Source organism: Labrus mixtus, chromosome 18 (assembly GCF_963584025.1).
Source record: "Labrus mixtus chromosome 18, fLabMix1.1, whole genome shotgun sequence".
NCBI classification, from domain to species: Eukaryota; Metazoa; Chordata; class Actinopteri; order Labriformes; family Labridae; genus Labrus; species Labrus mixtus.
The window spans coordinates 6,659,206-6,803,384 of NC_083629.1; the positions used below are offsets into that span (position 1 = coordinate 6,659,206).

The 144,179-nt window shown below is 42.6% G+C and overlaps 1 protein-coding gene across 1 annotated transcript; it reads left to right on the forward strand.

Moving 5' to 3' along the window:
- The first annotated feature begins 12,780 nt into the window (after positions 1-12,780).
- si:dkey-87k14.1 (leucine-rich repeat transmembrane protein FLRT2) lies at positions 12,781-50,251 on the forward strand. Its single transcript, XM_061063144.1, has 3 exons — positions 12,781-12,926; positions 42,812-43,184; positions 46,849-50,251. The coding sequence occupies exon 3, from the start codon at positions 47,247-47,249 to the stop codon at positions 49,266-49,268; it is 2,022 nt and encodes a 673-aa protein (XP_060919127.1). The 5' UTR covers positions 12,781-12,926; positions 42,812-43,184; positions 46,849-47,246; the 3' UTR covers positions 49,269-50,251.
- The last annotated feature ends 93,928 nt before the right edge of the window (positions 50,252-144,179 follow it).

Genomic DNA, 144,179 nt, shown 5'->3' on the forward strand with positions numbered 1-144,179 from the left:
CTGCTGTCTCTCCCTGTGCGTCCTCGGGGTGCCGTCAGTCTGTCTGCAGGGCTGAATGTGAGGCCGTCTGCACAACAAACGTATCGGGTTCGGTCAGAGGTGGCCGTCAACGCGTCCACTTAATGAGTTTGACATTGGCATTGACACCGTGAGGAGGAAGTGTGAGAGGAAGCGCTCACAGCAGAGCGTTTAGAGATGACAGGTCCTCTCCTGCTGTCAATCAAACTCTCCTGCGTTGTTGTGTGAAGCGATGCTGCAGTGTGTGACTGTTCATCGTGCGTGTGTGTGTGTGCTCCTCAGACTCAATGTGACTGTTCATCATGTGTGTACAGTCATTTTTTTTACACGGCTGTGCTGAAAACTTGATTCTGACTGGTCAATCACTGCATTACCAGAAAATTAAAAGTCCGAAATCCATTTTGCAGGTTTTCCATGTCAACCACTTAAATGGAACTTGTCATGTTTCTGTCAGGCGACAGCGAAGTTTGGCAGGACAAGAAAGCTATACCAAAACTGAATGTACATCCAGAGGTTACTATAGCGACATGAATTATGCTCTGGCTTTACCTGTTTTTATTTTAGAACAATTATATTGAGATTACATACAAAACAGACCCCCCTGCTGCAACCCACGGGAGGTTTCTCAGCCAGTATTCTTCTTAGAGAAGCTCTGTCTCAGAGAAATACTTTTTTATGTACAACACCAAACTGTAAGCTGTGATTGAGAAATGTAGATAAGCGTATACGACTATAGAAGTAGAATAAAGAAAACCAAAGCCAGGGAGGATCAGTGTCCTGAGGGAGGAGAAGCATTTATTTGAACTCTGAACGCAGCTTTTAAAAGGACAAATCTGCTGTTAGCTTGAACGGATGAATCTGTGGGATCAGAGTGTTGCAGTAAAATAACACACACAGCAGCGGTCTCACACAGCAGCTCGCCTGGCTGCTCACGTCCCGCTCATCTTCCTCACCAGCCGTCTGATGAGAGAGGCTCCGTGGCGGCCGCTATCTGCGCTGACAGCTCCGGTCACGGCCGGGCTGTGCCGGGCTGCTGGCCCACTGTGGAGCTGCCTCGACCAGCGTACGTCAAGCTCTGTGGTCCAGAAAGATCCCCTTCCCCTTTCCCACTAGAGCTTCTTCTTCCCCTCCTTGCCTGGTACCAACAGCTCTGCACAGGAAACGATCAGCCTGTCACATTTGTTCTTTGTTCACACAGAGATGAGAGATTATGGCCAACCCAATCATATCTCGTGTGTGTGTGTGTGTGTGTGCTATCAGCAGGATCATCCAAGGTCTTTTTGAGGTATAAAGAGAGCAGGTGTTTTGTGATACAGGTATAGTTGTGTTCACCTCTCTATGGTTGGTGTTCTTATGATTTCTGATTTCCCGGGATTTTCAAATCATTCAAATCCCGAGAATCATTATCATAGGTTCAAAGGTCATGTGAGGTAGTTAACATTATAGTAGGGATGGTTGGTATCAATCATAGACTGGTAAATATGCATGGACGAAGCCTGAGTGATGTCACTGAACTGTTACTGTGGGGGGTTTTGGAGGCTCATTGATGGCGGTGTCCATGTTGGGTATTCTGTCTCACCCAAACTTTCAGTCACTTCTGTCATTCCCCTGGAGTTTAAAGTCACATTTTGTACAGCTATTAACAATACATAACGACAATGTTCATGAAGATAAAAGTTGATGACATGCAAGACTGAAATGTTATTATCTCTGCTGCAAAGAATGAAGGCTTTAGGTTGTTAGGGTCGTGTAAAAAATGGTTTCCCCCAAAGCACGTCCGTTTTAAAAAAAAAAAAGGCGAGGAAGAGTGAGCCTGCAGAAGCTAAGACGAGCTCCTATAATGCTTTAAACACTTTTGTAGTTTCATTTTTTGAGAACATGCAGATAAGACGAGTCTCCAAAAGACCCCACACACAAGCACACACATTAATCTGCAGCCCCCTTTCCTTAGAGCCTGGAAATAAAATCCTGCACTTCAGCAGATAAATTCAAAGTGCTCCAAACCTGGAAAGTGACTTCATGCTTCAGGGTGAGAGATGAGCCGTACGGCATGCATAAAAAGACTCCACAAAACAGTTTCTTTTTCCCCTCCCTGGTGCACTCCTAAAAAGGAAGAAAGCCGAGAAAGTGTGAGAGAAGCAGTTTTGATAACAGAGAATACATTAAAGTCAAAGATATTAAAGAAACATGTCTGACTGTGATGTTTCCACATTCCTTCTCTGGTACAATGCGCCCTCCTGTAGAATATCTATCCTCCATATTGACTGTAGTCTTTATCTATAATGTATGGAGTAAATAAATAATCAGTCAGCTTCCTAGCTGGCAGCATTGTTATGCCAATACTGAAAGTAACAGTTCAAACACAAACATCACTCACCCAACATGTCTGCTCTGTGTTTATTTGAACTTCCTGTGATTCCTCTGTGAACAGGCTCACCGGGTCCTGAACGCACCACGTCAGTGTGATGAGAGTTTAACGGGAGAGAAAGAATTCAAGAAATATAAACATCACTGAGATTAAATCTGCTCGTTATATCTCTCCCCTGGTTAGGCAGATTTAACCGTTGACTAAAGGGAGCTTTGTAAGCCTGGCGATCGTGGTCGCCAGGCTGAAAAACGCAGTCTCAAACTAACTTTAAGTCAACCTAACACGAGGGTAAGAGCTGGAGCTGAGGCAGGTTTTAAGCCTCCTGACAAAAAGCTACACCGCACCCACCTACTTGTAAGTCAGGTCAGCCACAGGCGTTATTATCAATAACATTTAGCATTTATCAAATCAAAACGGATATGTCATAAAAAAATTACCTGTGCTGATAAACACAAGGCAAAAAGCTTTTCTGAATGGGTGTGTGTGTGACTTCTGGTGCTTCTGCAGCCAGCCTCCTGTGGACACCTAATGAACTGCAGATTTTTGCACTTTCGCGTTTGCTTAATTTTTCAACACCGGAGGTTGCCGTTTGGGTTTAACCCGACTGATGCAGTTTGTGTAAAAAATTACACTCCATATATTAACAGTGACCTTTCCTTGCGCCACATTCCTTCCTTGCATAAGTATTGTATTGTGCTAAAAAATTAGAACAATGAAAAGAATGTAAGGTAAGAAATTGCTCTGAAATCACAATTTCTGAGACATATTTAAAGGCAGGGTTGGTCATTTTTCCAGATCCACTTTTTCAAGATTTTGTTTGAAATTGTCTTTAGGTCCTGACAGAAATTAATAACTCATGTGCTCTGAAAAAGGAATGAAGAAAATGTAAAAAGTAAAAAGTAAAAAGTTTGACCAATGTCTACCACGAGGTACCAATCTGATGAACCAATCACGAGCCTCCCTGTCTCCCTGCTCGTTCTCTAACCCATGCATGCACGAGCCAACACTCAAAGCATGAGCTGAGGTCCACTTCTGGACCAATGGCGCTTTTGCATGTAAGTGAGGGGCGTGGCTTTTGACGGAGCGGGTAGGTGCAGACGTAGCACTGAGGGAATGCTACTTTCAAAATCATGCTAGTTTTCTAAATTTACAAACCCTGCCTTTAATATTAGTGAAACTTATCTGCAGCCATCGCTAAAACTCAGTGTGTCAGAGTAAGTAGAAAGTTTTAAAAAAGGAATAATATGCAACAGAACATGGAGGGGGCAGACGGGTTAATGAGCCTGTGAGTCAGACTGAGGACAGAGCAGAAGGTCTCGGCTCAGGACGTCAGCAGCGTCGCAGGTCTGCAGAGCTGAGCAGCAGTCGGGGGCTGAGGAAGAAGTCTGTTATCTCTGCCTGGTCCAGGCCTTGTGGGATTAATTAATTAAAGTTGTGCATGTTTTGATTCTGACAGAGAGGGATGTGGAGAGTGACAGGCAGAGGAAAAACAAGAGGAAAGCGGGGAGGAATGGAGGGCCCTCTCAGGAGAAAGCTGCCTGCATAATGACATGCATGTCTCTTTGTCTGCCTCCACTCAATCCCCTGGCTGTTTCCCTCAAAGGTGCACAGCACGGGGCAAAGGGAATAATTGATACGGGCTGGGCTGTATTGAGTTGTTGTGTTGCCAGAACATAGCTCATGCCCAGACCTCCCGCTTGCCTCGCACACCGCCTCCACGAGTGCCGTCATTAGCAGGAAGCCGTTACAAACGAGTGGGCCGCACGATCACAGTTGGGGAAGGATTTCTAGAAACATTAGTTATCCAGGGATCAATTTTGCGTGTGATTAAACACAGTTAACTAATTATGGCGACAGCATGAGTTATGATTATGGGCAAATGATATAAATTACAACACAGCGCTGTAAAAACCCCGGCCGTGATTTATCTGGAGAGGAGATCATTCTGGGGGGCAAGGAGAGAAAAATGGTTTCAGCAGACATAAAACATATTAATGCACGGCTGATGAACATCTAACGGAGACGTATAAGTCATCGGCATGTTAATGATGCATGGAAGGATGAAGAGTAAAACCGGAGAAAAGAACAGGGACTCAAAATTACATGACAAACGTATTGCTTGGGTAAAGACGTAGAATCGTCTCTTGCAGCTCTTGATCTCAATAAGTGTCATTCTCTACGAGTTTTCATAAACACACATCTTATTCAGATGTTTGGGGTGATTGAAGCTGAAGTCCCTTTTGAGTTAAAAGCTGTTTTCACAAATGCACTCCTGAAATTATTTAGAGATTTCAGGAAGACTGCTCCTGAATTCCTCCTGATCTGGTTGTTCACACATGCACCTTACAGCAGGGGAATCGATCTCGGTCAGACTAGAGGGTGGGAGGTCTGATAAATAAGCAGCTGTTTCCACATATACACTCTTCCTACAATTATTAAGATTCATCCGGACTGCTCCGGATATTGTAGCGGTCGGGTACACACACTCTATGCACCGTGCGGCAGTCACAGGATATAATCTTCAGTCCCCCCTCCTATTGGCTCGAGGGGAATTCTACGGATAATATCCTGCTGCGTTCTCACATCAGCTCACTCAGACTTACTGCAAGAAAGAATACTTGGGGTCTGGAGTTTTTCAATAGTTTTCTGCTACTTTAATGAATTAGCTACAGGTGTTAACTGTTTAGCAATGAAACTTCAGCATTTTGCAACCCCTTGTTCCTCTCCAGCTCCACCCTCGCATCCAAGTAAGTTGACTTCTGGCTGCAGAAAACCAACATGGCAGCAGCCGGTGAGCCGAGCTCGAGGTTTCATGCAAAAACAATCTCTTGGTCCACTGTTTGTATTCTAGGTTTGTAACGTAGCACCCCAAAACACAACAGAGTTTAACCATCTCGTCTTTGTTCCTCGCCTAATTTGCTGCATGTAATTTCATTTGATGTTCGTGATGACAGGAAGGTTTTGTAAGCAAACACTGTGATTTGTTTAAAGTTACCTAAAACTCATAGTGACCACATCGCCTAAGAGGCCAGAGGCGTTTCATTCTGCAGGTTTCTCAGGAATTTGTGCAGAAATGTGTCCAACCCTGAATCATTTAAAGATGGATTATTTTATGTTGTACAATGCTTTCAAACATCGTTCACATTTCTTCTCCGCTTTGCTCTCTTTGTAGACGGTCGGATGAAATAAAGGACTGAGCTCAAACAAACCAGCAAAGCCCTCCTCAGCGTGTTCCTGCTGTTTCTCCTGTTCTCACTCTGCTGCAGCCTCCGAGGCGCGCACTCTCTCGTCTCTCTTTGAAGACAAGTCCCATCAGCTCTATTAGCACATCATAATTGTCACCTGACTAGCTCTGCCAGTCACCATGGACTGCACAGAGAGTGTCTCCCTGCAGGATTGTATGTACAGTGTGAGCTCGCATGTGAAAAAGTAAAAGTTAAGTTCTCTCACACAGACGGAGGGTGGGGGTGGGGGGTGGCCTGTTTCCTTCTTTATAAGCCTTTGAACGCCATTGTTCTCCTTTGCAAATAAAACTTAATGAATGCCTTCACTTCTCGCTGTGATGAATTATTCAGTTTGTGTTGCTACAGCTCTCTGAGGCTGACTGGTGGGACGACTGCTGCCAGAGGAAGTAAACAATGTGAATCCAAGGCCCCTGGAATCTGTTCCCAGGAGACCCCGGGGATGTTTAGTTTGAGGGGTGGCGGACTGCTGTCCCTCTGTGTCCCCTCAGATCGGCTGAGTGTTTACAATGGAGCTGTATGCAGAGATGTCACATCTCTGAGGAATATCAGAGGCTCATTCAAAGTGTTTGTCTCCCTTTGAAGTCAGAGCTTGTGAAACAAGCTGAAATCTAGTAAACACACAGTTTATCGACAGGGGCAGCACACAGACACAAGACTACAGAGGCCTTCAGCCGCATTATGCATGATCATTAGTGTCAGCTTTTCATATCCATATTCAGATGCCTTTGAATGAAACTGGAAGATGACCATACAGAGAAATGATGTTTTTACGCCGTATTAAAGGAATTCATTCTTTTCCCAAAGCAGTCTAAGACATGATCGTCTGTGCTCTAAAGCCTGACATAAACACTTTAGTGCTGAACGTATACAGGACCAGAGCTGCAACTAAAACAAACGGTACCATACCATTTGTGGGACAGTGTTGTGCAGCCATGCAGCACCAAAAGACTAGTTGTTGTTCGTGTTTCTAAGTACTGATGTTATCTGAAATCGCTCTATGTAGATCTCAGAATCCCTTTATAATTTAGTCCTTTGTGTTTTAAACCTGTGTCTTTGTCTCGTCCTCTGTTACTGCAGGTTTCACTGTATTGCATGTCTGCACAGCATGTAGCGCTGGATTCAGTCCCATGTGCAGCTCCAACAGAGATTAAAAAAAACTGTCAGCAGTGACTGAAGATTCTCTGCATCTAAAATCACATTTTCTTATCCAAAAAAATCACATTAATTCTTCTTCTTTGGTATAATCAGAGTACCACAGATTCAATCTCCATGTTTCGGACTCAACCAGTTGTGTTTCCATGACAGCAATGAAACCACAAAAAAACAGCTTATTGTCTTACACCAAGCCAAACATCCATTCAACCCTCCGATATCATTCTGCCTGTTTTTCAGCTTTGACAAAGTTTCTGATGAGCAGAGATGCTCATCTGTTTAAAAACTATACAGTCGTGGTCCATGATCCATGAGATGACGCAGACTTTTTGTGTTCAGGCTTGTATCAGTCATGCAGACAAATCAGCTGTAAATAAACCCAGAGGACCTCCGGGGTGTTTCCAACTTTATTCAGACTGGCTGTGAATCTTCCTGTTGGCATAAAAAAGCACTTGTGAACTCTTAATTTTTTCCTTTGAAGACAGTTTAGCCCGGAAAAAGTTCCATAAATATGTGTCAAGCATCATGTTATGATGCAGCAGCCAGTATGTCCTCCTTCTAACTTTAGATTCTGGTCCTGAATGCTCCGGATTTGTTTGGACCAGAGAAGGTAGGCGGTTTTAAGACACCCCCACACAGCCGTTTTGGACGCCCCTCGGTTTGCCAGATATGAGACCAGTTATCAGGTCAAACCAACAGGTGTTGCAGCGATGGAAGCGGGCAAGAGAAGTGGTTCAGATAGAAGTGATTGTACCCGACCTAAAAAGCCTCTGCATGTTTCTAATAAGCTCCACGAGCAGAAACGTGCTCAAACTAGGATCAATATTGGAGATGCTTTTGAAAAATGGAGAGAGGTTAGAACACAGAAAGGTTTACAGACCGATGCAGAGCTGGATAAACACTGAAGCTTCAGTGTCCACCACATGGTGACCTGAGTGAGCATCGACTCTAGAGAGGAGGGGGCGGGGGAGACATCTCTCTACAATGTTTTGAATTTAGACTGCAGTACCTATTTTAAACCCTAGGTGTCAGAGTTACATATTGCTCCTTTAATAGAGATGATGTACAGCCATTGAATGTTCATGAGTTAGTTGGACAGCCTCGTTTCTTCAGCTATCCCTCGGTGGAGACTGTGATTGTTGTTAAAGGTTGTTATTTACAACCAAACCCTTTTTTATGGACTCATTCAGAAGCTCAGGAGCCTTTATTCTTTGAAAATATATTCCACTTATGTGAAAAAAGTACACTGGATCAAATCCTATTTAAAAAAAAACCATGTAACTTACATTTCATCAGGGGTTAAAATAGACACGTTTCACACATCTTTTCCACAGGCGTCATCACTTAAACCCCATCAGTGCACTAATCTGGACTAAGCTATAAAAAGAGTCGTCCTTCGCTGTAACAGACTGCACTTTAAATTCAGTCCATTAACACAAACATTAACGCCGTGCTGACTAAGAGGAGAGGAGGAGATGTTCCTTCTGCTCTCCGTTTGGTTCAATTTAAACTCAAACATTCTGAATCAGGTCGTCTCTCTCACTGATGAAGAGTTCAGATATGTCAATAAATGCTCTACCTGTCTGAAGTTACTGAGTCGTGATGTGTTTCTGGTCTTGGGCGTTAGAATCCAGCGTGCATTCACTTCTCTTCCATTCAAGAGATAGAAGCTTTCGATGGTCATCACCGTCATCAGCTGTGAGGGACGAGGTCAGATTTGAACCCACGGCCGCTGAGACAAGGACTATGGCCTCCATACATGGGGTATGTGAGGTAACCACTAGGCTATCCAGAGGCCCGCTATATTCAAACTTTTTGACATTTGCAATAAAAAGGAAGTCTTGGCCAGAAGACCATTATTGCTCCTTGCTGGCTGCACAGAGGGCCCTGAAAAAGAGTCTGAGAGAAAGGCTACTGATGCCCCAGAACAATCATTTATTGCATGTATCATGTGTGAGAAATGTGAAGTGGTGCGATGAGTTTCACACATTTTGTATTGGTGGGCTTCTTTCTCCTACAGCATGTTAACACCCGTACATATCTTTATGATGGTTTTGAGTGCAGATGTCAGCGTGTGTTTCAGTGACAAAGTGGCCTTTTTACAGTTGGTTTCCATATCAACAGGAGTCCTTTCACTCAGGACTAAATGCCATCTCTCTATTTATTCACGCTTGAAACGTGTCGTCAAGCCCCGTTTATATAATCAGGTATAGATACTGATTATGAGGCGGAGGGTAAAATGAACACAGACCCAGGGAGCGGGACTTTGTAAAGAGCCACAAACGTGATCCGCACACATTTGAGAGACCGCCGCTTTACCAGTGCACCCAGCAGAAGAAGCTGGGCTGTTACTGGAGACGAGAAAATGCTATCAGAAAGGAGCTCTGTGGCTGCTATCAGACTCCCACGAGGCTGTAAAATGGACAAGGTGTGACCAGCTGGAGACGACTCGATGTGACATAAACAAAAAAACATCTCAAGAGCGGGCACCGCAGCGCTACGGGCCGTCTCTTCTGCTGGCTGTGCAGGAACACCGGAGATCTTCTCCAACGCTGTGCACACCTCAGAGCAGGTGTCGTATTGGACGCAGCTCTCAGAGACACTCCAGCACAGAGAGAGAAAGAGCGAGTGAGGGATGGTTGAATAAATATCTGAAATAACTCCGACATTTTGCCGAACGTCTCGCTCATGAGGAGAACGTTTCAGTGTTTATTCTCAGACATTATAGAAATGTTAGAGAACAAGGCCGGGAAGCCTTTTGTTCCTGAAGTCTCTCGAGATGTTTGCTGACGCTGACAAGGACGTCCATTCATGGAGTCTGAGTACCTGCTGAGTGCTTCTCCTCACTCATCATCCACCTGCTGAAAGGAAACACAGGAGCCAGATTGGAGTGTTTTTTTAGAACAGTTTTATGGTTTGTGAGTGCTGAAAAATGAATTGGAAGAATTGTTAAATGCAGGTTTGGTAATTTTAGTTTGACATTGTTTTTAGGTCCTGACAGAAATGAATAACTCATGTGCTCTGAAAAAGGAATGAAGCAACCCCTTATATCTGTAGCAGTTGTAAGCCTGTAAAAACAGACCACCAATGTCTGCCACGAGGTACCAATCTGATGAACCAATCGCACGCCTCCCTGTGAGTGTGGCTGGTTGTCTTTCTAAATCTGTCGCCCTGTGATTGACTGGGGAGTGGGGACCAGTCCAGGGTGTGCCCTGCTTCTCGCCCCCCCTCGGGTCCTGAAACAGGAAAAAGTGGTACAGATAATGGATAGATGAGACAGCTGAAAAGAGACAGGCAATATCAGGGTGAGAGAGTGGGGGATGACATGCAGCAAATATCAACGTTTTCTGGGAAGTTCTTTCATGTAGACTATGAGAAACATCTGTTTGTTTGTTTTTTTAAGTAATTCGTGTGGCGAGAACGCTGAAAGTATAAAAACATTAACCTCAGACATGTTGAAGAAACATCAGACCACAACTCATGTTTTGTTGTGTGCGGTTCCCCCTTAATTACACACCTGGATAAACACATTTTGAGTTGTTCAGTACATTCAGTACATATTTATTCCTGAAGATTTTGGATTGTACCGAGTGGGTGCACATTCTGTTTTTCCTGCATTGTTCTTTTGTTATCTTACCAAATATTTACCGTCATAATTTCTCTAAATGATTCCAACATTTAGATTTGGTGGTTACCATAATGCTTCCTCTCCTGTCTTTAAACAACACTTTTTGCATCCCCTGTAGATTTTTTTATTATCACTTCCAGAGCTGTTCCATCGCTGATCTGATAACCTGTAACAGCCTCCCACAGAGCTTCACATGGATCAGCGTCGGTATCTTTCATACATGAACAGCTGATATCTGTGTGTTGGATCTGTGATCAGCAGGAGGAATGTTACGTTTCTGGTTCCTCAGGTAAACCTCCTCCGGTGAGCTAATGAGGATGTTCTTCCACCTGGAGGGCGATCTCTTAACGACACACATGTTTAACGTCTTTCCTGTTCTAATTATGAACTGCTGAAAAGTCACACCAGGATTCAGAGCAGCAGGACTTATGCTGAGAGGATCTTTGTTTTAATGAAGCTCACAGCCGGTGATCTGATGGTCAATATGTCTACATTTCACAGGTTGACTGAAAGAACTCCTCCTCCTTCTTATATTTAGATTGGAAAGAAACACAAATGTTGAACGTAATGAGAGGGGAATCAGATTAAAAACATACTGTATAAATTAAACACATTTATAGATTTATCATTCAAAGAAATGTGGAACACAGAACTTTACTTTACTCTCACGAACAATGTGTAAAGTCATTTTCAGTTTATTGATTTTTTCATGGTATGATCCTGCAGCCGACCAGCACCTGAGAACGTAGGTTGGATGTGCATGGGGTGTCCTGTTGGTCATATACTTCTTATGTCGTAGCTCATTACAGAACCTTTACATTAATTTGGGGCTTTTTGTGCCTGTATTTGAGAGATAGGACAGTGGATCGAGTTGGAAATCAGAGAGTGAGGAATGACATGCGGGAAAGGAGCCACAGGTCAGATTTGAACCAGGGACGCCCACTTGGAAGACTACAGCTTCCATGCATGGGGCGCGCGCACTAACCACTGAACCTCTACTGAATTCACAAAAGTGAAAGTGAAGTGTAAATGAGTTGAAGAACCAATCGGTCAAATCAGATTGTGGTCTAAAATAAATAACTTCAGCAAAACGATATGAAACATTATGCTGACTAAACCACAGCCATTTTCACACATGCACTCCTGGATCTTCTAGGGACTTTCATGAGAACTGCTCCTTAAATCCTCCTGAGTTCACACATGCACCTCACAGCTGGAGACTGTGACCGCGGGGGGGGGTCTTTATATCAATGCTACGTGTAGTTCAGCAGAATCACAATGTAAACTAAAGAGTGGAGAAGAACATACTGGAGAACTGAATTACGTGCACAGAGATCACAGCAGTTGCATGCAGACAGTCTATGGTCGTACAGCAATCGCAGGGAATAAAGGTCAAGTCCCCCTCCCCTCACTCGCTCCCTGTGAGATCTCCTGCATTCTCTCATCAGCTCACTCTGACTAAAAATACTTGAGGAGTGGCCAGAGAAGCTCTACATAAGATTGAAGAGAGAGTGACATTTTGCCTGACTGCATTCAGAATAATTTTAGGAAGTTTTTTTGTGAAAGCTCCATTGGAGATTCACTTTGACCCCCCTCACATACAGTAGTTCCTTAGTTAAGGAACTGAATTGGAGAGGCCCACAGTGATGACTAACTCATGGCTTATCACAGGTTGTGCTTCTTTAGAGTAGCGGCAGCAAAAGACTCCTTAAAGGTCTTTGGCCTGCAAGAAAACTTGAAATGCCTTGAAAAGTGACACCTGAGACCAAAAGATTTGCTATGTAAGCTGTGGATGCTTCACTTCTGAGAAAACATTTTCCTTCTTTGTGATGAAAACCTCCAGTTCAGTATTTGAACCTAATGTTTAACCTCAATGTTTGGGATGAAATTTTAACCTGGTCATCTTCTCATACAATGAATCATCTGATCTGCCTTCAGTTCTGCTGGAATTCCCCTTCATACAATCAGAGTCTGTGTGTTGTTCATGGTGCCCTCTGGTTGCCCTGTTGTTCTTTTAGAGAGTGAATCCCCCGAACACACTCCTTCACCACATTACAGTGTATGAAGAGTTGGGGGGGATTTTCTCTGTCTGCAGACATCACATGGTTCTCAGCTGTGACAGGAGGCTGCAGCAGCGCTCAGATCGCAGAGCTCCCGCGTCCTCAGCTGGCTTCCATCATCATCATCATCATCATCCACATTTCTTCTTTCCTGGTTCTTTTGCAGGCTCTGGAATCTCACCTGTGATCTCATGGCACAGGTCACAACGGAGGGAGGAGCAGAACAGGCAGGTCGGTGTGGATGAGAGGGAGAGCTCAGAGCTGCAGGGGACTGAGAGGAGGAGGAGGTTTCATCAGAGGGAGAGGACTGAGCTCTGAGGTGATCTATCCAAACAGAGGCACAAGCCTCTGTGCAGCTTCCCACCCGGGCTTGTAAAGTTCACAGATTACTTCAAGGAGCCAAAAAAAGACGACAAGGCGACTCCAACCCCACACCTGCTGACTGCACTGAGAAGGTAACCAGCTGCTTCATCTTCACTCCTTTCCTTTACTTCTGTCCCACTATTAAATCATCTTTTTCTTTTAAATCACAGCAGAGAACAATCCTGCCTCTTCTTCCCTTATTAATTGCTAATGTGTGAATAATCAGGATTAATCAGATAAGGCAGCAGACATTAAGAAAAGATTATTTTTAAACAGGAGAATTATTTATTTAATGGTTAATGATGGAATTATTTAAAAGAAATTGGCTTTTTATTTTAACTAGTGTTTAATCATTAAAAAGGAAGCATAATGTATGCAAACACATTTGAGGAAAAAAATTTGTTGTCATAGTTTCATGACTTCAAGAAACAGAAGTAAAAAGAATAAAAGAAGGGCTTTTAAACTTTAGTTAGGACAGTGGACAGAGTAGGAAATCAGGAGAGAGAGCGGGGAATGACATGCGTTAAAGGAGCAGCAGGTCCGCCGCCCACTTGGAGGACTTAAGCCTCTGTACACGTGGTGAGACATAACCGCGAGGCCATCTGTGCCCCCAAATCTGGCTGTTGGTTTTTCAAATCTTAAATTCTGGGACCAAATTTTCTACGTTTTAAAATATTTATGCAAAGAAACAAAACACTTATTAGTCTTTGCAGAAAATGTAACTGCCTGTACTCAATGCTGAGTTCCAGTGATGCAGCAGTACAGATCTGTTCTCATGAGAGAGGAACCTCAGTTATCACCAGATACAAGCATTCAGACAGGAAGAAGATTCTCCGGACAGGGTGTGTGTTTTCTGCTTCATCACACTCCTGATGATGAGGAGTACAGACTCGAGCTGTAACCACACATATTGTTTTTCTTTTCTAACCTGAGCCCAGCAGTTTTATTCACAGACATTTATTGATTACTCAATAAAAGGCGACTTGTACCGGCGTTCACTGCTCGTTTTAGAGAAGCTGCTTGTATTGAGTAAAAATCGAAGGCAGTTTATGTGTGTATGTGTATTCATAACACATATTTCTGCACATTTTCTCAGATTGGAGGGAGAGTGTTTCTTCACTAAACAATGGGCAGTTTACTTCTGAAAAACTTCTGTAGTCGGTGCTGTGAGACGATTACACGTCGGGCTGCATCCAAATGATTTCTTTGAAGCTGAAGTTTATCTGCAGTTTGTTTGGAGGCTGACGGAGAGCGTGCACAAAGTCACTGCTGACTACTGACGAGGAGCTCACCATTTGTTTCTCATAGTGTTACATTTATTCTTGCAATGGAATTCAAATTTTGCACAATAAGAACAAACACAATGAGCCTCAAATATACTGCCAACTAATGAACATATTGAAATAATGAGATGTCTGGATTTAAAGAGTATTTGTCTGATATTTACATGAAACCTCCAAAAGGCTCCAACAGCACAAACCCTTCCGAGAGGTTAAAGGTCAGTGACTCAACTAGCTGAGGTGACACCTAGCAGACAGCTAGCTGCTCCCACCTGTCACTCAAAGAGGCCCCGCCCTCAGTTTAAGCTTTAATATAATCTAAACAGGTGAGTTGTATAAAAATGTGCCTGTACACTTTTCATAAATAGAGACCAAAACTGTTTTTGTACCAGGCTGTTTCATGTTTATTTCTGCTCTACAGTTGGACATTTTAACATGGGGCTCTATGGGGATTGACTCACTTTTGCAGCCAGCCTCTGGTGGACACTTGAGGAACTGCAGCTTTATTGCACCAACACATACTCTTCATTTTTAACACCTCTTAGTTTGATCACTTAACAAGGTTTTCTTAACTATACACTGGCTTTTAAGTTGATCTATTGTAATTCTGGTAAAGACTTGACTTAGGCTTGAAACATGAGGTAGAGTGTGCAAAAAAGATATTCAAACACCCATTACGTTTATTCATTTATGTGTAAGGTTAGGTTAGGGCTAAATCACAGGACATTCAGCTTTGCAGGGCCACCATGGATGTGACTTTTATCTTGTGTCAGACTGGGTTCTCTCTGCCATTTGACGTGGCTCTGTTGGGGATATCACACATCCCAGGCCGACAGCAGACACACTCTTTTTTTACGTCTGACAGGACGGTTTGGGGCATCTAATGAGCAAAAGATGAGCACAAGTATGCAGACAGATCTGCTCTCCGTGGGGCACTTGTCTTGGCTGGTGAGGCCGTTTAAAGTGGGTTCTGGCCCAAGGGCAGAGCTGAAAAATGCACGAGGAACACAGTGAAGGAAATGAAGAAGAGAGCGAGTTCTGGATCCTTCCTTGGGTATTCTCTTACATAAATGAGGCGAGACGGATTGAGGCTAAGCCGTAACTTTCTTTTTACAGAAGTTGCAGACTGTAGACACAGCAGGGGCGGTGAAATGTACCTCAATGTACTTTTTCATCTGCTCACTGCCTCACTTTAGTCTGTTTATGCCTTTGTATAGTTTTCACACCTGGAAGGAGAATGCATGCCAGAGATAAAAAATGAGCATAGATTGACAAAATGGAGAAACCTGGACTACTTAGTCTACACTCTGTCTCCCTCATGGCTGCATCTCTTTTTCACCAGAAGATGTTTGCGCACATATGCATACACAATCACATTAATAGTCCTAAGGTTAAATTGTAAATGGACTTGAGCACGTATAGTTCTTTTCTAGTCTTCTGCGCTTTTACACCGCAGGTCACACCGACACATTCACACACTGATGGCAGAGGCTGCTATGTAGTGTCCATCAGTATTAACTTATCCCCTTCATACACATTCACACGTCATTGATGAAGCAGCGAGAGCAACTTGGGGTCAAGTGAGTTGCCCAAGGACACATCAGACATGTAGCTGCAGGAGCTGAGGATTGAACCACAGACCTTTTGGTTGAGAGACGACCGACTCTACCAACTGAGCCACTGCAGCGCCCCAGTTAGACTTACAGTTTCACTCATTAACTCACTGTCTCTCTGACTCTTGTGAACAATCAGTAAAGAAAGCTTTTATCCTATAGTATCACTTTATCCTAAACTGCAGAAAGTGTTGTGCTACCTATCTGTCCAGAAAGCTCGAAGGAGAGCTAATGCTAACAATAGTTAGCTTGATACTAAAGCAATGTTTGTATAGTTTTTGCATAGTATGTGTTTATCAAAATAGGGGTTGAAAGTTCAGACCTGCAAAAAAACAGAAGTTCTCCAGCAGTTTTGGTTGTTTTGGTGAAACTGAACCTCACAGCGCTGAGCCAGCTTTGGTCCATTGGCTCTTTAACTGGTGCAGAAATGGACAGTGAAGCCCAGATTTTCGACGTCTCTTTGGCATTCCTAGTTGGCGTTTGACTCGACATTTTGTAGCACATCTTGTTTCTCGAACAATGACTCATTAACACAATTTCTCATATATCGATTGACGATTTCTTTGGAAGAATTTCCTGCCAACCCACTCCATGGAGTGTAAAACGTGTAGATCTGTCTGCTGAAAGTCGGGCCATTGTGGGAGGAGATTCTCCTCCTTACAGTGAGAATATTTGTGTGTTTTAGAAATGTTCAATCTGTTAAAGAATTAAATCATGAGGGGGAGAGATGAATGGAGATTTATCCTCGTAATAGAATGCACAATTTCCTCTCACACTTTACAAGTATTTCCCTGTTTGAGCAGAGGTTCATGTTGTTTTTCTGTGAGAGTACACACTGCAGACTTTATGTGCTCTTACACAATGTTTCCTGCCAGGCTGTTAAACCATATTATCACCAAGAGAGCGTGGGATGAGGTGAAAACACTGGAACGGTACTGAACTCTGTATAATTGCCATTTTTTGGAGGTTTTCTGGAAGAGCACTGCAGGCAACTGGTGGTTTGTGTTTTGAGAAGACGCTGCCAAGACCCAAAGCAGAAACAGAGGAAGTGGCAAGGTCTGCCAACGGCTGCGATGCATCGAATCTTTAATGAAAGCTTAGAGTCCCAATCAGAGAGGCGTGTGTTGTGCCAGCTGAATTATTTCCCTGTATTAGCAGGCCCGCAGTCAGCCGCTACCTTAGATATAGATGCCAAAACGCTCATTTATGGCTCATCTGTGGGAATAAACAAAATCATACAATGAGTCATAAACAGCTCCTTTCTTGCTTTGCTCTTTCCCCTCAGCCGAGGAGACAAATGGCTTTTATTGGATCATAACTCACATTGTATTGTTTTATAATGAAATGACAGTCAGGAGAGTTTAATTATCCTCCCATATAAAAAACATTCACATTCTGGTGCAGAGGGAGAAAACACAGGCGTGTTTGTGAAGCCAGACTCAGTCTATTAGTGGGCCAAAACCCGCCGCTGAGTTCACTGTCCTTTGGAAAAATGGAAGTCTAATCAGGGCAAAATCTGGTCTTGTGGTTTTTTTTAGATGCCGTTGATTTGTTCATAACATCTTTATTTAGTTAAGCTTACAGTTTTTCCCATTTTTTGTTCAGTTTGTTTTGTTTTTCTACATTTCTGCGGTTGATTTATGTGAGTAAGCTGTTTCAGCTTTTAAACACAAAGGTTAAACCAGGCCCCTCCTCCTGAGCTCATGACCCCCTAAGAGCGCTCACTCACTGCAGGACGTAGTGTGTACGTTTACTGCTTGTACCTACGCAGCAAGCTACCGCACGCTAGCACAAGCTAACCGGCGGTGTTTGTCACCTGCTTGTCCAACAGGAAGCAGACCAACTCCACAGCCATGGGTAAAAGCCAACAAGGTTCATCTTCGTTTTAGAACAAGTTTTATCCACTTGGCATTTCACCTCTCTGTGATTATGACTTCTCTTTTTTGTGCCAAGTTGGTGTCCCTCACAAAGCACCAGTTTGAATCACGTCCAATCGCTGAATTGTATCCACTCCCAAACTCACCTGCTGCGCTGTCATTGGCTGGAGGAAACACACCAGCTCCCCGCCCAGAAACTTCCCGAGTCAACCAAAACAAACCAGAACAGTCCAGAGGACAGGGTCGGCTGCACTACTTTTGTAAAAGTCTATATTTTATTTTTCTGGAAAAATCTACTGACTCTGTTTTTGATAAATAGTGACCATCTATGCCTGAGACATCATTTTTTTCCCCTGTGCGTATGACAGTTGCAGCGTATTCTCTGTGTCTGTTTGGAGCGTCGGCAGTGCAAGTCCTCGTGTGTCATCACCACTCAGAGACAAACGAGTCCTGCGACTGTAACGTCCGTGCATGGAGTAAAAATGTTGGATAAATGGAGTGGGGGTATTATTTTGGGGCACCTCCAGTACCCCTAAATATAACGGTCTACTCACAACATCATGCTCTCTGCTCTCCTAGGATGCCGAGGTTTTTTGCAGATGTAGATGTGACACCGAGCTGTTATTAATGCAGGGATCTCCGCATCATTTGTGTTTGCAGGATTTGTCTCTCTCCTCATTGCTTTTTCATTTAATAGAGGATCTCAGTAATGATAGGATGAGACATCTTTTGAAAGATTAATATGGATTCTGCAGGATTTACTGAGGGAGTGATATAAATATTATATGAGTCAGTTTTCCAGAAAAGATTCTAAAGAGCCGGCGTCATCAAAGCCCAGGTTGGATTTACAGGAGTCACAAGAAAGGAACTGTGGTGAATTCTGATTAAACTATAATATATTATGAATACAAAGTTGAGGATTTTACCTGGTTTAGCCCACAGACTGTATCAGTGATGTTAGCCATTGATATATGAACCGCCTCTCTGGAGCGTCAGCCTCCTCATATCAAAACCTGAACCTGAACTAAATGTAAATGTGATATCATCGCCTCCTCTTGGTCTATAGCAGCAGCAGCTCATATATCATGTGATAAACATACATGTGATGTGATGTGGAGAGAGTCACAGAGGAGGAGGCGTCCGTCTGTTTGTTCAGCGGCTCACACTGCATGAAGACACAGAAACACACAGACATCCACACATGCACCATGATGTGATGTTTCCTTTCAGCCACATTTAGAAATGTAACAACTAAAAAAGTATTTATAGTTTCAAACACAAAAACAATCTTGCATTAAAAACATATTGCAATATACGGAAGACTTTTAAACCAACGAGCTGTACAGTAATCTTTTTAAATTTGTCCTCTCATGAAAATACTCTCCCTGCATGTCTACGGTGGAATATTTATTTTCTCATAAGAAACTAGAGTATAAAACAATCTATTGTAAAGCAGACTTTTTATGTAATTAAAGTCATTAAAACCTGTTTGAAGCCAGAGAAAATGCTGAGCTGCAAAAAAGTATTTATCATTGTTTTATTATTCTCTTTAGAATATCATCTTTTCTTTTCTTAAATATATTAATATATAAATGGGTAGACATTGTCAAGGATATGTGGGTGCACACAGAGCTGCAGGATCCTCATTCATCAACAGAACTGTCAATCATGACGTGTCACGCCTTTTTATGGCATCAAAATAAATAATTGAATTTGAACTTCAAAATGAACACTTGGACATGAATCAGAATGATAAAATCTTTAATGACAGACACCATGTTAGTTTGACCCATGTCCAATCTGTTAACATAGAGGAGGCGAAGCTTGTTGTCCAGACTGCAACCTGTCATGTAGCTGTCGTGTCATTTGTCATCTTTTTATAGGGTCTATGATCGCAGCTCACCGGATGTCCGTGCTGCGTCTGTCGGCGTGCCCGGCGAGAGCGACAGCGTCCTGACTTATGGCATCCATCTCCTGCTTTAATGGAGATTGTGTTAGTGCTCTGTTTGCTTAGGAAGGCTTATCCTGGCTTTACTTAATATGAGGAAGTGTGTGTGTGTCTGTGTCTGTGTGTGTGTGTGTGTGTGTGTGTGTGTGTGTGTGTGTGTGTGTGAGAGTTGGGGGGGTAGGGGGCTGGGGGGGCGGCTGACCTGCGGGCTGGAGCTGAGCCGTGCCAACACAAACTGACTCACTTCTTGGAATCTTTTTAATTTACGTCAATAAATCAGAGGACGGAGGAGAGGCCAGCCAATCTGCTGAAACCCTATACACACCACATGTGGCTCTATGTGTGTGTGTGGGTGTTTTTATTTGGTAAAGTCACTTTATATGTACAAACTAAGTGCGTGTGTGTGTGTGTGTGTGTGTTGATTTTTATAGGTGAAAGCAGCCTCACTTTAGCTTTATGTGTGAGTATATTCTCCTGTCACCTCCGCAACACTGCAGTAAAGCTTTCAAAGCATGTTTGACCGCTTGTGAAATGTAAACAGCCTTAAAGGTCACATATAACGCAAAATACATTCCTAACACTAATATGTGTCACTAGTCTGTCTACAAACCCTCCAATGATGAGAAAAGTCCATCCTCTCCGTCTTTTGCCTGCTCCACTTTTCAGAAAATGTGTGCTCAAACAGGCCGTTTGGAGATTTTCCCTTCATGACATCACAAAGGGCAGTAACCCCTCCCCCAGGTGGGTGACACTCCCACAGCTAGGTGTTTGTTCTGCCCTCTGAGTCTGCCTTCTCACAGTAAACAATAGGGCATGGAGCGAGAAAGCCAGAGCCAACCCAAATCTCAACTGAGATGAGTGTTATTATTATTATTATGGCTAAGAAAGGTGACCATTTTTACCTCTGTTGAATTTTTGTAATATGGGTCTGATATAATTTGGGGTAATTTGCAGTGGGTGTGGTTTTACCTTCTTTTAACCTGTGCGTTAGTGTGGCGGGAGGCAAGAGGCTGAGTGGGTTTGAATACTTTCTGTTGACCAGTATCATCATCATTATCCTTATCGTCACTGTAATAATTATTATCATATTTTGGACTTTGAATTTTATTTTCATACGAATGAGTCCCAGATATAGTAAGTCACTAAGTCTCTGAGCAGCATTCTTCAATCTTAGCCGCCACAATGATCCCACTGCTCACTTTTAAAGTCAAATGCTGAACTTCATCTGTGCAATGACCCACACAGAGGCTGATTTTTCAGAACAAAGTTGGAGCTTTGTTTGTGCTGTTGGATTTGAATGAAACTCCGTCATCCATATTTGAAAAACCTGCCTGTGCACAGACTGAAACTGAGCCTGTGAACCTGAGTGTGACGGCTCCCGCAGGAACACGATCATTATCACAACTTACAGCATGGCAGAGGAGCCGAAACTCCGGCTGAAACTTTCTGACATTATTTTGTCAAGTTTCTGCAGTTGTTCCATTTCTAATGTAATGTAACCCTCGGACTGGGAGTGTACGAGCACAGCTGCAGGGTAGGGTTGCATGTTTTGGCTGCAGGCGGTGCAGGATCTAGCCTTTGGCCTGGAAGCCACACATCCTGAGTTACAAGCGTCTGTCATCCGTGTTCAGGTTCACTTTAAAGTCTGAAGAGAGGAAAATACAGCAAACCACGTTTTACCACTGGAGGAAAGTGCTGGTGTTAATGACAGCTGGGAGTGTGTGGCACTTTACAGAGGTGGGGGGGGGGGGGGGGGGGGGGGGGGGGGGTTGTAAGTAGAGCACTGTAAGACAACAGAATGATGTATGGGTGTCAGTGTTAGGAGGTCTTTTCCATTAAAAAGGTCTTAAACGCTACATGATCTGCAGAGAGGGTTTGTTTTGTTTTGTCTTATTCATGATTAAGATTTGTCTTTAAAGGACATAACTGCTGTAAAGACAAAGAGCATCTTTCAATCATCAAAGCAGCTGAAATCATGTTCTTAAAGATCTCATTAAATGTGTCCTAGCTTTCATTTTTCTTTCATAAAAAAATCTAAATTAATAAAAAAATGGAGTAAACTTATGTTATATATAAATTGTTGAGTACTTACAATAGCAACAGGTAAGTATGCCAGAGAAATCCCTAATTTTATATTTGTTATGGGACGTGTCTTGTCATGGACACAGCCATGACAGAGCCGCCGTGACAGACACGACATGTTTATCGTTGCCGTGGAAACACCGGATGTTAAGTCAAAGACTGCTACATAAGGAAGCGGGAGCTGCTAATAATAAGCTGCTGTTTGTGCTGCTGTGATAAAAACGTCCTGTAATTTATACTCAGATATATTAGCTCGTCGGTAAACATATTCTCTTCCTCAGGTCGGTTTCACCCGGTCGTCATGACTACGGTCAACTCGGGAGCTCGTTTTCATCGGGGGTGAGGGGCAGGGAGTAGTATAATGAACTTAACCTCCCCATTAACACAGACAGCTTACACTTCTTTAATAATGTTACCTCCCGAGTTCTCTATGGCCAGGCTGAATAAAACCTTTTCTACATGTCCCCTCCTTGAACACGCTGTGTCCAAGTGTGTGTCTGTGCATGACGCCTCAGACTATTACTGAAAGAAACCTGGGCGAAAAACATTAAGTGTAGAAAGTGGAAAGACCTGGAAATTCATCAAAAACTATCCTAAATCTTCTCAGTTTTGTGTTAAAACTCATCACACTTTCAACCATTTTCCAACTTTTCTCTCATGGAACAGAAAAATTAAACGACACCATTAAATCAGAACTTAAAGCCCGCGGTTGTTCAGGTTACCCATCAGTCTCAAACTCACACACTCTCCTGCCTGACTTGTTGGAAGCAGGCAAGCAGTTATTTCTACTCCAGCAGCTCACATCGTTTCACTCTGTCTTTTTGAGCTCCTCATCATCTGTGACAGCTGTAATTCTCCACTTCTTGACAGATGATTCAGCTCTGAGTATTTTTTCTGCAGAAATAACTGTGGGATTCAGGAGTTGTTTTGGATTTAGTTCACTTGACATGAGTTGATTTCCCCCGTTGGCAGCAGAAACACGTTACACCTGCCTTCAGACTTTATTGTTGGTCAAACTGGACTCAGAAATCCCACTCCATCAGGGTGGAACAAACTCTAAAGAAACAGACCATAAGACCAGCAACAGATGGCCGACAAACAACCCATAATGCATCACTCTGTAGGTACCAGTGTTTCCGTGGAGCTCTCTCCATTCAAAAGGAAATCTGATCTTTTGAACATGTCATTTTATGATTTTTTTAAAATATAGATTTAGATCTGAAGCGTTGTGTCTAAAGCGTGTGAGTGCCAGTTAAACAAAGTAGTTAGTTAGTAGTAGTTACTGCAAAGAAGTTGGATAAGGTCCCTTGGTTATACATAGGTGTGTTTTGGACGCAACATGAATACATCCAATCAGAGTGCAGAACAGATTTCTTTATTGTTAAATAGATGAACTCTGGTCAGCTCATTTCACTTCTCTCCTTTCATTTTGATTCCAGTTTAGTTCAGGTATCATGTCGACTGAATATAGGTTGATTTACGAATGCTTAGTTTCAGTGCCAATCTTGGTGCAAATGTTGTGATTCAACGCACAAAGCACACATCCGGTGCACTTCTCCTGTTTAATACCCTCTGAAGACATGAACTTCCCTTTTATATGTTTTTTATTTGACTCAAGTCAGTGTAATCCATAAAACATCCACACTGTAACGTATACTGTTGTGTTCATGCTCAGATGTTCTGTTTCTTCATAAATGCTGGAGGACTTACAAAGTACACATCCTCTCCCAGAATCAATATGTCATCCTGGTCATTAAGATGAAGGCGGCGGTCCATTCTGCTGAGGCCAAGCCTTCACAGCACTCTAATGAAGCTCTGGGCCTCGGCCATGAGCTCTCACACAGCGTGAAGACTCGATGAGTTTGAGTGGAACTCCAGTTAGAAATCCAGCCGCTAGCTTCACTCTGTAAACGGCACAATAATCAGTCTTTTACCAGAGGCCGGGAACACTCTGAAACACGGTCTGCATGTGCAATGAGTGTGGAAGTGAGAGCGCTGTAATGTATGTGTGGAGCTGCAGGCGCGGTGTGTGGGTATTTCTCTCCATGCTGTTTGCTTTAGAGTGGCTAATGTGGTCGTCAATCTCAGGGCCCCAGCCAAAAACAAGTGTGGGCGGGCTATAAATTACTTTTTAGAACTTCCTGGGCAGCAGAGACTGCAGACTCAAAAAATAAGCAGCACATTCTTCTGAATGTGAATCATTTTCAAGTCACCCCAGCAGTCTCGCACATGGGAAGATTTAACCTCATGGCAGAGATGTGATGAGCTGACATGTTGGTTAAAGTTTCAGCTTAATATGTGCAGCACTGAAGTCAAGACACATTTTCCCAAGTGGACAATAAGTGTACTGTATCATATGGAATCCTATATCGTATCCTACTGTAGCCTATCGTATCTCATCGTATTCTATGATGTTGTATCGGCAATTTAAAGCAGCAGTAGCTCAGTCTGTAGGGGCTTTGGTTGGGAACTGGAGGGTCGCCGGTTCAAGTCCAGGCGAGTACCAAATCTTGAAGTTGGTCTAATAGAAATAACTCTCCATGCCAGCAGGCTGCGGTTGTCCGTTGTTATGATACGAGAAGACCATTTTCACACCTTTTGTAGGGCACCACTCGTATTATAGGTAGTCTACTAATGGAGAATAATGTCTGATAAAAAGTTGAAAATGGTGCTGCCGTTTTCAGTTCTTGGTCTTTTAGTGGAAAAAGAAAAGAAGAGGCGGAGGAGACAAATAAGGAGAAACCGCACTAATGGGTGAAAGAATGATATGAAGGATACTACAGCGGCATGCTCAAGGGGCTTTACTGAACCTGTGTCGAGAGCTGGAGAGAAATGAAACCTCTGAACAGCCAATCAGAGAGATTCCTCTCACCGACCGCCGGCGCCGATTCAATATGTCAAATCGTCCGAAAAAAGGCAGACGGGGGGGCCGAACACACCGCAACAACTAGGGCAACGACTGCTCACCGACGGTCCAACTAAGATCGACGACCAACGATCTCCTTGGTGTGTCAGGGCCTTAATGTATCATAACGTATTGCATCGTGTATCTATGAAACTTTTACATTCATTGATTTTAATTTTGTCAGCAGTGTAGTAGTGTTAGTTTTTCTTTAGTGTTCATGTATTTGTCAGAATTCATCTAGATTGATGTTTGTAAAGTCCTTCATAAAGTGGGCTGTTAAGTCAACAAATGTCTGATGAGTCTATGACCCAGGTGTTGGTGATTACATATCACCAACACTATATTACAGACAGGAGGATCAAACGAGGAAGATAAAATCATGGCACCGGGAACGAAATTAATAAACTTAATCAGTCTATTTTTACTCTTATTATTAATCTTTTCCAAATCACAGAACTGATATACAGTCTTTTCTAGCTCTATACTTCCTGCTAAATATTTCTGCACTATAGATTTTGATTCATTTCCTCCTTAGGAATAATTTGCAGCCATCATATAAGAGGAGCAAACAGTTAAATAGCGCACAGCTTTGAGCGAATCTTAATAAGTCTGGTCGTGACACTTTTCTCCTGCAGCTCATGAGGTGTTTGAACTTCATGTCTAATCCCGCTGCCGTCTGAGATCTTTATGAATCATCAGAGGGCTGTAGTGTAGAGCTGCTGGGCGAGGGTTGCCACCAGACTCACCTCGTGTTTACGATCCTGAGCAGGGAGCAGACACAGAGGTGCAGAGTGCTGACAGCTGCTGGGTCCACAGGGCTCTCTGTGATAAGAGCACTCAGTGTGGGAGGAAGGCAGCAATGTACTGTACCGAGCACCGACAACCTGCACGGGGAGCACTGAGGGGATTAGAAACTAGAGAGAGAGTCTCATCCTGACAGGAGAGAAGAGCTGCTGTGTTTGATTCAAGGAGATTGAATCATCGGAGATCTTTAGGCTTTCATTTAAAATAACCCTAACCCATCTTTGACAGGAAGAGCCAATGACAAACACTGAACTGAAACAGGTATTTGAAATTAAAAAAAGAGATATCTGTGCCCAATCAAAGGACAAACGCCCAGTAAAGAAATCTCCTATCCCAACAAGGAGAACAGCTAAAACAGAAAGGAGAGTCTGCAGAGCGATGTCAGAAAGAGAACAGGAAGGGCAGAGTCGGGGCGAGTAGCCAGTTCAGGCTAGAGCTCACCCCTGCCAAGTATTTTCAAGGGTGTTACAAGGCAAAAAGGTCTGAATCCTTTTGAAATATCATCTTCAAATGTTAGCTCATTGCATCGACAATTATCTCTATTTATGGATTCTGCATTAAAAGAACCTGCAGGCACAGGACTGGATTCTGGTCTTGAAAGTGTTGAGGCTCACGTTTGTGGTCTGAGTGTCGTCCACGAAGGTGTCAGTGGGCGTCGGCTGCACGCAGGAAATCAGTCCATGTCCAAATCAAAGGAGACATGATGACACGATGCAATCCTGGAATGCCTCATGTCATCAGTCATATTTCAATGACTTGGCTTTAACTAAATGTCTGTAAACAAAGATCTGAATACAACATCTCAACACATCTCCATTCTCGCTGCTCAAATTGCTCACCGGATTGTAAACAAAGAAAGGATTGTCCTGAAGTCCTTTATCTCCAACTGTTGGCTTCACCAGGAGCTCCCAGAGGACGCTTCACTGTCAGACGATGGTTGAAGAGTTCAGAGATTGCAGTTGGAAACATGTTCAAGCCTCTGATAGTTAAGTTGTGTAAAGATATTTCTGGGACATTTTTTGCCTTTATTGGATAGTACGATAAAGAGCTGAAGAGAGAGAGAGGAAACGTTTGGGAGCAGAGAGTGGAGGACGACGAGCAGCAAAGGGCCGAGGTCGAATACGAGCCCACGGCTGCTGGGATCAGGACTCATCATGGGGCACGCGTCATATCTGATATCAGTGGCCCATCTGGAGATGTCATTATGGATATATTCACATATGCAGAAGTTGATGAAATAAATACAAAAAAACAAGGAGAAAAAAGTAGTCACCTCATGGTAAATGAAGAAAAATACATCTGATCCTGCTTTCCTCCAGAGTTAACTACATCAGTCCATTAGCAACAGTAGATTATTAAAGTGAGTTAAAGTGACAGTTCGAGCGGTCAAAGGGCGAGTGGAGGCATAAGTTTTACAAACTTGTTCATCAAAGAGTGTCACCTTGAGGAAGCAGACATGGCTGCAGACTTGCTCAAATGCCAAAAAAGTTTAGATTTTGATGTAATAAAAATGTGGCGTTTGAGCAAATGTGCGTACATGTCTTCTTCCTCAGTCTGCTGTCTTTGCACTGCCCTTCACCTACACGATGTTCCTATATCTACCTCCGTTTTCTAATTCAACCTCTTCTAAGCAGAGGTGCAGCTTGTCAACATGGCCGGCAACTGCTTGGGGCCCCAGACTAGTAGGCGGCCCCTGAGGGCTCACAAACTTAAACCAAAGCAGTGGGCCAAAATTTGCAACAGTAGGAAACCTCCTTAACTCTCGTTGTCCTCCTAAGTATTGCAGTGAAAGTTTGTAAATGAAAGCAAACAAAGAATAATGAAGAGGAATTATCTGTGTATAGGAGAGATAAAAGAAACAGGAAAAAAGAGGAAGAGGCGTTAGCATTGGCATACCGGCGGATGAACGCTCACGGGAGGGCCGCCCGACTCTAGAATCACCACTGCTTCTCAGAAATAATCATAGTTGTCGTCCACTCTTCACGAGTGGGCAGGTCGGCAGCATCTCTTGACTCATGCCTTCATCAATGACCAGGTTACTATGGTTATTGACATTTCTATTAACACTGTGACAATAAGAACACACTCCATAATGTTTCTGTGAGGAACCTCAGGCTCAGGTTACGAAGATGCCTATAGGAGGTGAAAATCATTTTTGAATCAATCTGAATTGACAAAATCTATCAATCTGACAAAAGAATCCGTCAACAAGTGAAGCTTTGATAAAAACAGGAGTCTTGGAAAACTCCCTTTAATGTTGAGTTATTGTAGTTTGAAAAACTTAACATGATGCACATTTAGCGTATGTCTTTAGCATTTTGAAAAGTTTACCTCTGAAAGCTGCACTGTATTTGAAGATGATGTGTGTAAAGATGGTAGGGGGTTAAATAAACAGGACGTGTTCTCTGACCTGCAGCTGTTCAGATGGGAGCGCCGTCATGTAAAGACTCTTCATTAGTGGAAGCTGCTGAGAGACGGACACACCGCTCAGACACAAGAGTTACTTTACTCTGCTGCCAGCCGGGGCCTCTGATGGGAAATACCTCCGTGTTATTTTTACCTCCAACCTCCTCACCCGTCCTACTCACCCCTCCAGGCCTACACACACACACACACACACACACACACACACACACACACACACACACACACACACACACACACACACACACACACTCTTATATGTCAGTACATTACTCCACCATCCACTCTAAATTCTCTAAACACAATACCTGGTCTTTTTTAAGGGTTAAACATTCCTGTGGGGAGGGGGATAATAATCAAAACAATAGTAGTCCCCCAACCCCCCCAGACTAGGATCATGAAGGAGGCCGAGCTGCTGGTTCCTCTCACACAAGTGAAAGAAGTCTTTCATTAAAACAAGTCTTTCTTTTATTGACTCTATCAGTACTGGACCCGAGCAGAGTCCTGACCCGGTGAGGAGCCGGGCTGCCTGCTCTGGAATGTGTGTGTGTGTGTGTGTGTGTGTGTGTGTGTGTGTGTGTGTGTGTGTATTCAGGTGTATTATGTGTGTACAGAGAGCATACCTGCTGATAAGAGCGTACATATAATGCCTGTGGATTTCTGTTGAAGCTGTTTCTGGTAAAAGAGAGTTCACACTGCTGTTGTTAAAATGCCCGATGTTCGATTGGACGAAAGCAAAGTTGCAGGATTGTGTACAACGTTTAATTGTTGACATCACTGGATGAATAATTAAGTTACTTTTTTTCTCTGGCTTGTTCCTAATTTTTAAAAACTGCTTTTTTGTGGCATTTTAGCCCAATCGATGGATGTGCGGGTCCACGCACCCAGGAGTCACTTCTTTGATGCCCAGAGTATAGGTACAGCTTCACAGCACCCTGACATGTCTAACAGGTCAGGTCACTTCAGTAGAAAACAGAAACTTCTCCTGAGGACTCGAGCACTTGTTTTTTCAGAGACTGAGCTGTCTTAGAAACACACCTCTCACACACCGGTAACAAGCATCAACGTGAGCTCGGCCGGGCAGATATTTTTAGTTTATGCAGAAAAAAAAAACTTCATGTGAGAGAAGATTGTTCAGAAGTTGCAAAATGTGGTGCGCTGGTTGACAAGCACATCTGAGGCCGTCCTCTTGAAATCCCCTCTAAAGTAGATCATAAAAACCTAAGGAATGCTAAAAAGGATTGGATTGTGAGTGGGGAATAGGATTAGAATAAAAAGCAGGGAATAGGCTGATGTGGAGATCAATGGGCCGGGTTAGGTTTTTTGGTTGAGAGATGACGACTCTACCTGCTGAGCTACAGCCGTTAGTCAGTGGTGAGTTTGTTGTTTCTTTTTGTACACATTAGGTGTGGACCCTGTCCCTCCTCCCCTGCAAAAGCAAAGAAAATAATTAAATGATGCAAATCATGCGAAATGCAGTGCGCAGGTTGGCTTAGCTGTTTTGTCGTTTCCCATGTATGAAGGCTACAGTCAAGCTACTCCAAGCTAACGGCCCCACCTGTGGCTCCATGTCATTCCCCACTCTCTCCCCCTGACTTCCACGCTGTCCTGTCCAAATAAAGGCAAAGGTCCAAAGATGAATCCGTGCACACCATATAAGGAGTGTTGAAACCCTTCAGCAGAGGCAGATAAATAATGAGCACAGAGGGGCTGATCGTCTTAATGCTGATGTACGAGCGTGACGCTGCAGGTGCTGCCTCCACAGCTTCACAGCTCCTCTGTCATGATGGAGCAGACAGAAGGGGGGCAACGCTTTACAGCACAGGCTACAAACTGCTGATTACACACACACATACAGTCTCCTCTGGCTGGATACATGGTGTTATATGAACCTGGTTTGGGATATGGGATAACTAACGCAGCTTATCCAGCAGATTTAACTCTTACACACACACACTCGGAAACATCCATTCTGAGACAACGAGGGAAAGATAAAAGATACTGAAAGAGCCCATCTCTGCAGCTCTGGATTCAAGTAGTAACTTTGCTTTAAACATCATGTATTCTTAATTGTGCACTGATGTGATGATTTCTCTTTAGCTTCAAAGCTGGGCCTGAAAACTGTCATTTCATTACAGAGAAGAAATATTTCATAAATCTATTACAACAATATTCATACGCTTAAAAAAAGCTTCGAAGTGGGGTTCTTTTAGCCTAGTGGTTGGTGCGCGCATCCATGTATGGAGGCTGTAGTCCTCCAAGCGGGCAGCCCGGGTTCAAATCCGACCTGTTGCTCCTGTCCCGCATGTCATTCCCTACTCTCTCTCTCCCTGATTTCTGACTCTATCCGCTGTCCTGTCTCTACAATAAAGGCACAAAAATCCCCCCAAAAAACGAAAAAAAAAAGAAGGGGGAAAAAAAAAGCTTAGAAGTTGAACTTTGACCTGTGCTTATTAAATTAGGGTTGGATGTGGAGAGACGTCAAACAGCACGGAGTCGTTCTTCAGAGTGTGAGCGCAGGAAAGAGTATTTGTACCTTTTCCTCTAAAAACAGACGGTTGAGGCTAAAAGTGACACAATGAGAACAGTGAAGGTTGACGACTGACGTCTCACTGACAGACGTCTAAGCCATTACTTTGACAAGTTTAATACATCTTGACTGACTGACAGAAGTGACCTCCACAGAAATAAACACACTTTTTCCAAGGAGAGTGAACAAGGTTTTTATAATGACAAACACTCATTGGAAAGATTGTCAGACCTTGAATTAGAATGAGCGTTTAAAGGGCCCTTCAGATAGGATGCAGTGGGCGCGTTTTCTGTGTGTTGCACGGTATGCGAGCGAATCGCCCAATCGAGCTGAGTGCAGCGCAAGGCCGCGCTTTCTGTCCATTATTTGCTACGTTCGTCTCCTCCTCCTCAGCAGATGAAAGGTCGGGGCTCAACTGAATTGTGGACAGATACATTCACACCGTGCACCCAAAAAGTATTTCCCCGCCTATCGCTTCATGCATCTGGCAACTAGCGTCTTTGCTTTTTGTGCGTGCGCTCTTCTTCTGCTTTGCATCCTCCCCCGCGGCGAGTGCAGCGCACACATCTAATCTGAAAGACCGTTAAGTCCCACATCTTCCCCGTCTGCAAATCTAACAGGAACTTGAGCAGACCGTTCTCCTGATTTTACCTCCAAAATATCACATGCACGCTCGTAAAACAGGCGGATTCATTGGTCCAGGTCGGATTGTTTTTGCAGCACCTGAGAGTTTCTCGATGTCCTCTCTCGTCCATATTTCTCCAACATGTTTTAAACTTCATGAGCACATCTGTTGCATGTCTGTCAGTGCACATCTGAGTGTGTCTAATGAGAACAGATTGTAAAACCCTGTGAGGTAAAGTTATGATTCATTATTCCGTGTTGAATAAATAAAATGAAAAACCGATAAAAAATTTATTTTAAAAAGATAGACAGTGATAAATGTTCAGTTTCCTCTTTAGACTCTGACTCTTCCCGTGTGAGTGTGAAACAACATTTCCCTGATTCTAACTTCTCCCCCGCTCTGCGTGTCACAGCAGCTGATCCCAACCATATGTGATTCATCGGACGCAGCGCAGCCTCCATTAATCTCTTCACTCGGCCCTGAGCCACCTGACCAAGAATTATCTCCCCGGGTCCAACCCACTAGTAAATAATTGGAGCAGAAAGTGATCCTAGCTCATTAATAAAGCTGGGATTAGCATCAGTCACTGGCCTACTTACTGTAGAGACCACGCAGCCTGCAGCGAGGCAGAGGTGTGAAAAAACCAGACGGACAGAGAGAGAGAGCTGCTGAGGAGGGAAGAGGAAAGATTCAACATGTGTGACAAACAGGGGGATTTTCTCTTCAGACCGCTCTGAGCAGAAAGTTCTGCTCTGATTTCTTTAAATCTGAATATTTCATGTGACTGTAGGATGTTTCTGGAGATTTTTAACCCCTGTGACCTTTGTCCAGTGTAACCATGAGGCCTGTTTTTTTTTTTTAACTTGAAATAAGAAAACGTTAGTGATGTATTTCAAACAGACTAGGCTAACCTTCAGCCACCTGTTTGCAGTGTTTATGCAAAGCTAAGCTAACCACAGCCTGAAGACGTCAGATCCAAACAAGAAGCAAACAAGTTAACTTCTTCTCCTGAGTTTTGATTTATGCACATCAGGAGACATTTCTGCACGATGTCTGGAATCAAATGTGTGTCCTCTTGTCTCAGCTTTTCTGAACAATTGTCATCAAGTTGAATCAAATAGTTATCCTGAGGGAAATCTGAGAGGGCTCTAGACAGCAACAAACACTTTCCTTTTTATTTGTTTCATTTTGTGTAAAATACATTTTCACCCAAAGTGATTAAATGGAAGAGGTTAAGTCAGGAATTCACTCAAAATTCAAGCACTGAATTATCTATGGACGGAACAATGCTGCTTTATTGAGACAGCTCTGGTGAATGGTAAATGGACTTGAGCTTGTACAGTATAGCGCTTTTACACCGCAGGTCACACCTACACATTCATACACTGATGGTAGAGGCTGCTATGTAAAGAGTCCATCAGAACTAACTAATCCCATTCATACACATGCATATGAAGCAGCTTATGGAACAACTTGGGGTTAGGTGCCTTGCTCGAGGACACATTGGACATGTAGGTGCAGGAGCTGGGGATTGAACCCCCGACCTTCCAGTTGAGAGACTCTACCAACTGAGTCACAGCCTTGAAATGATGAAATTGGATGTCTAGGACTCTATTTTTGGTATCAAAACAGGTGTTGAGATTGTTCCATTTGTCCTATGATAATATCAGTGTTTAACATTCTGGTATGGTGACAACCCTAACTGTGACTCTGTGATTGTGTTTGTTGATTGAACGGACAGTTGAACAGTCTGCACTGCTCTGTCAGTCCATGCTGCTCTCCTGTGTGTGTGTGTGTGTGTGTGTGTGTGTGTGTGTGTGTGTGTGTGTGTGTGTGTGTGTTTAGATGCTGTATTAAAACCTGTTTTGTTCTGACTCTGATGTGTGAAGTGGATGTTTGTCCTCTGGCACACAGTTGGACCGAACGATAGGCGTCGGCCTCCACAGAGACAGACCTGTAGCAGAAGATGTGTCACTCTGCATAAACACACCTGATTGTGTGCTGTCATCAGACAGGAGGACAGTTTGTGCAGGAGAAAACCGAGAGATCTTCGACTCAAACAGCTGCAGCTCCTCTGTTCTCTCTTCTTCCTGTTAGATATTCCACTTCCTCCAGTCCTCCTCCCTCTGAGCTCTCCATCTGTCCACGCCTCCAGTCTCACTTTCTTCTCCTCCTCTCTCTTCCTGATTCTTCTCTCCTGCACGCCCGTCTGGTTGTAGCCAACTTCTTAAACTCTGCTGGATGTCAGATCAGGAAAGTTCCTCTGACCCAGACCTGCAGGTCCTGTTGACGTCCTTTATTTTCTCCCCGTCTTGTCTTTCCCTCTGTGTTCCATTTCCTCCTCAGAGAAGATGGAGTGTCTTCATTCATCTGTCCTCATTTTCATTTCACAGTCATTAAGCAGTACACTTCATTTGCTCCAGTCTGTCTTCATTATTCTGCCTCTGAGGCCACTTTTACAAGCCTGAATCTTATCTTCTGTGTGTTCATCCAGCCAATCATGTGCAGGTTATGGAGGAGTCAGCTTTAAGCTCAAAGAGTGTAAAGTCAAAAAGCCATATCGTACACCTGGTGCAAAGTTTCCGCAGGTGTCTTTCTGATTTTCCACCTGATGCAGTTGTCACTTGTTTTGGCAGGATTGGGGGTGGGCGGGTGCATTCAGTTGGTTCTGCAGTAAGACATACTGTATAGAGGAAACAAAGGCCTTGAGTCCTCTGGAGGGAGACTTGTTAGGAGGAGGTTGGCAGAGAGCTCTGACTTGTGTTATATTTTCTGACCTTTGAGCTGGCTGAGTGCAGAGGTCTTGGGGGGGGGTTTTCAGCAGATGATTTCTGAGGCGGAGCAAACAATCCAGAAGCCGGGTGGAAGGTGAGAACACTCCACTTCAACCTTTGCAGGACTGATGTATACACAGGAGCACAGTCACGTTCAGGAACATTAACATTAGCACTACAGACCGGTGGATTCAGTGTCACTCTAAATGATTTGTTTTTTTGTGTAAGCTCTAGTTTAAGAATATAATCCGTATGAAAAGTTACATTACTGAGATGCTAGACAACTGCAACAGTATGTTGTTGCTAAAACCAGGAGGGTTGGGAACTTACTTTGAAAGATACCAAAGACAAATCAACAACTGATCCATGAAATTTGATTATTTTTTACATCAGACACACCTAAGCATATTCAAGTTTATAAATACAACCCCTCTGTGTCTTACTTTATGCAAAGATTATACACTGTTTCAGTAGGTTGGAGACACACTAAATGCACTTAATACATGCACTTTATACCATTAATATACCTTTCTGTAGTTGCCAACCCCTCTGCTTTGGATGCATTTCAGTGTTTTGCAGAATTATATCAGCAGGCTTTTAGTCTTTAACTTTAGTCTTGACAAACAAGTGTAAGATCTTGGTTTGACAACAATTTGTACAAACTACTTAAGTGTTAATTGATTCCTTTGGTTTCCACTCTGTTTGCTGGGAAGCAGCAGTCAAATTCAGGCACAGAAGTGTCATCGACTGAAATCCAGCAGTTTATGTATGGAAGAGATGGATTATAAAGGGTGAGAATGTGTTTCTGTCATAGAGATGTAGTTTAAGATGCATAAGAGGAGCATCCAGCTCCCACATTTAAATTGCTCTGAGGATATCTGTGTGCGGTGAATAGCAATGCGGCGCAGTGTGCAGCTGAAATGAGAAATGTGCGGCTGGCTTTACAAATTGCTGGAGGCAAAGCAATCGTGAGATAATGCTGTGGGAAATGTCGTTTCTGTTTTTCTCAGCCAGTTTTAGAGTTATTTGTTGGACAGAAAACTGGTCAAACTTTAGAATAACAGGAAGTCGTACCAAGTGGGGTAAAGTGTGTGTTTTTGTGAAACACTTCTGAGGTAAAGTGTGGGGAAAAAACAGCCAGGGAGACAGAGACACCCTCTGAGCCCTCTGTTGCCAATTTCACCCTCCGACAAGCATCCATCATGTTTTCCAGGTTCAGATAGTGTCATTGAGTTGTTGACATCAGCAGCAGACAAGATGACACTCAGATTGGGGTGAGGGAGTTTGTATGCCGCTGTGCACCCAGGGCTAAGCCTAAAGCTATGAGTAAATTGGATCATGCTTCGACAGCTGGCTCTGCTGCTGTCTCCTCAACAAAAGAAATACGTATTTGTTTTTCAGTCACTGATAGTGGTCATCTGTGTCATTTTGTATGAAAAAATTTCATTTAATTTTAGGACAGTCACAAAGTTGAAATGCAAAGCTGGCAATCATTTGAATACAGCAGCTCGCTCATCTGTCCAAAGCTTCAAAACGTATGACCATCATCCCTGGATGCTGTTCTCTAGCTTATTGTTTTGGTTATGGTTTGAGTTCCATGCAAACGGGGGTGGTACCAAGGGGACAGTGCTACCCTAGAAATCTGATTGGCTCCTTCTGAACAACACTAGCAACGAGTTCAGGTGATCGCCTGCCTCACTCACTCATTCTGTCTTTCTTGTACTTGTTCTGTGAATTTAATGGATTTGGAAATGAAGCTTATGTTCAGTAAAAAAATTCTATATTTTGCAAAAGTGCTGTAACTAAGATTCACCGAGATTCCATGACAGCATAATATTGGTGTCCAAGTCTATGAATTCACATTGCGTGTACAGCTGGAGCTCCACAGACACACATTCAGACATACATGCACATACAACGTTGCACTCCCCTGCTGCCTCCCCTGAAACCATCTCGCCTCTGCTCCTACCTCCAAAGACGGTACAGAGGGGAGATCACTTCCCTCATTACACCTCTGCGACATTCAGATTCAGTGAAACGTCATGGGGCGTAAATATCCCAGCTTGAAAAGGCAGTCTGAATAGGGCTAAAGGTGGTGTGTATAATTTTTTAAAAAGCAGAGGACCAAGTCATCTTCCCTGAGCAACACCAAAAGGTTAATCGTTTTCCACTCATTTTATGATCTCTCATAATTAATCACATAGTTTAATTAACAGCTTTACACCGGCCAAAATTAGAAAAAATAATCTAACGTCTATCATAGTTAAGCTGAACTGAACTGTGAGATACATTACGTACAAGGGAAAAACAAACTTTTTTAGTTAGCTTACAATCACCCAACTCTCTCAAGTCTCTGTTCTCTAATAGACTAGAACCCATGTAGTTTCACATACGTTTGTATTCTATGTATGGTTTATTGTGTTTTGAGCTGCGTTCTAATGATTTCGACATGATAACAAACTCGGGTTGGATGGTCTGCCTTGTCTGCCCGTGGACTAAACCACTAGCATATCTCGGTCTGTCCATCTCACCTACGGAGCAAAGTGCTAGAAGTCACAACCTTTGCTCCCAGGATTTATACCTTTAACTATCCCTAAAGCCTGTTCTGAATCGGGGGAAAGGTATAAGTATGCTGCTCCGTCTAATTGGAATCGGTTGCAAGATTCTCTAAATCTTCGGGAACTGCTTTCCTTTGATGTTTTTAAAGGAGACAGGCATATCTGGCTGTAGAAGTTTAAACTTACTTGTATTGCCCCTTTTTGATCCCTTGTTGTTAATGACTTATGACAAATCTTGTTGAATGTTTCTTATATTTAGTGATTCCTTTATTTATGTTTATTATTTTTATGTGTTTTATGTTTGAAACCCTGTAAATCGTGCTGCTGCCTGTCTTTGCCAGGACTCTCTTGTAAAAGAGATTCTTAATCTGAATGAGACTTTTTCTGGTTCAGTTAAAGCTAATAATGATAATAACAAAATTTCAACATGAATAAATATTATATGCACTGAGGTGAGCTTGTTATAAAAGTCTGTCTGGCTGATCAAAGATCTGATTTGCCAGCGTTCGATAAATGAATGGTAGAGAGGATAAAAAGTAAGCGGCTGTAAATGGGAGCTTTCACTGAGAGTGACCTTCACCGAGCATCTTAAAGATCTCTGCAGGGAAACCCCTTTGAAGCCTGCTGAGGACGGAAAAATGCTGAAAACAATATCGGGCCAGGAGTCGCTGCAGATGACGGCTGCTCGAATGTCAGGAGTGATGTGCTGATGCAATTTCATTTCAAATTTTAAGAATACAGATTTCACAGAAGAGTGAGGGGAGGATGGAATAATACTGTCATTAATGAGAAAAATAGACAGTGCCCTTGCGCTTGTGCTGTTTGTAAGTGTTTAAATGATCCATTATGCATTCATTTGGGGGATAATTGTCTCTTTTCAATGCAAATTAACTTTGTTGCAAAAACTGTTTCACTCCAGAGTTAACAGCCCCACGCTATTAGAGTAGAAGTTACAGTCTGTTGAGAGTTCCTAGTAACTGGGCTGCAGTACATACAGTATAAGTGATGTCATGCAAAAACTTACCAGTGATGAGGAAAACAAGAACGCCTCTGTATAATTTAAAGGTCACATATCCTCCTCCTCTTCAACCAGTTTAAATAAGTCTCAGAGCTCCACAAAACATGTGTGAGAAGTTTCTTGTTCTAAATCCACTCTGATCCTGTATTTGATCATGTCTATAAACCCCTCTATTTCAGCCCTGCTCAGAACAGGCTGTTTCTGTGTCTGTACCTTTAAATGTAAATGAGCTGTGTCTGACCACGCCCCCTCTCTGAAAGGGCTTGGGTGTCGCGGGCTTTCGCGCTCCATGTCCTATTGTTTACAGTGAGGAGGCAGACTCAGAGGGCAGAACAAACACCTAGCTGTGGGAGTGTCACCCACCTGGGGGAGGGGTTACTGCCCTTTGTGATGTCATGAAGGGAAAATCTCCAAACGGCCTGTTTGAGCACACATTTTCTGAAAAGTGGAACATGATGGAGAGGATGGACTTTTCTCATCATTGGGGGGTTTGTAGACAGACTAGAGACACATATTGAGAAAACCAGCATTGTTATCCCAAAAGTGAGCTCTTGAGAAAACAACAACAATGTACGTGTTATCGCAAGAAAACGGAATAAAATAAAATATGGATGAATGTCCCCTCAGGGCTTCTGTATGTCACAGATTCAAACCTCTTGAAAAAAATCTCAACTTCATTCTCAGAGTCTCCGATTTTAATTTCTAATTCTCATGAGGAGCTTTAGCACCAAACACACACATAGGTACATACAGAACTCTACCTTCATGAAGTATTCAACCATTTTGGCTTTTGAAGAATCATTTTGTGGAGCTGAAACCTCAAATATCAACTCAAATTAGTTAAATTTGTTTTTTTGGGGTCTTCAACAAAGCCAACGTTCTGAAGCCAACAGATTTATACAGATACACACAACAGGGAATCATTAAATTATTCAAGCAAGTAGCAGAGAAAGCCTAATTGTATTTTCAGCTCCAACTTATTTTCCTTTTTGTAATCAAATTAACTTTTGATCAGAGGGTCAGTGTCTCGAACGTATTAATTAAATCGTATTAAATTTAGTCTGAAATCACAGAGGGAGAATTTTCTGCAGGCGTCGTCTTCCTCTCCTCCGTCTGCTCCTCCCTGAAAATAAAATTGCCCAAACAGATGGAAGATTGAGGGCTTTTTTTTCTGTGATTGCTAATCCACCCCTGACTGAGCGTTAGCCTCATTAACCGAACCTGACACTGATGGAACCGCCCGTCAACCCCCCTGGCCCACACAGAAAACCTCTTTGTTGTCATTTCATGTCTGTCTCTCCCTCTCTACCTCTCTGTCTCTCTCTCTGTCTGTCTGTCTGTCTGTCTGTCTGTTCCATTATTAATAAGTTCACCAGACAGTGAGTTTTAAAAAAAAAAAGGTCCCCGCTGAGAGTAAATTGAGTAAATTATGTTGTTTGTTTTCCGGATGCACCCTGACGTCAAAGTCATGTCCCCGTTCAAATGGCCAAAGGCTTCTTTTTGTGCCTCTCAGGGTCAGCGTGTTGTGTTTAACTGATGTATCACACTCAGAGGGGTCAGCAGGAGGGTCAGAGGCCTCCGACGCTGTGTGAGATGAAATTATATAATCAGTGAATTTCCTCTTTCACAATCATTTTCACTTCTGGCATTTAAAACCAAAATGGTACATGTAACCAGGATGCCCAAAGAACACATGTTGATGCTGCCAACATGTGAAAATGTCAAGTACAGTGGCTTGACCTTTGGCCCTACTTGACCTTTGGCCCTACTCGGTCAAGATGTCCATCATAAATATAAATTACAATTTGGACTTCCAAATAAAGCGCTACCATCCATCCATCCTCCTATATATCCCATTTAAAATCAGTTCTGACACCTTGTTGTGTGTCGGGGGAACCCTGAGGACAGCAGAGCATGCTCTCTGCGGATTGTCACATGAACTCAATGAAGGCCAACTGGGAATCGAGCTGACTGAACAACCAACACAAATCAATTTTTTAACCGCCTCAAGCTCCCGCTCTGACATGAGCACGAGCAGCATGTTCAAGTCGTCTCCACAACTTCATTCATAGTTTTTTCTTTTCTTTGTGACTTGCTGGTCCAGCTTTGGTTTATTGGTAGAGTCGGTCGTCTCTCAATCGGGAGGTTGTGGGTTTGATCCCCAGCCCCTGCAGCCACATGTCGATGTGTCCTCGGATGAGACACTTTAGACGAGGATCGAGTTGGAGCACTCAACTCGCAGCTTGATGGGAGTATACCCACTGACAAGTGAGCTTTTTTTAAAAAGATTTATTTTTGGGCTTTTTTTTGCCTTTAATGGAGAGACAGGACAGTGGATAGAGTTGGAAATGAGGGAGAGAGAGAGTGGGGAATGACAAGCGGGAAAGGAGCCTCAGGCTGGATTCGAACCTGGGCCGCCCGCTTGGAGGACCGCAGCCTCCATACATGGGGCGCGCACACTAAGCAATGCACCACCAGCGCCCCCAGAAAAGTGAGCTTGTTCCGATTTTCTCCTGTACCTCTCCACCCATTCTTGATAGCCACTGTATTTTCGCTGTCTGTAACGCAACAGGTGAAGCAGCCTCAATGAATGCACCTGATTGGATAGATGCGCAGCTAGTACGGGTGAGCCCTGGACTCATTTGCATAGAATGGAGCTCTGGTCTATTCTTGTCCGGCAAGCACGCTGGAGCCCCTCTCGGAACTCACTGCAACGATCCCAACATGCACTGTGTGACTGGCCACAGGAAATATATAGAAAGCGTTGAGACGCTGTCTTTCATTGGAACCAGTGGAGCTGTACGGTTAACCCCAAATTGCTCCCGCTGCTGCATCAGAGGTGTGTGAGTTCAAACTGATGGCCCCTGTCATCAGTGTGTCCTCCATGTTTACTCTAAAGTCACGTTTCACTGTGTGGGATTTGGAAGCGGAGGTTTCGACCTTTCTGAGTCCAGACTCTGCTTGTTGGTGAATGAATCTGTTAAGTGTGTGATGTTCTGTTTTGGTCATGCCGTTGCTCTCTCTCCACACACTATAGGAACAAAACTGTTTAACCTATCACGCTCTTTCACATTTCCAACATCTGTTGAGATTTTAAACATTTCTTTTCCTGCGGGCCAGGCTTAGCACAAGTAGATATTTCTTGTCCATTTTCTGTGATGTAATCTGATCCGTGTGATCCGCTCGCATATCCAGGTAATTCATTACTTCCAAACCGCTGCGCTAAACCGTCCGAGCAGCTGTCCAGGTCGCTCAAGTTTACACACACACGCAGCCGGATTACAGCGACACGGCACAAACACGAGGCCTGAACCCACATTGTCATGCTATGCACGGACTCTGCATGCACGCACACACACACACACACACACACACGCACACACACTGAGGGCTTCACACAGATTTAGTCTGAATTTTAATTTAATGGATTGGAGAGGCGAGAGGCAGAAGCAGATGTGAGGTTTTGGCAGCGAGTTTTCGAACACTGAGAGATGTGGATGGAGGATATGAATAAACCACAGAGTGTGTGTGTGGGTGTGTGTGTGTGTGTGTGTGTGGGTGTGTGTGTGTGTGTGTGTGTGTGTGTGTATGTAGCCAACCATAGCATGGTGGAATCCTGGCAGTTATTTGAACACTACACGTTACAGATGATGTTTTATGTGAAGACTTCAGCTGACTGTGGAGAGCAAACTGAAGCAAAGATGTCATCATCACTGCTCGTATTTCATCTGTACTTTCTGTATGTTTGTTTGTGTGTGTTTGTGTGTGTGTGTGTGTGTGTGTGTGTGTGTCTGCATGTCTGAAGGCAGAGGAACAGTGACAGGTGAAAGGTCATATGTGAAACATGAGATTGTTGTAAATCAAACGGCTCTGTGCACGATGCGTTCCGACGTCTCGACTGTGTTTCATCATGGTGCTGCAGTCTGAGTCTGTTTGTCTCAAAGAATCCTCCTACGCAAACATAAGTCCTTCATTAGTGTTTTCATTACAAGACAAAAGCTCCTCACATGAGCTTTAAGGAGTTTTAGCCATGTTTTGCTGAAACTGAGACAAAACAGATTCTTGCTGATGCATAATGGAAATGTCTTTAAACACCTACAGTTGGTCCAAAATGCTGCTGGTCATCTTTTAACAGGCGAGAGAGCACACCTCCCCCATGCCGGCCTCCCTCCTCTGGCTCCCTGTTCGTTTCATGGTTCAGTTTAAAAATGTAACTTTTTGTTTTAAAATCTCAATGTGGCTCAGCGCCGCAATATATCAGAACTTTTGCAGCCCTACAACCCCGTTAAGATCACTCAGATCTGGCGACCAGTTGCTTTTAACCCCTCCAAAAACGAGGACCAGAGGAGACCGATCTTGTTTAGCTTTATGGCTTCAAAACTCTGGAAAGAGCTGGATGGTTTGAATTGGGATGGGGGCGCTGGTGGCCTAGTGGTTAGTGGGTGCAAACCATGTATGGAGGCTCTAGTCCTCCAAGTAGGAACCCAGGGTATGAATCCGACCTGTGGCTCCTTCCCCGCAAGTCGTTCCCCACTCTCTCTCGCTCTCTCTCTCTCTCTCCCCCCCTGTTTGTCTGTTTTCTGTAAAAGCATGTAAACACTGTGTCAAATTTTACTTTAATTGAGATCATCTCAGTCTGCAGAATATCATGCTTTATTTTATTTTAAAGTAATTAAACACAAACACTAATAAAGAGGCAAAACAAATATCGGAAAAGATATAAATTCACTTTGTTTCCAATAGTAAGTGTGCTAATTAGTTTCCATTGTTCTTTTTAATTAATTAGATGTGCTTGTGTTTCTCTTGTTTTAATCTGCAACTTTTAGCGTTAATAACGGTTTGAAATTAAATAAAATGAATATTTGTTTTGATTGAATTAATTTTGCATAACTGTTTACACATTTGTAGGCTTTGGGGAAAATGTGTCCATGTGTGTATAATTGTATAAATGTATCTTTCATGCATTAATATGGTTGATTTTAAAGTCAAACACATGATAATGAGAACTTACGAAGGGGACTGAAAAGAGACAGATATGATGGAGCCCTCAAAGGCGTTGACCCCCCCCCCCCCCCCCCCCCCCCCTCACTGAAAATATTTTGTTTAATCACTCCAGCAATTAGACATGTTGCCTTTTTAAATGGTTAATTGGTAAATAAGGTTAAATGAATGAAACGATTTTGAATTCGGTTAAAAAACATTCAAACACCCTTCACTTCATGAGAGAGAAAGAGAGAGGGACTGAGGGAGATAGAGAGAGAGAGGAAGTAAAAGAGCCTCTGAGAGACAAAGTGAGAAAGGGAGGGAGAGAGAGAAAGTGGGGGATAGAGAGAGAGAGAGAGAGAGAGAGAGAGAGACCCTTTGTGCAGTCAGAGGGAGTCTCGAGGCTCCAGCAGGGACAAGGCAGTCTCTGGAACACTTTACCCAGACTATGGACTTTATATTCCGGGTATCTGTCTGCGGAGCGGCGGGGGGTCACAATGGGAGCCTCTAACTATCCTCCATTCTCTTCTTCATGTCCTTTTCTCCTCTTGTGAAGGCTGCGGGGGAACTTCACCGGCGGCTCCGGAGCAGCGCGGCCGGCAGGGGGACTCGGGCTGCAGGAGTGTGTTTGAGGCGGGAGGCGGGGGGAAGATGCGCAGCAGCAGCGGCGGACCGCTCTTCACCTGAACTTCCCTCTCTTCCTGGCCGTTTCGGTCAGGAGCATACATATTCACCATAATGCATCCGTTCAGCACCAGCAGAAAACAGAGAGAGAGAAAGAGCAGTTTGGAGCCGCAGCGGGAACGGGACTTGGGAGAGGACGCAGCGGTCAGGATGCGGACTTTGTGCCCGGTGTGAGCGCAGCAGTGTGCGGGGAAACGATCTGACCGGCTGGATGTGCAGCTGCAGGACTTTCTTCTCTACTGAAGGTAAGAAAACGGGGATTTACTGCGTAATTACTTTATAACTATAGCCTATATTATGTCTAAAGCCGAATTTTATTCCCCTGCCCAAAATATTCCTTCATAAACGAACTTCTTGTCTGTGCAGAATTAACTGGATATTTTCCAGTCGGATAAACTGGAAATTTTCTTCATGTTTCCAACGTATACGACACTTTTAGTAAAAAAAAAATAACATCCTCTTAGGCTATTCTTAATTAGGTTTGACTCAAACTAACCCGAGGGAAATGTGAAATAAACGCCCTCTTGAATGATTCCTCAAATGTTCTGCACTCTTTCTGAGCCACCAGTTCATTTTGCAAACTGGGACGCTGCTGCTGAACAACAAAGCCAGTCTTCTTTCATTCTTTCTGCGGGAGGTGGAGATGAATATAGGCTGTGCTGCAGGAAGGATGCCAAAGAGCCTGCTGATAATAACCATGGTGAGGTCGGGTCACCATAATTGGACTCAGTTTGATGCCTTGTTTGCCCCCCAAGGAACATTACATAACTATTGAAGTGCCTTGGCCACAAATCAATGCAGTCTGTCAATTGGCTGCTGCTGCTGCCTCCTTGTGCCATTTTATTAATCATCAGTAGCACCCAGCTAACAAGCACTAATAATACATGATGATCGCTTCCTGTGCAGGGGTTGTATTGAATTCATATTCATAAAAGCAGCAGTTAATTGACATTTTTTTTGGAGGGTTTTTGGTTTCAATGCAGATTCTGTTGACTTCCAAATCTACCCACTTTGTTTTAATCTCATGACCTTGCCAGCACTGTTGCACCTTCCCTTACGACAAGAAGCCCACATCGATCTTAGTTTTGTCCCCGTGCAACAAATTTGTCTCATCTTATCTCTGCTGACAGGCTGCGTTCATCACCATCCAGCTCTGCTCCTCTTCCTTCAGCACAGCTACACTTAATGAATCCAGGGGAGTGAGGGATGCAAAGTCTACGTTTTCCACATATTTGGAGTTTTTGCAGGACGGCCAAGCAAATATTTAAACCCGCTTTAACCTCTTAATGATTCCTGAGGGCTGTGTGACAGGACATTGTTCAGATACAGACATCAAATTGCTAAAAAGCAACCAACAGGGCTATAGCTTAACCTATTTTATTAGCCCTTTATGTAAACTTCTGTAACCCATAGACTGTATAAAACATGGACGTGGTCTCAGTGACGTCACCTATTGGTTTCTGAAGAGGTGTTTTGAAGCCGGATTGGAGGTCGACATATTGGAATTGATGACTACATGAATTTTGATCAATCTAGAAACACACGAAAAGGTGGAGCTGAGGTGGGCCTTTAATCTCATGGCACACAACTCATTAAATCCACTTGTCAGTCGAGATCAACCATGCCCTTATTTACCTGATATAGGGATAATTCAGCCTTAAAGAGGACATATTATCCCCCTTTTCTACCTTTTCAAACAGTCCCCTGTGGTCTAAATGAAACATCTGTGATGTGCTTTGGTCAAAATATAACATGAATCAAGCACCAGAGGAGGTTTGTGACCCTGTATAAACCAGCTCTCTCAGAACGCTCCGTTTTGGTGTGTATGTCTCTTTAAATACAATGAGCCCCCCCCCCTGAGTTTTCTTGGTAGACATCACTCCTTCGCTAATGAGAAAAAAAATGGCAGACCTGTGCAAAAGTCATCTCAAGGAGAGCACATATGAAACAGAGCATTTTTCTCTGTGTTGTAAGACTTATGCAGACCACAAAAAAAAGGACTGGATGGATTTATTTCACATTTTGTGGGTTGGTAGACACTCAGGTTACCCAGATATATGTTCAAAAACACTGTAGAAGTGTTTTTTCATAATATATCCCCTTTAATATTATGAAAAAAATCGACCATGTACAGTTTTTACCAATGAGAAATAAGCTATTGACACTAAAACCATTTTTTGCACCAGCCTGTAAACATGTTTATTTTTGTAAAAATGGGAGAGACAGCCTCAAATGGACGCATGAGGAACTGCAGCTTTGTTACACTTCCATTGTATTGGCTTCCTTTTTTAAAACCCAACATTGTCGCTTGCTTTCACCAGAAATCAACTCTTATTCGCTGCTCCAAATCAGTCTAATACTCAGGAAGTTGTTCATGGCAGCCGCCACCGATAGCTACTGATTTAAGCTAGCACAGAAGGAACCACTTTATAAAATGTATCCCACAAGGATAGCGAACATAAGCAGTGCAGTGTTAAGAGATTGTAATGTTCATCACAATACACCGAATAACAGTTCTAGGTAAAGACTCTGTTTCAACAACACTCTTGGGCATATGATGTAGCCTAAGGAACTGCTGCTAACATTAGCTTAGCTTGTTTGGAGTTTCTTTTTTTTTTTTTTAGAAAGGATTCCTTCAGTGTGTATGGCAATGTGTTTAACAGGCGCTGAGATATCTGGAGAAGTCCTTTCCTCTTCTAAATGAACTTCAATTAAAAATGTTTTAATTTCTGAATTAGGCTAAGTAGGGATGTTTTAGGAGTGACTTTTTTCACTGTAGTGTAAAGGACAATTTAGATTAAGATTAGTTAAGTAGTCTAAAGTTAAGAAAACCGAAAACAGTCAAAATAGAACACAATTTATTCCACACGACTAAACACAGTATCACAGCATCTGTGGGTAAACGATGTCAAATGGGTTTGCGAAGTGTGGCTAACATGAACAGTGCTCTCACCGCCAGCACTGCTTCGGTCCTCCTTGAAGGTTAACATCCACATTCTATTGATTGTTTATTTATGGATCAAATACGGCCAAATTAGCTTCAGGCTATAAAATGTAATCTGTACACTTTGCTGGTTTATATCTCACCATTGAGAGTCTGAATGGATTAAGATGATAAAGACATATGTTTATTATTTCAAACAACAGAGATGAACCAAATTATTCTCATTTATCTTAGAATTGTTTAGCATTTCAGTCTAGTCTGTGAAACTAGATGACAAATAAATCTTTACATATTTGTTGATGGTTAGAAATAGTTAAACCTTGAATAAAAATAGAAATGTAAAAACATACTGTAGAAGTAGAAACCGGCATGTAATTTTCAGTCCTGCACAGATGTCAGAATGTTATTTGTTGTGATTGTTTATCAAATTCAGGTATCAGAATCTGTGTTATTAAGGAACATCTCTTGACTACCCTTCAAAGCTGCACTGGGTAACAGATTCCTGCTCTTTGTCGGAGAGACAGTCGTCTCCTTCACCAGCTCACCTCACACCTCAGTGCTCTCCAAAAGCTTCTGGCTGCTGTGTTTTAATCCTTTGAATTCGGCAGTTTTTTAAATGCTCTTGTTGTCAGTTTGTTCACGTTCACAGTTATCACCTGGGGAAGGAGAAAAAGTTTGTTTTCATTTTAGATTAGGCCTCACGTTAGTCACATAAGCGTTCCACCATTTTACCACACCTCTGCCCTCAGTATCTTTTCAACAATCGCTTTTTTTTTTCTCTAGCAGTGTGCCGGAGGAATATGTAACAAATCTGTAAGTCATTTGTATGCACACTGCTCTGCTCTCCCAATTTATAATGCACCGCTTTAGCTTTGTGAGAGAGAAATCTTTGGCTTTTACTGGAAAGCTTTAGAATGCATTTTGAGGACTGATTTTTTTCCCCCTTTATTCTTGTTTTGCAACAGGTTTCTGGATGCAAATGTCAAGTATGAGGAACCAGCAGTGTGTGACATGAGGGAGCAAAAGGACACCCAATGATAACCCTGCGGTGTTTGGTACATGGATGTGTCTGCATCGAGAGCTCTACCCAGTGTAGAAGAGGAGAGACTCTGAAAATGTGATGAAATGTCACCCAGCTTTATCATGGACCGTAGCCGGAGAAGGAATCATATTTCTCAGTGAGACCATTTTGCTTTTGTAATGGGAAGCTTAGGACAACTAATTACCATGGGATTACTCAAGACATTCTTCATCACCAGCCTGGACATGGTGGTGTTATCTAAGGACTGTTCTGTTGGATGTTTAATGTCCTATAACTCTATATAATTTTTTTTCTGGGTTGTATTTTTACGATCTGTTTGAAATGGAGATACAGCTGCGTTTATGGAATAAGGACTGGGCCTCCTTTATCAGGCCGTGGATACCAATACTGTTGGGCCTTCACCTCCAGTTCTCCCGGGCCTCCAACTGTCCCGAGGAGTGCCGCTGTGATCGCACCTTTGTTTACTGCAATGAGCGGAGCTTGACCTCAGTGCCTCTGGGAATCGGTGAGGGTTATAAGATCCTCTTTCTCCACAACAACCAAATCAACAATGCTGGGTTCCCATTGGAGCTGCACCACGTGGCATCCGTGGAAACTGTGTATCTCTATGGCAACCAGCTTGATGAGTTCCCCATAAACCTGCCCAAAAATGTAAGAGTTCTCCACCTGCAGGAAAACAACATTCAGACCATCTCCAGAGCAGCTCTGGCTCAGCTCCTCTGGCTGGAGGAGCTACATTTGGATGATAACTCTATTTCTACTGTAGGGGTAGAGGACGGGGCTTTTCGTGAAGCAGTGAGCCTAAAGATGCTCTTTCTCACCAAAAACCACCTGAGCAGTGTGCCTATTGGTCTTCCTGATGATCTGAAAGAGCTTCGATTGGACGAGAACCGGATCGCAGTCATCTCGGAGGAAGCTTTTAGAAATGTAACCCGCCTGCAGCGCCTCCTATTGGATGGGAATCTGCTAACAGATGAAGGTATAGCACCTGGGACCTTTCAGGACCTGATTACCCTGAGGGAGCTGTCCCTCGCCCGAAACTCACTCACCTACCCTCCTCCGTTCCTCCCAGCTGAGGTCCTCATCAAGTTAAACTTTCAGGATAATCAGATGAACCAGATCCCTGTTAAGGCGTTTGCAGGGTTGCACAAGTTGGAGAGGTTGGATATTTCAAACAACCAGCTGCAGACTCTGACACAGGGGGTCTTTGACGGCCTCGTCAGTCTCAGACAGCTCACAGTTCGGAACAACCTGTGGCTGTGCGACTGCAGCATCACATGGGTGGTGTCATGGCTGAAATCCCTGCCGTCTTCGCTGAATGTGCGCGGCTTCATGTGCCATAAACCTGAGAAGTTTCGGGGCATGGTAATCAGGGAGCTAAGCGCTGAGCTGCTCCAGTGTCCTAAGAGCACAGGGAAGACGCCCCTGTACACCTCACCAAGTGAATCTGCTTTGATCCCTTCCCTGTCTTCTTTCACAGACTCCCCCCTGGTTACTCACTATGTCTCACCCTCTTCCCCCAGGCAACCCTTAGCCACATCACCCTCCCTCCATCCATCCTTTTCAACCAGAGGGGTGGGGTTGAGGACTAAGAAACCTCATTCCCCCAGGAGTGAGAATTTACAGGTGACATTTGCGATCTTGAATGGCTCAGCGATCCATGTCAGCTGGGTGGCAGCCTTTCCCGTCACTGCCTACAAGGTGACATGGGCGAGGATGGGCCCCAGTCTGACAGGGGACACTGTCAGAGAGAGGATAGTGGGTGGGGACCACCGGGGGATCCGACTGGCTAATCTTGAGCCAAAGTCCACCTATCGGATCTGTGTTATTCCGTTGGATGCGTTCAATAACTACCGACCCAAAGATGACACAGTGTGCACGGAGGCCCTGACCACGTCGACATCTTTCAGCCCTGACACTAACAAACGACCATCAGGGCCTGAGCAGGCCACCCAGCCAGAAACCAGCTCGCCTTTCCTGCTGGCTGGTCTGATTGGGGGGGCGGTCATTGTGGTTCTGGTGGTCTTCCTCAGCATCTTCTGCTGGCACATGCACAAGAAGAGCCGCTCCAAGTCCTCCACTGAGTGGAAATACAACCGGGGTCGGAGAAAAGATGACTACTGCGAGGCAGGCACCAAGAAAGATAATTCCATCCTGGAAATGACTGAGACTAGCTTCCAGATTGTCTCGCTCAACAACGAGCAGCTCCTCAAGGGAGATTTCCGCATTCAGCCTATTTACACCCCTAATGGGGGCATCGGCTTCAGAGACTGCCCCCTTGGGAACAACAGCACAGTGTACTGCAAGAACAATGTTCAGGATGCAGACTATTGTCACACATGATGATTTTGAAGAACATCAGGAGCATTTTTACTGACATTTAGCCCCTCTTTGATGGACACTGTACAGTGTTGATATTATTTGAAACACCCACGTCTTCAAGAAATGTAATTTGTAACTGGACAATATCTTTTGTATAACATATGATTCATAAGTTATTGGTTTCTGGAGTTGTGCTGTTTGAGTTGTGTGCACACCGACATGTACTATCAGGATACATTTATTTTAAGCATAAATACTGGGTTTGATTTTTAGTGGTTGTGAATGATTTTGAAGTCATTGTATACTGTAACCATAACAGAATCCACACTTTAGCATCATCAGGGTGCTGAAACCGGGGTGTAGAATGAGAGGAGAAAAGAGACTAGTCTGCCACACTCACCACCAGAGGGCGTAGTTTTCTGGAGTCCAACACACTTTTCCTGTGACTGTTTTTTTATCAAGTCATCACAGTAATACGGCACATTTGTTTGATTGCCACTACAGTCAACAGAGATGCAAATTATTCGATTCCTGCTCGAGGAAGATGACACATTTTTATGCAAATAACATTTCTCTGCTTCAAAATGAAATTTAAAGGTCACACTCATTAAACATCCCCAGAAAGTGGCAGGCTGCAGCGCTTTTTCACCTGCTTTTCAAGATGAATACATTATCACAGTAGAGGGATCTTGTTATTAGTGCTAGCTGTGTTTTATGGTGGGTGTCACAGAGGGGAGCGGCAAAAAAGCACATCTACCATCGATTGTAAACCATTAAAAAAACAACTCTTCTCTCTTTGTTTAGCAAAAACAGTGTTATGGTAAACAGTATATATATGTGCCTTGAAGTTATCAGCTTACAATGTCTTTTGGATCCATGTTTTTTGCACAAAAAGTGTACTGTATATACATTCAACTGGATCATTGTTGAGGGGGGACTTCTTGCTCTGGGTTATTTATTTACCTTACTACACATTTAATTAAAAACATATCTCCAAAAGTGAATGTATTCCTCATGGTGTGTCCCAGATGGATCACTGACTTGGACTCTTAAGAGTGCACTCATGTCGGAGAGCTCGGTGATAGATGTAGAGGTCTGTTTGAAGAGGGATGGTTCCTCTGAGGATAAATACTGTGAGTATAAAAGTCAAAGAGACTGCACTTAAAGTCAGCTCAACACGACAGCTTTTTAAAAACAGCTTCACTGCTGAAATGTGTGCAGCTGGGGGCGCGTGCACATGAGAACTACAGAAGTCTGAATATGTCGAGTAACGGGCTATTTTGTATTTAAAGGAATTTTCAATTATCTGTTAAATGTTGAAGGTCACAGCTTCGAATCATTTATTGCATAAAACGCTATGACCTTCTAAAACCAAGTTAGGCTTTTCCACTTTTTTTCCACAATGACTGGCCTGTGAGCTAGATGTTATCATAACTTGTAACTTTGAGAATCCAAACATGTTTGTGTTTAAGTTTCTGACCTTTTTTATGACCACACAGATCACTGCCCTGGCTGGAGGCACTGTTTTAGATCCATCCATCCATCCATCCATCATCTATCCAGCCATCAAGCGATCCGTCCCTCCATCCGTCCACCTATCCATCCATCCATCCATCCACCATGGCTTTTTTAAATCTGCCCCCTGTTTGAGAATCTTGAAAGGTTCTTTAGAGTTTTTGGTTCGATTTCTTAAGGTTCATAAAAGTAGGCCCGCACACTTGCTTAAATGCCACAAAAAGTTTGAATTGATTGAAACTTTTTGTTGCATTTGAGTAATTGTGGGGGCTTATCTTATTCTTAAGTGTGCTGATTTTACACTTCCCTGCACCTCTATGTGATGTGCGTATAACTACCTTATTTTTCAAGGTTCATAAATGTATAAGATTTAAGGTATAAGATGTGTTCCTCCACTCAACACCATGACCTACATTTAATTGAATGCTTCTCTCAACACTAAGAACTAAAAAATCATGGTGACACCTCCTTCATGAAACAACGTCTCTACTGCATAGATAAAAACTACAAAAACATATTAGCGCTTATCTCAGGTAGGATACCAGCCCGATCAAAGTTAATGACAGCATCATTTTTTTTTTTAGAAATTTTGGTAATCCAGCATCAGTGAGTTTAAAGTAAAAGTTTGTAGGCTGAAATGATCATTTTACAGCACAGCTCTAACAGCGTCAGTATGATACCACCAGGGTCTGTTTGTGTTTGGTTTCCCCTGCATTGAGTCTTTGAACTGTGACCCGTGTAGTACCTCCAGCAGATTGAAATCCTTTGAGTCCAGCTTTTCTCTCATTTTATCGTCTCTGATTAGACCTTAAAATGAATCTTTAAATGATGAATCAGTTGGAAGAGAGGATATTATACCTCCTCAGACCTCAGGGACAAAAGGAGCGTATCCATCAGACTGCTTCTCTTACTGTGTTGGACTGTATTCAATCTAACTGATGGCCATAGATTGAGGTTTCCTGCCAGCCCAGCAGACATGAGATATTTCTAATTTGTCTGAGTAGATCCACACAGAGAAAGACGGCAGAAATGGTCGTAAAAAAAAAACACTGAGAAATGCCTTCTTAAGATTGTCACGGAGCCAAACAATAATTCTGGTTTATTATAACTTTGGTACAACCTTCAATAACAGGAATGATGTGAATTCTCTCAGCATTTTAAAAGAGGAGAGAAGAAGAAAATAAATCAGTCCTGATGGGACCTCTGGTTCTTCTTAGTGATCCAGATCATTTGGCTCAGCTCTGCAATAAGAGACGGCTTTTTTCGACTCTTAAATGGTCAGTCTATTCTTTTTTGAGTGGGGTGGCCCAACTGGGGCACTGACATGTGTTTGCTTGTTTTGATTTAGATCCACATTAGCTTTTGCATAGCAGCTGCTTTTCTCCAGGGGTCAACATGATTTCCAAAATGGCGATACAACACCAAACACACATAAGGTCACAGTACATCCAACAACAATACAGCAACGTCATGACAACACCAAACACACATCGGAGTAAAACCAGGGGAGAAAGTCGTTTTTAATTCTAGTCGGTACTCGGTACTACTAACACAACCTTCATGGCGTCATATTGTTCACTTCTCCTGCGCTTCATGCATCCTTGCGCTTCAATATTTTATTCCCTGTATGGAGTAGAAAGAAGAAACCCTCAACACTGTGTATAGCAGCAGTTCTCTTAAGCTCTCCCTTCAAGCTCCGCTGTTAATTTCAGGTTGTTATCAACGATGCAGCCATTATTGTGAGAATTATAGATTTTTGCACAAGCAACTGCTTCAGTAACTAGCACCAAAATAGATGTCACTGTTGACTTTAACTTCATGTTAGTTAGCCAGAAATAAGATGTTTACGGTACGGGATACAGGGCAGTGGTCTTAACTTCTACATCCTGAAAATCACCTTTTATTTTTTATTGTAGATGTAAAGTAATCTGATTCAACCGTCACAACAGGGTCCTAAGTCTCTAACTATTCTCCTCTGTCGCCCCCTGGGGGTAGAACAACTCCATTCGATCTGCAGAGTCCCTTTGCACCTTTAAGAAAAAGCTTAAGACCCAGCTCTTTATGATTACCTACAACCTTAATGATATTAATGATGACGATAGTGATGAGGATGAGGATGGTTTTGTTTGATTATGACGATTTTTGGATGTTTGTGATGCTGATTAGAACTTTCCATAACAGCAGTCGATGTTGTACGATGTTGCCTCTGGTCACTTCCTGTCCGCACCTCTAGTCACTTCCTGTCAGCACCTGTGTGTCCGATCAGACTGAAATCTGTTTGTTTGCACTTCCTGACGTTGTTTCCTCCTCTTTAGATCCTTGCTTGGGTTGTTCTTACTCTCTGATGTAAGTCACTTTGGATGAAAGCGTCTGCTAAGTGAATTGTTGAATATCTGACGGACACATCAGAATGAGGATTATTGATTAAATTGGATGTTAAATTACCACTCTTCCATCCTCTCTTTGGATCTGTTTCAACCATCTGCTGCTGTCTGGAGCCACTATGATGCGTTTGTGTATAACAGAGTGAAAAAAACTGATTTTGACTGAATGCAATGATATCAATAATTAGGTCATTATTCTTCTGAAGTAGAACTGAAATACAGAAATGAGAAGTACATGTTTACCAGCAGACATGGTTAGATGCATTTAGATTTGTTCATCATATTTCCCTGCAGTCAGACTCGTTCAGCCTTCAGCTGCAGAGAAGAGTTATGTCTGCTACTACAGCTGCTTTGGTACATCTATTAAAAGATGGATGTTATGCAGTAAAGGTGGAGAAAGTTAATGTAATCAGTGAGGTAAATCAGCTGAGAAGATGTACTCTCAAACTGTTCAGATTATGAGATCACAGTGAAATGATGCGAGTAGACGGCGGGTGTGATGGTGCCGCTGGTGTTTGGTCATCCATGAAGAACGAGCTGCTGTGTTCAGGTTTTGATTTGTCATGTTCTTGAACTTCTACAGCAGAAACAAACAAACTGACCTTCACTGAGAGAGCAACATGGAGCTTGTCATGAAACTTTCTCAGGGACTAAAACACAACTGATGTCAGATTGTGTCGTATGCAGCATCAGAAATCTAAATTATCTGGGAAAATACATTTAAGTTTAAAACATATTTTGAATTTGAGATGCAAAGAAAGACAGAAAAAATCAAGGTGTTACACTATTAGACATATAATAAATGTAGTTGAAGTCAGTCTGTTCAGAGAGACTTTCTGCATGCGTCCTGTTGGTTACTTCATCCTTCTTTTCCAGCCAACACATGCACAAAACACTTTTCTCCCACTCACTTAATATTCTGCATTCAGGTGCTCCTCGGATGGTCCCAGTTTCCAAGTTGGGAAGTCGTTCTTCCTACTTCAGTGTGTTCACTTGATTTCAGTTTGGAAAGTAAGAGTATTGTTTCAACAGTAAGAAACAGCATGGACGCTACCAAGAAGAAGTGTAAATCTCTGTTACAAGTTATATTTCAGCAAATAGTTTATGTGCAATATGTGAATTAATTAAAAGTATGTTAACATCAACTAGAAATATTTTGCCCCCCATGTAATGAGGATTATGACGTCTAGTCCGGCACCTTATTTTTTGTTAGTTTCCCAGTTGTTATTCCGACTTGAGCAGGTGTTCATGTGCATTTTACAACTCGGAAACTCCTTTTTCCGGTGTGTCCGACACCACATGAATGCACCGTTACACTACTTCACTCTACTGTCATCCAAACTGCATGTCTTTTTTAATTTACTTCATGTTTTTTTTTTTTATAAATCAGCTTAATCACGTGTTATTTTGGTGTCTCGCCCATATCTGGCAAACCGAGGGGTGTCCAAAACGGCCATGTGGGGCGTGTCTTAAAACCGCCTACCTTCTCTGGACCAAACAAATCCAGAGCATTCAGGACCAGAATCTAAAGTTAGAAGGAGGACAGACTGGCTGCTGCATTGTTGTCAGAGAAGCCAGCACTTCAACATAGCATGTTTCCTTAATGCCTGATCATATACTAAGGTCACTTTATCATTTAATTCAGAAGATATCTTACTGATTGGTCCTTTAAGCGAAATGGTTTCAATATCTTAACAAGGCCTGTATTTTTTTTTATTGAAAAGCAGTGGAGCTAAAATTGGAAACCTGTTATTTTAACCGACCTGATGCACTTCAGAAGCAGGTTTTCAGTCTGTATAATGTAGTAAAGAGTTTTAAACTGATCGCAGCGGTGGACTGAATCAAGTGTCTTTTCCTCTTTAATTCATATTGGACAGATAAAACAGCTCGGTGATCCTCAGGAGCGTTTGGCTTCCATTTCTGCTGCTCATTACGGCGGTCAGCTCGCATTAAATTGCATTAGAGAGCCACTAACAGCTTCTATTCCCACTTCACACACGCACACAAATCTACTCCACACTCCTCCACACACACTAGTATTGATCTGTGGAGCTACACTGGATTATGAAAAATGGCTAGCAGCCTTAATGACACTTCACCTGAGATAGACTGCCGCTCTGCACGGCTCTGCTGGGGAGGTGAAAATGCGAGCACGGGGAAATCAGAGGTAAAATGTTGTCCCGCTCTCTCCCTGTATCCTCTTTCATTGATTAACTGTAGAGACAGAGATATAAAGGAATAGTTTATGCTCTAAATGAAGGATGGATTTCATAATGGAGGGTCATTTGTTGCCCTTCATCTTGACTCACAGGACACTCATTGCAGAGGTAGAGTTATCATTTGTACAAAAAACATTATATCCATTTCAGCTGCAGAGCTTCGTCAGTGTCACTGTGCTTTGTGCTCTCAGCGGGACAGAAAAATAATGTACCAGCATTAAAATATATCATATAAAATAAAATCCAGAGTTGCAGCCTTGGACATCAGAACCTGAGGCATCACCTGAAACCAAACACAGAGTCATAGATGTAAAAAAACAAAGCAGCTTTGCATAACACCTTTTAAACTGCAATCTTTTTGTATAATTATTCATAACGACACATAGTTAAATTTGACCGATGTGAAACTATCCAACAGAGCACATGTCACTCCGCTGTTCTCCCTCCAGTGGCTCCTAATTACTGCTCGCATCAAATTTAAAACTCTGCTGCTCGCTTACAAAACCGGCTCCTCCTTACTTTAACTCTCTCATCCAGGTCTAGACTCCCTCCCGCCCACTACGCTCTGCCAATGAAGGGCGTCTGATCCAACCTTCACAACAGGGTCCTAAGACACTGCCTAGACTCTTCTCCTCTGTCGCCCCCAGTGGTGGAACAAACTAACAAACTCCATTTGATCTGCAGAGTCCCTCTGCACCTTTAAGAAAAAGCTAAAGACCCAGCTCTTTATGAACACCTACCACCTACACCTGATGATATTGATGAGGATATTTAGGATGGATTTGATGTTGATTTGATCTCATAAGAACAGCTGTCGATATAGTTGTTGATGACGTTATATATGATTTTTTTAAAGTGCTCTGCCTCTGGTCACTTCCTGTCAGCACCTGTGTGTCCGATCAGACTTAATGCTGTGTTCCACTTCATCTCAGAAGTCGTGTATTCCGAGTTGCCAGTCTGATACGTCATCAGGAACGACCCCCTAAAGTCGGAAATTCCGACTCGGAAACCCGGAGAATCTTCGGTAGCCCGAGTTCAAATCCAATATGGCTGCTACGTGCATCTACAGGGATGTTTAAGCTGTACCTGTTGTGTTTATTTGCAGCTTAGTCGTTTTTTTGTGTAATTAAATCCATCAAACCGATGGTATCGTGCAAGTTCTTTCTGTGGAGGTGTTGTCATGTTAGTTTCGGAAACTATGACGCAGTGTGTTGTTATCATCAGGTGTTAGCGAACAAAACAAAGGTACTCCTGGACGTGTCCATGTTGCTTGAACGACTCAAACTGGAACGCATTTTACTCGGGTGTGACATCATTCCCATCATAAAGCTGTCCGTTTGCACTTCCTGATGTTGTTTCCTCCTCTCCTGATCCTTGCTTGTGTTGTTCTTACTCTCTGATGTTTGCCCATCGGATAAATGATTTGTAGAATTGTAAACATAGGAGAATACAAGAAAGTGTTACAGCACCCCCTACTGGTAATGATGATGGTATCTAGAGTTTAGCTCGAGTTGGTTGGATAACTTCTTTTCTGTATAAGTTCTACAAGAGACTGTAGACATCATAGTGAAGCACAATATTAATATAAATGTATATAAAAGATTTTGTTTTGAGAATGTTTTGACAGCATCTTAAAGCTGAATATCATGTGAATTATTACGTTCAATACCAGGGTCCATGTTTAATATTACTGATCCATTACGCTGATTAACACCATATGTCACATTACTTTCAATGTTAAACTCAATAGGCAATACTCCTCTTTTATCATGACCATGCATTATTAATAATAGTGTACTTAATATTCCCCCTCATCCCGGAGCCATAACACATAACATGCAGCTTCCTGAAAATCCTCTGATGCAATTTGCGATAAACAGATCTGGTATTCTGAGAGATACACTATCGTATGTAGACATTATTATGAAAGCATCTGTGACAGATCAGATCTCCCTGCATCCTGTCTGTGAGTAAAAACTTGTTTACTGCTCGATACAGGAGCCGACGGAGAGCAGGAGAGGAAACCGAACAAATCCTGCAGCTGTTAAAAGTTGTTGCTCTGGCTCACTTTGTTTCTTCTTCTTTCAACCTTGACACAGCTCTGTGGAGTCCAGCTCGCTTCTCTAATCAGCTGCACTCTGAGCTTCGGCTTACTGTGTGTGTGTGTGTGTGTGTGTGTGTGTGTGTGTGTGTGTGTGTGTGTGTGTGTGTGTGTGTGTGTGTGTGTGTGTGTGTGTGTGTGTGTGTGTGTGTGTGTGTGTGTTTGTGTGTGTGTGTGTGTGTGTGTGTGTGTGTGTGTGTGTTTGTGTTTTTGCTGGTGTGTGTGTGTTTGCAGGTGTGTGTGCCTGCAGTGGTGTGAGCCCTGCTGCACACAAAAGGTTAGTTCTCCGGCTCACACAGTGTGTCCTATTATCAGCAGCGTGTTGGACTGTTGGTCACATTACTCAGAGTGCTGGCTCCACACCAGCACCCTCAGCTCTCCTTCATCATCATCATCATCATCATGTGCAGCGCTGCAGAGCTTTAATGAAGTCAGGCGGAGAGTATAAAGACTAAAAAAACAACAGGATCAGTCAGCATTGTCAGATTTCAATCGTCCACTGACAGGAGGTGTAACCTGCACAACAGAGCAGTGGGACCCAAGGTTACATCAGTGTTCATGGTCAGACTTATCTGCCTTCACATCATGTCACCCTATACTGTACATATAAGCAGCAAAAAGTAGAAAATATCCAGCCTTCTGCAGTGCATTTATTTTCCTTATTAAAGATTAAACTCCAGCTGTAAACTTGGCTAAAGTTGAAAAGTTTGTTAGAAGATTCAGGCGATAATCAATAAATCAGTCGTAGAATAATTCATCACATAGTTGCGGCTTGAGTCTTAATTTAACGTGGAGTTAACTCCCCCTATCCTCTGCTGTGAAGATGAAAAGATGACGAGGCTGAAGAGAACATCAGATCTGGGAGTAGTTTTGTAGGAACTAATGTTCCTCAGATAAAAACATGAAGTCAGTAAGAAGTGTGAAGAAAATCAGAGGGATGTTTAAATTCTTAAAGATTCATCACAAGACATGTGGGGCTACAAACACCATGTATCTGTGTGAATGAGCCTACAGTAACTATATATATATATATATATATATATATACATATAAATATCAGTTTCCATTTTTTATTTATTAAGTATAATTTGACTGTGATGGACACCTTGTCATGTAGAAACACACAGAAGATGGTGAAACACAACAAAACAAGCTCAGTTCATATCAGATGCTAATTTAACCTCACAGAAACCTGCAGTAGCTTGAATGACCACTAGTTCAAACACACTGAAAGACATTCATCCATCCATTATCTATACCGCTGGGGGCTGGAGCTGATCCCAGCTGTCATTGGGTGAGAGGCGGGGTTACACCCTGGACTGATCTCCAGCCAATCACAGGGCTGACATATAGATACAGACAAACAGCCACACTCACATTCACACCTACGGACAATTTAGAGTCACCAGTTAACCTAACGAGCATGTCTTTGAACTGTGGGAGGAAGCCGGAGAACCCGGAGAGAACACAAGCATGCAACTCCACACAGAGAGGCTCCTGTCAGACGGGGATTCAAACCAGGAACCTCCTCGCTGTGAGGCAACAGGAACCACAGAGCAGCCCCACTGAAAGACTAAAACTCTAATATATCATAGACAAGTGTCAGAATGTTGCATGCTGTAAAAGTTAAAACTGAGTATGTCTACATTTCAGACAGTTTAGTGTTTAAAGACAGATTTTAGTATTTCTTCTCTCTTGAGGGCGGGGCAGTGACGGAGGTAACACCTAAAGATTAGACGCTTGGATCCTTTCACTTTTCTTTTTTTTTTTAATATTTATTTTTGGGTCTTTTGTGTCTAAAATGGAGAAATAGAACAGTGGATAAAGTCAGAAATCAGGGACAGAGAGACAGTGGGGAATGACATGCGGGAAAGGAGCCACAGGCTGGATTTGAACCTGGGCCACCTGCTAAGGAGACTACAGCCTCAGTACATGGGGCGCACGCACTAACCACTGCGCCACCAGCGCCCCTATCCTTTTGCTTTTCACACTCAACAGAGCTTGTTAGCTTGTTTTGCTAAGTGGCGAAAATGGTGCATCATTAATATTGAATATTGAAATGTTGAGCTTTGACTTGTGTTATCACCAGAGAAAACTTTAATCGGCTCACTGCGAGTCGTAGTTTTGTGAATGAAGTCAATATCTTGTCAATACAGAGCGTTTGATATTTAAGTTAATATTAAAGGACGCAGTTTGGACAGATCGTCTGACTGTTACAGCGTCCGGTTGTGCAGGATGCGACGCAACGCTTGTGTGCTGAAGTGTTAGAAAAACAACTGGACCCTGTCTCTGACAACAACAACAACTTTTAGTGGATGCATGTTCATAAAGACGTTTGCATGTTGCAGCCAGTACAGCGTGTTACTGGAGACATTTCAAATGCAAAATTTGTTAAAAGCTAAGATTTAAAAATGTCAGAATTCCCTGGTGGGCACAGCAGGTTTTTTGGAGATTGATTCGTTTTCTTGTGTTGGCTTGTGAAGTGGAGAGGAAACAAGGACGGCAGAGATGGACGAGTGCTTCTCTGATTCTGATGTTTTAATAAGATGTGGAGTGTTTAACCCTGAACTTTCACACTCTACACAAATGATGTTTGAGAGAATCCATCTCGGCCATTCACCTGTCTGCAACATTTTCTTGTATGTCTCTCTCAGTCTTGGCTTGGTGGCAGGTGTGATACAGATGTGCTTCATGATGGATACCACCTGTGCACCGCAGTGAGACCACACACATCACACACAAACTGCTGTGTGAGCACCCATCGATTCCCAATACGCTGTGCGTTCAGAGGGCCTTGATGGATAAGTGACAGAGCAGCACGTTTTTCTGATTCATCCGCTCCATCGAGGCGGACTAATCGCTGAAATCTGCTGTGATGTCAGAGTGTCATCCTCCTCCTCTCTCAGGTTTAATATGCAGCTGACACTCCTTGATTGCTTAATGATGACACGAGGACACGAGGGAGAGATCGCCACAATTTACTTTATTGACTGAGGGGAGAGAGAAACCTATTGTCTCTCCACGCTCATCGATAAAAACACTGATTGGGGCTAGCTGGTTTTCTAAAGGACTTTGAGATCTTGCAGTTGGTTGTTTAGTTCATGCAGATGCTGATCACTTTTTGTTACATTTTGACCCCATGTAGAGTCTATATTCACCTCTCAAAGGTTTCACCAGAGGGTCATTTGACTTTTTTTCTTTATGGCTAAAAACAACCTGTGGATATTCTTCCTTCCGAACTTCCTGTCTGTATTCGTATCTACTCCTGGTGCAGAAATAACAGATGCAGCGTGCAGCCTCTCAGCACGGAGGGAACAAGGTGAAGTTAAGTGAGAGAGGGAGGAACACGTCCGATTCACTGCTGAGAGAGAACAAGAGCTGCAGCACAATCACCTTTTCTCCATCTCTACCTCTTACAGGATGAGACTCTCTCTGAACATTCACACAGCGATGATGTCCTTTCAAATCTGCTGCTCAGTAATGACCCCCCCCCCCATCATCTCCCCTCCTCCCCTCCCCTTCAACCCAGCCTCTGTTGCCCGCATATCATTCATCACTGCTGGGACACTTAATGAGAAACCTTAGCGGGGCAGAATGAGCAGGAAAGTCATTTAGTTTCAATCAATACTCAATGAAGATATTAGAACATGTGTTACGTAGCCCGCTGCAAAAAGAGAAGAAGTGAGAGTGCTTCATGTACGACAGATCAGATAATTAAATCTGCATCTTTTTTTTCTGTGCCTTTTGACACATTATCGATGAAGGGAAAAATGAACAAACACCCAATATGATAAAACCGATAAGAAGGAAGTTACTTTTATGACATGTGGAGGGCCATGGTAGAGTTTCTCATGCTATGCTAATATTGCTAATGTAGTTTAGTGTTACACCATTAAATATTTTTGATTTAACTCAAGGGTTTGCTAATTATAGATGACGTCATAAACTCATAAAACACTGAATGAGAACAATGACAGCGGTGCATTGGGATAAAAAATGTTAATATGGATCTATGTTGATGAATGTTTGCACTTTGAATTCATTACATTTCGTTTGTTTTGGTCATTTAAAGGTCATTTTTGAAAACTAGCAGGATTCTGAAAGCAGCATTCCCTCAGTGCGCCGTCTGCTCTCACCCCCTCCCCTCTGTGCTCCCTCTAAAGCCACGCCCCTCAAACACATGCACGAGCGCCGTTGCTCCAGAAGCGGACCTCAGCTCATCTCTTGTATTGTGTAGAAACTACGCCGTCTCATGTCTCAGTCTCCGTCTCCGTCTCCGTCTCCGTCTCAGTCTCTGCTCTGGAGTCCTCCGCAGCAGATACACAAGGATTATTTTTTTGCCCGATGCAGGAGCACGACGCATTCATTTGTCACAGAAAAGATCGAGGGGGTACAGGAAGTCAAGACACCGAAACAACATTGCAAAATCCGGTTTATTTTCAGAATGAAGCACTCGGTTCTGACGGTTCAGAACAACGATCATCGCGTGCTGTGCACTAAGAAGTCACCCTGTGGGAGTTGACGGACGAGGGTGCGTGGAGCCATAGAGGAGCGGATCTGGTGGACGTTCTGAGTAACACTTGTTTCCACGCTCACAGCTCTCCTGGTCGTTTTTTGTCGATTAGTTTCACGACCTGTAGATTGTCAATTTGTTAAGTTAATGATTAAATAACTCCTTCCAACCTGATCAACATGTTTAATAGATGCAGCTCTTAAAGGAAGTCAGAGGAAGCTTCTCTGATTGGATCATAAAGGCTAAACAAACCTTTGCTGTGCCCTCAGGAGCAGCTGACTGCACCCCTCTGACTCTGCACTAACACTCTTCTTTATATGATGAGCGTAATGAAGGCCATGGGCACAGTCCTCCTTTGACGAGTGAAGCTTGTAAAACTTCATCATCGAATCAGGACATCTATGCACTCAAACTGAGGACAGTAAAGACGTTCATAAAGGTTGCCAAAGAGTGTAGCTGGACGCTCCTTATAATCTATTTAATCCAGCCAACTTTACAGAGTCAAGAAAGGGAGCGGGGGATTAATTTAAACGACGGCTATTGATTAAGGCATTGGACCTTCAAACTGTCTGAGAGGAATTAAAATGTTTGGGAGTGTGCCTGAAATACTGAGCGGGTCTCTGCAGCAGTGCATGCACAGGGAGGAAGGGGAGGACGGGTGAGGGTGCATTTCAGGAAAAACCGGACCTGGTATTGGACGCCTGAAGCGATGCCACAGCTCACAGCTCACACAGAAAAACCTCCGAGCTTCAATCAGAGGCAAAACAGACCGACGAGCGGAGCAGAGCTGGAGACACACGAGAGGCTTTACTCTGAGGTGTGGGATGTTTGATGTCAAGGTTAAGCTCCTGAATTTGCATAAACTCAAGTTGATTAAAGTAGCAGAAAACAGAAGAAGCCTATAGATGAGCAAGTCTTAAATGGAAATGTGTTTTTCTCCTGCAGGTTTACTTGATGCTAAATCCTTTTAGCATGCATTCCTACAAATCTTCCAACGAGCGGCCTTCTGCAAAAAACCCAGAATACAGTGTCTTTGTCCCTCCTTGTTGCAGGTAGATGTGGGTGGAGTCTGTGAGGACTCTAACACACCTGAGCAGGCTGATTTCAGGAGGATGATTCTGATCTCTTCCCTTGTATACTGTTGTAGCCATATACTCATTCACCCCCCCCCCCCACACACACACACCAGCTTTAAATGGAAGGATAATGTAGTCGCTTTTCATACCACGGACGTCATCACTCTGTTCCGTGCACAGTCCGAGGTGCATTGAGAGCAACCACCCTTCACAATTTCTGCAGGAATTGTCAAGCAAAAAAACCTTGGAACTTCATAATTTAATTACAATATATTGTATAATGTCGCAGAACATGTGTGGTCTCCCTCTTTTGTCGCTTACTGTCAAGCCAGGTTGTGACAGTGTGAGTTCTAAAACGGGGATCAGCAGAGTAGGTCAAGTGCAAGTAAAACTCTGATGAACATGTCTTTCAGTTAAACTCTGTTATGCAACCTTGTAAAGGTGTTTTGGATGGTTTGCAAAGAGCTAAATATTTAATTACAAAATCCCTCAAACGGACCGAACCTGGAGTCAGGTGAAGTCACGGTCACTAAGATGTTATCGGCTGTTTTGAAGAGATTTAGTGAAATGGTCAATTAGTGTGTATGAGCTGCTGAATGCACTAAGTTCTCTCTGACATGAAGAGATGATTCACAAACTGAACACATTAAAAAGATAAACACTGAAACGGCTTTTTGGTTCCCTTCATAATGAAAGAAATGTCCTCTTACCAGCAGAAAGATGACCGGATCAGATAAAGATGATTTTTTTACTCGCTGATTAAAGGAAAACTTGTCCACATTTTGGATTTGTTTGAATATTCAGAAGAACCACAAGAGGCTCATTATGATGGAAAGTTTGACATCAAAGAGTAGACAAGCTTTTAAATGAGACTAAAGGGAATTAAAAGATACAACATGAGCTGATATGAAGAGAACAGTGTGTTGTGCTTTTACGATCCCCACGTCACACGAGCTCTCCCGGGTTAACGCGCCGTGGAGAAAGCAGCGTCCTCTGCATGCATACATTCATGCCTCTCCCTGCGTGCATAACAACCACCCCAACGCTGCCGTGACCTTTCCTTTTCCCCGAGCCACGCAGGGAGAGCGCAGAGAAGGCGAAACCTGCAGATTAATCACAATGCCTCCTTGACACAGAGCTTTGTATCACCCTGAATAGAAGAAAGAAAGAAAACGCAGAATGGAGGAATGTTCCCGCAACACCACCGATCGGATTAAGTTTCCAGCCGTCCCTGAAAATGTGCAGATTGGAGATCAAAGATTGTCTTGGCTCAGTTCTGCTTCAGCTCCACTTCCTGCTCCCTCCCAGATAAAAAAAAAAAAAACGTATATATGTGTCCTGTGTGTGTGTGTGTGCGTGCTTGTGTGAGATTCTGTTTGACTGCACTGAAAGTCAACACCTTCAAGAACATCCCATAAAGCCACCAAAAACGATGACGTTCAAATGTAATGTCCCCGGGATGACATTTCTTTGTAGTTTCACTGAGGATGTCAGTCAGAGCTCCAATTTAACCTTGTCAAACATAACTGTGTTTGTGTGTGTGTGTGTGTGTGTGTGAGAGTGTGTGTGTGTGTCAGCTTGTCCAATATGGCCGCTTGTTCAGTGGCTCAGTGCTTCCTTTAAATTTGCCGGTGTAATCAGTGTTATACGGTGTTTGGGCAGACACCAATTACTATCCAATTAGTCCGATAATGGACGCTACAATTAGAAAGGGAAAGTTTCGGCTCCCTGCAGCAGCAGAGGCAGCCACACTGCTCACAGGAGGAGTCACACATAACAAGTTACAAAGTGCTTGTTTAGTCGAAGGGCTACTTAAATAAAGTTTCCATTATCACCCTCTTCGTTACAAGAATAAAGAGATTGACTCAGAGCTGAGGCAACAGATCAGACAATATAAGTCAAGCTGCAGGAGGAAGGCAAGCAGACAACACCTTCAGTCCTGCACAAAGCAGAAAGTCCAACAAAGTGGTAGAATGGAAAAATAGCAGTCTGTCACCGTCTAGATCAACAGGTGTTCTTGCAGAATGAGGGACATTTGTAAATGTTATCATGAGGCCAGGAAGCACTTTGAATTTTTTCTTTATCCGTGTAAAATTTCTTAAGCCGTTTTCACATATGCATATGATATGAATATCCAGATAAGTTCAGGAGGACTGCTCCAGATATTCTCCTGACCTGGCTGCTCACTTATGCACCTGATCGCAGTCAGACAGGAGGGGGGAGGGGGGAGGAGGGGTTAAGACATGCGCTAAAAATAAAAAAGTCGCTGAAGTAGCAGACGAAGCAGCAGAGTCTGCTGTCTGATGAGAATGAGAATATTTGCCTTTATATCAATGCTACATGTAGTTCAATGAAATCAAAATATCAACAACATACTGAAGATTAACAGTAGTTAAAGAAAAAGTAAGTGCACAGAGATCATAGCGGTGGCGTGCAGACAGTCCATGCACAGACTCCAGTCACAGGATATAAACGTCACCACGCCCTCCCACTAGCTCGAGGTCAATTCTCCTGATTATATCCTGCTGCGTTCTCACATCAGCTCACTCGGACTTGCTGCAGAAAAATAAAAAATAAAATGTGGCTGTTTGCGTCCTCACATTCATCACCTGGAAATATCAGCAGTTTTTCAAGAGTGTTCTGCAAGTGTGAAAGCGTTGTTAGTATCCATGCGTATTTGTTTAACATGACCTCAGTGTCAAACATTCAAAACTGACACCAAAGGTCTACCAACGAACCATGACAGATATTTTCGAGATGCTGAGAGGGCCACCGTGTTGATGTGTCTTGACTGAGAGATGCATCCCCCCACATTGCTCATCTCATTTGCATGAAGAGAAGGTCAACTGCAGGCTCAGTGGGTGGACGCGGTCTCTGATGAAGATTTGAATTATTCACACCTCACTCCCCTCTCGGGACAAAGGCTCACTGTGCTTTTAAGAAGCTAAAGATATCACACTGAAGGTCACAATATGTGAAGACATTTTTATTTTTATTTTACTGTACTAGTACATTACCACAGGGACAATCAGACAATCTTTTCATGTAACTATACTTGCAGCTGTGGCTCAGTCGGTAGAGTTGGTTATCTCTCTAATGGAAGATTGAGGGTTCAATCCCTAAGCTCCTGCAGCCACATGTCTGATGTGTCCCTGGATGAAGACACTTAACCCCAAGTTGCTCCTGCTGCTTCTTCAGCAGTGTGTGAATGGATTAGCTTTGAGTAGTCAGAAGACTAGAAAAGCACAATACAAGCTAAAGTCTATTTACCAATAAATTAACAAATTTGACTCTTTAGCCTGATGTTTGCAAACTGTTAGAATGTGGAGTCTGTGCATGTTTTTTCAATTGTTACCATGACGACTATAAGCCATGACCAGATTTCAAAACCGTTTTGTTGCATCACTCTTTGAAGCTAAAACCTTTTAGTATTCATCCCCATTCAGCGAACACAACCTTTTATCTCACATTGAATTAGAAGTAAACATGTTGATATCTGCTTTATCTAAATTTCAGTTCTCCGTTTTGACCCCCCTTCTTCCTCCACATTATTTCACCACGGGCCGTCTGCTCTCCGACAGAGATCAGCCCCTTACAGGGATTGAATTGATCTGAACAGCTCTTTCATTCTGCTGCTGCACCCCGAGCTTCACAAACGAACGATAGCTTCTGTGCTCGAAGACAATGTCAAATAAGGTCCCGGATCAAAAATCGACTGATGTCACTGTCTAAGTGTCTCCGTGTCCTCGTATCAAGGTGCATCAGACAGCTTCAAGAGCACACTCTGAACACTTTGCAGAGAGTTTGTTCTCTTATCTCACAGCTATTATGTTACATGTTTAACTCTGAAGAGGGAGTCTGGCAATCTTCTCTTTTCTGTGGGGACGACCTCAAAAGAAGGCAGTAAAGGTATCTAACAGTTTCTGAGTGGGTATAAAAGCCTGATTTGTTGCATTCCTTTGTTGAATGGTTGTTCAAAACTATTAAACCCATGAGGCATATGTTACACCAGGCGACGAGCTGCAATCACGATACGTTCACAAACAATCATTAAAAGATCCTTTTAATCCTTGATTGATCAAAGTCCATCCACTAAACTGTCAGACTCTAAATATGACTTCAAGTAAAGATGGATGAGTAAGTCGGTATATTGTGTTTTATTTTTAAATTCACCGGCCGCTCTGTGCGTTTCCTTGTCTGACTTCCTGTCAGGGTTGTCATATTCTGTCCAGCTTGACTCGTGCCTGCAGCTCACACCTTAAAAAATAGACTCGCAGCGTATTTGAAATGGAGCAGTGTATTGTGGCGCTGGTCCCACTGTGATGTCACAAGGAGAGCAAATTAGAAACAAAGCATTTTTCTCTGTGTTGTAAGACTTATACAGACCACAAACAAAGGACTGGATGGATTTATTTCACATTTTGTGGGTCAGTAGACACTCAGGTTACCCAAATATCTGTTCAAAAACACTGTCAAAGTTGATTACATTGAAGCCATTGTGGTGTTTTGAACCTTAAAGTTATCTTGACTTTTCAAAATCAAAAAACAAAGCTACTGGAATAACATTACATTGCCTTATTTCCCTTGAGGTACAATCTTTCAGCCTTCATACTTTCCGTCTTTGGAGTTATATTCCATAAGCAGTAAAAGGCGTTACCCATCCACCCATAAAAAGCAGGTATTTACGTATTTGAAAGTGACATTGCTCAGTGTAAACTTCTCGCCTCTGGAGAAGGCAGAAAACAAAAGTTCAGAGCAGAGCGAGTTAATTGCTCCCATCAGAATATCAAGCAACCCGTTTTTCACAATGACTGTGTTGCTGGGAGGTATTCAAACATCACAAATAAACGCTTTGTCTTTGTGGAGTACATTTCAAACAAATGTCGTCTGCAGCAAGATAATCTGAGTGAACACAGAGAGAGAAAACACACAGAGGAGGAGTGAAGCCCTCAGAGATCAAACAGCAGAGAGAAAGTCATCTGAAGGTAGACGCGCTCCCCTGCTCTCCGTGTCTGTTTAACTTCTGATAATCACACTGATATGCACTGTGATCATTGCAGATAGACGCTGAATGCCCATCGCCCTGTTTGCTCAGGGCTCCTCTCCTTGGCAGGCCGATCGCTGATGAATATTTAACGCTCTCACTCACAGAAATAGATAGGCGGGGTGGTGTGAGGTGTCTGCACAAAGTGTCCCTCATCCTGTTCAGAGCTGAAGGGCACTGAAAAGCTCATCAAAGACCTGAAGGCTGACATGCCGATCTGAGGCCAGCCCTCACAGGAAGCAATCATTTTTCACAGCAATGAAAGTCCAACAGCAGGAGCAACAAGTCGTTGAACCTTCATTCATGTCCTGAAGAGGTAAGGTAACTCGGCCGAGTGTGGACGGTCAACAAAGCTGAGAGGTCTCTGGTAAAGACTGCCATTCAACAGGCTAAAAGGAATGACCTACTGGAGCTGGTTACACGTACAACGTGAAGTTATTTTATCCACTAAAACTATTTTGTCTCATGCAGGCTAGTGTCAATTAAGAGTCTGTTACAAGCTCGCCATTCAGCGTGTGAATCAAGTCGACCTTTTACCTTCTGGTTTATGGAACCATTTACCGTCTGTTTAACGACTCGTATCTTCCTCTCTGCAAAAACTTAAACCTCAATAAATGTTGCCTATTTGTCTCATTTATGTCAAAAATGATTACACAGATTATCAGCCACATACATAACTTTATGGGCGTGTTTGAGCTTAAATATCATCAGTGTTATATTCTTTGTGAAATAGACCTTGAGACGGAGCAGATAATGGGAGCAAATGATGCACAATCAGGCGCTGAGAGACTTACACACAAGCACTGAATGATTACTCATCTGTTGAAGTACTGTATGTTTCCATATTAATGTGTATGTTTAATTACCCTGTAAACATGTGAGGAAAGGCATACCCAGTATCAACATGGCATTGCATCTTCCCCCACAGCGTCTCAGAGCAGAGGCTGCAGCAGTGAGCTCACCTGAAGGATTAGCAGGCGAGCTGTCAAACACCTGCAGGAGCAGAGATTGCATCGTCATGACAACACCGAGTCTTTATCACAACTTTTCAAAAAAGCGTCCGAGCCGCTTCTGCCCGCTCTGAGTGAGAAGGAATCAGGTTAGCAGTGGATTAGGCTCAGGCAACCTTGTTCGTGTGGTGTGCTTTCTTTTCCCAGAAAGCCTTCAGCAGTGTCAGGAGGCATTAAAGAACAACTGTCAATCTCTAAATTTCTCCCCGTCAGACTCCCTCCTGGGAGATCTGGAGCAGCTGCAGGATCGTAGCTACTTCAAGCCGTTACGGGCTGATATGGTTAAAAAACAAACGCTATGACAGGGAAGACATCTGATGTGTGTATAATCTGTCTGTAAGGTCTCTGCTCTGACAAAGTGTCAAACTAATCATGTCAGGAGCGACTGTTCCACCTTCAGCTTGTTGTCTGAAAATACAGACAACACATGTACATGTTTCTGGAAGATTTTAGGAACAAATGAAAGATTGAGCAGCTGTTTGAGAAGCATTTCAGAATTTGAAATTCTCTGTGTTTTAAAAGGTGTTTTGTCTTTTTGAAACTGCAGCAGATGTAAATGAGGTTTACTCTGGCTCTCACACTGTTTACCTAATGACTTCATGTGAGGCAGAAATTATCCTTTTTCTGCCAAAGTCTCTGTCACTTCATGCCAACCCAACAATAAAGATACTCTCCTAACAATCCGTATCCAGCTTCACCAGGTCAGAACACAGAGATGTTTGCTTTGGTGAGAGAGGTGAAATCATCTGTAATTATGGCCCTTATAGTAATCTGGGTTTTAAATGGCTGAAATAAAGTGAAGTCATGTACTCTACCTCTCTATGCCGTAATAGCTCCAAAACTGGAAATATCATTCAATCTTTTGTAGTTAAACAGACACTTAAAGGTCCAATCAGTAAAATGTGTAGTGAGTGAGATGATAAAGTTATGGGCTAGGATATGAGCATCGACTCTAGAGAGGAGGGGGCAGGGGGAGACAGCTCTCTGCAATGTTTTGAATTTGGACTGCAGTACCCATTTTAAACACTAGGGGTCAGAGTTACATATTGCTGCTTTAAGACTAAACAAACATGGTGGACAAAGGGCAGGAAGAATTGGAGCTGAGTGTTTTTCGAGTACTTTTCACTGAAAATTCACTAAAAATCTGGATGAAGTCATGGAGACGTTGTTAACATGGGCTGTTCATGTTAAAGTGCGAGCTTGTTGTGAGTAAAAACTGATTTGCTGTGGTTGTTGGGCTTCCCCCTTTCTCAATTGGTTATCATTTCATTCACATTATGCATCCAACGTTTGGACGAGTACAGGTAAAGGTTGAAGTGAAGCCCTGCTGCTAAACTGAGCTGTCAGAGACACCATCTTTCACTCCTCTTGGTGACACTCTCTCTGTCTCTCTGTCAGCTGAATACAGTCGACCTGAATGGATTAACTGAGCTCTGACCTGCAGTGAATGCCGGGTACATTGGATCAGATCTTAGGACGGAGCGGGGACGTCATGAGACAGTTTGACAGATTCCTGGCGTCGGACTCTCGATGTTTGCATCCAAGCTCACACGGGCAGGAGGGAATGTTAAATATCGTTAAGCTGTCTGCAGCCTGAAGAATGGGATAAGCTGTGATTGTACCTGAAGTCAACCATGTGAAACGTTTCTGCACAGATTTATTCCAAAGTCTTACAGTGTAGTTGCATATGAATTAATTTGACTGACACAATGGATGAGTGCCTTGACCGCAGTATTTTGAAACTCTAGAAAGGATAAGAGTGAGACACCCTGAAATATATCTAGTCAAGCTACCTCCAACCTGCAGAAACGTCTGAAACTGGCCTTGAATTGAAAGTCAAGTTAACTCCCACCAAACATAAACATGATTTAATATTCTGGATTATTTTGACAGCACTGTTTGTCTGCAGTGTCAAACTCAAGGGAACACCAGGAAACAGACAAGATTGATGTTTCTAATCAAGCTGAGGTGGATGTCTTCTTGGTGACAATGTTGTCAGAGGACTGAGGACGAGCCTGCGAGGACTCTGGAGGGAGGCGGCGGTTTTTCCCTGGACGGAGAGGATGCTGGCTGCCTGACAAGGACGCCGTAAGGCTCCCGGGAGAACGCACGGGAAATGAAATATGGATTCACCAAATCTATTTACTGTCAGTCCACTTTAACAGAGTGAGATATCAAAGCTGCAGGTAATGGTGGTTAGCTTGGAGCAGAAAGCGTTCAGAATGATGCTTCTCAGCAGCGGTGACAGAGAGCGACACTGAGCTCAGGCGCAGGAGCGAGTAGATGAGTGGGACGCGCTGAATGACCATGTGGGCGGAGCTAACAGAGTGTGGAGACATCAGGTATTGATCCGTTTTCCTTTCACCAGCCCATCGTCGCCTGGTCTTCTTGGCTGATCAGGTTAAGAGTTCAGTTTGTACACTGCTGTGTGTGAACGACTGCAGACCGTTCACACCTCAGTTTTAAAATGAAAGGTGTAATTGTTGTGCCCTGAAAAAGGGTAAAATGAATAAATGGACTCAAGACACGATGCTTCCTCTGTCAGCGTCATGCAGAATGATTTAATTTATCTTTTTCAAAATGATCCACATAGTCACAATGGTGCTTTCTTTTCACAGGCAAATATGAAACATAACAGGTAAGTACAATAGAATAAAATAATCAACAGTGTTGAAAATACAAACAAAAATATCCTGTCTATCACTTTACTTCATATTTCTTCTGTTGAACAATTTCTTCCTGACAAAAAAATATATGTGCTCACTGACACGATTAAACATGAATATTCTCAACCATGACTATTCTTATAAACACTTTCAGATTCTTAATCTTAATCTTAATATACACACACATCCAGACCTACACACGCGCTCATGCCAACACTGACCTCGTGTGGTGACATGTGGACGACATACAACACGGAGCTAACCTAGCTTAGTGTCTTACTAATAAAATGATAAATGTAAATACAACATTTTAAACATCAACCTTTCTGTAAGTTCCTAACAATAAACACGAAAACATCTCTAGAAACATCCTTTGTAGATAAACACAGATATTTATTATCTTTTTACCTGAAAAAGGGTAAAATGAATAAATGGACTCAAGACACGATGCTTCCTCTGTCAGCGTCATGCAGAATGAGGCATCGCGGCTGAGAGCTCCCCCTTCCGGCCTCGGCAGGCATCACTAATCAATCACATGCATTATCTCTTGATAGACATTACAGGTAGATGACAGATTCATAAATGTTGGCAGACATATCTGTATATTTCAAAGGTTTTTAACAAAAAAATAAGTTTTAAAGTGTTTTAAATCCTTCAGACTGAATCTGTTTTAACACTGATATCTTTTACAAATTATTAAACTTAAATGAACTTCTACAATTGTTTTATGACATTTTTTACAAGAATTCGCTGTTTTATGTCACTAAAATCATATTTATTTCTCCATGAATTTATTTATAACTTATCAGTTATTTCAAATAAATTACACCTATCACATAATGAGGGGAAGCTTTGCGTGTCTTAAAACGTATGCAAACTTGATACCACCCGCAAAAAATGTGCTATCTGATCTACTAACAGGAAGTGAGGATTGCGTCTTTCTTATGAGCAAAACAAGACACGTTGTCCATTTAGAGGCGTTTCTGCCCTAGCGTGCAAAAAAACTGGGAAGACAAAATGCTTAAATATTACCTCCTCCACAAGGTTTGCAGCTGTTCAAGCAGCAAGGTTTGCATAATTCAAGCAAATGTTCCCGCATATTGCACACCTTACCAAACGTGCAATTTTATGGAGTGAACATGCAATTTAGTACTTTTTACTTGGGATCTAAGTCAATCAGGCCCAGAGATCGCAGAAGACTGTATTAAAAATAGGCCACAGCTTTTCCACTCAGTCGAGCTTTTATATTTCTTACCTAGTCTCTTAAAGCGCTTTTACGCCGCAGGTCACACCTACACACTCACACGAGACGACCGACTCTACCAAGTGAGTCACAGCCAAATAGAAATATAAGTATATAAAACTCTCTGAAATGTCAGAGCTTTCTGGTTGATTTTTATCAGGAGTAATATAAATAAATATGAGATGAAAATGAGACAGTCAGTCGTCTCTTTTCTGTTTTTCATTTGTTTAAAAGTTGCAGATAAATTGCTGACTGAACTTCGATTTCCTCCGAGTGCAGCTTTGACAGATTTTTGGATTAAAGCTTTTGTGTTCATGAGTTTGTCTTTTTTTTTTTTTTTTTTTTTATTCAACAGGACTCAGCTCCTTTGTGAAACATCCTAAAAACTGGCAGACGAGCCGCTCAGTGCTCGTCTTCTGGCCGACCCCCGCTCTGAGGATCTGTACATTTCCCCGGCTCAGCGCTGAGCGTTTGGCTCTTGGCTACTGCTGGGCATTCTGTTGCCTCGCTCTCATTATTGCATGTGCAGAAGCCCGGCTCAGCTGCCTCAGGATGGGGGAATATATGTTGACAATGAATATTTAACAACTCTTTTAGAAGCATGGAAACATGTTGCAGAAAGGAACAGGGAAAATCCGGAGGTCAAACGTTTCGTTCTGACGTGTAAATTAAAATGTTTTCATGAGGAAAAAGCACCCGTACATATACAAAGACACAAATAGTCCAGAGAGAGAGAGAGAGAGAGAGAGAGAGAGAGAGAGAGTATCCCTCGGTGCTGAAGTTCACAGCCTGTAATTATACTTTTCTTTCTGCAGAGGAATGGCCTGAATTCCTCTCAGAATTGTTTATCTTGTGAGTTGTCACCACAAAGTTAATTTCCCCGGGGAGCACAGTATAAATTGCGTGCCACTGAGCAGAGGTAATAGCTGTGGTCTTCAAGATATGTTTGGCACCAACTTCCAAGAGGCACGCATAGAGAGAGAGAGAGAGAGAGAGCGGGCGAGAGAGACAGAGTACAGCTCTGATTCCTCTGTTCCCCGCCGCCGCACAATACTTCGCGCTCATTATTTTGCATTGGGGAACAAGTGTTTTGGCTCCATCTCTCTTCATATTGCCTTGTGGTCTCTCAGCAATTTGTTGTTATTATGCTCATATTTTTAAGAGTTGGGGTAAATTTTGAGGTAATCGAAGATGAGGAAAAGTGTTCAGAGTGCATCTGTGGCGCTGGAGACCGGAGGAGGAGGAGGAGGGAGGGGGGGGGAGACTTTCAAACCTGCAGATCTGCATCATGAGCTAATTGTTGTCAGGTTTGTTCAGGTAGTTAAAGACAGCCGCCCCCACATCCCGGGCACACAGCAAACACACTCAACATTGTGCAGATTATTTTTGCTATCCCTCAGGGAAAGTAGGTTAAGGAATATTTTTAACACATGCATCTGTTAGAAAGTCTAAAAACGTATAAACAAGAAGAAGGGGTGCATGGATTCAACTTTTCTGTCAGTGATTCTGATCCTTGGACATTTTTCTTTGCATGCTGGACTCATAAAAGACGACAGGTGTTGTGTGACAGAATGGAGGGATGCACTGCAGACTGCAGTAATAAATTATTACAAGGGTGCGCCAGACAGCCTAGCGGTTATGCTGTGCGCCCCTTGTACGGAGGCTGTAGTCGTCATCGTAGCGGCCGTGGGTTTGAATCCGACCTCAGCCCTTTGCTTCATGTCTTCCCCCGCTGTCTCCTCCCAACATGTCCCAACATCAGCTGTCCTATCAATAAAATAAGGCCCAAAAAATAACTTCAATAATTGCAAAAGCTGATGCTGCTTTTCCTGACACAAATATTTCAACGCAACACGTCTCTCCTTCTTAACAACGTTGTTAAACTTGTGTGGCCTGTTGCAGCAGCTCGGCATGAGTCCCGTCTTTAGTTTTGGTGTAAAGTCCGCACCAAGGTTATTATCATTAACAAAAAGTAACAAAATACAGAAAACTAAAATCTCAAACACACTTTCTTTAACTGAAACTAAAATAAAAACAAGGCTGTACAACGGAAACTGTAATGTGTGTTTACAAAAGTCACTCAAATAAAATCTAATATTTCTGGAAATTTTTTTCGGAGTTTAGTGACAACATCACAGAAAGGAAGCCGCAGAGCTAAACATTTTTGGGAAATGAAGATGATTTTATAACCAGAAACAGCCGTTATTCCTCTCCAACTCCATTATCAAAACGGTAATTTTAGCTTGCAAAAAGCAGGAGTTGCTAACTCTCAATTCTGTGCTGCGTTTTGTTCCGTTCAGCGGTGCGCGCTCTCCCCCACTGGGTCCGTTTCTGTAGCATGCATGAATTCCTGATGAGGTAAGTACCCTAACTAATAAGTATTTCCCTTACTTTCTTTTCAAAGGTTATCAATCAGGGCGACGGTATGCACAGTGGTTAGTGTGGAGGCTTTGCTCCTCCAGGCGAGTGGCCCGGGTCCAAATTCGACCTGTGGCTCCTTTACTGCATATCATTCCCCACTTATTTCTGACTCTATCCACTGACCTGTCTCTAAATGAAAGCACAAAAAGCCTAAAAATAAACTTTTGAAATCATTTATCCCCAGAGAACCAGAGGAACATAAATGTTTTATAGAGTTGAACTGATAAAAATCTAACCACAGACAAATAACATCAGCCAGGATTTGACTTCCTGTGTTGTTCATATGTGCAGCTCGGTGTTCCTTAATAATGCAGAGTAGAAAATTGGATTTTTCTTGACTTTCACATAATTAGAGGAAGGGGAAAGGCGACCCATATGGTGCCTTTTCATAATTTATAACCTCTTGATAGAAGTGGCCGCCGTGTGATGCCGTAACGTGCGGCGTGAAATTAATCAATCAAACGGCTCTTATTTGGGTTTATCCTCCTCGACGTCCTATTTTTAGAATCTCGACATTTCATGGGATCAAACATGATATCATAACCCGCGTGGATGTCTCATAACCATCCAGAATGATCTGGAGACACATAATCGATGAACGCTGCACATGTGGTGATTTATTGGATGTTAAACGTGCGCCAACCAAATAAAGAGTGTAACCTTTAGAATATGAGAAGAAGGGAGTGTCATTTATCCTGAAGGTTAACCACAGCATCTGTGTGACACATTTCTGATTGTGTTCATATGGAGCTGTGATTAATACTGTGGCGCGTGTGCCCTACTGAGACCAATGACTGCTTTATGCTTCAGTTGTACAATAATTCAGCAGCGGGCTGCGGAACGGCATCCATCAGAGAGAGCGTTAATTTCACCCTGGATGGAAAAAGGCTCTTTATGAACCCATTTTTCTGTCTCTTTTTCTTCCAACCTGTCACGTGTGAGGCTTGAGTATTTGGTCCTCATTTCTTCAGACCAGCATGGATACCAATGTGAACGTGAGCAGTGGTATTTAAATTGATAATTCAAAGCCTCTTTCTCCACCTCTTACAGCCTGTGCAGAGACTCCGCCCACAAACACACCAGGTTGAGATCCATATCTTGCATTTGGCTGCTAAGCATTAAACCAATTCTTTTCAATTTAAGCCTCGTTACCCTCCATCCCGGCCGTCTTTCTTTTGAGCACACTGCCCTTTATTGCAGATTAAATGCCGCTCTGATAAGGACATTTTTAGCCTTGTTTGTTTGTTTGCATATTTGTTGGATTAGGAAATCCCCGAATCACTGAAGATCATCAGCAAACTGTTTCTGCAGTTTATTTTCTTCTTCTTTTTTTGTGTGAGAAAAGTGCGCAGAACAAACAGTGGCTCGGCCCACCTAATGTTCTCGTCTCCCTGAAGGTCACACAGATGATTTTTATAAGCTATTAAGATTTTATGGTTGATAAAAGTCTTCCTGGGAGATTATGGAGGATTCCAGCGGGGACCTTTTAGAGCCAGCTGATTGCTATCTGAGCACACAGACGCTCCATCACAGCCGAGCGGGGATCAAATAAAAGTTTCCACTTCATTTTAACTTCTGCACAGAGTTGGACTTTGGCCAGAGACGAGAGGAGAGTATTATGGGATGTTCAGCTTGAGGGGCATTAAACACAGAGTCCTACTGCAAGAAAGCTACGAGTCGCTGAGAGGAAGTGTGGAAAACAAACACCGACCTCAGCAGCCAATCACATTTCAAATCAAGTCGTACCTTGTACTGGGAAGCTTCCTGCTTTTCTATTTCTCAGTGAATTTATAGGGACAGAGCACATTGATGAACATAAACATGTAAATATGCCAAATTGTAGCTTTAGGCTAATTTCCATATGTAGTCCCTTGGAAGGTTGTTGGTTCACACGTATACAAATGTACATAAAACCACAAGGACAAGCAAAAACAAACAACATAAAAAGTGGCTATGTGGTGGTGTTCAAAACAAACCAGGACTAGAATTCTAAATGTGTCCATGTTGAATGAAGTTCTCTTTTGGTCTTTAGTGTTTCCTGTCTTATTTTGTAGTTCTTGTCCCCAGTATGTCTTGTCTGGAGTTACTTCCTGCCTTTGTGGGTGTTTCCCTCTCGTTTTGATTGCACTCATTAGTCTCATCTGTCTTGTTAGTCTCACCTGTGTTTAATTGCATCAGTGTCTATTTAGTCTCTGGCCCTTTCCGAATAGTCACAGTTCAGTAGGCAGTACGTATTATTCAGTATGGAGTTTCAGTATACTGAACTTTCGTGGTCATTCAGTATGCATTTTTTGGGTCCACCTCAGTATACTGAACATTTCAGTATGGATACTAACTTCCGGGTTTCATGCAGTATGGATCGGATGCGTGCTTTCAGGAAATGAATTGTATTTTACCACCCACAATGCTGTGCAAAATTAAACGTAAATCGTTATTTAATCTACCTTTTACTTGATTTACATTGTGATATTGTTTTGTTTACCTGACTGTACTCTTTACACTCTTCTTGAATAAAGCTAAACAAAAAAAACGGGTGGATGCGGCTGGTTCGGGAAACGTAAATGACGTCACTTCCTTACTGAATGAATCAGATGAAGTAGGGATAAATATCTGCCCACTGTGTGCGCCTACTGAGTAGTAGGTACTAAACAGTATACAGCACGGATAGTACATACTGCCTACTGACAGATTGAGTATGTACTTCGCAATTCGGATACAGCCTCTGTGTTTCTTCCCTTCTGTGTCAGTTCATTCATCTACCTACCTGTGTTCCTGCTATGTCTTACCTCACAGTTCTTTCCTTGTGTCTCCCATTTGTTTCTGTTGGATTTTGATTTTGGACTTTTCTATTCTGCAGGTGGGTCCAGTTACTTTTTGATTATTCAAGCAAAAGAAAAACAGGAGCTGGGTTACAGGAGGCAGAAGTGCCACTCAAAATGACACTAGGGATAAAACAAAGCACCGGCTAGTGATAACAGTATGTCTTAAAGACATACTGTTATCCCCCTTTTCTACCTTTTCAAACAATCCCCTGTGGTCTAAATGAAACATCTGTTTGTGGTTTGTGTTTGAGGTTTGTGACCCTGTATAAACCAGCTCTCTCAGAATGCTCCGTTTTGGTGTGTGTGTCTCTTTAAATGCAATGAGATGGAAAAATGGCGGACCTGCGCAAAAGTTTTGCTCTAGGCTGGGGATGGAGTCCATGGGTGGAGATACCAGGGGAGGGGAGGGGATTTTTTTTTCCAGAATCCCACTGTGACATCACAAGGAGAGCACATTTGAAAGGGAGCACTAGTCTCTGTGTTGTAAGACTTATGCAAACCACAAACAAAGAACTGGATGGGTTTATTTCACATTTTGTGGGTCAGTAGACACTCAGGTTACCAAATATATGTTCAAAAACACTGTCAAAGTGGATTTTTCATAATATGTCCCCTTTAAAGGTATATTCCACAATTTCAGCTGCTACAATGATATTCATTTGGTGTGATGGTCGGACAACCTGACACAGAAAGGCTATCACTGCACAGAGCCATAAAAAGGTGTGAGGTCAATAAAATGTGAAGATTAAGCAGAGGGAGCTTGTGAGTCATGATGTCATATGAGTCCATGTTGTTTTGAGGAGTAAGACTTTGATATAAATCAGATGATGTGGAGAGAGAAGGAAGAGAGCCAAACAGACCGCTGTGTCTAAGAGTTTGGATGCAGCTGAGTGATTAAGGAGGCTTCAGTGGGAGTAGAAATGCAGCTTGTGCTTTGGTTCCAAGATCCACTCAGATTTAGCGTCATAACAAATAACCATACATATGCAGAGCTGTATAACTCTGACGACTATGATGCATATGCATGTTTCTGTCTTTGTGTCTACAAGGAGTGTTATATCAAGCTCAGCTCTGCTTAAGACAGACACACAAGAATTTACATCCATCACACTCTAGAATATTTCCTCCTTTATTTCCAAATTGTAAGAAAAAAACCCACTTCTTTAAGTCTGGTGTTTGAGGTGCTGCTGCAAACGTAGCTATGAGACAGCTGAAGAGTTTGTTCAGAGGAAGTTATGACAACTTCTAAACTCGGTTACCTGAAGAAAAAAAAAAATCCTGCGTCCTGTCTTTGCGTTGCCATGGTGTCTGCAGGTGTTATGCATGCTTGGTATTTCCTCCACTTTGTTGCGTCGTTCATTTATAGTAACACAAAGTCGTTGTTCATGAATTCACTTCTTGCAGAGCGTTGCATCACTGTGCGCAGATCTAATTTACACCGAGAGAAAAATGTCAGTTACAATTATATTCACATCACTCTGAGATCAGATACAAACTCATTAAACGCTCCTGCTGGAAATAGATTGTTGATTTATCGACTTAATGAAACAGAGGATTCGTATTGTTCACAACTGTACTGATGCTCTCAGGTGTGTGTGTGTGTGTGCGTGTGTGTGTGTGGGTGGAGGAGGACATGAACACATCCATCCTGATACACACACATATTGCTTTTCCAGCGAGCTCCTCCAGTGTAAGGTGACTCCAAGGTTCCTCTGCGACTTTTTATTCCCCACACCGCCCGTGTAATCAGGCCGCCACTTCAGATTAACAAACACACCAATCACAGAGCCCGGGGGTCAGGCGGATGCAGCCCTGCAGGAGCCAACCGTCCAATCAGGACGCTTCCTCCGGCCTCAGAGGACGTGTGGGTGCTCACACAGACACAGTAAATCCAACAATTAGATTTCAGAGTGATGCACAATTAAGTTTTCAAAGTTTGTGTTGAACGTGAGAATGCAGCTGCTGCTCTGGATCTGCAGCTCTGTCTGTGTTCTCAGTGTGAGCGAGAGGCTGATGGATCGCTCCGCTCTGAATCATGGTGGGAGGCGAGAGGGGCTCTGATTGCATCTGTACGGAGCTGTGCAACCAGAAAGGTGTTTGGATTTTGAACAGCTTGACTGTATGTGTGACCTCAAGAGTTCATGATGGGAATGCAGGTAATTCACCAATTTGAGGTGGTATCTGGCTTGTTGGACGGGGGGGCCTAATCCTCTTCCGTAATTTCAGCCCTGCTCAGAACAGGCTGTTTCTGTGTCTGTACCTTTAAATGTAAATGAGCTGTGTCTGACCACGCCCCCTCTCTGGAAGCGGATTTAGCTTTGTCTTTTTCGCTCCATGCCCTATTGTTTACGGTGAGAAGGCAGACTCAGAGGGCAGAACAAACACCTAGCTGTGGGAGTGTCACCCACCTGGGGGAGGGGTTACTGCCCTTTGTGATGTCATGAAGGGAACATCTCCAAACAGCCTGTTTGAGCACACGTTTTCTGAAAAGTGGAGCAGGCAGAAGAAGGAGAGAATGGACTTTTCTCATCATTGGGGGGTTTGTAGACAGACTAGGGACACATATTAGTGTTAGAGAAACATGGTGAAGAGGATTTTGCATAAAGTGTATTCCATTGGGGAGAATTTATGTGTTTAAATTTAATGCAAGAGTTTTTTTTGTGTGTGTGACACATGTCTGGAGGTGATCTGTAATCATTTCCGACACTTGACAGAGACATCAGAGTTTTAAATATTTCTGCATCCAATGAGCCGTGACCCATTATTTAATGAATACTAGAAACATCATACTCGTAATATTTTTATGCAAAGCTTTACGTGCTAAAAAATGACCCTTGTTATAGTGTTTGCTGCACTTGTATGATCTTGTGTTCATAAAAACCAGCCCTGCATGTTTGGCTGTGTAAGAGCTCATATAACCCGGCAGTGAAGAGGTGTTCCCCTCACTGGCCTGTATCTCTGCTGTAATAAGGAACCATCCACTCACTGTGTGTAATTTACAGCCCGACTGCTCTCCGGGGATCACAGAACCGTTAACGTTTTATTACCAGACCTTTGAGGCCACAATGATGAATTCTGTTTCATCAGCTTTAACACGTTTGCTCCCTGATATCTTTTAAAAGGCTCTGCTCGATGGAGAGTATATGAGGTGCGTCCGCATATAAAATGTCACTATTAAAAAACCTCATAAACAGAGCAGAGTCTTCCATGATCCCTTGCAGCTGACATCTCTGAGCCTGAGAGACCTTTATTTCTTTTTTTTTTTTTTTTTTCCTCCATCATGGCTGAGTGAGGTAAGAAATGAGGCAATAGAGTCCTGCTCCCAGGATGAGAGAGAGGGAAGTGGAGCAGAGCGATGCAGCTCTCTATGAGGCCGGCTGATTGGCTGATGGGGTGTGCAAAGGCTCCTGGGAAGAGATGAGGAGAGTTTAAGGTAACTCTTCGCTGCCCGCCATCGGCTTCAGGGCCTGCTGTTTAGATAAGCATGATTGCAGACATTTAGATTTCAGAGAGGAGCAGAGGGAGGGCAAAGCACAGAGCACACATCCTCACAGGGAGCAGTCACTTTTATTTGATTATAAATGTCATGATGTCTCTTATGTTTTATGTCTTTTATTTGTTTTGCTTCAGCACCAGGAGGTCAAACGTCAGGCTGAAGTCCCGTGAAGCAGAAAAAACAGAAAAAAAACTAAGAAACTCAATGTGCAATGTTTCGTGTGGTTCATTGCAAAAAGCTATCTAAATCAAAAGCATGTGCAGCGGCTCAAATGCCCTTAAACTAAGTTAATGCAAATGTCTATCGTTAACTTTACCTCCCTGAGCATACAGCCAACGATGGCATGAGCTGTGACCCGTCTGCATCCAATTGCACCATGCATATTGGCTTATAGTCTAGCTCCCGCACTACCTGCAGGGGTGCAAAAAAATCATCAAATTAAACTCAGGGATTAAAGTTCTCCGTCGCTACGACGGATTTCCGTCAATTTCAAAATTGTAATATTTTTCAGACAACAATCAGACAAAAAAAGTCGAGCAGAAGGTGGGTTAGTGACAAACGTGCAAACTGCTCTTTTTGTGTCAGGCATTTATCTGAATCCTAACCCTGATCTCTTCTGTACACAAGTGTAGGTTTGCATCTGTGTGGCATTTCAATGTACAGTCAGAACTTTGATCTGCTTCTTGAAGTCCGCTCTGTGTAGGAGGCATCAGCGTGCACCGCCGTCATGTCCGGACTTTTTTTTAGGCTCCGGTGCGCAACTTTATTTACCCGACCAAAGAAAAAAATACCAGGGAAATAACAATCTGTAACATGACGGAGTTTACCGTTAAAGTTTTATTACCTGCAGGCGGAGCAGACAGTCACCGAGTGCTCCGCTACTGGACACACTCCGTTAGGAACGTGTGTCAAGACAACAGGCGATACAGCACATTACCCACACAGAGCACCACGCGACATGAATCACCTTTAAACTGGACCGTTTGATGACACAATTCTTACATGTTATATTATCTTAACAAGCTAGCACTAGTTTACTTTTAACAACTTAGTGGGTGAAAGTTATAAAATACAGCACTGCATAAGTTCTGTTTAATGTAAAGAAAAAAGCCTTCTTGTACTTAAAAATATACTTCTTACTCCACTGAATTTATAGAAAATCTTAAATTAGTTTGCTAGTTACGTCGCAGATTCAGATTTATAATGCAAAGTAGAATGAATACACTGTTTGTCAAAATATCTTTATTATATGCCCTGGGAATTCACAAGGTATCCACCTATATGTGTGTAAATAACTCAAGTAGGATAAGCTCCAACTGTAGCAATGACAACAAAATGAGGAACACATTAATGCATTAAAAAATAAAATAATAATAATATTTAATAATAATTATAATAAAAAATAATAATAATAGTAAAAGGACATTTTTGCAAAGTAACTATTTTTCATTTGTTACTCCAGACTGAAGTCTGATACGTTTGTACTCTAACTTCTGTTACTTGTTTGAGGGAATTTCTGTGTTGTTACTACTTTAGGCGGCTTAAGGTTAAGAACAGAGTAGGCTTCTTATTTAGTATCAAAACAAGGTCCTCATTTATCAGGATCTAATCTCAAAATGCTCCAAAAAGCCTCGATTGAATGTTAGAATAGCTAGATTTTTCCTGATTTCTTCAAAGTTTTGTATAGAACACCTGCTGCACCTGTTCATTTTTATAGGCATAAAATGCACCTGACTGTAGGTCAAATTTGTTAAAAAGAAGCAAGCTCATATCTGTCAGCCGAGATCTTCAAAAAATAAAAATTTGTCAGTTTTATTCCTTAGATAGAAAACACCTATTCAAATTGTTTTCAATTCCCTGTAAACTACAAGGCTGCTCCTACATTGTGCCTGTTTGGAATTGCTTCTACCATACCAGTCTACCAGAGAAATCCTGGTAATGATCCTAGTTAACAGGTCATCAGACTGGGACCTGGTCAGCCTCAGGTAGCTGGAAGCAGCAGGAAAGTTAACCCAGACACAGTTCATTAAGGAGGAGGGAGGTTAACCCAGCTGAGAGATCACAGAGGATGATATGATCACTGACATGATGGAGTTTTGTTTGCTGAGAAATTTAGAGACCTTGTTTGACGAGACTGAATAGACACGTTGATGATCTCGTTTGAAAATGTACATGTTTAACATAACAATAAGGCTTGCTCTGCTTTTGGTCTGAAGACAACTTACTGCAGAAATCAGTACAATTAGTGCTTTTAAAACGTAGTAACAATGTTCAAAAGCATGTTGGAAGTAGTCGATATTGAGGAAAAGCTTTTTCACACCTCAGAGTTTGTGTGGTGAGTCCAGAAATAACCAAGAATTCAGCTCATCAGTCATCAAGCTGTTGTCCCGTGTTCAATCGATCCCAGCTGTCCGGGACGAAGTCACATCACAAGGTGAGAACATCGGACACCCCCTCCAGAACTGATGACCAGACAGAACAAGTCACCTCGCTATCTGCCGAGTCTTGTGTTGATTCCAGCCTCCATTTGCCAGAGTGTCCCTCAGCTCAGCTCAGCATCTGTCTCAATCAATGAGGCCAATAACCACAGGCTCCAGACAGCTTGTCTGTCTGCCACCGTGTCGACTCTGACATTCACGTCTGAAGTTACCGACCACTGAAAGCTCGCACTCAGCAGCAGGTCAGCCAGCAGGAGTCATTATTGAAGGCTGATAGCATCTCTGCTCGGTGCTGCTGCATGTTGTAAACACTTTCTCACGTCTCACAGGGGTAGAAGATCAAAAACAAGTGTGTGTGCGTGTGTGTGTGTGTGTGTGTGTGTGTGTGTGTGTGTGTGTGTGTGTGTGTGTGTTTGTGTATTGGCATTAGGTGACTCATTCAAAACAGACTGATGACTTTAACCTGTTTTGTGCAGTTATAAGAAAGTTCATGAAAACATGCAGCCAACGTCTGGATGATGTAAGTGCACCCATTGATCCATGATTCATCCATGATTAATCAATGGGTGCTCATGTCTTTGTGCTTAAGGCTGCACATTAAATGTCTGATGTTATTCATGCTTGTTATTGTCTGTTGTTTGTTCTCTCTGTGAAACGTTTATGCTGCTGACTTGTCAAAGAGATTTTATATCTCCATGGGAACCTCAAAGGTTAAAGTTGACCTGTTATGCTGATCCCCATTTTAAAGCTCACATATAGGGCCCTATCCTACACCCGGCACAAGGCATCTTGGCCGGTGCAGGTGTCTTTACTTTTCCCCTCCTGACGCCCTCGTTAGTGCCCAGGAGTGTGTTTGTCTTTAAACGAGGTGTGGTCAGGCAAAAAGCTGGCGCGTTCCTATCTTGAGGATGCAGAAAATGACTGCACCTCAGACTTCCAAAAACCTAGTCTAAAGTCTGTGACGCAGACAAGACCCAATGTTTATCCATCATGAGCACTTAGCAACATTGAGCAAAGTTACAGTGTCGAGAGAAAAAAACTTCTTTTAGGAGGCAGAAATATTGAGCAAAACCAGACTCGTGTTGAACAGCCGCCTGCCTTACCTTCACCGGCCTTGTAAAATGGGATAGAGGGAGATGGGATAAGATGCAGGAAGAGGGATAGGGATAGGAAGGAAGGATAGCATGTTCCTGATAATAAAAGTTCACAACACACTTCCACAAAGCTAAGTTCACACACACACACACACACAGGGTGCACACAACAGCTCATCTTCTCCACAGTTTTTATAGGAGCATTTTTTGATACATTCAAATTGAGATTTTAATTGGGCAGAGGGCTGAGAGACGAAAAGCTTAAGTTTCTGTTTGTTTCTAAGCTCTCGCTCCGTGCACGCTCACTCCGTTCTGTCTAATACACGCAGAAACACATGCAGGAGCACACACACTCACACACTCTCATGCAACAGAGAGTTGGATTTATAATAATTCTTGTGAATGCCACAGACAATAGACTTTCTGTAGTCATTCTGCAAATGTAATTACTTTAGAATAAGGATGAAAGCACTTGTAAAAAAAACTGTGATGCTGATTTTCAAGGGGTATTAAAAAACAGTATTAGATCATCTTTGCTTACTCTGTGTTGAATCTTTAGATACATGATGTTAAAAAATGTTACAGTTAGACAGGTGATTAAATTCTTACCTGCAAACTGTTGTTTCATAAACAGTTAACCCATCAGTGATCACATAAAGGGTTGAGGTTTGTGTATGCAGAGAGGATCTGGATCTTTTATTTGACTTTGAAGGGTTGTGGGTCAAATGTTCTGCAACCTGAACGGTAATGTCGCCATGTCCGTGTGTGTGTGTGTGTTTGGTGATAATTGCTGTGGGACACGACCGACCAGAGAACACACGTATCGATCAGAATGTTAGCTGAGAGTGTTTCCTTTCATGCAGCGGGCAGCGGCTCAGAGTGCAGGCCAGCCTTGTTTTTGCACTCAGCTAATTGCCTCGGTGAGAAGCTGAGCGCCGTCCAGCTTTACTACAAACCGTCCTTTATCGATGTTTGCTCAGAGTGTTTGGATAGAAGAGGGTATATAAATAAAGCTTTCTCTGCAACATAATACCAAGAAAAACACAACTTCTGGTGTTTTTCATCTGGGGGATATATAAGAGGATTAGTCGTAAAACAGCCAAACATTCTTTCTTGTACACCTGATTGTGAGCTTTGCATTTAAAGCAGTTTATGAACATTTTTTTAAAACATCCATTGCTCTCTATGATGTGATTAAAAGCAGCTATAATTGCTTATTGATGTGTGTTTATCAAACGTATTAATTAAAAACGGAATCCGATATGTGGAAGATTGGTCTAGATACAAAAAGTGAGAAACAACAGTCAATGGTGAGAGCAAAATGTAAATCACATTGTGAACATCATAACTCTTTCAGATTATGTAAGGAGAATCGTGCACTCATTGTTTATCAAAATGATCGGGCATACGCAGGACTATGAAATGTACATTGATTTTTTTTGCAGGATAAAAACAACAACTTTCCATCAAAAATTCCATTTTGATCCTCAGTTTGCTTCATATTTGCTCCACATGGTTTTTAAAGGTGAGTCTTTTATCCAACCAGTGCACAGAGTAATACAATATTCTGCACTCTGAAAGGTTTGGTTATAGATATTTAATGGATATTCTTTAGAGAGCCAAAAAGAGAGCAAACATTCGGTTTCTAGAAATGTAAATAGGGCGTATGTTTAATGAGAGTGCCCTGAAAAGTATCCGAAGTAGAACATTTTCATTGGACGGATTTGGAGGAGAGTCCAGAGTGGACAGTAAAGTATCATCTGCATAAAATTTACATTACAGTTTGAGTTGTAAGAGATAATATTATTCATGGTTTAAAAAAAAAAGAGGACCAAGAATGGGTCCTTGTGTCCCAAGTGTTCACAGCTTTTCCAGGGATTACCAGAAAATCATTTACTCTACCTCAGCGAGGGAGAACATGTACTCACATCGACTCCTCCACACCTCCGCGTCGCTCCCTCCCCAGCTGTGTCGCCGGAGCTGCAAGAGCAGTGGGAGGGCCTCAGTGAGCCAGAAGCCAGCATGGAGGCATTTATCTTTGCTGTGCTCACTTCCTCTCAGCGGCTTACAGTCCTCCATCCTGTCTGCCTGATGGATCTCACTGACTCTGAGAGCTGGCATCTGATTCCAAGCTGAATTTGTTCCTCGCCCGCTCTGCACAACCTCTCTCACCTGGGGTTATGTTTAATCACAAATCTTCTCTCAGGTCTTACAAGGTGGCTCCAATCAGTCCTGCCTTTCTTTAGTTTCTAACTACATAATCTTCAAAGTGAATTCTGCTTTTAACTTTTTATTTGCTGAACATTTTTATTTTGGTCTGGATTAGCCTACAGAAAATCTTTTTTTCCAGATTATTTGCAGACAATTGACATGATTGTTGGTGTTTGAGATGTTCTGGGTTTTTTTTGTAGTTCAAATAGCATTTTGGTTGCTGCTATGTTGGTTTTCTGAATCTTACATGTCTCTGTCAAGACAGAGCTGGCTTCGAGAACATATTCAGACTAGCCAGATTGGAGTAACACATTTCACTGTCCAGTGAAAAATGCTGCTGACACCTCTTAATCTCACTACTTATTATGTTTTCATGCCTCTAGGCAGGTAACACCTGTGGATGAGAACCATAAACAGATCAGCCATAACCTCATGACCACTGCCAGGTGATGTGAATGATGATGATTAACTGTCAATGGGTGGCAAATGTTGAGCAGTAAGGGGAAAAAAAATTCCTGAAAAATTGATGTGTTGAAAGCAGGAAAAGGGGCGAGTTTTAGGATGTGAACAACTTTGAGCCAAATTATGGCTACAAGACCGGGTCGGGCATCTCCAAAACTGAAGCTTTTGTGGTGTGTTCCTTTGTCTGCAGTGGCCACTACCTCCTAAAGATCTCTCACTGATGCTCATGGGGAAAGAAGGCTGGCCTGTGTGGACCTACTCATAAGAGCTACTAGAGCTCAAAGCAGTGAAAAAGTTCATGTTGATTATGATGGAATGGTGTGAAAACCCAAAGGGCAACAATTGCGGTGTCGTGTTTAGGGCTACAAATGGTCAGGGTGCCCATGCCGCCCCCCTGTCCACCACCAAAAGCTCTGACAATGAGCATCAGAACTGGACCAAGGTAAAATGGAAGCAGGAGGCCTGGAGGGAACGTCTTGGTGCCAGACAACACAGCACACCTTCAGCGATGAAGTGGAGTCCATGTCTTGTCAGGTCATTTTTGCTTAGATGGTCATAGTGTCATGGCGGATTGTTCTGGGTCTGTAGCATCCTTCTAATATCTGAAAAATACTTGAAGGAAATATTTACAAAATTGGCATGAACACCCACTTGGAAAATATAATGATCAGAATTTCTTCTTCAAAGGCCAAAAGTGAAGGTCCCTGTGAACTCGTGTCTTCTTATAGTATCTCAGGTTAATGTCTTCTGCCACATTTGTGAACACAAAATTCAATTTCTCCTGGGTTTTTACAGTATGTGCTAGAACCTTTTCTTGGCATCAGCTAACGTTGGACGGGTATAAGGCAGCTGTATCTTATTACTTCCTGTCTTCATGATAACCTTGATCACTTTTATCCAGCTTTGTACTCAACACACAGGCAGGAGATTAATATTGGCAAGGACACATTTCTTTCTACAACACTTTTATGCTTTAAGTTTGATTTTCTTTCTTTACTTTCTGTCCTCTGACTGTCCATCTGCTGAAACCCATAGAGAGTGAGGAGCTGATAAAAACAGTCACTGTGCTCATGTTAGTCACCTTCAGCGTGCTGGCGGCAATTAAGCTTAACAAGCAGCAGTGAGAGGTGCTTCAAGTGCTTTGCTGAGATTTTTTGCCCCGTGTTTCACCTCCCAGGCTACGTAAAAGCTTTACTTCCTCATTAATGGAAAGTGTTGGAGCTGTGTGTCTGAGGGAGACTGAGGAGCTCCTCATGGCCCCAAATCAGTGTTTCAACTTGTTAATATTCTCCAACAGAAAAAGATCAAAATGATCATCAAAGAAACATCCGTCCTAAATCAGGACAAGAGGACAAGAGAATCATGAAAATGTAGTAATGATGTAAGCTTTACCAAAACTCTCCCTTGAAATGAATTTGAGATTACTTTGCTGAATTATTAACTCAACTTTAATGGCAGACAACATAACATCGGGGTGGCCTTACCTTCATTTGAGCTGATCAGAAGACTCTTAACACACCTCAGGGGGGGAGGGAAAGTCTGGAGAAGATCATCATTGGAGCCATCAAAGTCAGACTGTTGAAAAGGGGTGAATCAGGCCCAATATCAACCCCATTGTCTTGTAGTGTGTACCCCAACTTCACGCTGCTGATGTAAAATAACAAGGTAACCCTTCAAATATTCAAACAAGGACACATCCATGAATCTTTCTAACCAATACCAGATCATTTATTGGGCCTTTTTGCCTTTATTGGATAGAACAGCTGAAGAGAGACAGGAATTGTTGGGAGTAGAGAGGAGGGGATGATATGCATCCCATATGCGTTGAGGACTCAAGCCTCTTCACATGGGGCGTACAACATAACAGCTAGGCTATCTGATGCCCCAACACCAGATTAACCTGTCCTTACTTTCTGCACAAACTCTGCAGGAATGTGTACGAAAGCAGGAGTCTCACTTATAAGCTGCGATCATGATGAGCTCCAAAAAGGAAACTATTTTTTGGGTTTTTGTGCCTTTATTGTAGAGACAGGACAGTGGATAGAGTTGGAAATCAGGTAGAGAGCGAGAGGGGAACGACATGTGGGACAGGAGCAACAGGTTGGATCCGAACCCGGGCAGCCCGCTTCAAGGACTACAGCCTCTGCAACCACCTGGCCACCAGCGCCCCAAAGGTAACTGTTTTTATTTAAAAACTAAATTGATTGAGATCTATCTTAAGACAAGTTTTGACGTCTCCTAAATATTACAGACCAGAGGATATAACCTTTATACTATTGATGTCAAAGAGAAGCTCAGAGCCTTCACTGCCCTGCAACCTTTTGGCAGATCTATCTGTTGTAGCTTAGCATTAGCTTGTTGCCAAAGTGTATGAACCATTTAAGTTCAATTTATGAGGAGTCGGCAAAGTATCATGTGTTGCTTTCATTGGTGAAAACCTCCATTTAACAATCTCCTTTCGAAAGAGGGCACCTAATGTGTGTGTGAGAGAGTGTGTGCATGTGCATGTGTGTGCAGCTCAGCGTGTCTGTTTCCAAGGTGAGGACAGTGTGTGCTAAGTTCATCCATCATGCTTTTAGAAACCATTACTGTGTGTCTGTGTAACCTCGTGGGAACATGTAGGATGGAGGAGTCAGACACTCAAGGCTGCACATCAACCACACACTACTCACACTATCTGTTATACTTGTGTGTGTGTGTGTGTGTGTGTGTGTGTGTGTGTGTGTGTGTGTTTAGCATTGTTGTAGCTCCTGTACAGAAATGTCTTAGTTTTCTGGGTGACAGGTGCATCCATCGTTCGGCTGTAAAGCAAAATCTATTTTTGACACGAGGGAAAGAAGGAACAAGTGAAGGATGAAGGACGTTAAAATAAACAAAATGTGCTGTATCATACACCTGTTTGAGAATCCTCACCATGCTTAAGATATTTGTTAATCTGTGGTGTTTGCTTAAAATCAAAACTGAACAAACAAAGTTGCCTGGCCGAACAAGACGACCAGACACTAGTTCAAGGTGATCACTTGGGCTCCAAATTCTCCAGATCTCGATCCAAACGATCATCTGTACACGTCCAATCCATGGCGTCCCCACCTTGAAACCGACAGGACTTCAACAATCTGCAGCCCACGTCTCTTAGGTAATGGTTGTTTTGGCCCTGATCTGATACGAACGACACTAGTCAGGCGATCATAATGATATGGCATGGTAGATAATGGCTGCCAGCACCACCATAAGTGTTTGCTGTGTATAAGATATAGCTGTCTGTTTGTTTTTTATTTCTAATACCAGAAAAACAGAATCAGGATGATTAAAAGAAAGATAACTGATGACAAAAAGTACAGAGTAGAGCTGCAGTATAACTTCCCACAAGGTGCAACAGTTGCTTTCCAGAAACTTTTTCACTTGTTTTACTCCTCTCCTTCAGCTCTTCATGTTCTGCTCACACGTTCACATCCCTGAAACGGTTGGAGAAAGCGTCTGTGAGGAAGGAAGCCTGTGGGCTATGACCTAGAATATAAAACAACAGAATCTCATATCTGCAACAATCAATATTGTTTGTGTGGCGTGCTCTTTGTTCTCAGTGACAGCACACTGGCAGCCGCAACCGGCCGGCTTTACATAAATGTGGGTTCTATGGTTGTGAGAACAAAGATGGTGCTGCCGGGAGAAAAAGCACACGGCTATGTGGGAGTGAACCCTCAGGCAAAAACGCAACTGTTGTGCTATACGCTGCTACCGTTCACAGATTTATGGCCAAAAGCAGCTGGAAGACTGACCTACATGCAGCTGAAAAAACACTGAAAATCTCCCCAAAAAGAAGAGTGCATGTCGGACAAACTGAACAACTGAAACGTTAAAGAAGGAAAATCGATATTATCAACAAAGAAAAAGACTCTGTGATGCTTTGTAAGAGGGAATAAAACCTTCACAAGAAGAAATATCACAAGATGTGTGAAAGAAATGAAACCAAAGTACAGAAATAAAGAGACATCCATCCATCCATCAATCTTTATTTGTTTCATGTCAATTCATAACAAATGTTATCTGAAGACATTTTACAAAAAGCAGGTAAGAGACCTAACCCCCAATTTCTACATAATCCGTGCGTCTGTCAGCGCTGCGCACCACGCCGCCGTTCGCTGCCACTCTAGTCAATGATTGTGTTTCCAGAGCGTGCCAGCAGCGCCACTACGCCCTGCTCCCTTTCAAACGCGCTCAGAGTCTATTCTTCAAAGGAGGCTGCAGGCACGCATCAAGATGGACAGAATAGAACAACCTGGACAGGAAGTCGGAAAAAGGAAACGCGATAATAAAATACAATATACAGCCTTCTACCGTACTTTCCATCACTTTTTATCAACATTACATCAAAACAGGCACCGACAGAAAGACAAAGAAACATGTTGTTTGCACGTTTTTCTCTTTATTCCCGTGTGATCTTGTGTGTGTACAGCTGCTGGTCATGGCTGTGCTTACGCTCCAGAAACTGATCCAGCGGGGCAGGACGCGTGCTGTCCGACAGAGCTAAATTGACGTCACTCAGACTTTGTCCGTTAATATTGACAGTCTATGGGACAAACAGAGTAACAATGCCAGTAAATGAGACAGATTTAAAGCTACAATGTTGATGATAATGGTTGATCAGTCTAATATTAATGTTAGCAACTGTAATGATGAAACAGGAAAAATTATAAAGGCGGAAATTGAGCAGCTCTGATGATGTAATTTTTATTTTTTATGATAATAGATGTAAGGCTGATGATTGCTAAAGTCAGCCGAGGACAACAGCTGTGCTTTGTTTCCAACAGCGTACAAAACATTGTAATGATGGGAAGCTTCTCTGTCTTACAAAGCAGCAATGACCGGTTTATCCTGGAAAATGTCTCAGTGTCACAGAGTCGGCTGCTTCTGCGGAAATAAAAAGTACATTTAGTTTAGTTTCTTGTTTGTTTGCTGCACTATTAGGCTCACATATTTTCTGATGGAAATCCTTTTACAGCCTCTTATTCCAAACCAGTAATAAAACAGCTCACACTCAACAGGACATGAGCTCCTTTTAAGAAACAAATCGATACCAGGAACTCAAATATACATCTGTTTACTTCAGAGCATGAGCAACATTTAAGATGCTTGTTTTCGATATAATGAGACAGCTACTTCCTGGAAGTTATTTGTCACCTTATGAGGGGCTGAGCTGGTTTATAAAAAAAAGGCAAGAAAACTACAGCTCATGTTTTTGTTACTGTCTTTGATAAACATTGGTCTGGTTCTGGTGGGTGGACGGATTGTCAGAGGAGGCATATTAATGGCTGTTCATTTTACCTAAGAACAAATAATGAAGCATGACTCCTTCCTACACAATTGCTAACAGTATTGTTGGTGTACACCCGTCATTTCCACCCAAGCCTGACACTTGTATTCCCTACCATTGAGCAGAAGCAGCTGTCAGTTAAAACACCTGAGCCAATCACATGCAGTCTGCAGCCAACCGACACCCGCCCCCTTTCCCCAGGTGAACTAAAGACCTAATTTAATTAATTCACATGTAGCCAGTTAGCACATAGCAGGACTCAAGCATATCACCATTTGGAAACACTCATTCTGAAGTTGAAAACTAGGAAATTTGGATTCTGGAAACAAAGCTGGAGTGGTGAGTCAAATCTCACATATCCCAATGATCCCAATGCTGATCAGTTTTTAGGGGACCTGTATCAAATTGTAGACACACAGGTGAAGGGAGCTGCTCACTTGAAAACCCTGGTATTGTTTCGGCTCTTGCTGCCCATCTAGTTTCAAGGTTGTAGGGGCCATGGGGGGGGGCCATGTGGTCGGGTAGGAAATATTGGCGTAGTTAATACCTGCAGCCCCAAGGATGGGCCCCCCTTAGGGAGGCTTCCTACTGTCATTGTAAATTTTGCACAACACTTGGGGCCTCCTACTGGTGTAGGGCCCGAAGCAGAAGCCTGCCTCACCTATTGACAAGCAGCACCTCTGGGTGGTCACTGAGGGCCATGTGGTCTTAGGTAGGTTTTCAGTAAGGCAAAAGCATTGGGAAGAGGTTTCAATGGGTGTGTGTATGAAAAGGGGTTCCTCACTGAGCGCTCATCCTTCTTATTGGGGCCTAAGTATGTTGTGTTTATTCTAAATTCATACTTTTATATTGCTAATGTTGCAATCGACTGTTTTATTGACTGCACAGTCCTTTGAGACACACCCAGTGAAATCAAGATCTAATAAACCTGCCAATTTACCAATCTGTTCAAGAGATGTGTTATTTGCCTCAGGTTACACGTGTTTGTCAGATTATTGTATTGATCCTTTTTTGGCAGGTTTCACATGCTGCTGCTCTCCTCTCTTGTTGTTAATAAAAGCATTTACAGCACCATATGGCTGCCGGGACCCAGGAGACCACCAATAAAAAAGCCTCCACACTCAGGGAATGTTGGCGAAGCCGTCAGGGGAGCCTTTCTCCTGCGTCTCAATTAACAGCCAGTCTGCCAAAGCTTTGAGCACCTCCCCTGAATAAATGACTCGGAGGTTTACCCGAGCACGCAGGTAAAATTAAACCTGGTGTTCTATTAAAAATATGATTTGCAGCGGTAATTGTTAGTGGGGAACGAGAGGCTGGTTCAATTAACTCTGTGAAATGATCTATGTGAGAACGCAGGTCCAGCCAAGATGCTGATCTAACACACAGCGCTGCAGTTGACATCAGCTTACAGCCTTTTGCAGCCAAACAGTCCCTGAAACTTCACTCTGATTTACTTTTTATGTATGGAATAAGGACACAGCTACGACCAGATGATCCTTTGTCCATCCCTTGTGCCTCAGTGACTGAAGGTTACATCAAAGTTTGCACACGTTGAGGCCGTCAGTTTGACTCCGATGTTGTCAAAGAACTCTGCACCAATCTGGGAATACATGAAAGAAGAACAGAATATTTCTATATTGTAAAAAAAAACGGCATTCAGGAGTGGGCAAACAGAATCATTAAAAACCAGCTGGCAAGTATTTCTTCATCAGAGGAAGTAATCGAGGAATGCACACCTGCGACAGGTTGACTTCACACACAAGCTTTCCCTCCTTTGCCAAACACTCTCTTCCTCCCGCCCGCGTTTGAGAGGCCCGTCTGTCTGCTGAGCTCCTCTTTGAAGACTCTCCAGGAGTTTTAAACGCCACTCCAGCTACTCCAAATGAATGTGGATGTGCCAATACTGATTAAAGAGACTGCACAACTCCTTTCACTCCGTTGCATTGAGCGTTAAGGCAGCAGGTGCGTTAGATGCTCTGCACAGTCTGGGTAAACTCAACATTGTTATGTATCACAAAATAAACATTTATTTTATATCCCCTCAACTCTTTTCTCCACAACTGCACCCAATGCAGAATTGGCCTTGATGTGCAGGTTAAGCACCCAACTATAAATTCGTGGTAAATGGACTTGAGATTGTTGAGCTAATTTCTAGTCTTCTTACAACTCAAAATGATTTTACACCGCAGGTCACACCTCCACATTCACACACTGATGGTAGAGGCTGCTCTGTAAAGATTCCATCAGAAGTAACTAATCCCATTCATACGCATTCACATGCTGCCGGCGAAGCAGCAGGAGCAACTTGGGGTTAAGTGTCTTGCCCAAGGACACATCGGACATGTTGCTGCAGGAGCTGGGGATCGAACCCCCAACCTCCCAGTTGAGAGATGACCGATTCTACCAATGAGCCACAGCCGCTCATGTAGTGGACACAAGTATTTTATGGAAAGACAAAACTTGACAAACTATCTATAACACTTGCTCAGTTGGTGAAAAGTAAATAGATTAAAGCTATCAGAGAGGGTTACATCTTGAAATTGGGTTTCTTGAAATCTAAAAAAAAAATGATAATGAAATCAGATAAAATCAGGTAATCCAGGCCTGGTTTAAATCAAGATAAAAATCTGGATCTTTCATTTTGTGTGGACTTTGGCGCCCCCTGTAGACAAAGTATGCAGTGTGAAGGCGTTGACTTGAATGACCTTGGCCATATTCTTTCAAGAAAGAGACACTCAGAAGGCAAAGGCCATCTTGGAAGACTCTCAGCACTCTCTGCATGCAGAGTTTAGACGTCTGCTGACAGGGAGGACGTTCACTTCTGTTAGGAGATCCAAATCAAACAGATACCTGAGGTCGTTTGTCCCGTCAGCAGTTGGGTTTCTGAATAAACGGTAGGCATTGTTGTTAGTACACCTATACTATGGACTGTTGGTCTTTGTGTCTCTTATGTCACTCGCATCCATCATGACAACATTCCATGGTAGTGTCTCTGTGTATGTATTTATGTCTTTGTGTTGTTTTTTGGATGTGTTGCCTGTATGGACCTCTGTTGCAAACCAAATTGCCCCTCGGGTACAATAAAGATTTTCCAAATCCAAATCCCTTTACAGCGCCTGAAATCTGGATTTGGTAATCCTTCAAAGTCTGGATCTGGATCAGGTGAATTCAATTTGAAAAACTGTGACAAAAGTGAGCTGGATTGGGGCACAGATGGGCTATTGTTGAGATCATGCCCCGTGTTCGGAGGCTTTGGTTCTACAAGTGGGTGGCTCGGGTTGGAGTCCAACCTGTGGCTCCTTTCCTGCAAGCTATTCCCCAGTTTCTCATCCCAATTCCCTTGTTCATCCACTGTCCATTGTGGATGTAGAGAGAGAGAGAGAGTGTTTGGGGTAGATTACAGAGCAGTGTGATCTGTGTTTGGACAGAACCAAACCGTCTGAACGGGATGCTCTGATTTATTTCGTCTCACAAACTCGTGTCACTTCTGAAATGACAGCTGAACGTCTCGTCACCCTGTTGAACAAGCAGATTAATCCAACTTTCACTTCAGCGCTCGGCTCTAAATCTGCTCACAGAGTGGACTTAAATAAAGCTGTTCAGAGTGGAAGAAACAGATAAGGAAGGAGAGGGGCTTAACATGGGGGAGTACAGAAATACTGGAGGATGAGACTCAGACATGCAGAGTCTGTGGAGGCTCTCAGTCCTGCAGGGGATGCAGAACACACCCTGATGAAACTGTGTGTTTGTTTCTGTTGAACCCAGCTGAAATGTCATTGTTTCAGGTAAATCTCAACAGGTGGGAAATCTTGTTAATCGTGTACTTTTGAGATCCAAGCTCCACTTTTGCATCTTAAATCCCAGAGTTAGGATGTTTTCAATCATTTTAATGAACATGAGTCTGCAGCACATTGAGTTATTAATCTGATGTTGTTATCAAGATGAATCATCCTGAAAGAAAAGGCTCCGTTGAAAACAAAGTAAACATTTGTTCATTATGATTTTTCATAGAAATTATATTTTTTATATTTGTCTGCCCGCTGTAGACAAATGACTCTCGCTTGTTTGTCCAGCTGGCCTGCTGTTATCTGAATATGCTGCCAATTAGTTAGAAATAATGACTTAGAAGTGTACAGATTGCCTCTTGTTTTTCAAAAGTTTTTAATTAGTGTCAAAGTCTTTTCAAGGAACTTTTCTACCATTTATATTTCCATATCAGTCCTTGTTTGGGGACATATTATTAATCATAGACCACTAAAATGGACACAACTTTAAAACTCATTTCACAAAATTGTCAATAAACTGAGTAAAAATAAGACACAAAGTTTGGATAGGATGTGTGAAGTCTCCTGCTCAGTGGCTAACCTTTTCACGCAGTTTAAGTTGCCATCTGTAATAAGGAGCTTGTAGACAGATTTTGAAGCTACTGGTTTGTCAAGAGGTTTAAAACCCGCCTCATCTCCAGCTCTCAGCCTGTCGTTAGGTTGACTGAAAGTTAGGCTGAGACAGCATTTCCAGCATGGCGGCTGCTGCTGATGAGCCTCCAGCGCCCCCTGCAGGAACAAATGGCTGACGTCACTCAGGCTTCATCCATTAATATTAACAGTCTATGGTCACCACTCGACGCCCAGCCTCCACCATCAGACTGTGTCGTCCCCACAACCACCGCCGTCCTCATTCATGCACGGCCTGCTCCGACCTCCACCTCAGCAGCAAGGAAGTGTGGACAACAGGAACGAGAGGAATACAAAGAAGAAATCCTTCCTGCATATTATCCCATATAGTCTTTTGTAAAGCGTCTCCAGATAACACTTGTTATGAACTGGTAGTATACAAACAATGATTGAGTCTTTAGTGCAGTTTTTATTCGCATTTGTGATTGGTTATTGATTACCTCCCACTAATCTACATTGTATGGTTCTTTGTTTCATCTGGCCCCTCCCCTTTGTCCTCCCCTGGACACAGAACTACAGATCATGGTCTCTGCCTGCAGGGTTTGTTTACCTCTACAAATCAAACATGAAGTCAAAATCAGTATCCAGTTAAGACAAGAGTTGCAGGAAAGTCTCATTAACATACCTATATTAATCTATAGTATAGTTTAGAATACGTACATGCAAATCGGGGATAATTCTTCAACCTCATCTAAACCATTGAGCACAAAGTGATTTTCTATATTGATCGCCTAAGTCTTCATTCATCTTTTCTGTTTTTTAAATCCAGTGAAGATGCAGGAAACTCAGCAGTAATTTCCTCTACAGTTGCACCAAGGTCGCTCCAAAGTAGTTTTATAAATCTAATGTCTGCATATCAACACCTCGAGTTATAAACAGAAGCAGAGGCAGCCACAGTGTGAGCGATGACTCTGTTCTCCTTTTCTCCTTAATTTCTCCGACCCCGCCGGGCTCCGGCTCTGTCCTCGTCTTATATCTAATTCCGCTTCAGTCGCGGCTGCAGCAGGAAAAGGTCAATGCCGCCTCGCTAACGGCCGGCCAGCCAAGGATAGCGTCCCTCCAGAGGCCTTTGTGCTGATGCCCGGCGTGCGTCGTCAGCTTCCTGCGAGTCCCTGCTCTCCACTTTGTTCTCCGTCCACCTGGGGGAAGGGCTCCTGTCCGCTTAATTGCACTGAGAAAATCACTTTGCTGCAGAAAGTACAGCGTGTTAGGGATCATCAGGACGACACCAACACACCAGTTTCAGTACTACACAAAGATTTATTTTGCTGCAAGGATGAAAATAAGAAATTAGCTCATAATCGGCTGCGTCATACATTCATTCTCCTTCTGCACCTCAAACTGATGGATGAAGGTGAATACTCGGTTTTAAAAAGACCGCATATTCATATACCATTCATAGATGCAAATCAATCATAATGAAGTCCTAATCAATAAGCCTGCCTCATTCATCTGAGAGGGAGCGTTGAATCAGAGGAGAAGGAGGAGGAGGGAGGAGGAGGAGGAGGAGGGAACATTAGCTCCAGAATGAGTGCATTGAAAGCACCTGGGTCAGATTTACGGCGGTAATTTATTGCTGCACGCCTTGTGTTATTAATTCAAAGACGATGCAAAGAACCAACATGTATTTGCATAGTGTTCACTCACAGATTTCTGCTGACTGAGGAGACGAGAGGGGACGGACACGCATGACTGCTGAAGCTCTGACGCTGCAGAAATGTGCATGAACAAGCATGACGGGTACGGCTCCTGCATCGGTGCGGATCACTGCCACGCAGCTTCTTCTTCACATTCATGTCAGCCGCGACACCAAATAAACAAGACTTCTCACTTATCTCGAGTGCAGTCTGTCACATAAACAGCATGTTTTTTTATGATATACCTGCAGTTGGAGTTCAGTACTCGGCAGAAAGTGAAGCATGTTCCTGTTCCTCTGTTTTCTCAGACATCTCTGTCAGCAGTTTTGATCCTGTAAAAATAAGGATAAGAGCACACACTCAGTAAGTTAAAAAAAAAAGATCCTGAGTCCTAATTACCGCAGCATGACCCCCTCTGTCCTGCAGATATTTTCAGAAGTCTGTTACAGTGTCTTTAAATAATTTAGTCAACTTAATAGTTCTGTTTATTGCAAACATTAAGTATTGAATTTTCTGTTTGAAGAAGGGAGTATCGTTGAGGCTTAAGGCGAAGGTTGATGTTGTTCCTTATTATATATCATCAAAAAATGTTCATGTATCCCCCTCTGTGTTTGTCACGGCCTGATCTTATTCCTGTTACCGAGCTAGCAAGAACTTTAAGGGCCTGTGTCCATTAACGCAGTTCATTTTTGTGCTGGCTGTGTCGATATTTAATACAAAACTGACGCAGTTCAGAGTTTCCAGTGAGCAGCGCCATGATTGCAGACATGCTGCTGTTTTTTGTGAGAGGTGCAGTAAGAGTCAGCACACGGTGATGGTTCCCATTTAAGGTGATTCTTTTCTTATAAAAAAAAGAACAAGAGGATATTAGCAGCCATATCTTTGGAAAAGTATTAACTGTGCATGGCTCCAGATCACAATATTCAAGATACTTGTCTGTAAACACTTTGTTAGCTTAGGATAACCCTGTGGTTTCTGTGTTGGTGAAAACATGGAGCAGGTTCAGAGACTGATGCTGACACTTTGCATGAGATGTTACACAACTTAACTTTACCAGATTGTTTCTATTAATATCAAACACAGAGGCTTTGACTCAAATGTAATTATTAATGCAAAAATTCACCAATCTATTTTGCATGTGCACTTATCCTGTTTTAAGAGATAGCAAGATGCTGGAGAGAGAGACAAATTCTCACTGGACAGGAGACACACACACACACACACACACACACACACACACACACACACTCACACAGGCAGTTCAACCTTATCTGTTACTGGTTGTGGTATCAAAGAAAAGCTTGTTTCTGACTCTTCTTATCGTAACTGTGATGCTCCGAGGCATGCTGGGACATATTTAACATCGGCCTTTTGAACAGAAATCTTTGGTTAAAGCAGTGAAAAGTTCAACAGAAACTGTCAGGCCTGTGATTTTGTTTGGGCAGTTGTGCTTCAGAGTTCTGAAATGAGACGAGTCACGGCGTTCTGTCCTGAACGTGGAAGTGAGCTGAAAATTGGCTCAGACTGAGCTGAGGTGTGTGAAGCTTCATTTCTCGTCTGCAGAGAGGAAATGAAACCCTGCACCACAAATACATCACAGCACAGTGAGGTGACGCCGTCCTGCAGCAGCTGAGGACATATTCAGACATCAAGACTGAAGTTTACAAGTTTACAAGTTACTCTACAACTACAGACAAACTTCAAATGCTGCAATAAAATCACAAGAGTTTTGTTCCATTTAAGGTGCGTGTTCCAATTATCTTCATCTTTTAGCATAAGTCATCAGTCATTTAACTCAGTCTCTTTCACATCTTGTCTCTCTGATATCAAGCAAAATAATCATAGACTATGAATAAAAATGGACAAAGTCTGAGTGACGACACCCATTGGTTTCTGAAGGGCTCTATGGAAGCCTATCCATGGCGGAAATGCTGACTATCAAATTTGTGGTCGACTTAACGACAGGCAAAGAGGTGGAGCGGAGCCTCCTTTCAAACAGCTTGGATGCACTTGTTTTCAGTCAAATCGGTCCTGCCCCTAACTACCCCCGTACAGTGTGTAGCGATCGAGACATGAGCTATCAGAATTATTTGGGTTTTTTTTACCTGGCTGTAAATACATTTATTTATGCTGTAAAAACAGGCTTTTTAAAATGGGTGTGTATGTGACTTCCTGTACTTCTGCAGCCAGCCTCTAGTGGACACTGAAAGAACTGCAGGAAATTTAGCTTTGGCTTCATTTTTCAACACCGGAGGTTGCAGCTGGGGTGTGTTCGGGACTTCCAAGTGCTTTGGAGCCAGCCTCTAGTGGACACTCGAGGAACTGCAGTTTTTTTCTGCACTCTCACATTGGCAATGTCTCAAATGAAAGTTTAGAGTCGAGACAGTTGTGTGACATTGTGTTTACCTGGTCTGAGTGCTGCAGCTGTGTGTCCACCTCTTCTCTCTGAAATCATTAAAAACAAACAGGTGCAGGAGAAAGCCTCAGCGGGGGCTCACAGAGTCACATGTTCTAAAAGGCAGAAGCACTAATCACACAGGAACCCAAAAGGCTGACAACAGCAGCTGCGCTGATGCTAATGAGAGAAGGCTGCTGAGTGGACGTTCTTCAGCCTGATTGGAAGAATTTCAGGAAATCTGCACAGAAGGCAGCCAATTAGGAGCCAGTCCAGCTGGGCTGCATTTACAGAAATCAGCCATAAAAGTACCCACATAAAGGATGACTGCAACATTTTATTTCCGAGAGTATCGTGGCACACTGGGTTTCCAGATAAAACAATCATCATGATGTTTTCAGTGCCCACCTTTAGATTAAAAAGTTTCCCCAAAGAGCTCTTTGAATCAACCTGAATAATTATCCTCACACGTGTAATATCCTCACAAATCATTTGTAAAAATGGATTGATAAATCCAAAAGAGCAGCTGTGTGTTTGCTGCAGCGCTGCATGTCACGGTTTGATATTACTTTCTGTTTTATTAAGTTGGTAACCTTGTCCTTGTCTTTCTCACTTAATGTTTTCTGTATCCCTTGTGTGTATTTTTATTTTATATTCCAAAGTTTAGTCTTTAGTGTTTTGTTTTACCCCTGGTGTTTCATGTCTAGTTTTGCTTCCTGTCTTTGTGATTGAGTGCCCCACCCTGGTTGTCTTCACCTGTGTCTTTAGTCTCACCTGTCTCATTGTGTATTTAGCCTCTGTGTTCCTTCCCTCCAGGGTCAGTTCATATGTTTACCTTCCTGTGTCACTTGTGGATCTTTCTCATCTTCTTCTTCCAGTGTGTCCTTGTGTCTCTCTGTGTTTTTTCTTTTTCTTGGACGTTTTGGATTGTTTGCACTCAGAAACCGTAAGCTTTAATTTGCCTTTTGACTTTGTTTGATTCTGTCTCCAAAGAGTCTGTGGGAATCTTACACATTTAAAAACCTTCTCAAATGTTACACATACTGTTTTTGCATTAAAAAAAAAACAACAACTGTGTTGCTTCTGCTGCTTCTAATTTTGTTGATATGTTTCTTCTGCTGTTGCTGCTACTATGTTGCCGCTGCATTTTTTTATTGCTGCTGCTGCTGTTGTTGCTGCGATTGTTGCTGTTCTGGCTGCTGTTAGTGCTATTGCTGCTGTAGTTGCTGTTCTAGCTGCTGCTGTTTCTTCTGTTGTTGCTGCTACCGTGCTGCAGTTGTCCCTACTTCCGTTGCTGTTGTTGCTGCTTTCTTTGCTGCTGCTGTTGTAGTTGCTGCTGTAGTTACTACTGTTGTTGTTGTTGTTGTTTCTTCTGCTGTTGTTGCTACCAATGTTGTTGTTGCTGCTACTATGTTGCTGCTGCCGTACTGCAGTTGTCCCTGCTTCAGTTGCTGTTGTTGCTACAACTGTAGTTGCTGCTTTTGTTGCTGTTGTTGTTCTTGAGCTTGTTGTTGCTGCTGTAGTTGCTGATGCTGTTGTTGATGCAGTTATCCCTGCTTCAGTTGTTTTTTTTTTTTGCTGTTGCTATCACTGCTGTTGCTGCAGCAGCACCCCTGAGCAGGAAAATACACAAACAACAAATATAAAACATGAGAATGGGGGTCCCTATAGTGTTTTTGAGTTGCACAACTGTACGCTTATCATTACTCACCTTAACGTTACCGCTCACTTTTCTCTCGTCTGTCTGAGCTCTCACCTTGTCCTGATGACCTGCAGGTGTACTTTCTCTCCGCTCTGTGTCTGCAGGCTCCGTGAAGAGGGGGACACAGAGGTCAGTGGTAACACACACAGAGCCGGTGTAGGGCGACGCTGCTTTATCACACAGCGGCTACAACCTGTCAGCTGTGATAAAGTGGGTAGAAGCTGCTGCTGCTCCTTCAATAAAAGACTCATTTTTCTGTTTAAAAAAGAACAGTCAGTGGCAGAGCTGCACTGCATGCTGCAAAATATCCCGGCTGCCGTCACAGCTCAGAGACGATCTTCATCTGTTACTGATAATAGATTCTTCACCAGCGATGACTTCTCCTAAACACGGACCAGAGACGCGTTTACAGTATCGTCAGGATATTTATTATCCTGGGAAATATTCAGCTAAACACCCATTTGTCAAAGACCAATCTGCGTGTGAGATTTGATGGGACTTTCTTCTCTAATTGTATCATCTGTCGAGGCTGCAGGGAGAAAATCCATACTGATAAATGTCTTTATTGTTGCCCTCAAAGTGAGCCGGCCCGAGGTCAATATGCAGCCAGGATAGATGGGATCATAACAGAAACAGTGTGCATCCAATCAGGACGGTGACTTCCACACTGCCTCTCTCGTAGAAGTGATGGATCACATATTGAACCTAATGAGGAAGCACAAATGAAACCTAATTGATTTGAGTTGTCATCTGACAATTACAAACCCCGGGTATCGTATGTTGTGGATGGCGCTGATTGGACATTTGGTAATTCAGTTTTCTTTTATTTATCACATACACTCAGGATAAATCAAGCCATGGGCAGAGAACCCTGCCGATATCCAGAGACCCTGAGGGAGCTGTCCTGGATTGTTAGGGGGATTTTACAATCTTCTTAAATCTGCGATGTAAAAAAAAAGGGTCAAAATACATCTTGGGGAAAAAAATAAAATGTTTGATATTCTTTAAAAATGACTGCAGACTGCAGCAGCTGAGATTTAAGTTGAAGTTGTGATGTCAGGCTTGATCCAATCAGGAAGCTGTATAGTTGTACTGATCCATCAGACACTTGAGTGACAGACACACATACAGACACATTCTCATAGAAACAGACAGTGGGGCACCACAATAGACATGATCGATACAAAATATGACCCAGAAGTGTAGAGGCTCGCTGTACGATGAACTGGAGCAAGTGTACAATAATGTCAGGTCGTCGGCTGCTTCAAAGGTCATGACTGCCCATGTGTCTGTGTTTTATACTGGCGTACTGTTCTCAACGTTACACAGGACGCAGACGACTTTTTAAATGAAAATTAGATATTATATTACAAATGCACAGGGAGAACATGGAAACGCCACAAGGATTCGAACCAGGAAACTGGATCCCTTATCTGATTCAATCAATTTGAAATAAAGCTATCATGTTGCCAAGCAGAAAGAGCACTTCATTTTTCTTTCTACAACTTTTTGCTCCGTCCAGGTGATTGTGAAGCTGTGGTTTTAAGTTGAATTAGTTGCGTGATGTTGCTTTAATTTTTGATTTTAACGAGACGTATAGCTGTGAGCGTCGGTGTCAGTGGTTTGTTGATAATCCTGCAGTCCAGATTTGTGTGAGTGGGAGGGATGGAGGCTATCGGAGCTCCAGCATATCTCTGACCCAGAAACACACGGAGGAGGCTGACATGAGTGTTAGTCTCAGTCAGACACGCTTTAAATGAAATTATGTTAACATGGTGTTATGAAGTCTTTTAACATCTTTACGGCTGAACATCAACCATACAACTTTTTTTTTATCTCTGTCCACCTTAAACACAGCTGTGGTTCAGTTTGTCAGAGAGAAATCTTAAACCTTTTTTTTCTATTTAAGAAGCAATCTGTACAATACCTCCTGAATTAAATGATAAAATGACCTCACTATGATCAGACATTAAGGAAACATGCTATGTTGAAGTGCTGGCTTCTCTGACAACAATGCAGCAGCCAGTATGTCCTCCTTCTATCTTTAGATTCTGCTCCTGAATGATCTGGATTTGTTTGGACCAGAGAAGGTAGACGGTTTTAAGGCACCCCCACACGGCCGTTTTGGAAGCCCCTCAGTTTACGAGATATGAGAGCAGTTATCAGGTCAAACCAACAGGTGTTGCAGCGATGGAAGCGGGCAAGAGAAGTGGTTCAGATAGAAGTGATTGTACTCGACCTAAAAAGCCTCTGCATGTTTCTAATAAGCTCCACGAGCAGAAACGTGCTCAAACTAGGATCAATATTGGAGATGTTTTTGAAAAATGGAGAGAGGTTAGAACACAGAAAGGTTTACAGACCGATGCAGAGCTGGATAAACACTGAAGCTTCAGTGTCCACCACATGGCAACCTGCGTGCACATTGACTCTAGAGAGGAGGGGGGGGAGAGAGACAGCTCTATCTAATGTTTTAAATTTGGACTGCAGTACCCATGAAGACCACTAGGTGCTAGAGTTGCATACTGCTCATTTAAAGCTTCCCATAGGCAATGTTTCGCTTTTCAATTTGAGTTTTTTCAAATCTTTTTTAAGAATTTATCAGTTTATAGTCTAAGGAAGCAGATATGGTCCAAAGGGACTGCTCTGCCTCAGGAAGATGTCAGTCACACACACACACACACACACACACACACACACACACACACACACACACACACACACACACACACACACACACACACTCTCTCTCTTTAATTAGTCTCACTTCCTCTCAGAGGTTTTTTATTTTAATCTTTTCCTGAGTTTGATGAAAACATCAGCTAGTGTACGACTAAAATAAACCTTTGAACTCAAGACTTCACCAATATGGCATCATGTTTGCTTTATTCTCTGAAATCAAATAGTTTGGAGGCTGTAAAGTGTGACTTCTCCCTTTCATTTTTTTTTTAGTTATCTGTCTTTTAATCAACCCAGGAGTCGCTTCAGAAAAGAAAGAACAGAGAAGAAGAAAGACGATGTTTCCTCCTACATTCAATCAAACATGAGAGATAGACACTCTGTGATAATACATCTATTATACCTTTAAGCTGATTGAAATGTAAAATCTGAGGTGCAGACGGAACGAATTTAATCCTAACTCCTGAGTTCATAAAGTACTCAGTTACTTCAACTGACCCTTCAATGCTGAAAATATAGGAGATCTTCTGGTCACTATAAAAACATAATTTATATTTATTAACAAACTTCTTTATCATGGTTGTCGCTGATGTTTTTGTGTGTTGCAGCTTCTATGTTGCTGCTGTTGTTGCTACTGTTTTTCTGCTATTGGTGCCGTGCTGTTTGTTTGATGCGGATGTTGTTGCTGTCGCTGCTATTGTTGACCGCGTTTCAGTTGTTGCTGCTAATGTTTTCCGCTAAATACTGCTATTGCTGCCGCTGATGCTGCTAATGCTGTTTCTGGAGTTGCTGCTGCTAATGCTGCTTCTTATGCTAATGCTGCTTTGTGTGCTAATGCTGCTACTAATGCTGCTTCGAATGCTGCTGCAGCTAATGCTGCTGCTAAGGCTGCTTTGTATGCTTCTCATTTCATTTCATTTCAAACCTTTATTTATTCTCGAAAGGACACTGAGGTTTCCATCATTTCCAATCCCGTCTGCTGCGAATGCTGTTGCTTATACCGCTTCTTATGCGGCTGCTCTCTGTTACTGCTGCTAATGCTAATGCCGTTTCGTATACTGTTGCTGTTTTTACGTCACTCCCAAAGTTCTTCAACACTGGAACTTCACCTTCAAAACTGTGGTTTTCCATCCAACTCAAATGTTTTACTTCACTTTTAAATATCGAACAAATACAGACAATATAGGCCTACCATTATGTTGGGATAAAAAAAAACATCCAGTATTCCTCCTCCATCCTCCAACTGTGCTTTTTGTCTCATCCCTGAAACCTAAAACTGTGACCCAGTAAGACGCTGTTAACCTGACTCCGACCTGAACTCAGCGCTCTGACATAACAACTCTTTTTTCTGTGCAGTAAAAAACATGTTCTTGTCTGCTGTGCCAATGTCGATCTATCCCCGATTATGAAGTAACAAGAAGACTGCATCAGTAGAGTTATACCCAAAGTGCTCCACAGTGTACCTTTCACTTTCCACATACAGAAACATGCGCTGCTTTTAAAATCAGCTCCTGTTTCTTTATCTGCAGTCAAACCGAAGCATCCATTAAAGTCACTTTGCATGCAGTATGCAGCCAATTTAGACTTACTACTTGAAATATTAAAACTCTAATCCTCTTGCTCGTGCACGTCAAACCACAGAACTGGAAAATTGTTAGGATGCTGGTTCAGCTTTGTTGGAAGATCAGGAGCTCTGGACGCACTGATCTCGATCCTGGAGCTTTCGGTGCATGTCATCCCCCCACACTCTGTTTTAAAGCTGTACCATCTGATAAGGCCAGATAAATCTCTAAAGGGGAGGCCAGATGGTTTAGTAGTTTTGTTGCACGCTCCATGTCCAGAGGCGTTGGTCCCCGTTGCAGCAGCTGTGGGTGCACTCTCTCCTCCTAACATTTGTTGTCTCTTTTCAGCTGTCCTGTCCAATACAGGCCCCAAAAAAGCATTTAAACATTTTAAATTCTCTTCTTCTCATGAGATACTTTATAGATCACCTTTATATCATTCCTTTAAAGGTATAATATTCGACTTCGATCCTGTATATATGTCACACTTTAGCACCAGTCTCTCAGTCCTTAAAAGCCTCCCTTAGTCCAGCTGTTATTTCAAAAGTCAACCTTTATTTCTTTGCAGAATACTTTTTTTTTTATTACCAAACGTATTTTATTGAATACATTTTTTATCTGTTTATCATTGTGACGTCCTTTCCGTGGGATTCATTGAGACGATGCACTTCAAATGAGTCCTTGACGAGTTGTTTATCGAGGTGGAAAAATAATCTGCATTAAATGTGGAGGATGTCATAAAACATAACTTGGTTATAACTAAGAAAACCAAAGAAGTAATGTTGTAAATATTACTGATCCATTTTTCCTTCATTTTCTACAAACTTCAAACAATCCATCGTCTACTATCTTTCTTACACACACTCAGTTTGAAACCTTTTATCGTACATGATTATGAATGGATGAGATCCAAACTAAATGGAATGGTCCCCTGGCAGAGGGCACGGCTCGGTTAATGGGATTCTCCCTCCAACAGGATTAAGTTATCAGTTTGCTCTGTGTCACATTAATGAATCCTCAGCCCCACTCATAAACCGGAGCGGGGGCCCCGGATAATCAAAGTCTGGATCCTAAGTGTGTGGGGAATCAAACCCACACTGCAGGCTCTCATACAGACACTTTAATACAAACATCCAACCCTGATAGAAGCTCGGCTCTGAGTACGACACAGGAGATAGTGAGAGCATGATACCTGCTCAGGTAGCTCACAGGTCATGGACTGATCTTACACTTTGCTCTGTTGTGGTTCATTATCACATCTCATTTAACCTCTGCAGTGGTTTGATTTGGACTAGTTTGTGATTGTATGGTTTCAGTCTTTTTTTTCAGGCATAATCCCAGTCCTGAGTATCTCTGATTTTGAGGTAAGGGTATCAGGCGAAAGTTTGATTTAAAATGTTTGCTTCATTTGAAAATGTCCCAACATCAGACTGTAATGGAAGGGCTAAAAGTTACAAACAAACATGCTTGTTTTAAAAAACAAAAAGATCTTGACCTCAATGAGGTCTCCATTATTATTATTATTATAAATGGAAGTCAGTGATTTTCTTTCTTTTTCTCTGTCATAAAAAGGTCACTTACCGAAAAAAATAAGTTTTATGTTGATGTGTGATGTAATTCTCAGCTACGACATCCAACCTCACAGATAAATGGAACGCACCAAGAGATCTGAGTGATCGGCCATGTTTACTGTGGTCAGTCTGAAGGAGAGACCTGAATGATTGGCCATGTTTACTGTGGTCAGCCTGAAGCAGAGAGCTGAATATTGAACGCGATCAGACTTGATGCTGATGTGATCAACAGACTGCCAGGAGCTGTTGAGCCACTGGTTTCATTTTGAGTCACTGTAGGGTTTTTGAGTTTTGCTGGTCTGGCCTGCTACCCCTGATCTCTGAAGCTCTAAAACCACAACAGATTGTAATCAGAACCAACTGGGAAGAGATTCAATAATCATAATTTCTTCACAAATGATTAATGAAACAGATCAAGTGGGAGCGTTTCAGCAGCAGAAGCCGTACATGCATCCTTTGTTTCAATCAAAGTCGACAGTCAACACATTGATGATGTCTCGTTCTCTTTGTGTATTTGAGTTCAGCTTGAGAAGTTTACGTTGTGACTTGAGATCAGAACAATAACCCTGAGAGCATCCATTATTATCATGACAAATACGTTCATGTATTATTGAACACAGTGAGCCGTTCTCTGCAGCCGGAGCGTTTGATGTGAGAGCTAATGGATGTTCTGTCTGCTTTGATCCAGTTGCACATGCTCTTCATGTGGTAATGCTGCTTTTAACCTCGATCACTTACAAATATGCCTGCAGTCGTCTTCATTTACATATTCTAATTATTCAAGCTTTTTTGTCTGCAGAGGGCAGCCGGGGTTCATTTTGCACCAACAGGAATATTCAATTATACACACAGTGGGCGGCAGCAGCCTCACATGAACCTGAGATAGCAGACCTCACACTGACCAAACGGTTTCTCCTGCAGTCAACATGTTAAATGAGATCTAAGGCTGCTACTTTACTTCATAAACTTATCTACATGCTCGGGTCCTGTTTAAAAAGTTCCTCCAGTTTAACCCTGACGACAACTTTAAAGGTAGCAGAATAAAGGATCTAGTCGGCTCTTTATCAAATGTCTGTTGTTGTTTGAAGTGAATGAAGAAAACAAGGAAATTAAGCTGTTTTCATGTAGGAGGAGAGGAGAGCCCTGAAGGTTTCTCACTGGGGAGGTTCTGGCTCAGGCTCAGAAGGAAGGACAAGGCGTTGGGGAAAGGATCCTAGATTGGGCTGCAGGGAGTGGTATGGAGACGTCCCCATCACTGCTACACCACCTCGAGATGTTCTGGGATTAAAGGAGCAAAACATGAGTGAAGGGTGGTTGCATTCGACGTCCCTGCAGCCTTCACAATGGCACCGTCAGAGGTGCAACAGGCAGACATGTCTAGCAGGTGGAACCACCTGTGCTTGCATCTGTTTTATTATGTTCAGTTCGAAATGTGCTGACAAAGTCTGAGAAGAAACAAATATCTCTCAGCAGGATATCTTTGTTTGCATATTCCTGCTTGAAGTGATGTAAAATGAAAGCTGTAAAGCTCGAGTAAAAGTTATAAATGTTCAGGATCTACAGATTGTATGAATAAAAAGCGTTACCTTTAGTGAAGATAACAAATTATCAATAAAAGTACTGACTGACCATTTATCCTGCAGAGCTTAGGGGGTTAACTTGCCCCCCTCTGTAAAAAAACAAAAAACCCAAAAAACCCTGTATTTTACTGCTTAAATACATTTTTCCACATTGAATTCATCAGTCAATATGTAATAGTAATTCAGGATCACAGTGAACCTCGTGTTGAAATCACTGTGTTAACTGATGCTCTTCCTCTAGACTTTAACGTTCATGTATAATAATATAATATTACATTAAGAGGAGCATCATACATCATGTCTGCTCTCCTGTCAATACAAATCTAACACTCTACATTAATCACATCATCTCCTGTGTAGCAGAAACGTGACCGCTGGAAGCTGAGCTCTCATTAAAAATGTTTCTGTTTTATCTCATCATCAGCAATAAAAATATGTTTTTACAGAACGTCACCCTCCAACATTTTATACTTATTATGAGTTTTAGCCTGAGCTGATATGTTGGTTTTAAAACTCAAAGGTTGAAAGAGGACAACACTGACTGTGAGTCATCAGTGAGCGTTTAGACGACACGTCTTTAGCTGCTGGAGAAGTTGAAGATTCTGTGAACTTTTTTTTTAGTGGGCGGGTCGTCTAGATTGGCGTGCGAGTATGTAAACACTTAATGTAAATCCTGTGGTGTGACTGAATGCTGTGCGCTGGGGGAGTCTGATATGAAAAACTGTGAGACCTGGATAAGAAGTGCTGTATGTATACGTGCAGCAGAAGGACTTTCTGATGCTTCAGTTCATCAGAGAGGACATTTCACTGGTGCTGATCTATGTTGTGAACAGAGGAGGATGAAACCATGGTCTGCACTCAGAAAAGCAGCTCATTTTATTTGCACAATGAAGATCCACTTTGCTGTTTCTTTCATTTTAGCATTAGATGACAAATGGAAGCAATTGGGCTCCAGTAACTTAGTGGTTAGTGTCCTACTGTATGGAGGCCGTGGACCTCCAGGCGGACGGGCAGTATCCACTCAAATCCAGCTCTTGCCTCATTTCACGCACGTGGTTCCCCACTCTACTCTCTCCAAAATCTGGTTCTATCCACTGTCCTATCTCCCTAAAAGAAAGGCGTAAAAAGCCCAAAATAACCCCAAAAGAAGAAACCGATCCTGCCCAACTCAAAAGATGCACTATTCTGTTTTAGGTTTGACACCACGCTGAATGTAATGAAGGTGTTGACATGGAAAGTGATGAGAACAAGCTTCTGCAGTCATGAGTAAATTAACTTAACATGCTTTTTTTATTTTAGATCCATTCACATTGGGACGTCTATACCAGATCTCTTGTTACCACCTGCTGGAAATGTGTTTTATTTGAGTTACATAAATGTTCTCTGTTTACAAACCTGGAATTATAGAAATCAAGACAGCAAAGTAAATGCACTCAACTCACTCACTTTAAAAGTAAACAAACAAAAAGGGCAAATTCCTGACCGACATACTGATCAGCACTGTCCAGTGAGACTGTTTGTTTTGTGCTCGCTTTGTTGCATCGCTGTCATACTTACAACAGCACGAGTTGAATTGTGTTTATGCAAAGTTACAAACATCAATGCTGCTCTCGAGATGACACCAATAGACTTCAATCTGACATTGGTTGGCGGTTGAACTTGATGCTTTTTTGTCTTAGTTTATTAATATTCGTCTTGCAGGTCACATCTAAAGTGCTGATGCAGGAATAGAACAAGCTGTTTTCCCTGGTTACAGTCGGTAACGTCTGCACACACTCCCCGTACAGATGTAATGGTCCCCACACTGAGCTGAAACCACCCGTCATGGCGGCGCTCCCCGAGCAGCCGTCACCACAGATAACCTCCTGACTTAGCAGCAGGAGAAGGGCCTCGCATAAAGATCCTATCTTTTAATTAAACTCTCACTTAGTCAGTGAAAAAAGAGAGAGAGAGAGACACTCAGAGAGAGAGAGAGACATCTCAGGTCTTTACCCATCCTCATATTTTATATCTGCAGGAATGTAAAGGTCGGCTAAACAAGTAGATTGAACGTTTTTTGTATTCAGATTCAGAGCTGCTCGTGAGTTTCACAGGGTCTCATATCATCACCAAGTAATTGAGTGACCTCACAACAAATGACGCTGCTTTGAAGGTACGGTACATAGACTGTTTCAAACATGGATATAGACTCAGCGATGACAACCTTTGGTCTTTCAGGAGAGGGGTTGTGAAGCCTTACGTGGCGGTCACCATATTAGAAATGCTGACTCAACCTTAATTTAGAACTTGACTTTATAACATGGAAATGTGTCTAGAGAAAATGTTGTTGGTGCTTGGACTCTACACCAGAAACCAATGAACAGACACACAGCAGTTTAAACCATGTCAGCAGTTTGATTAGATCAGAGCTATCTCCTCCCAGGGATGTAATGAACCACCAAATGACAGCATTTATTTACAGACACTAATGGAGGAGCTAATTCTAGCTTCACCTTTAGCCTGATCATACCGCAATGATCCTGCGCATGTAAAGCAAATATATCTGTGATTTTGGTCTCAACCAAGCAGCAACCTCCAGTGATGTAAAGTGAAGCCAATGTGGAAGTGCAAAATCCTGCAGTTCGTCAAGCGTCCACTAGAGGCTGGCTGCAGAAGCACCAGAAGTCACATACACACCCAATCAAAAAAACATTTTTTTTACAGCAGAAATTAAATGTTTACAGCCTGGTACAAAAAACGTTATTGGTCTGATCTAGTGTCCTCAGACACTGTACGGGGGGTGACGCATTTGTTTTGATTTTATGAAATTAAGTTAGGTGTTTACTTGATCTGATTGACAGGTGGGCGCGGTGTAACAGTTTGTCAAGAGGCTTAAAACCTGCCTCAGCTCCAGCTCTCAGACTGTCCTTAGGTTGACTGAAAGTTAAGCTGAGACAGCATTTCCAGTATGGAGACCACCATCGATGGGACTCCAAAGCACCCTGCAGTAACAGATGGGTGATGTAACTCAGGCTTCAAACATTAATATTTACAGTCTGAGATATCAGTTTTATCTTAAATGTTCTGTAGAAGATTAGATATTAAGCTACAGGAGTTTAAACTTTGCAGAGTTGTACTTCATGCATTTTTATTTTTTTGTTTGGATGAATCATAGCCTACAAGTGCGCATGATGCCTAAACTTTAAAGTGCTGTTAATCTCTACAAACCCCCGCTCATCATGTGAAGCTCTTCAGTGTAATTCTGTGTGACAGGCAGGAAGACTGTGACAATAATGAAGGGTAAGTACATCAGAGTGTTTCCTCTGGACCGCTCCACTCCTCATTCTCCTCTTCCAGCAGCTTCATTAATCATACCAAATTAGACGAGAGCTTTCTGGGCTTATTACTCATTTAATCATAGAGTGCTGCAGTGATCACCTTCATACGAGAGGACTAATCATGTAACACAGGAGTGTATAGTAAACAAACTTTAAGGACTAGTTATTTAAATTTAACTTATTACACCTGGAATCTGTAAATGCTGCCTTGAATTTAAGACAAAAATAAAAATAGTTTTAGAAGTTTAAAAACCCATAGACTGTATAAAAAATGGACATAGCCTCAGCGACGTCACCCATTTCCTTTGGTTTCTGAAGCACACTTTTGAAGCCCGTCCATGAAGGTCTCCATTTTGTAAGTACTTTCTGAAGTCCTATTCCCACAGGATTAATATTACCTGGGGACCTTTGGTAGTTTGTAATTATTGTGGAAGACGTCCGTTTTTTTAATCCTGTGTGAATCGACCATGTCTGTTTGGCTGTTTTTGTTTTCCGCTGCTTTTTCTGCCCATTTGTCAGCTTGAGAATAATGCTGGCTGGACGTTTAAAACCAAGGTTTCAGCAGCATTTTATGTGCACAATTATTTTCATGGGGACTTTAAAACACTGCAATATGTGGATTCTTCATCGTGTGTGTCTAATAAAACTATGCCCCAATTCCTCGAAGCCCCCATATGTTAAGAGAAAAAAGTCAAACGTGCTCCATCAGTCTGTCGTTAGAGGCTGTGTATCTCTGTAGCTCAGAGCAGCAGAAAATCTGTTTCTCTGCCACATAATGGACGCCTGTGTTTGTCTTCCATCTGCTTCTCTCGCTGCTGATCAACTTCTCCAAATCTTTACCTGCTCCCGGCTGAGGATAAACTCCGCTGACAGGCGTGACCACAATTAAGAGGCGGATGTGTCCCAGCAGATAGTGCCAAACGAGCAGCTTCTGAGAACAGTTGGAGACGCTGCTCTGCTGTACTTTGAATCAAACTGTACTCTCTCATTGGTATTCCTGCCCTGCTCGCTGTCGGAGACTTGTAGGAGGCCTGAAATTAGATTGCTCCTCTTCCAGAGCGAGCTTACTGCAAAGTTTCAGAGAAAACTCTCCCCACACAGAGTACTGTAAGACACTGGAAATCAGCAGAGTCCTGTGTTAAGTTTTGGGCTGGCAGGTCTGAAAATGCCAGTCAAAATGCCTTCAGTTTTCCAGTGGCAGTTTTTCCTCAAATATGAGTCAACAGCTCACATGTAGCTCTAGGGCTTGTTAAACCTGGTTTTAGCTTTAAGTCAGATATGTCGCACTTAACACCTAAAATCCCAGTAAGTCCCTCCAGGATTGTGCTAGGCTCTTTGTGAGTGTGACAGCCTGTAATGCCTGATTTTGGAGATGCTTCTTAACAAAGATGCAATGTTTAGAGGCAATGTAACACATCATACATCGACTGTGAACGACCGGGACAAAACTCTCCAAATAAATCTGTCTATTGGCTGAGCGAGCAGGTTGTCTTCTGACATCACTTTTTCTGTAAATTTCTGTGACAAGATGCCAAGAAGAATGTGAATAAAGAGAATAAAACTACAGTTCATAGCACTGGGACGCACAGTTTGCAATGCATACAAACTTTCATATTTTCCATGGGCACAAATAAATAAACCTCTGAAAGAGGGGGTCATGGGGCATGGAGGGTCCCAGTGTTATAAATAGATACAGATTACTGTAACTTTAATGGTTTGCAGAGTTAATTAGGGTGATTAGCAAGCTGCAACCAACATGATGAAAAATTCAATGTGGAAGTGCAGAAACTGCATTTCCCCGAGTGTCCACTTGAGGCTGACTCCATCGGTGAGTCAATCCCCGTAGAGCCCAATGGTAAAATGTCCAACTCTCGACAGAAATAAACATTTTTACAGCCTGGTCTCTTCAGCTCGTTTCTCTTTCAATGACAGCTGTATGGGCTGATATATTTTATATAAAACTCACCTCTTTAAATTATAGTGAGGTTGCAAGTAACGGGTTGGGTGCTAAGTGTTTATTGTGCAGCTGTGGCAATTTTCAGAGCGTAACGTTTAAGCCGAAATAAATGTTTCTGAGGTTAAGAATGCAGGCCTTCTTTTTGAATAACTTTTATTTATAAAGAAAACTAAGAGACTTCATGAAGCCTTGAGTCAGAGCGGAGAAAGAGAGACTGAGAAGAAGATAACGACAGACAAGCCAGAGAGAGGGTGAATTGTTTATAATTTATTTGGACCCCATTAGTCTCTCCCCGGGCTCAGACTTAAGTACTCGTCCTGGAGAGCAAATCAAGTCAGATATGATTTAGACCACTTCAGGGTTTGGACTAGCATGACATCGCTAATGCTACTTGGACTAGAAACTCTCAGTTCATCTTGGACTTTCCAGAGACTGTTATCAACATAAACAGATTAAAGAAAGGCTGCATGCTACGATCAATCAGGGCAGCCAGCTTTGTGACGCATAGTATTCGGACATTAGCTTCAGTAGCTAACGATAACATCCAGAACATGGCCTCTTAAGGTGACACTCACTTTAGGTAAACATTATTTACAGAAACATGACTTGATATGATTTAATCGCACCACAAACATCGCTAACCAACATGTTGTACAAAGACCTGTACTACTGTAATGTAAGTTTAATACTGACGTTAGAGTAGATTCAGAACATTACACACGAGCAGCAGCCATCTTGAATGTTCATAAAAGTATCTCATTGGACTTGCGGGGTAAATACAAGATCCTCAGGCCCTTCCAACAATCTTAAGCAAGTCCTGACTGTTGTTGAAGGTTCTGGAGTTTATCTTGTCAAACAGGGTCATTTTTTAAAGGTTCATTTTTGGCTTTCTATGCCTTTAATTTTAGAGATAGGACAGTGCAGAGTTAGAGAGGGAGAGTGGAGCATGACGTGCAGGAAAGGAGCCACAGGTCAGATTCAAACATGGGCCGTCCGCTTGGAGGACTATAACCTGTGAACATGGGGGGCGCACTAAGCCCCCGTTGCCCCATGTGCTGCGTCATTAAAGTGATAAGTGACGTTCTTTTAAAAAATATATTTTTGATGTAAGTTCATCTCAGTGTTGTGTCTTTAATTTGGACTTGTAAGTTTCGGCCATCTTTTCTTTCACGCACACAATAAGTCCTGTGTGTCAGTGGATTCAGAAAGTCTGTAACCTCTGACATAAAACACCTCGGGAAGTCAGTGTTTCCCACAGAATGACTCAATACATGGGCGGTGGATTTCGCGGCTGAGGGGGGGGTAGGGGGTCTACATACTTTTTTTGCATTTACAAGAGGGCTATACGGGGAGTTGTCCTTCTCTCTCCCTCTCTCTATCTCTCTTTCTGAAGCTGATTTGATCCTGCTCTGTTGGTTCTGCTGTGTCTTATCTCTTTGCAGGAGTCGAGAGGTCATTTTTGTCGAAACGCTAGTTATGTTATGTTGCACGGAGCCACCGAGGGCTCAGGCACAGTTTTTAAATTCCGCAGAGCGCTCACTCACTCACTCTCCCACGCTCTCGTGCGTGCTGCAATTTTCAGAAAAAATTTAAAAATAAATACAAACAATTTGAAAATTGGATGGCCATAAATATACATCTGTGTCTGGAACACTGGAAGTATTTCAAAGCTCACCTTCATTTTATTTTTTTTCAAATCTGTTTTTCCGTATTCCTAGCAGAACAGATACACCGGAGCCAAAAATAAGTAAGAATGATTAAAAAGGAAGAAAACCTGGTCATACCTCTACAGAGAGGGAGTGCAGAGAAGCTGTGAGCCAGTGCTTGTTGGATTGTTTGTCTCTATAAGAGTCTTCACCAGACGGAGCTCTCTCTCTCTCTTCCTTATTCTCTCACCTCGCTCGCTCACGGCAAAGATTGATCTTTGTCAGCGCCCAAGAAACTCTCATTGTTTCCTAGAGAGGAAGTCCATTTATTAGGAGCCCGGCACACACTCCAGACCACAGAGGGCAGATTTAAAAGGAAACCTATAAACCCACACAAGATTGAAGAGTCTGTGCGTGTGTGTGTGTGTTTGGAGTGTGTGGTCAAATGGAGAGAAAATCAGTCATTGTTTTTTTTTTCCCACTGACATCTTTGACTCCACAGAGGGAGCTGGAAAACCAACATGATCCAACATGAGATGATTTATGCCGTTTTCAGGAGAATAACCTGGTGACGGCTGTTTCATCTGCAGACCTATAAATGGAAATGCATTTTAAAACCTAAAACCTCCGTTTAAAGATGCAATATGTAGATTCTGCCACCAGGGGGCTCTCAATCAAACAACAACAAAAGATGACGTTGAGGCTGGCGGGGAATCATGGGAGTTCTCTTTGCTACTACATATTGTACGTTTAAAGCTAAAATGAGAGTTTTCAGCACATCAGAACGATTGACCCTGTAAAAAAACACTCTTCACTAAATTTTAAATATTACATCCTGTGCTCTTGTTTTTCAGGCTTCAGTGAAGCAGAACACTGCGGCTGTCTCCTCACTCCTCAGCAGTCGATATCTTTCTCTTGGATTTTTTTCTCTTCCAGGTGAAAAGACGTCTGATTCTGTTTGTATCTGTCACTGTGGACAGGATGAGACCTTGAGGCAGGGAAAAATACACAGATCCTCTCAGTCCAGCGTCCCTGTGTGAGGAATAAAACATTTCCTTCAGAGCTGAAGGGAGGGAGGAGAATAACACAAAGGATATGGAGCATCCATTATTCAGTTTGAAAAAGGAAAATGTGACCAATCTGACATTGTGAGCGGAGGAGGAGCAGGACTGTGATCAGAAAGGAGGAATCAGTCTCACGTATTCAGGTCAGTTATATGGTCAATGCTTTCAGGTGCTTTAGATGGACTTAATCATTCTAAGGTTTAATTTTCATTATAGTATTTAAACATAGACGCTTCATCCAGACAAATGTCAAGACTTACTACTGTGACTCTTAAACTATTATTCAGTCTGGATTTATCTGAGATGTAATGAAAGAAATGAACACTTCTTTACTGAGCTCCTAAAGGGACGTGGGCTAAAAAAATAAGTCAATGTTTCTGGTGTGTACTGGAAACTCACCTGTGCTCATGAGACCATTTCTTGTGCTCAAGAAAAGTTTAACATGCTCAAAAGAAAGTATTGTGTCCACTCATGAAACTCTAACCCTTCCACATAGTCCGTGCGCGCTGCGTTCCTTCAGATATTGTGCCGTCATTAGGCGCGCACCCTACCCCACCTCTGGAGAGTGAGTGCAGCCGTGAGCAGCTGTACACACAGGTGAAAAAGATCACGATGGAATAAAGACAGAAGCGTGCTCATAACATGTGGATTTGTCTTTCTGAGGATGATTTGTTTTTCATTCGGTTCCTGTTTTGATGTAAAAGTGATGGAATATATATACGATCAGGAGTTTGTATGATGTGTTTTAAATGAAAAATTGTCTCTGTGCATTTTCTTGTTTGGCTTCCTGTCCGCATTGATCTATTCTGTTCTTCTTGACGTGTGCTTGCAGCGTGCGACAACAAAAGAGAATTGGTGAATATTTGGAATGGCGCTGCAGGCACACTCTGGAGACAGACTGCGGTAGATGCTGTGGAAACACAATCATTGAGTAAAGCGGGAGGTCACAAAGATGGCAAAAAGCAGTTACGCTCTTCTATGAGACAGAGTGACGAAGACACTTGCAATATTTGTTTTCTAGTGATCGCGAGAAACCTTCATGTGTGCACACAATGTTTTCTCTCCAGCACCAGAAACTATCTGGTACGCATGCATCACCCTTATGTGAGCACAGGAACCGCCTCTAAACTTAATATTTTATTGTTTATTACCCATGTCCCTTTTGTGATGCAGTACTTCTTGCAAGACTTTTGTTTTGCTGACATTAAAAACTAGTAAAAAAAAAAAACCTAGTAGCACAGAATAAGCAGGACAAATCAGTATCATCTTCATAGAGGTGGATATTTCAATCCTTAGGCAAGCATAACTGGAAGATGCTTTGATTTCGAGGGAATAGTTGTTCCCCAAATCTGCACAATAGAGATGGCATCCTGTCCTCCTGTCCTTCTACAGCAAAGCTGAAAAGTGAAGTAAATGACCCACTTGTATTCTATTTTAAACATACAAATCAGGAATTGTAGCTCTTGGACAGAATCACTTAAATTTGTTTGTAAAAAAAGCAAAAACAGTCTCTTAAACAGTCTCGTTAAATCTACTCCAGCCTGTTTACCAGCAGCATTTCTGCAGCTTTTTTTTAAAGTTTTAAGTCACCGCTGTGTCGCTCACAACAAGCTTGAGGCATCGCTGAACTTTCACTTTTCACTCCCTGCTGGTTTCTTTAGTTTGTCCCTCACAGGTGCCCTTCTTTCACACACATGAACATTTCTGGTGCAATGAGCAGAAAGGTCTTTGAATCCGTCAGAGAGAGACGTCCATGAGCTGCCTGACATTAAAGAATGATGGGTTAATGTTAATCAATATTAATGCTGGAGATCTGCAGAAAGATTCCCAAATAATTCTAGTTCAAGGGATATTTTGTAATTCTGCTCGAGTAGTGGTTGAGATTTTAAGGACTGTTAACGTCAGAACAAAAGCATTTCAGATCCTTCTATCCTTTGGAGAGTTTACTTTATACAAGCACCACATGTCTTCGCCCAACGTTATATTTCTGACCTCCTTGTTTAGCTTTGCAGTTTTTGTCCACTCCAATCTAATCATCTGCCTTCTATCTATCTATCTATCGCTCAGCCTGAGCTGCGACCCAAAAGGTCATCACGTCTTCACTGTTTTAGCGCCCACCCTCTGAAATCATCTTCGACACTCTTATCACCTCTGTCCAATCTTAGGACAGAGGTGACCTTGAAAGTCATCCATCTTTTTTTCTTGATAAATGTAGCTCTATAATGCTCTGTCTCTGTTAACTAAACTAATGTGTTCTATTGTAATCACTCTGTCACCCTGTGTTTTAAAAAGTGCTAACTTTAGCCTGCCTGCACTGTCGTAAAAATGTTGTGGTGTAATCTCATCTCACACTGTACGAGTGAAATGTTCAAGATGTCCAACCAAAGCTCATGAATGATATGCTCATACTGTACGGTCTGACAGTCAATCCTATATCTGTTTCCCAACTTTTTTTCCTTGGAGCCCCCCTTCTTTTATCCAAGAAAAGCTGGCACCCCCAAAAAGGATACTTGGCCGACAGAAAAGGACATGAATTAAAACTTTTCATTGATGAAATCCCGACAGAAAAGGTTATTTAGACCTTTTGTGTAACATCAGAGCAGACAAAGCCTCGCACCCTGCCTGAGAGCTATGGCCTGGACCCCAGTTTGGGAACCAATGGCCTATGTGATAAATCAGGACCGAGCACTGACAAATCTTCAATAAGGCTTCCTCTGACAACAGTTGAAATCAGATGTGTATTTCTGTTCAGGCCCGTAGCTATTTCCTATCAACAAAATTCATCCTACTGGTCGGTAGCGGCTGATGGAGCCGTGATCATTCCCCTTCTAACCACTTGTACACTGTATGGCAAGCCTAAAGCTATAAAGAAATAATGCGCGACTTCAACATCAGTCATGTGACTCAAGAATCAGGTCAGGAACAGCCTCAATTTAGTTCAACAATCCAACTCATTGTTTGCCCAGTTTTACTTTCTTGTAGAGTCCCAACGCTGGCCTGTCATACATGATGTTTCAATCTTTGTTTAAGTCATCTGCGAAAGTGAAGATGATCCTCTTAAGTGGACGATGATGTTAGCGCATTGTGCTTGAAGGCAACATTTTTCAAATCCAAGTATGAACCACCTCCAGGCTCTTCCTCTGCAGAGATCGTCTGTTAAACCGTCTCAGCTGATCCTCTGGCAACGTGCTGTCACAAGTGTGGACCTCAAGAAAAGAAATCCATATAGAATAAAAGACGAGTTCTGGTGAATGTCTGACCTCAGGATGAAGAAAATTATATCTGAATCGAAATCTCCTTTGACATTTCAGCAACAATCACTCTTACTTGTGCAGAAAATAGACTGGGGAGGTTTGAAAGAGATGTGACGTTTATCACAGTAGGGATGACATGGTCCTGTAGGGCGCCTGTGAGGTACTAAAACCAGAGCCTGAATCTGCACCAGTGACACTCAACAACGTTTCATCAGAATGAATCACAATCACAAACATGTGATCTGTGTTTAAAGAGACAAACATCTTTATGACTGTCAGGGAGTCTAAGACGACAGCACAAGGCTTTATCACAAGATACTGAGAATGTCAGGGTCTAGAGTTATTAGGTGGATCTGAAAACTGTTCTGGACCATATACGACTTTAGCAGTAAACTCAGGGAGTATTTCATAATTGTAGTCAGCTGTTTTTTGGAACATACTTTGGTATTTTGTCACCTGGATTTCTGTAATTTAACGGATCGTTTCAGCTTGGGGATTTGGGACGTGTGCCATTAGTCTTTTTTTTATTGCTCATAATCATCACAAATGTCCTTTCAGTTTGTCCTTTCTTATTCCTGAGCTAATCTGAACATTTAAAAAAAAAGAAACTCTGATCAAAGTCACGTCTGAGAGTTTCTGACAGCCAGGGGGGAATGGGGGGGGGGGGTCTTCTTGGCCGTCTGCTCCTCTGTGTTCTGTCAGGGGATGAGGACAGGCGGCCATGTTGGCACAGGTCTGATAATGCTAATGAATTTGGCCTGGTTCCTCTGGTCAGGGTCCAAGAGGGAACAAGAGTACCTGCTGAGGCCTCAGGCTAAAGTCTACACCGAGATGGAGTATCCCCATCTGACAGGCGCGCTGCACCAAACCTCATTTATCTTCCATATAATTTCATCTCCCACTGCTCGACGAGAGAATATATTAAGATAACAGACCTGACCCACCTCATTGTGAAGTCAAATACTTTAAAGACTCAATAAAAGTCTAATAAAAGGTTTTTATCTACCAAAAAAAACGAGAGGAACATTATTGTTTTTTTCATTTCCTTAAATATGCTGCCAATGCAACACAATTTTTTTAGACTTTTAAATAATTTGATCAAATAGCGTCTAAGGAGTGACAGAAATAATGATGTATTGGGTTTTCTCCAAAATCATTTTGCGGCGGTTTGTTCAATCCCGTCGATGCAAAAATGTATCTTGTGTTTCCAACAGCAATCATAAATATGGCGTTGCCGGTAGCAAAGTGGTTAGTGTGCGCCCTACCCCGGTGTATGCAGTCTATAGTCATCCAAGTGGGCGGTCCGGGGTTAAGTTGGAAAAGTTCACAAGTGGATCAGCACATCACAAACTATCTGAGGAAGTGGCTTGCCAGATTTCCGGCCATGTTTTGCAACATTTAGGAATTAGACCCTTGACCTTTTGGCACTTTCCTCGTTTTTTCTCGTCTTTCTATAAAAAGTACTTCAATAAACCTGATGTAGGTCAGGGTCAAGGGTTCACTAGGGCATCATGTTTGTTGTTGTTTGGAGTTTATATTGTAAAACAGGTGTTTGGTTGTCAGGAGGGTGTTTGTCCCAGGAGATTAATGAACCCTGCAGCCTCAAAAACACAGACATTTAATGAGAGAGCTTTAAAATGTAAAAGAAAGAGGCTGAACTCCGAGAGGACACAGAGGTGTTACAAAGGCCTCAGTTTACGACTTGAAAATCAATCCTTCGTTCAATCCCTGTGATCCTGTTTTACGTCCGTCCACTTTCTGATGATGATGCAAACACAACGACAACACAACACTACAGCACTTCTGGGATCATCAGCTGCTCTGAGGAGATAAAAAACACTGATACTGAAAGTGTAGAACCTGACACAACATCACAGGGGTGGAGCCCCGGGGCAACTGGAGCAGTAATTTAACTTTAACTACTGCGGCCTGTCTTTGGGTGTGTTTGGTTGCAGATTCAGAGCAGACTGATTCTCCCAGGCATCGTTTTCCTGAGCAGATCTTAGTATCAGCATCTCATCCCCCCAGGCTGCTGCAGGGAGTCTGCCCCCTCAATCGTATTACTGAGCTGTTTGCAAAGGTGTAAACAGACACTCTGCAGACTGATGGAATATACACAAGTAGAAATCCAGCCAAAAGGTCTACTAAGGACAACTTTCAGAGTGTTTCAGTGTGTTGTTGTTGTTGTTGTGCAGACTGATCAGCTGTGATGTTTAACTAAAGAGGGAGCAAGGAGGGCTGCACAGGTAAATCCTTTTTTCTGTAATTCACCCATAGACTATAAATCGGTGACATATTATGCAAAATACATTTTCTAACCCTAACATGTGTCCCTAGTCTGTCTACAAATCCCCTCCGTTATGAGAAAAGTCCATCCTCTACGTCTCCTGCCTGCTCCACTTTTCATAAAATGTGTCCTCAAAAAGGCCGTTTGGAGATTTTCCCTTCATGACATCATAAAGGGCAGTAACCCCTCCACCAGGTGGGTGACACTCCCACAGCTAGGTGTTTGTTCTGCTCTCTGAGTCTGCCTTCTCACCGTAAACAATTGGGCATGGCGTGAGAAAGCACAGAGCCACCCAAGCCCTTCCAGAGAGGGGGCGTGGTCAGACACAGCTCATTTACATTTAAAGGTACAGACACAGAAACAGCCTGTTCTCAGCAGGGCTGATGTCACCTGTCTTTTACTGCAGGGGACTTTGGAAGCCCCTCGATGGCAGTCTCCATGCTGGGAATTCTGTCTCAAACTAACTTTCAGACAACCTAACGACAGGCTGAGAGCAGGAGCTGGGGCGGGTGCCAACATTTCCAACAATTTTGTTTTGTTTTCCTCTCTGAGTGTTTCATAAACTGGCTGCACCAACTATCACAGGTAGTTCTAAATAGCACAAGATGGAACAAACTGTAACTTGTACTACTGTCGGGTCCAAATCGAAAATCCTAGAAATATGCATCTGGGACTTTGTGTTGGTTTTTACCGTCATGAACCGGCCTCATTCTGAACGATGACCTCTGGGAACTGTTATACCTCTAATAATAATAGTAATAAATGTTGAAATAAACAGCTGTCTCCTGTGTTACAGTTTGATGTTTTGTTGACCCATCCGTCCACCTCCTCCAATGCTCCTTTCACTGAAGTACCACAACAATAAATCCACTCTTCATAACAACTGTTTTGCAACCTTCAATTTCATAATAAATTGCTGTGTAGTCAGTTTTCTCCACAGATTTCCATCTTCCTCTAGAATCTGTCTCGTTGACAAGTATCGCTGGTTTCTGTAGCGATAGTTTCTTATTGTTTATCTGCAGAATTCCCACAATCACAGTGGGGTAGATGTGGTTTGAGAGTCAAAAACTGCTGTGACACATTTTCTGTTGTGTTTGCCTCGGGGCTTTGGACATTACTCCTCAGTGATAGACAGTCGATACGTCTCTTCCTCGTTCTCCTCCTGTGTTTTTTTGGCGTTTCTGGACTGCTGAGCTGTGTCCACTGAGTCCACAGGGGGCCGTCGGGCGAGGCAGCAGTAATGAGCAGCACATCCTCGCCTCTCCAAATTACCCCATCGAGGCCAAAGAGGGGCAGGAGGAGGAGGAGGAAGACACCCTCAGGCAGAGTTATGCTTGTTGAGACACTCGATCAGCTCACATTAACATCTGAAAACTCGGAGTCGTCCTCCGGAGAGCTCGTCACAAACGCTGCTGCTCTGCAATTAAAGGCAGGCGGGTGGAGAGGCGACAAACTGCTGCTCCTCCGACTTTTACTTCCTGTCTGCTGCTCTAATTCACCACTCACATTTTATTTACACTCTGTAAGTGAAAAACAACTTACACAAGACTGTTTTGTATTAGCACTTTGTCTGCTAGCTAAATTTCTGTCACATAAATAAGTTCAGTTTTCTTTCTGATTACTTTCCTCCTCCTCCATGGACAGTGTCTGGATGAACTTTCCTGCTGCTTCTAGCTACTTTAGGGCCCCAGTTTGATGACCTGTTAGCTAGGATCAGTACCAGTTTCCTAGTTTGATGACCTGTTAGCTCGCATCAGTACCAGGTCTCAGTTTGATGACCTGTTAGCTAGGATCAGTACCAGGTCCCAGTTTGATGACCTGTTAGCTTGGATCAGTACCAGGTCTCAGTTTGATGACCTGTTAGCTAGGATCAGTACCAGTTTCCTAGTTTGATGACCTGTTAGCTAGGATCAGTACCAGGTCTCAGTTTGATGACCTGTTAGCTAGGATCAGTACCAGTTTCCTAGTTTGATGACCTGTTAGCTAGGATCAGTACCAGTTTCCTAGTTTGATGACCTGTTAGCTAGGATCAGTACCAGGTCTCAGTTTGATGACCTGTTAGCTAGGATCAGTACCAGTTTCCTAGTTTGATGACCTGTTAGCTAGGATCAGTACCAGGTCCTCGTTTGATGACCTGTTAGCTAGGATCAGTACCAGGTCCTCGTTTGATGACCTGTTAGCTAGGATCAGTACCATGATTTCTCTGATCCCGTTCTGTTTGAGCTGTGGAGCTCCTCACCATCTTTCTCCACTGAGTGACAGTTTCACTGTTTCTAACAAGTCCCTCTAAATTCCTCTGAAATCTGTCTACAGCACTACAAACCCAAAATAAGATTTCATGATAACAAACAGACTGAAAGGATGCTGAAATAACTACATCATGAAGCTGATTTGTAAAAAGCTGGAGTTGTCAGCTCTGTCTGGAAGACGGCAAGAAAACAACTTTTAAAAAACGTGTTTTTGAAAAGACTTTGGATCTAACGTTTCTGATGCAACCTAAGGACATCAGGAGACTCCCAGCTCTGAGGCTTTTACAGTATAACTCCACAGAAATGTCTCCCTGGATTTCATAAATTAAACATATTTAAGTCACTCTTACTTTGCATGTTTGCCCTGTGTGGGACATTTACCTGTATTTGTTCTGAACACACCGTTGATGCACCAGAGTGGGATTAAGTTGCATCATACTCTGAGGTGCAGATTGCCTTCAGTTGATTACATCCAACTCTCTACTGGTTGCAAACTCACAAAAAGCAAAAGGCCCCCTCTAGATTCAGTGTTTGGTTTGTCCATTCTGGGCAACACGGCGGCCTCCACGAAATAATACCTCTTACCTCTGTAAATATGAAGCCTATGCAAAAACAATTCAATTCGTCTTTTCATACTGTTTGACTGAATCATTTACACCGCATATCCACAGCTCATAAATGATGTTCTCACACCGTACAGTCCGACTGTTCAGCATGACCTCAGTGCTCAGCCGGCAGGTATTTCCTGCCGATGTTTCTCTTGTTCATATCTTTCATGATATTTCGGGGAAGAAGATGATATATTTCAGATGCTGTCTGACATTTTGTGTAGGGACAATCCGGGGGGGGGGGGGGGGGGGGGGGTGGACACTTGAATTTGGGGTACCGGCTCGTGGCTCTGCTCTCACTGTGCGAGTGTGTGCAGTCGTAAAAAAAAGTCCAAACATGTAAGAAATTAATTCGCCTGTCCTCTTTGTCTTGGACTTCACAGAGCTCTGATGCAGTAACAAAAAATAACAAAATACATTCATTTGTCGGTAAAACATGTCAGTTAAATAATCATAAAATGCTACAAGTGAATTACTAAAACCATAAATATGTAATAGTTATGAAAAGTGATAACAGTGCAGGTACATCTACACATCTTCACCCACACACTCACACCACCTCATACATGCACACGTAGACACACACATTACAGCTTAGGTACTGTTGAGGGCTTTGATGGACAAGGGAACAAAGGTATTTCTGAAACGGTTGTTCCTCCCTCGGGGTACCCTGTATCGTCGGCCTGAGGGGAGGAGCTGGTATTCAGGGTGAAGAACATGAGATGGGTCTGAGATTATTTTTTGTGCCTGTCTAATTATGGTTTGTTGAAAGATGTCTTGGAGGCTGGGGTGTTGATGAACTCCCATGATTTTCATGGCTGTCTTTGTGAGTCTGTTGATTTGGGCCTTTGACTGAACGGTCAAATTTCCAAACCATGCAGAGATACCATATCGTAGGAGGCTCTCTACTACTGCATGGTAGAAGAGAAGCTGCACTTCCCGGGATACACCAAAGGTCCTGAGTCTTCTCAGAAAATGTTTGTGACTCAAACATGTGGTCATAAACGGCCTCAGTTCTCACAGTTTATGCCTAGTGTTTCTCAACAGGCCATCAGCTTGTACTGCACATACGTCCTGATTCTTCACTTATATATCCCCGGATCATTCAGGCTCCCTACAGAGTATTCTGATAATGCCAGAGAGTTTTCACTTGTGCTTTATATCATTGTTTCCTCGTGTGTTGCCTTTCTGTTAACCTATTGCTCCAGGAGTTACTTCTACCGCCAGCCTGCTATCTTCAGCTCTCAAGACACCAGATCTCCCATTCAGCCGTTCTCCACCTGCCCAGGTCTCATTTCCCCAATCAGCCTCCAGCTCAGAACTATAACTTTATTAAAACCTCTTCAATGATTAAACTCTCCTTGTTCTTCATGTTAAGGTCAAAAGAAAATTTCTTATAGCTCATTTTAAAGCAGTCTTTATACTTTTATTAGCTACGTCATTTGACTTGGAGAGAAAGATTATACCCACTATTTAATAAAAACTAGATTTGGAGCAGGTGAGTGGTGATATTTCTGCTTTTTTTGTGCTACAGCAGCTCCGAAATGGTAGAAAGACACTTTACAGCTGAACTTCAGACCGAGCATATTTCCTGCTCCCTCTGAGCGCTCAGCCTGGAGGATGAGACATTTAAAAATGATTACCTCAATGTAGAAAAATGTTCCAGCAGGACTCTCATACATCTCTCTTTACAGGATACAGTAAAAGTCTTTTAATAGTCTGATCCCAGCCTGCAGCAGAGAAAAGGTCAGGAGTAAAATTCTGCCTGACACCGGAGCTTTTCTCGCTTAATTTAAAGACATGTCAGGAAAGACCTTTCTCCTGGTGAGCACAGGATCGTTCAATATTTATGACGTCGCGTTTGAAGGGTATTAGAGGAGGAGGAGAGAGGCTGAGAGAGAGATGTTAAAGAAAAGATGTTCTTATACCTCAGTGGATCAGGAGAGCAGAGAGGATACTGAACAACAGACTGAAGAGGGCCCAGTCTTCACAAGAGGGTTAAAATAATAAAAAACAAGGCGGAGAGGTGGATAAATACGCCTTATTGTTCTGATGAATGAGATTAAACTACGTCTTCAGTTAGACACATGCAGCTCCTTTAGAGACCCGGTGGGGAGTATGCTGATGCCTCTGTATTCGATCATTCATTTGAACCAGAAATTTCACATTCAAACTGTTTAAAAATGCACTCAACATGCTGTTGGCACAGTGGTTAGTGTGCGCGCCTCATGTATGGAGGCTGTGGTCTTCCAAGCGGGTGGCCCAGGTTCAAATCCGACCTGTGGCTCCTTTCCTGCATGTCATTCCCCACTCTCTCCCCCTGATTTCCGATTCTATCCACTGTCCTATCTCTAAAATAAAGGCACAAAATGTGTTCTAATGCGTTCAAACTTTATGCGTCATGCTCTAAATTTGTTTTAAATATTTATTTATTTTTAAGTGACAGCACTACTTTGTATGACCTTATTTTTATTGACCCTTTCAGTAAAAATACACAAAATAAGTATAAATTCAACTACTGTGAAGTGAATATAAAAACAGATCTCACATAAAGAGCCTTGGCTCTCCGGAAACGTTCAACAGAGAAGAAAGAAACTCAAACAAGCCTAGCAAATACTACATTTTATACTTCGACTTAAAGCCTTTATTGTCCCCATGGCGACATTTCTTTTCACAGCACCGTTTCAGTCCAACAGACAATACCAACAAAGAACAGAAAAAAAAAATGTCAAACTGGAGCTTCTGATATTAATTTGTTCTCATGTCTGATTTCTTGTAGTGGTTCCTTCACTTGTTCTCTGAAAAACAAGCTGCATGTAGCACTAATGTGAGCTTTAAACTGAGCTCTTACGAAAGCCTTCCTTCCTCCCTCCCCTTGATGGAGACATCCTGACAGACCTGGGGGGCTCTGCAGCAGAACGCTGACCCCACTCCCTCCCTCTTCCTTCAAATGTCGCTCTGCTGCGGGGATGTTTTGTGCTACGAGAACACATCCATCTGCACCTCCACGTCTTCTTCACATCTGATTTTCCCTCAGCTCACCGCTCTGCTCTCACATTATTTTTAGATGTCATTTTTCTTTACTCCGACTCTTCCTGCCCACATATTGATTAGCTGCTCAGCGAACCACGGGGGAGTTACAACACGTAGATGAGCGGAGATATGAAGAGAGATATTTGTGGAAGGTGTGAGGTGGATGGAGATGGAGTTAAAGATGGACGTCTCTAAACTCTGTCATGAGTTTGTTTATTTATTTATTTATTTATTTAAAATGTGTCTGGGCAGAGACATTATTTCAGTCATACAACACAACCTGCAGCACCAGCGTACCTGAAACCTTTTTTCCCCATTTCCAGACTCACTTTGGGATCAGATAACAAGAATAAGTTTGGCAACTGAAGAACGAAGACCGTTGCTTCCAACATTTTCAAATATATAAAATCAAACAAGTATGAGGGAAGCGGGGTAGGTGTGTCTTATAAATGAGGACATAGCGGCTAAGCCTTAAAGCCCCTGAAGGGCTACACACACTGGCTTATTCATTTATTAACAAGCTCGCCTTGGCTTCGCTCCTGAGTGTTATTTTTCTTTCACATGCAAGACTCCAACACTGTCTGTGATACAACTTGACTGTTTATAAGAACGGTCAGTTCCGGCTGTGGGGACAAAATGTGAACCACCAGATGTGACTGTGTAACAAGTGTCAGTCCACAGTGATAGATAGATATCATTAAAAAAAAGTTTTTGTGTTAAAATAAAAAAGATGAAATGAATCCGACGCTGATATCAGCTGAAGGGCAGTTTGTGAAGGACATCCTGTTCTCAGAACATATTTCATATTTGAATCATCCTCTAATGACTCTTTTTCTCCAAGCAGCAGAGTCTGAAATTTAACGTTTGGGAGATCAAAGCCGCATGAAAGAATCAAGAAATCAGATTGAATCATCTGAAAACTGTCATTTCTTAAACTTTGTTAATGAAGCTCTGTTACTTGGCTTTGTTAAATACTTGATTCTCATTGGCCAAACACGCATAGCAACAGATTGCTTTCCCTCCATCTCGAAATGAGACTCACAGCGTATTTGAAACGGAGTAGAGCGTAGTGGCGTTGGTGGCACGCTCCGGAGACGGCGCCAGCTGTGGAAATACAATGATTGACTAGGGTGGCAGCAAACTACGGCGTAGTGCGTGGCACTGACAGACAGTATGTGGAAATTGGGGATAAAGTTAAGCTGTTCATATATAGTGTTTATTAGCAAATTTGTCTTGTGGTATGAAATCAATACCAGTATCATGCAAGTTCTATCTGTGGACAAGTTGTCATGTTGCTTTCGAGTGCGTTGTTATCGCCTGGTGTAAGCTAACAAAACAAAGGTACTCCTGGAGGCGTCCATGTTGCTTGTCTGACTTGTTGTCAACTCGTAACTGGAACGAAGTAAACCCTGGTGTGACGTCATTCACCGCTCCGACATCTGCAGTAAATGGGATGCACCATCACTTAGGAAAGCAGATGGTGGCTATGGAAACAGATCTCATCACAGACTCTTGAGGACTACCTGTAATCATTTCAACCTGCGGAAGGAAGTCTGGTTCATTTAACATGGGTCTGTTCATTGTGGGAAGAGCAGAAAGGAGATGAAACCCGTGGACAAAAGAGGTTAAAGGGTTCAAACACTGAATCTACAATATAGCACATGAAGTGAACACAGAACGGCTACAGTGGAGTTTAAAAACTGCTGAATGGAAAAGGAAATGTCAGCAGGCTGTGAAAAAGTGCTTCTCACAGGAACACAAACAGATAATAGAAGCAGTTAGTGCTGTAGGAAAGGTCGCCTCTCCTTTAGTTTATCCTGTTTACAGTAAGAAAGCTTGTTTTAAATTAAAGGTTGAGGTCCGCCTAAAGTCTCTACCAGAGGGAAAAAAGGCTTAAACTGTGGGACGATTTCCATTGTGTTCAACAACTGCAACAACGTGCAGTTTCTGTGCAGCTCTTTTAGTACCGTCTGTTTTCTCCATGTGGAGTTTGAAACCCTGCTAGCTGCAGGCTGCGCTGAGGATAAGCGCGCTGCGTGTGTGTTGTCTCTACCAACACTGCTTGTTCGGTATGTTTCATATTTAAAATCACGTTTTCCCTTCACCGTGAGCATAAAACGCAGGATGCTTGTTTTTCGTCTTTGTCTGGACACAAAGTGAGGAGGAGGTGTGGGTACAGGAGTAAAATATACAAGCAATATCATACATTTTGAAAAGAGTGCCGGAGACATCAACAACGTTTTTCTGAAAAGTTGAAAGATTTTCAACTGCTGCTGCAAACGCTCTCTCCTCACTGAAAACAATTGAAAAAAGACGGTGGACACAGCGCCATAGCTGAGCTCTCAGCCTACAGTAAAGTCGATAGTTGTGAATGACTGATCCACAGCCTGAGACCTATTAGCCCAGACTCATGTGTCCTGAATCCACTGGTTACTCGTATTTAATTAAGGATTCTTTTCAGTGAATCCAACACTTCACAGGTTTGAATTTTCTGAACAATCGTGCGGTGCATCTTCACGGCGCTCATGATTCGATTTGATATCACAATGCACCATGAAGGGTTACATCCTCAGTTTTCTATATTTCTGGCTTCTTTTCATCAATGAAGACAAGCAGCCACATAAATGGGAACTCCTTTTTAATTATTTAGAAAGTGCTTTTGAAATCAATGTCAAATTAATTAAACCAAAATAAAAAAATTGTAAAGGCACGCAGCATCAGTACCCAATAATTGATTTATGTTCTGTCACTGCATCGGTGCAGAATTATTCAAGTCCACATCGCGATGCATCGTGCCAATGTTTAATTTCAACACCCCTACTGAACCTCTTGTTTTCTTTAAATACAAGATTATGACCTAATGAGGGCCTATGAATCCCAGCATGCTTTCCCGGCAAAATGGCTCCTCACAATACACAATAGATGGAGGCAAATTTTCATGTCATATCCTGTGCAGTGTTTACGTTTGGAGTCATGAAGCTGCACGTCTTTGCATTTTATACTGGTACATTGGTGACATCAGTGTATAGGATGCAGCCCACTTTTTAGGTGACATAAATAGATATTAAAACGGGTATTATACACCAGATTTATCAGTAAATATATCCTTCTTTTTATCAAAATGTTTAAAGGCTTTATATGCTATTTTTTACACTTAAATGTAATAGAAATCAAGTATATCCTCTGAAAATAACTCTGAGTCATGACTGTCTACAATGGGTGTAACACCCGAGTCCCACTGTCTGTGATGTTTTCAGAGTTTTCCGAGTCCTATCTTCAGTTTGTTTACATCGCCGGAACGGCGGCTGACTCCTCCCCTCGCAAATAAAAGTTGTTTAATTGAGGGACTAGAGAAAATAAGAATAACATACTGTACTCACTGCTTAACTGTGTTTCTAGATCACGGTCATTTCGGGTAAATTTACATGCAGTGTGAAGATACGAGCATAATAAAGATCGCTAGCATTAGCATGCGAACACAACAATGCACCGCGAGTTGTTTTGGTTTCATGCTGGTGCTCAAGGGCGACATCTGCTGGATCAAAAATTCGCATATAAAGCCTTTAAGATTTGTGGAGTGGATATCTGCTGCACTGATCTTCCTTTGGAGAGGCCTCACATGACACCAGTTTGACGCTGCAGTGAGAGCACGATTTAGATCAAATACCAACATTCAGAATCAGTGCAAAGCTGCACAATAAGTCTTTATAACTGCAGTAAATGCTAAGTTCATGTAATCAAATCAGCGGCACAATAACTCACAAAGCCTGCACCATGACCCTGCACAGATTTGGAGCAATACAGCCACTCATCTCTACAAAATGTAACTGGATCACAAATGTGGTTGTGAATTGAAAAGGCTTTGGAGCACATAGAAAAGATTAGAGACAGTTTTCGTTCAAATTAATCGCTGCACACACTAAAAAAAAAACAGAAAAGGATTCAGGGTTTCTTGGTGTACCTCAGACAGTTTATTTCTGAAACGAGAGGATGTGGATATGTGGTAGGCGAAGCTCTGTGCAGTGTGTACTGTTAACCTTCCACCTACTGTCTGCCTCCTTTAACACAACATCACACAGCATTTACATCCAGGCCGGAGGTGGAGGAACACTCAGTTCCTCTGTAGATGTTTTCTTCTTTTCTGATTCTGATTATTTTCCTTCCTGCGCCCGAGGCCGTGCTGAAAGAACATTTTCTCCTCTTTATCCTGAGAGAAAAACAAAAGCCAGAGTCGAAGGAAGCAGCGGACAGGACAGGAGATGTTAGCCACTCAGCATGCAAACATCTGATTTACAGCTCGGCGCTGCACCTTGATCAAGTGCTATTGATCGAGTCATGAATGCAGCTGAATCAATGAGCGGAGACCTTCAGCGGGAGTCTGTGTTAATAAAAGTGTCGGAGCGGTGGGCGGCCAAGCCTTCGCTCTCTGCCTGTCAGGTCTCTTCTCTCACAGCTCTTTGTGCTCCTGCTTTTAATTCTACTTAACCTTCTCGCTCCCCATGTGTGAGTGTGAGTGTGTGTGTGTGTGTGAGAGAGAGTGTGTAGGTGGCAGGACAGAGGAGAAGCTGTGGGTGTTCACAATGTCACAGCGTGGGAGATTTTATCTTTAACCTGGACTGAAAGAAAGAGAGAAGAAATAAAGAGCTGCTCTGTGGAGTCATGGCTCTGGAGTAAAAAAAATAAAAAATACATCATGATTTTCCAACAGCTTTTGTATTATTTTACATTATAACATTTTGATAAAAGAATGTAACCCTATCCGAGCTCGCTGTCACTCATTTACACAACCTGTGCAAAGACGGAAAATAGTTTTTATTGCATTTAAAGAGACACACACACCAAAACGGAGCGTTCTGAGAGAGCTGGTTTATACAGGGTCACAAACCTCCTCTGGTGCTTGATTCATGTTATATTTTGACCAAAGCACAGCACAGATGTTTAATTTAGACCACAGGGGACTGTTTGAAAAGGTGGAAAAGGGGGATAATATGTCCTCTTTAAAGTAAAAAAAAAAAAAAAGCAGCGAGAACTGCACACTATTGTCTCCATAGTTAATTGTTATCTCCTCACTCAGACATGATAATCACTCAACTGATAAACGAAGAAGTGAAATCCGCAGCTTCGCCTGAAAATCAAGACGTCCCCGCTGCGATCAATCACACTGTCCTCGCATCTTCTTCTGCAGAAACGTCTGACAGATCTCAGCGATTCTTTGTTCCAGTTCAATGTGCAGCATCGAAACTCATCAAGCATACGTCTCAGAAACTACTCCAAAAAAAAAAAAACTGAAATCAAAGAGTGGTTAAAGTCAAACTCTCACATTCAGCTTTGTTCTGGAACATCTGATACGCCAACATCTGGTATCGACTCGAGTGGATGTTGTTGGAAAAGTTTAGAGGCCTCAGCAGATGTAGACGTTGTGATTCCCCCCGCGAGTCGCACTTTGATTTAGTGAAGCAGAACATTTCTGTTGGATGCAGAGTGAGGAAGAGGAGCCGAACTTCCTGAACAGTTATCCTGAGCTCTCCGTCAGGGTTTTATCCCAAAGAGCTGACGTGACAGTATTGTTCCCCGGCTGTGTCTCCAGACGCAGATTTAGCATGTTTTAACATCCAGAATGAGATTAATGAGATGATGGAGGGATACAGATCCTCAAAAGTGTCACTGCAGGCTAAAAAACGCAGATTTCCTCCTCTGGCTCGTAATGCTGCTTTTGATCCTCGAGGACGTTCACCTTCAGATCCGATCTGCTGCTGCAGCACTTTAACAATCCAGCAAATGGGATTGGGAGTACAATAGGAAGCTGCAGACAAAGAAGGTGATTAAAGCACCTTTTTTTTGTCAGTTTCTGTGAAATGAAGAGCAGGTGTTGTCAGATTTCTGTAAAGCTTTGAGCTACAGTGTAACGACGTGCTGATGAGGGGAAGCCTGATCTTTAGAGGACTGTCATGAACAAACTCATAAAACTACAAGCATGATCTGAGCGCTGTGAAAACTTTATAGCTCTAATAAAACTGGTGTTTATCGTGGTGTGGAGTCCTGGTCTGAGGCTCCGCTGAAGTCCTGATCTCGGATAAAATGCGAGCAGTCCTCTTTGAGCCTCATTAAACCTCCAGCTCCGAGTCACAAGACCGAGAGGAATCACTGTGAATCATTAGATCGTCTGTGACGCACAAACACGGAGAGGTGTGACATGTGCATGCCCACAATTTAATTAGTCAAAAGGGTGATTAAACATCATCAGGCTTTTGTTCATCTTTCTGTGAAAGTGTCGCTCAGTTAGTGAGGCGTGAAGTCGTTTTCTCGACCACTGAGTCTGAATCTCTCTCGGGGGTCAGTTCTGTAAAGATGTGTCAGAGCAACAGATCTTTAGAGAACTTGTTTCAGAGCAAAGACATAGGAACAGATTTCTCAGATGCATGCCTTGAGAATTTAGGCTGGACTAAATATCGTGTGATATAATCTCTGGGACCGATGGACAACTTCTCTGTGCAGCCAGCGGTGAGTGATGAAGGACTCATGGCCAGGGACGTCTTTGTCCATTATTTGCTTTTTTACACTTTTACTGACCACTTCAGTAGTCACAGTGAAGTTTGAGAAATTGTCTTTTTGATAAACTCATCAGCGGTCGCCATTGCTGAAGATGCTATCTCAACCTAACTTTAAGTCAGCCTAACACTGAAGGCAATGCGCTTGGAGCTGAGGCTGTTTCTGTGTCTGTAGCTTTAAAAGTAAATGAGCTGTGTCTGACCACGCCCCCTCTCTGGAAGGGCTTGGGTGTACTTGGGCTTTCTCACTCGATGCCCTATTGTTTACGGTGAGAAAGCAGAACAAACACCTAGCCGTGGGAGTGTCACCCACGTGGGGGAGGGGTTACTGCCCTTTGTGATGTCATGACGGGAAAATCTCCAAACAGCCTGTTTGAGCACACATTTTCTGAAAAGTGGAGCAGGCAAAAGACAGAGAAGGTGGACTTTTCTCATCACATATTAGAGTTAGAGAAACATGGTGAAGTGTGTTTCGCAGAATATGTGACCTTTAAAATATTCTTCATGCTCATTGACACATATCAACCCCCCTGCAAGTCCAAACCTTGTCCCCTTTGTCTAATTAGACAGACTTAAATACTAATTTCTTATCCTTTAAGAACTCTAAACTGATGAAAAATGTACCCTACATTGGAAACAATCTAGACGCACAGAGAGGATCTCAACCATTTTGTTATAGTTGCTTGTTTGCGTTTTTTTGTGTCGTTCTTTACCTTCCAGGAGCTCGGAGCTCACAGATACACTTTGTATTATTTCATTATGAAATTACCATCTTCACTCAGACTACATTACTATTCATCATCAGCTGGAATTCTTCACGCAGCACGCTGTAAAATGTTAAACCACTCTTTTTCTCTGCTGGTGCTTTTTATGTATTCGAGCTCATTTGCACATGTAATAAATGATGTTGATCCTAGCAGGCAGGGGGAGGGGGGGTGGGGGGGCAACGCTTAGATTAATAAGAGGCTTTATTTTAAATGAAAACGTTTATTAGTGCTGATTCGTTGCGGGGTGTGAAGTGAGAGCAATATTTCATCAGGTGAACCCCGCTAAACACAAACCTGCAGGAAGCCAATGTCTAAGAACAGACTTTATAATTAAATATTCATCCAAAGAGGCAAAGAAAAACACATTTCTCCTGGGTTTCTGGGTTTTCTTCATGCAGTCGTTGCTCTGTAGATGGAGCATCCTCCTGAAAATCCGATGGGACATGTTGACCTTTTCTGTGTCTGCGTGACATTTTAAAAAACTGTTCAGCTTTTTAAACGTGACACTGTGCAGAGAAGTGACAGCGCTTCACCTTTAAACACACAGGATTGATTTTACAAAAATGTTCTGACAGCTTTAAATGTGTTTAAGCGTTCTGCTGTTTGTGGGGAACGTCTGACTAAAACACTTTAATGTTGCACTGATCAAACAGACGATGCACATTTTGTCTAAAATAAAAGGAAAATAAAAATAAAAAGTTAAATTCAGTGAAGTCAAGAAAATGAGCCTCAACTATTTCTTCTTATGATCCACCAGACTCTGATGTTCACTGATGTTTTATATTTGACGTTTTCTTTATAATAAAAAACAAAATACTAGATGGAAGCAAGGAAGGAAGGAAGGACGGCTGGATGGATGGAAGGAAGGGGAGGAAGGGAGGATGGAGGAAGGAGGGATGAAAGAAGGATGGAAAGGATGGAAGAAGGAAGTGAGTGATTCTCTCTGCCACACCCCCATTCATTTTTACCAAAGCAGCGTGGTCTTATGAAATCAACATTGAGACTTTTTTTCTGTCAAAGCTTTTCAGGCTCTTAAACAGAAATTAAAACATGTCATCTCGTGAGTCAGTGTGTGATAACGTGTGACTGCAGGTGTGAACAGAGTCTCACCGTCGTTAATTAGAGCTCCCCGTTCACTGCGAGTAAATCAGAGTTAATATGTGCTCTGTTGTGAACTTGTCTCCACACTAAATTAACAAACATGACTGAACACTGAAGAAGAATAAAAACTCTCTTAAGTTACCTGAAACTTTTGTTGACAGTTTTATTTATCTGCTGAACGACTAACCCATAAATAAAATGGTTTGCTCAAGCGCAAACATTTCTCAGTTTTTTAATTATCTCTTTATAAGTAAAGAACGCATAAAGAAACTGTGAAGTTTATCCACAGCTGCTCAGAGACTCCTCGTTGTGGACTTTGCTGAACACAATGGAAATGGTCGTGTAGGCTGTTTTGCGGTATATGTTGGAACATCATGATATGAAAAAGGCGGTGAACTGGAAATCACACCTTTAAAAGGCAGACCTAATCATACTGTTTGACTGATTGTGATCTCACATGTAGTTACTTTGTCGTTGTTTCTGCTTGTTGGACGACTTAAATGAAGGAGTCCTCCGTCTCTGTGCAGAGACTCACCATCACCCCCCTACTCGATCAATACCACCGCACTCACACCAGTTAGGAGTTAGGCTAAAACAGGATCTTATTTGTTGATCATCAGTGACTCTCTCCTCTCTGCCCTCCAAGAGTGAGCGTACAAAGACTCTCCTCATATTCTCTGCTGTAACACAGAACTGTGTATCCGGCAGTAAAGGAGCGATGTAGAGTCTGAGCGCTGTGGGCGGAGAGTTTTATCTCCACAGTTTGTTCTCCTCTTCCAGCAGTAAAGTCTGCTAAACATAGTTTACAGTTTGAGGCGTCCGTGGATCTGAGGTGCTGCCCCCCCTCCAGCCGATCAGACCTCGACTCGGCTGCTTTCTGAGAGAATAAACATGTTCACCACATCAACTCTGACAACATCAGGTACTAACTCGGGTCTGTCACATTTGGTGCAGATATTGTCGATATCAATGGATTTAAATCTGGCCTAATTCAAGGCTTGTCACAACCGATTTTATTTGTCCAAATAATCCTCAAGCAAGAGGTGTCAGTACATTTATTTTACTGCTCCCTGTCAAGTCGGCGCCTCCCTTTCTTAAATCATAAACATCAGACAGACTCAACAATAGTGAGCAGACCGGTCAGTAGGGTTGTAGTCAAGACCACACTAATCGAGACCAAGACAAACCCGAGACCAGAGTGCTCCAAGACCAAGGCAGGGCGAGACTGAGGCAAGACCAAGATCATAAATATCACTGAAAAATCATCATCTTGTGTGCAGCAGGCGTGTCACTCGCTTAGACTGTAACACCGGGAAGGTCTTGGGGATAGAAATCAAACTACAAATGAATTGAAGTTTTCCTTCTAATCACAGTAATGAATTGGAAAAGTAGCCCATCAGTAGTGGTTTTGACCGGTCTCTATTTAAAACCTGGAGTCCGCCCAGTCTGAGAATGAGACAAGACCGAGTAAAAAGGCTTTAGATTCCAAGACGAGACAAAGACCTTCATCAAGTGGGCTCGAGACCAAGACCGATTTTCAAGTTCTACAACACTACCAGGAAGCATCACCAAATGGATGTTGCGTACTTTTACGGCCCACAAACATGGCGGCAAACAAAAACACAACTGATCCCCGAGCCGAGTGAAATATATAGAAAAAAGAAGAGCAGCTTGTGTAACTATGGCAACAACACAAGTGTCTTTATAAAGTCTAGTGAAGAGGACAAACCACACAGTTAGCTGACCACGTCTATCGTCCTCCATGTTTGTTTATCTTCTGAAGTCACATTTGATCACATGAGTTCCTGTGAGAGCTCGTGTCTTTGGAATCGACTCTCTGTGCAACTGGTACTACAAACGTCAGGGTGTGGTCTCGTAGTCTGGCCTAATCTTATAGTGTGTTAATCAGAGGATTGTTATGTCTGTGGTCACCCTCATTTTTAAAAGCAGTTAAGATTTGAAAATTGTCTAGTGCTCAGCCAGCTTTGCCAAAATACAGACTGAAACAAATGCTCCGATGCTTCTTCTTCTTCTGTTCTGTGGAGTATGAAGTGTTTCTGTCCTGTTTGCATCCCCTCCGTGTGTTTGCACTGATCCTGCAGAGTCGGAGTGAGTTTTAAACTGTTCAACGCTCTCCATCATCCGCCTCTATGTGCACAATCGCACCGCCGTCAATAAATCCAAGTACAGCCTTTCACAAACACGCCGCGCCTCATTTCCATCCATCACCTCAGCCTCACGGAGAGACGCATAATCCTTCAACAACATTTTTAGTTTTTACGATGCTCGTCTCCTCGAGCGGCCGGTTTGTTTCGTCCATGGCGCGGCGTTCATGTCGTCGTATTTTTTCTCCTCAGCGCGCAGGCGAGCGAGACGGCGGGTGTAATGAGAAAGATCATTGGGATGATGTATGCCGGCCTTTCTGCAGACGCTGGAGACTCTGGAGTTTGACCTCCAAACCGGCAGAGATCTCTGTATGAATATAAAGATCTATATATAAAGTGACATAAACAAACGGACCCTCTCTGACGTTAATCTACCCACATTCAAAGTGTTTATCTTATAGACAAATCTCCCACTCTTACTGTTGGTGTGTTCGCTGGCTGTAGGGACTCACAGTACTTTTAATTGGTTCATTATGGGGGTATAAATCATGTTTAAATAATGCATAACTAATGTACCTTTACTTGGAGCATGTTTGGACCGCCATCATTAATCACGTGCGTAACTTAAGTTATTTTTAAAAGACATGTAGAGAGGTTCATATAAAGGGGAAAGTTGAGTTCTGACCTGTAGAGAGAAACAGCTCATTTCATCACCAAGACGCCCTCGGCTTATTAGTGAGGTGAAACAAACAAGGACCTTTCTTTGATACAAATCTACTCATATGTTAAATAATTACTGAAGATTAAGCAGCCAAACAACAGCCGCACTTTATTTACACTGCTCAGGAACATACATCACATAAAATACACAATATTAAAATAGTGTCTGACTGCTTGTGGCCCTTCAAAGGTTCAGACTAGTATACTTTGAATTCGTTAACAACTTGACTGTTAAAGACAGAATGTGCAACATTTTACAAAATTATCAGAAATCCAGTCTATCATGTGTAAAAGTCTCTCTGAGTCATGACTGTCTACAATGAGTCAGAAGTTCGAGTCCCACTGGCTGTGTTGTTGTCAGAGTCGTGTTTACATGGACGGGACGGCCGGCTCCTCCCCTTGTGTATAAAAACTGTTTTAGTCAAGGACTAGAGAGAAGAAGAAGAACATACTCACTGATTATTTGGAAGTCATGTGAGTGTCTTTAGATCACAGTCATTCTGTGTCAATTTACATGCAATGTGAAGCTACGAGCTAACTAAAGAGCGCTAACATTAGCATGCTAACAGCAATGCAGGTCGCAGGTGATTGCAGCTCAAGCAAAGGACGATTTTGTCTGCAGCTTGCGCTTGACTCCTTCGTGTGAACGCAAGTGTAGAGGGGTTGGAGGTGTGTCTCTGGAGGAGAGCGGAGGCTTCAGTATGGAGGAGGTGTGGCCAAACAGCAGTTTGTTTTGGTTTCATGCTGGAGCTCAAGGGCGACATCTACTGGATCAAAAAGTCTAATCTGTGAGGGAGTTTAGTGTTAATCCCTTTGACATGATCAATTAGGTTCATTAAATGCTTAACACGCAATCTGGCCTCTGATAGGTCTATAAATCGTCAGTGACTCTGAGTTTCTTTTGCTCCAGTACAGAAATCATCAACAATATTTTGAGTACACACACTGTTATGAGAAGTTTGTCTCCCCGTCTGAGCCTCTGCAGCTCTAAGTCATCCACACGGAACTCATTTCAAAGAGAAAGTCAGTAAATGTCACTTTTGAAATATGTTATTTCTGCTTCTCGTCGGTATAACTGCACATCCACCATCACAGCGCTGTCACGGTGCCGCACGGCTCCACGGAGAGCGTGAACAGAGGGAGGGAGTGAGGAAGTGATTTCCGGGAGAAGAAGAAACATTCTGCTGCAGCAATGAGAGCAGTGCTGTAATAAAAAGCTCATCTGAATGTGATGGAGTTCCCGAGCTCCGTCCTTCATCGTGACAAACGGCAGTCTGACTCTTTGCTTTGAATCTCAATGAAGAAATAAAGAATCAGTCACAGATTCTAAACTTTAACTTGAACTACCAATGCCATCACTCACAGACGCTTTGAAAGGAGTTTGAACTCAGTATCAACTCAGTGACATAAATATAGATTCAATAAGAGATCGTTACCGATATGAATATCTGCTGTATTTAAAGCAGAGCTGCTGAGCTGATGACAGTTAGACAAGAGCTGTTCAACTTCTCTAAATGCAAAGAAATGAGTTTTAGGAGGCTTCCTTTAGCCTTTAACATTTGGACCAACCTTTACCCAAGAAAGTGGCGCTGTTGATGACTCAGCGTTTGTCACTCTTGACGCCCCTCACACAGCAGGAACATCTGGCGAGATGAAACGGCGGGTTTCGATAAGGCCGAAACCCGACGTGAAACTTGGGTCAGAATGGCCTTGTTAAGGCCTTACTCATTGTTATGCAGTCTTTTCTATTCTTTGCACCGTGCTCTCAGGTTCTGCAGCTGATGGTTTGGTTTTGTATTTCCTCTGTCTGTTGTCTAATGTTATATTTTTTGTATTATGTGCTGCAGAACAGAGACCTGCTGAAAACCAGTTTGAACTGAGTCAGGCTCGTTTAACTGTAACATTTGTAATGTCACTTTTGGATATTTTTTCGGCCAAGTTCGCCTTTATTGGAAAGGACAGCCGAAGAGAGAGACAGGGAATGATGGGAGGAGAGAGAGGGGGCTGACATGCAGCAAAGGGCAGAGGACTTAATCCTCTGTACATGGGGCGCGCGACACAACCACTAGGCTACCGGTGCCCCTGTTTACTTTAAAAAATGTTCCTGTATAATAATAATACATGAATCTGTGTCCACATCAAGACAAAGAGTATACAGAGCAGGAGAGAGGAGGAAAATGCTTCCTGCTTACCTATCTGCATAACAGACATTAAAATTATCTTTAGCCTTGGAAAATAAATGAAACATATAAGTGCATTGTGGCAGAATGAGAACATTGCATATGTCAATTTGTACCTGCAGCAAAGATTTTCTGGAGCAGTGATTCTTTCGAGAAGGTCATTCCACTTATTTTCTTGCTCTGCTGTGTTTACATCCTCTGCATGTTTCATAAAAGGTTGTTTTGTCTTTTAAAATGTTTTTTTTTTTAAGTTGACGTTGATGATCTTCTCAGGGCCAAGTACAACAGTGAGTTTCAAAAAACTGTCACTCTGATTCAGTAACGTTGATCCAGCAAAAACAGCAGACCAATTACCACTTTGTCACTCAAGTGAAGGTTTTATATTTCATCCACTATCCGCTCTGTTCGGTCTCTCTCTGCAGTTTGATCCTCGGGTAGTCCACCTACAGTTGTTAGCGTTCAGCATGTAAAGGTTAAAAGACGCTGGAGCTAG

Bases quoted from the DNA above. Each gene is read 5' to 3' on its own strand.
- si:dkey-87k14.1 (XM_061063144.1), top strand. From the start codon at position 47,247: ATGGAGATACAGCTGCGTTTATGGAATAAGGACTGGGCCTCCTTTATC.